Genomic DNA, 144179 nt, shown 5'->3' on the forward strand with positions numbered 1-144179 from the left:
GAGAAGTCGTTGCGATGGCTAGTGACTTGTTCTCCTCGTCTTCTGTTTGTATCAAAACTGGGTTTCTAGATATCCTATCTACTAATAAATGTTCATGTTTGATGATATACCCTGAGGTACTTACTAGAATGTCATGTTTCTAAAATTTTAACTTGAAATAGTTTATACAGATTCTGTGTAGCCTACGTCGTCTGTTCTGTAAAGTAGTATGTAATCTGTAAGCCTGTTAAATCCTGGCTTGCAGAAAATTGTAGCAGTAGTAATTACTAGGTGTGTCTCAGAATGACGAGTGCATATTAAATCCGTGCAGAGATAAGGGAGTTTTAGAGAGCGGTTAAATCTAAGCAGGGGTTAGTGTTGCTATTATTTTTATATATGTGTACAGCAAATTAAACTCACTGCACCTTATGCCTAAATAATTAAGCCGGTCTCATTGAAACTGCTGTGCCAGCATGTTTACTGTTTATGGGGTTTTGTTTCGCTCACCATCAGGCAACCTTCTTGTTCGTCTCGCCAATCAGAGATTTTTAAAGCTAAGTTAGACTACAACACCGTATACTCTGCATCCTTCTAGGCAAAAAGGTTGCGGCTGACTTTTTAGAATGCGAAGGCGTAGCCGCACAACGGGCAGAAATTCTCGATTTGCAGGGTCACTCCGAAAAGACTGTGGAGGAACCAAGAATATCCTGCGCTTCTGTTCTGAGTTAGGTGTTCTTGCTCTTTACTTAGTACGTGCGTCATGCACAATGGCCCGATCTTTTACGGTCTAAGTGCGAGTAAAGGAGTTCACAATTAAAACGATTTGGTAACAGCATATTTGTTTATGGATTTGTACCCAATATGCAGTTCATAATAAACTTCAAACTATTTATATATGAACTATGAAACTATATGTATAGGAGAAGGGATTTAATAAAAATGAGCATATAGAACACATAATCGTTTATTTACACTAAGTAATATTCACATTATTTCCCAAAGTACTCCACTGAGCTGACGTATAAAAGATTCTGAATGTAACTATATTAGGAACAAGAGTCCCCATAGTCAATATCACCATAGATTAACGCCATTATCAATTTCAAATTGTGTGTTAATACAAAAGTAATGTTTATATTTTATTCATTATAACCTGTCATATATTGCATAAAATGATTGTATTGAATTATTTATATTATATTCTCTTTATAAAATAGTAGTTGTTTGTTATTTTTTTTTTTAGTTTTTAAACAAATTATGACTTTATGAAAAGGTGATATTGACTCAGGTACAATAATAAATACTTTTTGTTAAAAAACAAGTTAAGAACTATTGATTGTAAAAATTATGTGTGCGATAACGCTGTCTTTAGGTACATGTTTCTGTTTATTTGTTGTTTAAAACATAAGTTATATTACTGTAACAGTTTTAACTACACGTAGGTAGTAAAATGTCATAGTTTTCTAATAAATTTTAATTACGAGCCAACTGATAAGGTTATGTGTATAAAATTCATTATTTCTGCAGTAATAAAAGAACTTGCATTTACACATACGGTTTCACAAATATATTCATATAATATTAGAAATGGCTTGTTTCATCCACATTCTATTGCAATGCATGGACATTCTCCACGAACTTATTTGTAATTAGTAATTATTTACTAATTAAAAATTAAGTTACGCTCTATACACTTCGAATTTCTAAACTTTGTTAAGATAAACTACCTCGCTAATGATATTTTAAGAATGTTCCTCTATTCTAACTATACATACATTTATATGTACAAAATAACTTATTTGGATAAGATGACTGGCTGTAGAAACCATAGTTGTATTGCACAAGAAAATGAAGGATCATAGATAATGATCTTATTACAGCTTTTATCGATTGTCTATGACCCAATTTTAAAGGTTAATTATATTCTTATAAATAAGCAAAGAATTAATACCTAATATAGTAACAACTTACATCAGAAGTAAATAATTATGCTTTTAAAAAGTTATTACCGTTGTCTATAGTCCAGTCATCATACCCAACCCACAATAAATAATTTAGGAATATCTCTATAAAATGTTAAGTACTTAAATAAAACCAACTATCACATTTATTTCGAACGAAGCTTCTTCATTAAAAGTTTTGTACATTAACAAACTACGCTGTCAGATCTATAGGTTTTTATTATTTACATAATACGTAATTATTCTTGAATTACTATTATTAGTGAAGAAAACATCTAAAGTCACTATTAGAAAATTTAAGTTGCACAAAAAGTTCATTTATTCGAGTCAATCGATATTTCAGTCCGTCAAATCGATACGATTCAATAATCGAGCGCGCGTCGGTCGAACGCGCCGGCCGCACGCGACATCTCGTTTCATTTCGAAGCGTTCACCACAAGGTTCGTCGCCGCCTCCTCACTCGCTCCTATGCTCATGGCTTTCTTCTTTAGGAATACCCTAAATCTGGTCACGTTTTCTAAGAAGCTCTTATGAGCCGATAGGACCTACTTTCCTCCACATCTTTCTTCAACTCCTCCATATCTCGCTTTAGTTTTGCTCGTCTGTTTTGGAACCATGTGATTACTTGAGCATTGGATAAGCCCAAAGAGCTGGCTATTTCGTCCCCTGTCCGCCGGCGACAAGTACTTCTGGTAAAGAAATCTTTCTCCAGCTCAAAGATCTGGTGGTTCGTGAAAGCCGTTCTGGATTTTCTTTCGGCTGTGGCCTCGAGTTGAAGAGGTTGAGGTGATTTGACTGACCATCTGGAACAAGCGAACGATTTACTATTAGTCACGGTCATTACGCCGTTGAGAGATTTCTGCTAAAGTGGCAAATTGGTGCGATTAAAATAAAAATGGGTTTTTGGTGAAACGATTGCGTCAAACTTGTTTATCAACTAATGGCATATACGTTTGAATTTCGAACGAAAGAAAACAAACCTATCGCGGTCACGGAGGGTCACTTTGAAGGAATTGATTTAATTTGTATAAAAAGATTAGAAGTAAATTTGGCCTTATAATGGTACTGTATAGATAAGAACGTGGCGTTTTCTACTTCTCTTTATCAGGCACTAAAACATTATTCGAGTCTATGATACTGCAATAAAGCGCCCGCAGCGCTAAAATGTAACATGTCCCTCATAAAAAGCACAATAAAAAATACACCCAGGAATCGTTACATTTTAACGAGTTAACAATCATATATGCCAGCAAAATGTATTTTTATAATGAAGAAAAACAGTGTGTACTAACATAGCGCAGAAAATTACAAGTGCTCTGTGAGCAATTACTCGCTTAACATAATTTCATTAGGTTTTTATGTAGCTTAGCGTTTATGTCCCGTCTCGATTTATTGAGTAGAAAGTAAATTGCAAGTGAATCATAAATTATGATTTGCTGGCTGAATTAATTGCTTATCTTGTTTGTGGCAGTTTTTGTTATATTCTAACCTTTAGTCGTAATCTAATGGTTCGAGATTTAAACAGTCAATATCAACGACTATACACAACTAATCTGAAGGTTAATAAAAAGTATAGTGTTTACCCCTATAATCCTAAATAAAAAACTTAATCAAATATAATCTAGTTTTTAAATCAGCTAGAAATAATTTTCCATTCGCGCGATATGAGAGCGGATATGAAGCGGCGGCAACAATGACTCTATCTACATCCGGTACGTTATCTTACAATTTTCTATGGTTCAAAATTACGTTAGTTGTAATTATTTTTTGAAATTAGCTCGTTTGTGTTTATGGTTTGTGGTTTCATAGCCGCGTTTTAGCCAAAATTGGTTGGAATGTCGAATATAATTGGCGACAAGTTTGGTTTTCAGATTAATAATTTATAATATGACTATTATATATTATATCACCTTGCAAAAGGAGCCTGGTAGAGGAGCGTAAAGATACAGAATTTGGTTTTAAAACATAATCGATCCAACATCATTTATTTATTTATACAGAAACGTTGAGCATACTTTCATGATTACTATATCAAACAATCACCGGTCGTTTCGAATTGACCAGCGCATAACAATTGCGCATCGTAAAACTTCACGTGGATTCCAGATCACACCGGCATGCGGTCTACCACAGGAATTAATAAAAATATCCCATTACGCGAAGATGTTTGTCGTTAACCCAAACTGCCTATGCATTGTCAGCTTATTGGAATGCCCAACATTGTATTAATGCACAATTACCAAGACCACACATTAATACTCCGCGGTTGGAGATGTTAAAAATGTAATGCGTTTATTTTATTGAATGATGCATTAAAAGAGTATGGAGGTGAGAATGGGTTTCGATTGATTTTCCTTCAGTTGTCGTAGAAAGATAGCTTTACGGATGATCGTTATCTGCTAAATCTTCGGAAAGATGTTATTGATTCACCATGTTAGTGGTCTTAAGTGCTTTGTACGATACACTTTTGCCTTAGTAACCTCCTTAATATTTTTATTACTAAAATATTATTAGTCCGGCGTCAACAAATTATAATTTGTAATTCTATCTTCTCTTATGTCTTTTGAGCATATTGGTATTATTTGTATCATCATCATCATCAGCCACATAAAGTCCAATGCTGAACAAATTATTATTTGCATAGAACAAAATATTTTCGATTTGAGTCATCTCAAACATATAGCTGTTATAAAAACCTGTGAAATTAATCACCTAGAAACTTCATCGTATTTATCTCGCCTCAAATTTTACCATTCGCAGTCACGACCAATTATCTAGATCGGAGTAAACGGTATAATAAAATATTTAATTACAATGCATTCCAAAACGGTGTTATTTCGCAGATATGCAGATGACCGTTTTAATTGAAAATACGTAAAATAATAACACAACATAATATGTTTTGATTGCTTTAGATTTGCAGTTTACAATCTCATTAACTTATACAATTTAATTTTTGCTTCAGATTTTATGGCGGTTATACACAACTTGATTGATGGTCAGTTTTTACGAATAGGAATTAACCAGGAAAAACACCGCCAAAACAGAACTTACGAATGTGTCCTTTTTACCGGACCGAAAAAAATCCCCAACCGGAATACAAAGTGCTTTATAATATTTTGATAAATGTGCTCGCGGAACAGAGCGGGAACAACATTTGTATTAATCACAACATAATCGCATCCTTAGCGAATCCGCACCTCAATTAGGCGCAAACAAAACATGCAAAAGTGCCAAAAAACGATCAGCTCAAAGACATCGTTAGGCGGCAAAGCAAAAAATTTCAAATCAGACACGCCAGTGCATTAGCACACCACCTGACTTTTTGGCGTTTCGCCGCATTAAACAGATTCTCGGTAAGTGGAAATAATAGGTATATGAGTACAAATTGATCTTTCGCACTTACTTTTTTGACTAGAAGCTAGAAATGCTACGATAGACGCTTGTGCGTGATAGGTTGGTAAATTTGTTTCATTGTTTCGCGATGGGATTTCTAATTTGCAGCACCTTTATTTCCCTGCGTTATGAAAGTTTTAACTATTCTACCATGCCATGGTTGAAGGTTAGCTTATTTTTCACTAAATTATTTTTAATTCAAACCGCATTAATTGCCTTCTATTTTTAAAAGTTATGTTTATCTTTTCTGTTATTCCATTTCGTAATTTTGTAAAAAATGCGACAATTTTCATTATGTTACCTATACCATTCAAACGACGTGTAAATCTACTGGTTTCCATGTAAGTAAGGTGTTAATACGAATTTAAATAAGATACTAAATTGTTGTGTCATATTTTATTCTCTGGCTTTGGCATGTCACTGACAGTTGACTCAGCCGAAAAGCATGCGAATGATCAATCACTCCAAACCTTTGATGTGTCAAGAGCCCTTTATACCCTCCAAGCGTAGATTCAAAAGACGAACAATTTCCTCACATCGTTTACCAGGTCAAACTCCTTCAAATAACGTGAAGAGAATCGAGACTTCCTTCGAGTTTTTTATGTCACGTTGTGGGTGTTTAATTAATTCCTCAATAACATCACGTAGGGCCTGTGAGAGGCAGACTGACCCTGTCTTCCACCGCGATTGAATTCAAAACGTGATGGCAATTTATGTTTGAATTCCATTGCAGTTTTTATTGTAGCGACAACATAAAGCGTTGAACAAAGTTGGTAATGGAAAGGTTGTTGAGCGAGTTAATCATTGTTTGATGTGACTAAGTGGATTGGCCTTCGGAATCAATGAAGTTACGAGTTCTTCGGATCGATACGCACGTATTCCTACATTTGTAAAGGTCCGTTTTGTCTCGCGCTGAACAGTGCATGTACTTATTATACGTTTAGTTGTATTTTAGTATTGCTAAGGTGTCATTAATAGTATTTCCATGTGCTTATCTTCATTTATTTGTGACGAACAACAGATACAAAGAAAAAAAAACTAGTATTAATTCTTTACTTTAACTATTACAATGCTATAATACTATAAAACTACAGCTAATATTGATAATCTCTCGTTAAATAGAGCAACTATGTCCGGTCTAAAGGCCTATATACACGAGGACGATAGTGAAAAAGTTTTGGGCAACCTTTTCCTATCCTTTTTCCAGGAGTAAAAGCGCTTTACCATTGTGTTTTCTTTGTTATAAAACCACGTGTCTACGGCTCTACATCTATAGGTAACTACGTGACACATAAGAGACAACCGTGCCTGGTTGATAATTCAATTGGTATCTTGTAGTACTTGATTTATTAAATTACGTATCCAGTTTACGTGACCTCGGAAGCATTTGTCTTATGGTTATTACCCATTATATTGATATTAATTGCTGCGTACTTAATTTTAAATTGGTGGTTAATCACGAAATACGACCGAATTAATATGATTAACTTAAACGACTGGATATATCAAGCCTTGGTATATGGTATTGGTAACCATAATTACAGTATTCTTGTAATATTTTGGTTAAATAGCTTAAAAAGTTGACCACACTTATACATTCACTGTCAACGCCTATGCTGGCCTTTGGGTACCAAATAAGTTATTCGATAATAGCTCAGGTGACATTTTAAAGGTTATCGTATTAATCACATTTTAATAAATAACTTCGTAATTTATAGATTTATTTACGGTTTAAGCGTCATGCGGAAATTAAGAAGAAAAAATCGCAGTCGCTTAATATATCAATGAAAATGTCTTGCAATTTATATTTTAGTACCTGTAAATATGACTTGGCTAAATGTGAATCCATTAATTGCATTGTCTAAATCTACGGAAACAGAGACGTGAAATTATTTGTAATGACGTATAAACGCTACTTAAGATCGAGCACAAGACGTTCGTATCCGAACGTTCGTCGACGAAATTGGAACGATGGAAATCTGTTTCTAACCAACGTGACGTTGGAACAATGGGCTCGGACGGCGTGTTAACTACAAATTGAATGTCCTGTCCAGTTTTTTCGCCCTGCACACCTTGTTATGCGGATAGCTGTTGAATAGAACACACCAGACGGCTCTAATGCTATTGTGCGAAAAAAGCGTGACAGAATTGAATTTCACGTGTTGACTGCTTTCATTTTTTCACGTGTTGATTGATAGCCCGAGATTGGGTTCATGGGATGGGTTGTGTGGTATGTTGGAATGATTTGAAAATAACTTTGGGTGGGTTTGGTTAATATATACGAATGTTTGGGGTATTTTTAATGTTACGATTTTTTAAGTAGATTTTTCGAAAATTCTTTTTATTATGCAGTAAACAATATAAGTCTAGAGTTTATTTAAGTCGTAAGGAAATAATTAAATACACATTGAACATTGAAGTTGTTTTTTTCTTTTGAATGAATTATCTATAAACAATTTCATTGCATCAACTACATAAAAATAACATTTTCATTCTAAAAACAATGGATATTCCAACGGAATAAAACATGGCGGTCATTTAAAAGTTCATAACCAGCACAATAAACGATTACGAAATGGATACCGGCAACAAATCCCTATAAAATAAACAAAAAAAACGTTACGTTTAAAACTATCGAAAACGGTAGACGCCATAGAGTTTTTATATACAACGAAAAAATTACATACATTATTATAACTTGATTTGTATGCATGCAATCAGCTGTAGTAATTATTGTATTATTAATTTTAGTTTTTTTGGTAGCCGACAGCAGGTCATTACGGCTAGTTCTCGTACGTGTACGTTTTGCATAATTGTGGGGAATGAGGTTACTATCAGGTAATTTGTTTTCGTGTTTACTTGATATAATATTTTCCAGTATATGCTTATTATAATGGATTTATGATAGGTAATAAGGTGGTTAATCATGGCCATTTTAGTCTCAGTCTTTGTAGTCACTAGTCAGTCAGTGACTGACTACATTGAAGCTTATGGTGAGTAAATATAGTCAAAATATAGTATAAACCAATAAAATGTGCTTGTTTCCATCGACAGGTACTAAAATTGTACTAGCTTGTTTTACTCTGAAAATAAAATAACCATGCAATTAAATTGTTAACGACGATGCCCAAATAAAATAACTGCTTGGCCAAATTGTTACAAAACAGCACAGCATGATATGCAAATAAGACACATGTTTCTCAAACAACGGTTAATATAAGTTTATTTGTCTAAAGCAAAAACTAACATCAAAAACTAGACGTTGACGTTTACAGTCATCTGTTTTGACATAACGTCATCCGCTTGACACGTGGAGACACGAATGGTTACCAACATAAAAATTAGATGAGTAGGGACACCATGCGATGTTTTTATGTTACCTGTTACATGTTTATTGTTTTTTTTTTGTTATAACTGAATGACTTTATTTTTTATAAGCTTTTATACACTTAAAAGTAAATACGAAATCTTACACATAAGTACGCATCCTGTTTTCTTATATCTAAGATTTTTTCAATAATGTATTTAAAAGGAGAAACCCAAGTTATGTTTTTATTTATTAACATGTTACTGGCTACTAGTTCCGAGTTATTATTTTAAGAATAATTCAGTAGCATGATAATTATCATTCCGGATGCAGGAGTGGTAATTATGTTTTTTATTCAACATATTTTAATGATGAATGGCAAATCTTTAATTTATCCTCCGTAATAATTTTCAATTAACTGATGTTATGTTTCGGTGGTATAATTATATGTTATTGATCTAGTTTTTAATAGTTTTTGTTTTTACTTTTTGCGTCTGCAATTATTGGTTTCGCAGAAGATTTGTTGCAACACAATTAGCAAGCATTAACTGCATTGGGATTTTATTCAAATGATCTAAAGTATTATCTATAAACACAAAAAACCTGAAGTTTTTATTTTTATTAATTTACATTTTTATCCTTCTCACTGGCTCAAATTTGAAATGACGTATTTGAAAGACATGATTATTGAAATAATTGACTAGGGTTTATTTTTTTTAATTTATCCTATCAAGACAATACACATGGGCACACCACAGCGGCATTATTAAAACACATCCACGAAGTATCGTTCTGGTTTAACGGGCGGTTTAGTGGCACGGCCGATTTGTCCCATACGAGTGTATCGACTTAGTGACGGACAGACGTACTTTGTGATGCCGCCGCATAATGGCCCGTGACACTGGCTCTGTTTTTGCTTCTTAATTAGGGATAAGTATCCGGTTAAGTGCTTTTATTTTTGCTGTGTATGTTAGATGTGAATATGTTACTATAATAATTACTAGCCATTGAAATCTATTACAGTCATGGGTTCACGGAATTGGATATAGTTTTCCTTAAATTGACGTGTAAACGTTCATCGCAATATGTACTGCATGTTGTTAAAAATTAAAGTACAAAAGTCAAAGCTACGTGAGTACTACGTATGTGCTTCGGAAGGGAAATCCAGCCCGCGACCTTCGTGCTCAGTTCGTTCCACTCCCCGTGTATCGCTGCTTGAAGATATTAAAGTTTGATATTAATTTTATCGTGCATAATTTGCGGTATAATCGACTTTGTTCTAGATGTTATAAACGGTGAATTATTAACTCATTAGTTACATGATGTATGCACATTTTAAACGCATTATTAAATCACTGCATATAGAGTGCGTACGATTTAGACAAACCCTCGTACACTCCTTTAAGAAAAGGAATATTATCGTGGATTATAAGATTGTTTGTAGGCCTACAGTGAAAAAATAACTTGATAACTGCCAATTTGACAAGCGAATGAACAGCGGTTGAATCAAATCAATGATCAAGTGATTCGGATGGCTGCGGTCGTTTCGCAGAATTAATGTCAAATATTGTTTGGAATCTTTTCTAAATTGAGTTTTTTGGTCGCCAACCCTGATTGAGTGGTCCAAGAATATTAACGTAAACGTGGTAATGCAGCTCTACACGATGCCACTAGTGGCCAAATCGAAAGAATTAGTTGAAAGGTTTTCGTGTTAATTATTATTGAGAAGTAATAACTAATAATAATATTAGCCCAGTATTATATCGACCCACTGCTGGGCACCTACCTCCTTAACTACTGAAAGAGATTAGATCTTAGACAAACACGCTTGCTTAGTGCGGTTAGCAGACTTCATGTACCCTTAAAAATTCTTATATAGAGTTTCTTATTATGCGGGTTTCCTCGTGTTTTCATCTCAAGAACTAAAAGTGTATAACGTAAATAATATTATGTAATAATAAAAATGTTAGTTTACGTATTCAGTTCTCATAAAACGTTTAAGATTCCATAATAAAATATTGGTTCGGTAGATAAACTCCTCAGGGCTGCTTTTGATACGGTAAGACCTAGTGCGGAAAAATACGTACGTACAATACATGTGTGTCGAGTGTATTTTTTCATACACTGACTTCATGCATTGAACTTTCGTACTCCGTGTGCAAAGATTTTGTTGCTCATCAACTTCATTGAAATCGCCTGGTTGATGTGATTTACGGTTTACTGTGATCGTGTGTTACGCGCAAGTGGTATTCGAAGTGGTTTCGGTGATTTACGTTTTATTGTAACTGTACGTTATCATAAACGTCCAGCGTAGTGTGAATTTCGAATCTCTAAAGCGTATTTAACTAGTTTATTCGGCAGGTAAACTCTGCCGGTATCTGGCGCGTATTCAATGCAACAGTTATTTATAAATGAAAAATTACCAACAATAAATTACATGTTTATTGAAATTATAAATCAAAAGTAATTCGTCCGTACCAAAGAGATTTTGATTGATGCTATGTGAATTTATTGGTATCGTACCTGGTTTTAGCTGAAGTAATCGATGTTCTGCTCACAATATTACGCTTACACTGAGCAGACAGAAGAAAATATTTGGCGTGTGCCTTCCGACGATCATATGTTTAATCCAAATATAAATATAGTGTTATTTCACCTAGTATTTTGACTGGGTATGAATAAATACTGCTCCACTAAACTGTTAACCTTAAAATAGCAAATAAACTTTTTTAAAATATCTGAATCATAAGCAATCATGCGCTTTTTATAGATTTCTCTTTCGATGACTGTAAAATTGTTTTTCGACTGTATTAACTGTTTTAACTAAATAGTTATTTACAGGCATTAACGAGTATTTTGGTAGTGGGACTACTACATAAAAAGTACGATTTGAATACAATTATTAGACAAGGCCTCAGTTTTCATTGTATAATTTATGTAAGTTTATAGACACACAAGCGTGCGCGCTTTTTATCTCCGAAGGGGTGAGGTGAAACTGGTGTATCCACTTTCCGCCATGTGTATTACGTCCCATGTAATAGGAAGCCAGCCTATCGCCATATCGGGCTCAAATTCCAGACTCCGAGTTGATACTGAGTAGAAAACCCAATATCACATTGCCCGACCAGGGAAACGAACCCGAGACATCAGCACTGCAGTCGTAACGTAGTACAACTACGCCACCGAGGCAGTTGGTCACCAGCACGCAGATTTATGTAAATTAATATCGCATAGTTATAGGCTATATTCTCAAAGAAGAATATCGGATGCAGATAGCATGAATATCATCCGTCACTAGAATTTTTACAATAAGTACCAGACTTGCCTTAAGGCGATACCTCAAGGTCCATTTTCATACATTTTGTTTCGCTTTTAATCTGGGTAACTAAACAAGTATTGGCAAGTAAAGAATTTAAATTCACGTCTAGTCTAAATTTAATATGACGAAATTTTAAAGGCAGAAATATCCATGATTATTAATTATTTTTACATTTTTCTTTCAACTGCGAGAACTAATCACTAACTAGACGTGAATTTAAATTCTTTACTTGCCAATACTTGTTTAGTTACCCAGATTAAAGGCGAAACAAAATGTATGAAAATGGACCTTGAGGTATCGCCTTAACTTTCGGTCTGAAATTGCCCGATGAACCATTCAATTCAGAAGTTTATTTGGTCAATAGATTACCAGTATAAAACGCTTTAACCTATCCATCACATGCTTTATTACAGCACTAGACTACGTCACAACTGCTAAATTTAGATGTTTTTGTAAATCGTTGAAAATGTACCTAGGGGCGGTATTTTCGACATAAATTAACGTTCGTAATATCCTTACGATCTGATTTAATAATTCTGTTTTAATTTTAACGATGAATTTTAATATGGTCTTATTCTAGCGGGTAGTTTCTTCATTGACTATAACAGTCAAAATTACTGTTACTTGGTTAGAAATAATGAAGTTTGTTGACAACTCGTATAGCTTATATGAAAGTTTTGCAATAATTGTTTTTGTTTGCTTTAACTTTAGTTGTTACTTTTACTTTTATGAAGAAACTTTAGGACTTTAATTTTAATTTTTGTCGACACTAGCGGCCCAGTAACCACATTCTCACGGGAGGTTCACACGCCGGCCAACATTCGGGTGCGCACGTCGCCTTACGGTTTTATGGCCCGTTGGACGCGAGGTTTATGAAAAAAATAGTATTGAAATTACCATCTCGATTTTCATTTTGTATATAGCAGCCGGCGAAACTATGGGAAATGTTTTGACCGCGGCGTCCAAAGGAGGGTAATGATTTATTGACAGTTTTTTGTCCCTACCACGAGCTATAATGTCAAGTAAATGAGAAACATGAAAAATATTTCATTTCAATACTCTTATTGATAAGATTATGTTACTTTGAGCTAAAAAATCACAGTTTCTGATGATAGGCTTTGTAATTACATTATTAAAAATTTAAAAATCACAAAGCTGAAGAAATATTTTTTTATTACACGTAAACAAAGACTAATTTTTGATAAATAGATTCGAATTAATTCGTTATAAATATTTTCGTCTGATGATAAGTTTTAGTTAATGAATCCCCAAATGAAATTAATTCAACGACTGCACATGCGTACCCCGTCAGCCTACGCCAGAAACGCTGCGTCTCATTACAAGCAATTAGTATGGCATAAATTACACGACATTGTTTGACATAAGCGCTGGTGTTGTAATTACCGTCATCAACAATACTTGCATGTTTTAATGTAATTACGGTAATGACTATAGATTAGTATGACACTTTTCGTATTTGAAATTGATTCAAAATACAAAGAAATTTGTATGCAATGTTAAACTACTATGGTAATAGAAATGTTTAAGTCATTACCATATTCTTATTTATTAAAAACTGATGCGTTTTTCTTTGCAATGATCTCAATAATACCTAGGTATGGTTTGCGTAAGTATATAATCCAAACATATATTAATTGGCAAACAAATAACGAGCCCACGTTCACCTTCTCCTAATAAAGCTGTTTGTAACATTTACTATTGTATATAATTTACATTTGACTGCCTCGGTGGCGTAGTTGTATTGCATGTCCGGTACAATAGCGCTCTGAGGTCCTGGGTTCGAATCCCGGGTCGGGCAAAGTGATATTTGGGTTTTTCTGCTCAGTATCAGCCCGGAGTCTGGAATTTGTGCCCGATATGGCGATAGGCTCGCCCCCTATCACATCATGGGACGGAACATACTTGGCGAAAAGTGGGTGCCCTAGTTGCGCCTCTGCATACCCCTTCGGGGATAAATGCGTGATGTTATGTATGTATATAATTTATTATCTCAATATATTACAGTATACCAAGTATGCATCATCATTTCATAAAATTGGTACATATTGTAACAAGTATACTCAAACAGACCGTCTCATTAAGTAATATAATTACGTTGATGTATGCTTTGTAAATGTAATATCAATAATATTTATTTAATTTCTTATGTTGAATCTCCTTAATCAGTGCAGTCATTAGCGGCAACATCAAAACTGGCGCCAAAATATTGCCCAAACAAAAATTATCCATATCCACGGGTATAAATCAAAGGCGCTTCACTAATAACTATTGAATTCCTTCAAGCTATACTAGCAAGGGCTGCCATGCATTCGGGTACACAAATTCCGGTTCATAGATATGTCCCTGTAAGTCAGCCGGTTGTTCCGGTTTAAGTAATAAACTATATGCAGAATTACTGCTGAATGGTGCTATTGTTACGTTTAATTTATTACTGAATCCATTTGTTAGTCGCTCATATACATAGAGATAAAATATAACTGATTGGAATGACTAAAAACTTTGGTATCTGATAGGACACTCCATTTTAATTTGCACGTGATTAGAAGAGTTTTGTCGATCTATCAAGAGGAGTTATGAAAGTTGTGAAATCGGAGCGGATTTGTTAGTTTTCCGAGGATACTGAAATGTAAGCGCAAGCAAAGCCGTTGTTTCACGCAGTTTTTCCGTGGAGCATTGATATCATCTTGACAGTCATCCCGATTATAGTATAAACAAATTACTACATGTGTAATGAGATTTAATATTTTCTTCAAATTCCTCTTAATCTGTATCTAACAAAATATCCCGATGTGCCTTGAAGCAGCCCTACTGGTTCTGAAAAAACGGTATGCGACAAAAAGGCGGGCGGTTAGAAAAACGTTGCACGCGTGGAGTACCACTGTTAGCTCACAGCCCGTGACAGAGTAACGACCGATGTTTATCGGAACGCATTCCGCGTAGTTACATTGAAAAAGTTTTTAACTTTAGAGGAATCTTTTGTTTCGTAGTGGCTAGATACTAAACTAGAATCAAGTAAAATTGTCCATTACTGGTGATGTTACATTTTATCACATTTAAAAGCTTAAATTAACGTTGCTGGACTACAGAATCGCTTTGACAAATGCTACCCCTACACCTGAATATTCAAATACTATAAATTATTTTACATTGTCTATTTATAAGTGACCAATGGCACTTAACCATAATTAATGTAAAATCACATAAATTGCACACACTATTCATTTCAAACAAATTATTGGCAGTAAATAACCCACGTCTTGGCTGGTAGGTATTGCCATAAAATTATTCAATATGGTAACAAGATTCTATTGAGAAGGATTAAATGTCTTGTATACAACACCTAACACAACGTATTAGGTTTATATTAATGACTTATACCCAGTGATTGTAATATTTTAACACTATATAAGTATTTAGACAGGTACAAATTAGGTGAGACCAATGATTCACTTTTTACAAAATTACATCCTTTAAACGCTATGTAAATATATTTCTAAATTTATGTCTGTTCCATCTAATTATAACCTGGACATCTTATGATTAGATGGCAGGATTTTTTTTATGTTACAAATGTGATTCTAGGACATTTTTTTAAGAACTCATGCGTGTAATGAAATTTAAATAAACTACTAATACTATTAAAATATAATAGTAGCCATCGTAATCGTTCTTAGGTTAGTAATCAAATTGCTGGCAGACTTCATTTTTCTATTACATTTTTTTATAATAATATACAATTAAGACATTCTACCATGTGGAATACTAGTTAGCAATATTATTAAATTGAAAAAAAAATTAAATTACCCTGTCTTATAGCTATACCATAGCTTGTCATATAGCTTTATATTATTAAAAGTGTGTGTTGTATGAATGATATGTTCAAGTTTCTCATTAAATGCCGCACTTGAAACGGACGTGATTCCTGTAATTTACTTACTAAATACGTCTCTGCTGCAAACAAAATATGTACATATTTATATACGTCATGATATTGTGTGTATGATACGAAGATATTAATCTTTATGCTAAAATTGTGCGTGTATTTAAGGTTGCACAATGGCTACACCGTAATTACTCAGTAAAGTCGAGGAATAAATTGAATTTTAAATTATTTCTCAGAAAACTCTGATTTAAATATTTTCTCGTGTTTCTATACTACTAAACGACCCTTTTTGTATATTTGATGTATTTGTTTCTCGAATAATACTGGCATGCAATTTTACAATAAAATAAAAAATCTTTAACTTTGCAAACTCACGGATTATGCTATGAACTTCCATTATCTATAACTATAAATAATAAATAAGGTATTAGAATTGGCTATATATAGTAAATTCATTCTTGAATATCTTGATATCCTCTTTGAATGTTTTTAATATGTGCCCTTTTTCTTTCAATATTTTGTGTCCAGTCTTGTGTCCAGTGGTCGACATACTCATGTTAAATTAATTATCGCCGACAATCGAATGTCACCTGTTTAGAGAGGACCAGGGCCCTTATTCTGTATGATAGTGTAAACGCGTAACGCGGCCGTGTCATGTTTAGGACTACAGAAATTTCTCTTACAGAATACCATTCCACGCACATTTCTCGAAGATAACATGACACGGCCGCGTTACGCGGCTACACTATCATACAGAATAAGGGCCCTGTTAGTACTCGCGGTGCTATGGTTAAAATCCTACTTAACTACTAGTAAGAGCCGCGTTTACTTTGAACTCGTAGCGACGTGATAACTTTTTTTAATACCTCTTCAGTCGCAAGTAGTCAAAACAAACCATTTGAATGCCCTTGAGCACGCCACTTGAGTTTATTGCCTCCTTTTATTTTACGATATATTTATTGCTTTTTTGTGCACATAAAATGTGTATGCGCGTATAGAACTGTGTCTATGGATGAGAGTGTTTTTTTCGCGTGCATCGTTAACGGTAATCCGATAAGGGATTTCCAGGAATATTTTAGAATAACACGTATGGTTTTCATAAAGAAAGGTATGTTTATCATACGCAAAGGTCCATACAAATGAAGCTGTGGACCAAGCACTAAGAGGAAAACAAAAATAAATCAATAAATACAAGATATAATTGTTTTTCACACGTCGCTTACTAATAAAAACCAATCACAAATATTTTGAACGTCCCCTAAAGGTGAATAACCAAATGCACCATGGCCATACAGTAACAAGTTTTTCATCTGCTTTAAAAATGTACGGATTTAATACATACTGATGATTTATTTTGCTTTTATTATATAGTACCTTGGAATGTATCTCTTGCTGTTTGCACTTCGACTTAGAGGACGTCTTATAATATGATAGACCTGTGAAGTCTATTATAATGGTTCAGAACACAAGGAATTGACTAGTCTTAGTGTCGAATACAAAAATATAAACCTCAATATGTAGTTACATTTTCTTATAAGTCATTATATGTTTGAAGTCTATAATTAAAGCCAATTCGTATTCTATCTTTCCGATTCCCGATTAAAAGGAAAATAATCAAAACAGTGTTATGTGCAATAATAAAGCCGTTATTACAAACAATCATACGAAACTACGATTAACTATAAGTTAAGAAATAAATATACCTCATAAACAAACATTAGAAATCAACCTTAAAACGTAAATTGACTACAAACAGTATTCTACGCAATTATGAGTATTTTTATAACCTCAGTTTTAACATTTAAAAGAATGATTATTATTTATGTAATACAATTATTTTCAAACCATTATTGTTTACGATACACGACACTTATTAACATAATTAGTTATTACTGTTTTTCCACGTTTTCCCCATTATAAAAAATATATTTTGTTTTGGTTCTACAATAATCAATATGAAGACCTATTATTATTACGAAATTAAATAAACGATACATGCAACTTACGGTTCCAATACGTTACGGACGGTAGATAAAATGAAATAAAGAAAATATTTAAAGTATTGGCACACTTTGAGGTGTTGTACCTACTCCAAAGTATGTGTGGGGTAGGTACCGAATATTTTGTACCCGACTGGATAAGACGTCCGTACTGATGGTTCACGCATTATATTGATTTTTTTCAGCGGGTCACGTTCCAGAGATAACCAGAGTACACTCTTTATTCATCTAGTGTTTCTCAAGATTCTATCTTATTTTGACTTCTTTGTATCAGGTCGTGTTGCCATATTGAGGTGATTATGAAAAACCTTTAATTACAAATATTAATTTAAGAAGTAGATATTAATGACCTAAAGCATAATTGTTACAAAAAAAAAAAAATTATTGGGAATAACTATATTTTTTTTATGGATAGCATAGCTGCAGCTAACTAGTTATATAGCAATACTGCGACCTACAGTACAGATATTTGACAATATATGAAAAAATTTCATCTGCACATGGGCAAACTTTTAAATGTCAAACGAAGATCAGCTGTACAACTGAGCCTGCTACAAGCACTTAAGGCACGGGGAAAATAACAGAGGACGATAAGTGGCGCCAGCTAGCCAGACACACGTCAGATATGCAGTCGTACTTCCTATCTTGGTAGTAGAGTATTGGCACATATTAAGGTTAGAAAGTTGAAATTCGAATTTCAATTTTGTGTATTCTATACTTAATGAAAATTATTTTTTGTTTTGTCTATTTGTAATAAAAAAAAGTTTGAAAATAATTTACACTCACAAAATGAAAATGTTATCAAATCAATCGTGTGCTTAATTTGGCATTTATTTCTTCGGCTATTCATGTATTTGATAGCACTGAAAATTAATTACTTCAAAAGAAGTTGCCAACTGTTTGATGTCACTTCGATTGCTACATTCATAAGTCTGATATAGTGTCGTAGAAATTTCCTTACCTTTGTTGGTTGATCAGAATACGTCGCCTTAGTTGCATTTTACTTTACATTGCTTTATAATATGACAGAAAAGTAAATACGTTGATTACTTTTCTATATTAGTCTATTTTGCAATGTCTACACATAAGTAGGGCTAGGTATATATTTATAACATTATACCTATTTACCACTTCGTGAGGTCTGTTTGAATAAACATGTTTAGGGATAACGGTCAATTTTACCGCTACTGGGAATGCGCGGCCAGAGGCTAAAGCAAACATTAGTTTCTGATTCCAGTACTTGTGGTAGTAGTCCTCTAGGGCCTGATTGGTACGTCGATAATTTCGCTCTAAATAGATGTATTGAGTTAAACCGAGTCTAATAGCGTAATCTAATGGTCGTCTTAGACATGTTACTGCATTTCCTATAGAGCGAACTAGAAATACCTCTGTATTATTTTCTTCAGTAACATAACACTTATTGTCTATATAACAAGGTTTATAATTGAGAAGGAAACAAGCTATTAGGTAGCAGAAAACATGCGTGAACCGTGTTGCACAAATAGTAGTAACTTGAAATAATTTAGTCAAGTAGATCCCGTATAGGAATCATTTCTAAAACGTGCGAAATCAAAAGTATAACGAAATCCAAGATAATAGGTATTAGGGAATATATTTGAATAATTCTGAAGTTAAAAAAACAGTTTTAATCGTCAAATTGGATCGTGTTAGACGCGCGGTAGGACATAAATCGAGTTTAAAACAAATTGGCAGAGTTAGAGTCGCGACGGGCGGGGCCGCGCGCTAAGCCATGTATCTTATAGCTGAAAATGTATTCAGACAATTTATCTCGTGAAAAACACATCGCGCGTGTGATCAATGTAGATTTATCTCGATTCAGTTTCCTATTTTCTTTAATATTTGGAGGAAAGGAACCCAGTCGTCTATCGGTTTCCAAATTGCGTAATATCTTGAAAATATTGAAGGGAAATAAGGTTATATTTATAAGATATTTGAAAAATAAAGTCACAGTGTTGTAAATAATTAATAGAATTTAACACAAGTCTCAAAAAAGTTAAACTTTTATATAATACATAATATTATAACTCCTAATAAACACCTCAATGTGTTGGACATAATATTTATTATTAAAGAAGTACCTTTTCGTAATCAATATATTCAAACGTTCAAAGACTTTAATTCGAATAATAAAAAGACTGAAATAATCGCATCGAAAAACTGGTAGCGAGTATAAATCACAGCGAGGCAATAATGTGGGCCGCTCAGCCCCGGGGGAGCGCGCGCCCTCGCCCGAGAGAAATGCGAACGACGAAAACACTTCCTTTTGTCACATAATTGTCTAAATTGTTATTAGATGGAATAAAGACATATTACTGTGGGACTAGACTCGAGGGAAGATTTGTCGACTTCGCGCCTACGGTTTATTTACTGCCTGTGAATGGGATGGATATTTATAGTGTTTGAAAGATGATCTTTTAATAGTAGTCATTTGGATCGTCGCGCGGTCGGTAATAATTTTAAACGCACTGTCACTTTTAATTGTGTCATGGGATTTGAAAAATTACGAACGCACGCGGGATTTTGATAGATGGCGCTTAGACAAATTTATTAAGAATGGATTGTCTTAATTTTATATTGCAGGAAAATGTCAAATAAAGTAGTAATAATATTCATCATGAATTGAATTAACGACGCGCGGTACCATGTCAGAATTTATGCCGTCCGATGGTAACGCGACATCTCGCATATTTACGAGTAACGTCTCCATTAAATGAATATAAAATTTGCTCCTAATAGTTTTACGAGACTTGAGCGACATAGAATCACAAACGTTTCGGCGGCCAATAACAATAATAAAAACTGCGTATTTTGTGTGCGGTCCGTACAAATCACGACCACATGTTCCACACTAAAATCTACAACAAAACACCCCACTGACAGATATATTAGCGGCATTGCATTCACACAAAAACCACGCACACTACACATTTGACACGTCTCCAACAAAAAAACATACAAATATACACCTTATTCCGTCGGAACACGGTGGGTGGCATTTTACAGCACAGCAGAACAATCGTACAAATTAATTCACCACAGAAAATCCCAAAGAAGGTAGACAGTGACACAAAATATCAACAGATGAACTGTTAAAACTCAAAAATAACTTCTTTAATAAGTGTTTTTCGACATATTTATGCCGGAGACAATATTTTTTGTTTTCAGAAATTCCCGAGATATGTTGCCCCCTTTGCTCTCTTAAAATTTTTTAAATGTTGAAAAAGGCTATGTTTACAAATTGTCGTATCACGTACTTGTGACGTCTTGGGTGGCTTCCATTTCGCAATAGCTCGCCAAGCCACATGTACCCTATTGGCGCTGTTGACTGAATTACGAGTGCAGTTCACTTGATGCACCAGCGACATTTCGCATTTCGATTCGGTGTGTGGTCTTGTCACAAACGGGACTTTTGTAATCGATAAACTGATAACAGACACTCGGAAGGGAAACGACTAATAGTTGTTATGACATTTATCCGATAAATAGCATATGCTAAATCTAAGGAATCTTTTTAAAGATGACAAATGAGCGAAAGAAATTTAATAACATTTTACGCAGGAAATAGTTCAAATTCTATCAGTTATTAGCAAATTTATTAGTCTACTAATACGATAAGCTAAAGATTTGTCTATGGTACATTTTTTGGAACATCAATTTCATTAAGTAATTTTGTCCGCCCGTCCCCCGTGTTTGCACTAGTGTGCGTCACTAATTGAGACGTATTGCAGCATTTGTACCACTGTGTGTCGCGGTACATTAACTTTTGTTTTGCCGCTAAATCGTCAACGTGATGACATCACGCTCTTAATATCTTTGGTAAAGATTATCTCGGGTTTACATATGGAAATTATTTTGGAGAAATAGAGTCAAAAATCTAATAAAAAAAAACGTAAAATACCGTTCGTTTAAAGCAAACATTTAATAATCCAAAATGAAATCCATTGCTGTTATTTTAATAATTCGCTTGGATAAACAAATGTGAAACATATCGAATTCAGGACTAAGAGTCTATTAATGACAAATAAGTTTATAAATAAACATGGAACATAAATAACTTGCGCGCAAATACGCTAAGTTGTGAACAAATAGCACCAATTCTGGTGGCCGCAAACCAATGTGTCACGTGGCACAGTGGGACACAATCGCGCGGTGTCGGACAACGATTTAAATGTCGCAGCCGATTTAGATTTATTTCCTCGGCTCGATTTATTGCGACCCTAGACCACCCCGCGCCTACCACGTGCGACATGGCGCCTAAAATATACAGTCTGTAATATGTATTTATAACATAGTTTTTGATTATTTTTCTAATTCTTTTGAGTTTTAAGTATTCTCTTATATTGTAAAAAAAATGCACTTGAAAGTATTATTAAAGATAAATTTCGTTAATAAAATTATTCGAATTAATAAGTATACTAAATATTTTCTTTTAACCACATACATTTACAGGTGCAATAGGTGAGTCCTTGTTAATAATTTGATTGCTTATAAAAATTAAGTCATTTGTATGGTATCTAAAACCCCATTTTCTATCTAGATAGGCATATCGAGTAATGGCTCTTGTTACAATCGGGTCAGAATCAATATGTCAACGTGGTTGTTGACAAATTGATAATCGATAATTCGTTGGAAACGGTTGTAATCGACTGCGCGACCCGTATATGGGGAATGATTTGTTTATGCGAGACAAGCAGAATATAGATTTTAATCTGATAAATAGCTAAGTTATTATATTTTTTTATGAATTATAATACGAATTGTAAATAATAGTGTATATTGAAACTTATCAGTATGTATAGGTACAATTTCATGAGAAAACAAGTAGGAGTTCTGACTCCTAAGTGCCATGCTTGGCCAATGTCTATAAACATAAGTAACAACATAGTAGTTTCTATATGATACTGAATTCCGTTAGTCACCGTCACACAATGGAATATTAAATTCAATAATGCTTAGCAATTTCAATGACTACAATGTCTAATAGGAATCCAACACTTTTTCAGGCCCCATAAATAATCGAAGATATTTTTGTCCTCAAAATGAACGGTAAATTTACTATACGCTAACGCTAACGCTAAGTTCATAGACATCTACAAAAAATCTTTATCGCATTGTTGTCTCGTATCTAATTACAAATAACTAAAACAAAAGTGGCGCATCTAATCACATCGATCCTTTGCCGCATTACATGAAAGTCACGTAGTGTTGTCGCAAAACAATCCGGGATCCCTTTAGCAAACAAATGGCGGTCCCGGATTAGGGTGACAATTTAAACAGATCGCCCGGGACTCGCTCGAGGGCCGCAGTCTACACTTTCAATTTGTAACAATTACTTGCCGTCTAATTTTCAAGGAAAACCAGATTTTCACTGTAGAGGAATTGAAATGGGTGAGGTTAGTGATGTAATAAATGCTTTATGACTTCAGGTGTGATCTGACCGTGATATCATAGTGTGATTGGTATTTACGATTATGTGATTTGAGCGGAAACTGCTAATCATCTCATTTAAGTGGCAAATGGTAACATAGCATTTGTAATATTTTATGTTGGATTTTGTTAACATCTTATACCTACTGGTTTGGAATTTAATAAGTATAAGATATGCAATAACCATGACTTCAGCAAGTGACAGCGAGAGAATACATAATGCCGTATTACTGCTGATCGTACTGCATTATGAGTAAAAATGTAGCTGCTAAATTATGGAAAGTTTTTAAGTTATTGCCCGCATCTGTGTTCATGGGTAAAACAAATGGTATAGCGTGTTGAACATTTAGCATATCCTTGTAAAAACCGTGACCGTGAAACACAGCCAATTTCACTTTAAACCATAACATATAGCATGTTATATCAAAATTTGCCTCATCCATATTAAATGCTAAAATTGCTTATACGCGGAATTGTTTTTCGCGTTCCATTTGTATTTGTTTAAGCATTCGTCTTACATGGAGGTTCGTGTCAATATTCATCAAGTTAATGCTACGTTTTACGCGTATTACAATAAAACATTTCGGCTTCTCTACACATTACCAGAACGAATCGCCTCACTCAATACTATTTGTTTAAGTCAATGTAATCAACAGTAAATGCTGGTGCGCCTATTTGAGCATATCAAGTGCACGGTAGATCCAGAGACAGGATTAATCGGAGAAAATTCACTGAACAAATTGAAATTTCGTTAGCGCATGTTAAGGGTAACCGAGGGAGTCAGTGGGGTACGGTTGTCACTGGAGGGGCGTTTTCCATTTCACGCTCCGTTCGCCGCTGATGACACCGCATTCCGACGACCAAATGGTTCGACAAATGAAGAGAGGGCGCAGTCGCGGACACGCCCTGCCGTGTCATAACTGTCACGCCGGTGCCACTGACTCTACCCTCTACTATTTTGTGAACGGGTAAACTGATTTGCTGCATTTACTCATGTATATCAAAATAAAATAATGAATAAAGATATATAAATTCTACCGTTGTCATATTGGTTTTTGATGAAATTTCGAGTATTCGATTCATAATCTCTGCAGATGTTAAATATTAAATTGAGCGACGGACTTTTAACCGTCAGATACTATATATATGGCATATTTATGCTTAAAAATACCAACGGTTAAACCCGTACCCTAACGTAATTTATCAATCCAGTAATTTAACCATTTGTCAAGCACAAACTTTGTTAGAAAAACATTAATGATGTATAATGATCGGGTCTGTTTGAGCCTCAATTATAGTACATTGTCTTTGTTGTAAAGAAAGTAACGTTACAATAATGTTTTAGGTTGAATACAGGTAAGCGTTTTCGCGGCGTGAAAATACAGGCTATCTAATAACCGGCAATTATGAAAAAGAAAAGAAATAATTTTTATTTACGGCCTGTATAATTGGTGGATCGAATATACCTTTTATTTTTACGTTAGGTATATTCAGCTATTTCATAGATAGCCATTAATACTGCAATGATATTGGTAAACTAAACTAAATGAATAATTTTAAAAGAAAATAATAACGAATAATACGTACAAAAACAAAGGCTAAGAATTCAAACTAAAAACGCACATTAGTGGCTGAGCATAGGTATTTGTTACCGATTGGTCCGTATCGGAAGGTGTTTTCTTGTGGCCGGTTCCACAATTGTTACGCCTCGCTCGTGACAACTGTCAGACACCTTGCGATGTGCGAACAGCGATCATAAAAAACCTTCTTATTGTCCACCTGAGTAGGCTATTAAGCTCCCTGTGCGCGTGCTTCTGTTTATAGGCGGCACTGAACCAAAGCACTGCATAATGACGTTTGATTTAGGTACATATCGGATAAATTTTCCGGTACTTATTCATAATAAAAGACTATCAATAGATCATTTTGTGCAGAATAAGAATACAAAGATGATATCAAATAGTTTCTGTGAAAGACCTTGTAAACGTGACCAAAATTGTATTAACTGGCAATATAAAATTTATCGATTATGTTTAAATAGCTTTCTCATATATTCTTTTTCTTGGTTCCGACCGCCATGCTTCTAGATGATAGAACTAGTTTTATGATCTCCCGAACCATTCACAGCTTAAGCTTTTCCACGGCGGCTGATTCAATTAAATGTGAATGCTTTGGGTTTTGATTATGTAAAAACGAATTCCACAGAGCAATAGTCCTGTATCATGTCTCGATTATGATCGGTAATGACGAGCGCAACATCGATCTGAATCCCGGCGGGGCGCTTCCCGCGACGATTCCCGTGACGGGTGCAATCCCTTGGATTCCCGAGTACAGGTGCACTGCTATGACAATTTGAAAATGGAATGACGATATTGTTATTTAGAGCGATTAGTAACGGCTGCGTTCTATTCGACTTTTTGTATGAGGTTACTGTTAAGGAATTTCAGATTGATATGGTTGAGATCTAGGTAGTATATTTTGTTTTTGCTTCAACCATTTATATAATCGAATTCTATTTAGGACCAATTCTGCAACAAATGATTTATCAAATAGTTTATTTTTGAATCTCAAAATCCAAACTAAGTATCGTAAATCATTCGACATACACTGACAAGCATTTTAAAGAGAAATATATCTAAATATAAACCGCACATTTTAAAAATGAAAACAAATCACCCACCGGTCACCACAAACGAGTAATTACATTTAGGCGTATTACCGCGGCCGGTGAAAAATGTCGACGCACGCCATCGACATATGTCACAGACGGTCCGTGAGACAGCTCGTTAAGTGTCCGGGCTCGAATTAGATTTACAAAACATCAGTATTCATTAGTCTGATTAAAGTGGCGGATATATCAAATGCGAAGACTGGGTGACTTATTTTAGGAAATGGTCGACATAAAAGTGTCATTCATTTGTCGTTTTGATGACATATTTGATTGTTCGTTTAAATGCAAAAAATAATTTGTTTTTAAATAAAAAAATTGTAATTTACACGATATGCATATTTTTAACATACTGAATATGATTAAAGGCTTTACAAATATGGTTGTCCGATGGCTTCGTGATACTTATGGTAGTAAAAATTATATTCTCACGAATATAAATGTCATTATAATACGCATTTCTTTTTGCAATTTGATTTCTTATGTCAATAATCATTAAGACACCATGAGAAAATTCAATTGAGTTACTGGTTATTTACTACTTTCCGAAGAACCAATAAAAACGATAGGAAATTAATGCATAATATAGGAATATTTTAACAAGGAAATTGTCGGGGGTAAAAATACCGAAGAAGTAGTTGGATTTTCATACATTTGTTTCGATAGTTTCGCAATGTAAAATAATTAATAATCATGGATATTTCTGCCTTTAAAATTTCGTCATATTAAATATTAAAGCCCGAAAAAGCAATTATTATTATTGATTTTAACCTTTTACTTCCACCTGCCCGAACTAATCACTAACTAGACGTGAATTTAAATTCTTTACTTGCCAATACTTGTTTAGTTACCCAGATTAAAGCCGAAACAAAATGTATGAAAATGGACCTTGAGGTATCGCCTTAAATAAATGTTATTTTTCTTTAAAAATAGAAGATTGATAATTATACTACGTAATGCCAACAATCGAATATTTTCATTGGCTTATTTGAAATATTAATAGGACATCTAGACCCAAACACGATGTCACATGATTCACTATCGTTATACCTTTTCTTTGTCTGACAAATGTCTGTTTAAAATTTAAATTAGCATGAATAAATATGTTTTTCTTCAAAGCTACTTCGAGCGCGTTAATGAGACGTATTTTCCTTAGAATAATACAATGTTTTCGTATATTATTGCAACAGTCTTTCTCGGTGGCAACGAGCATAACCTCAAAGAGAAGATAAATCAGTCTCAAAGCAAAAAGTACGAATACTAAAACACGGTACTGCAGTGAAAATGTGACGCAGAGAGAAATAGTAGGGAACTGTCCCACACTAACTACTCGTATTAATGAAGCCATGATCAAATGATGTTAATACGTTTCGAGGAATCGCAATAGTAATCACATTTTAATGACTACATCTGTTAGTTATGTAATGACTTCATATTTTCATTTAAATACGCATAGAGTTTGCGGTAAGAAAGTTTAAAATATCTGATATAGCTGAAAATGAATTTTGGTTAAACAAATATACAGGTATTTAGAAAAAGTTGTTTACGGTAAGCAGTGCCTTGGTTGCGACGGCGGCAGTAACCATCAGGTGAGCGATTTGCTCATCTGATGGTTAGTGGCCACCAGTAAGTGTGATTTTGAATGCCTTTGGTAGCAATAATTTACATATAAAAATCTTTTTTCATCTATAACGATCCGATAAAAATTATTCGATTACGTTTTTCTAAACTAGCCAAATTTTCATTAATTATTCTGACTAAATATGTTTAAGGCTCAAGACTCATCACAGTAAAAAAAAATATATTGCTAAGATCAAATAAGGATGTAATCCGTCATAAAATAGTGTGTAAAATCTTATTCCATATTTGAAATTTATATAAATAAGATGCAAAAGAGTGGAATACTAAATATTCAGATTTTCAGCTGAAAGTACCTGGTTGGTTTCTAGGCACAGTAAGATAGTAAGAACCTTACACAATAATTATTTATGATGAAGATACCGAGACATGCCGCAGTACCACTAATTAGAAGGAGCGGGCATGATGCGATTTTTATTTTAATAATTATTTATTTATGTATACTCCCCTCCTGCCAGCAAAACGCAACACACAATTAATATGAATTTATTCTCTGCACCTACTTGTATTTTGGTTCAGTGGAAATGTGCCAGAGATCCTTGCTAGTGATGCACCGTGTTAAGCGCAGTCGTTTAGATTATTTACCAGATAGAGCCGATTTAGATTTCAGATTTCAATATGCTGGTTATGCTAATGTTCATGTTTATTTGTAGCTCACCATTGATGTTTTACAGTTTTTTTTTTGGTATTTCGTTAAGTTGTTCCTTATAAAAAGTCTTTGAATAATCAACATTTCACAACTCATTGAGGTGAGTTTTTGCGTGATGTTCATACTACCGTAGCAGAAATTGCGAAAATACAGATTTATTTTTAGCGTTGGAATCAATCAATGTGAAAAAAAATAATTAATCACGAAATAAACATTGCAATGCTGGGTTTCAAATATTTTTTTTGCCTATTTTTACACACAACGTTAGTATTTTTTCTAAACAACATTTTTTTTTGTTTTTACGATGACAGCTATTATTAATAAAAGAGACATAGTTTTTTGTATGGAGTCATTTAATCTGTTGACCATAAAAAAACTGTCACAGATTAAAAACGAAGCTGAATAAAAATGTCGTCCGCAAACCGGTTCGCGGATGAAATTCACAAATTGAAAATTATTAATCAGTAACAGATTCAGTGTTTTATAGCGCGATAAATTGTCTCACAGCTATCAGGCCGAAGCCCCTCGGACATGTGGGTGTAACGAACTCAATCGTTTATGATTGACTGGGTTGCATGTGTCCGAATAAAATTGACATTATTTTTTTTTGAGCACGACAAAATGCTCTACACATGATAGGAAGTACAACACACAAGAAATTTCAATACTTATTTGCATAATAAATTTACAATAATTACTGTTATATACTATTATGTATTTGTAACTTAGTAGTTAAAGGATCTCGGACCATTATCATATTATGGTACTTTTGTAAGTTCGTAAAGTCTGTTTAGCTTTTAATTAATTATAATTAATTGAAAGGCATATAGTAGATATAAAAAAGACCTCAAGGCAAGTAAATACCAGTCAAATTATCTTTTTACTTGTGAAAGTTTCATTTAAAAATTCTGAGAACTTGTAACAAAGGGATTACGGTATCTTTTTAGCAAACAATACAGTTTTTCTCACTGTTATACCGATGACTCTACGTTTTTTTTTATTTTACTAAACTAATATTGATATTTTTACCACCAATATATTATAATGCCAATCTATTCAATTGTTTTCCTAATGCAGTATTTGGAAAATAATAAGGCTGCTATTCCAGTATATAATATTTGAAATCATTTCATTGTTATCAACTTAGGTGTACGGGAATATAAAAATTGTAAAATCACTTCTAAGTTTAGAGTGCTAATGGTTTTTAACACTTTAATGAACAAATAAATGATCTGCTATAAAACTTTAATATAAGTAGGTACCTAGTCATATTTGTCAATATTTTTGGGGTATCTCACATATCTTAATAAATTAGTAAATACTTTTATGCAATATCAGTTTTTCGTCAACATCAAAATTTAGGTAATTAATATTTACATGCAATTTTTGGAAATTAACTTATTTTAGGCTTTAGTTTTAAGCCTACTCCATTGTTAAATAAAGGATGGGTACATTATGTAAAATGTAAATGCTTATAACATATAAATTATTAAGAACTCTTAATATCTCTATATTATTTTTGAACAACATATATCGTTAAATATCAGTTCTATTTTTAGTTCAGTAAACGTTCTTATATCTTCGTAAACTATTATCAGAACGATTGAACAAATATAAAAGAAAATAGTTTAGTCTCAGTGGCGACTTACACACGCTCTTTTGTTGTGGGACATTGTTATTGTACCATTTTCCGACCCAATGGCTACATATTGTGACGTTTATTGAGTCGCGTTCCCCCGCGAAATGGGACACCCTATTGTCACAGTTAAATTTGCAGTCGATTAAAGCCGTTTTATTTGTAAAGGTTGTTTGTTTAGGAATTTGTGTGAAGTAAGTAGTTTTATTTTCTACTAAATAAATCTAGGAAATGTACGTAACTGTAACTTTATTTTTTTATCTGTTTAATTTTTTTACCAATTTGATGATGAGATGAACCTGAAGCATCAAATGTTAAGTTTTATAATGATTAGTTACTCTAGTAACTGAATTTATTTACATGTCCTCCAAATTTACACACAAAACCTTAACCAAGCCACAGATTCTTTGAGCTGATATAATACTCAGTGTTGCATGATTTACAAACGTCTTTACACGTACCTGCATATTATGTGAGTCAGGGTTATGTAAATTAAAAAAGTAGGTATATTAGTATAAAATATTTAAAACTGTGCTTTACTCGTTCCAAAACTAACATCAGTTAATCATCTTGCTATTTATGAAATAAAAACATCATTATGGCTCATGAATTAAGCATGTTTAAAATCCGTAATGTAGAGTAGTTTCTAAAGAAACGAAAGAGTATTAGATATACATTGAAACAAATATAAAGCTCACGTAATGTTTTACATCATTGCAAACTATTGCTTGAAATATTATTTAGAATTTTAAATAAGCTTTGTTATAATTTTTGATCGCCAATGCAATAGTTGTAAGATAGTATTTATTTCCAGATATTTTTGGATAGGAGTTTCGTGACGATATACAAATTCCATATGAATTTTGTTCCTGTATCGTGTTGAGAATATAAAAAAAAACTGATATTCCAAATACGTTTAATAATTATTGAGATTTATTTAGGTGTACAGAAAAGAGTATAAGATAATAATGCATTCAAATCATCATCAAATATGTGGCATTAGTTTGATATCATTGAAAGTAACTACAAGCACGGTCGGATAATCGATTTCTATGATATAATCATACATAAATCGTACATTGCGTTCAACAAGCACAGTTTACATCTCTGCTGTAGCCACTTACATACTAATATATCAATGCATTACAATAAACATTTTGATGTGCTCGAATGTGCGTATATCCTCTATTTTCACTTCGCGTCATCATCCGATTCGTATTTTACATTCTAGACTTTGATTCTTTAGTTTTCAACTAACTTGTGGAAGGTGAATGGAATGAAGTATGAGGTAATTAGGTGTATCACAAAATCAAATGGGATTTAAAACGAGTATGAAGGCCGTTGGAGGATATATTGATTTAATTTAGTCTCTTTAACCTGTTACTGACGCTAAATAAGGCCAAAATATCAAAAGGCCAAAAGCAAACTCATTTATTGTTAGTGCTTATATTGAACAAAATATGTCATTGAATATAATTAATCTTCAGCTCTTCTCAGAATCTATCCACTAATCGTGATATATCGTTGTAATCCGCAACCAGATTAACCGAATCCAACAACAAAATTACAAAACCAGTAATTGAATCTGCGTTATTACTCAATTTTAATTATTTACCAGAATTGAAAATGGTTATAACTATAAGTACAAAGAAATCATGTATACGAACAGCATATAAACGATTATGATCGTATCTGTGAAAACAGGTATGGATTCAGATATTTTCTGTAGGGAACTATTGAAAAAGTACGTAGTTTTTTATAGTATTGGCAGATTAGCAATTACTGTCTCGGCTGGAGTTAAGTGATATCTACCCTTTTTAGACACCAATAATACCAGAACAAGCATAGTTGCACTGTGAGCATTAATAAATAAGACTCAAGATTTGGGAGAATAGAGTCCGTAAATCGCATTTACTGTAGGGATCGTAACACCAAACAGTAACTTTACTAATTTTGTGTAGTACTAATGCTTTTTTGTGTAACTACACTGTGAGTATTAAAAAATAGGACTCAAGATTTGAGAGAATAGAGAGATTTTCCGAGTCCTTAAATCGCATTCACTGTACGAACCGTAACATCAAACAGTAACATTATTAATTTTGTATAGTAGTGATGATTTTCTGACCAAGTCAGTCAATTAAAAATGCAGAAAAAACGTATACGGAGCGGCTCTACTAAAATAATAATAATTATTTTAATTGTATTTGTGTGAAAATTTCAGTTAATTTATATATACGTACCTATTTATTCCTTATAAATATATATTTGTTTTGGAAAATCTATCAGACAAATTAACCTCACAAATCCCACCTTGATCCTACCCTGTATGTGTATTTCACAGCGCGGCGTGGATCGCGAGTGGGTTTTAATAACGTATATTTAGACAGATGGTATAATTGATAACTGTGTCGATTACTAACAATGTACGAGCACATGAAAGCACCGAAGTGGACATAAAATTAGTTTATTAGTGGAATTAACTAGAAAATTCTTTTGATCGCATTATCTCATAATACACGAATTCTAAGATATTAAATGGATAGTAGTATTCATAGTAGTTTGTTTCTTCGAAACAAGCCGTTTTCTTATCGTAGCTTTCTATTGAATAGCCTGACCATGAAAATAAAAAGCCGCGCCACGCCGGGGATAAAATATGGAACTAATTTCGTGAACTGACTAGCAAAACAAAATGATGCCTCCAAAGCAGGATTTTCCTAGTCAAGTCCTATTATAATTATAGGCGCAGTTATATTATATTGCCCTGACGTCTAAAAAGAGTCTAAAAATTTTATTCGTATTTTTTCCGACGTTACTACGTGCAAACCCTTTACATTGAGAGCAAGTGTTGTGTTAAATTAAATTAAACAAAATGCGCAGTCACCTCACCCGCGACGCGAATCACCCTCGCTGTTAAGCATAACCGAAGATTACAGACTGGGGTGAGAAGATCCTTGTTTTATTAACTCCTGTTTGTGAATTTAATTTACCCTTTAATGCGAAAACGAGATTTTAGTTTTAGGTTTAAAGTTGGTATGCTTTGGGGTGATATACGGGGTCATTTTGACATTGCGTTATTAAATGAAACCACATAATGATCTTCTCAAAAATAATATTTTAAAATATGTTTTTTGAACCGTATATGTAATATTAAAAAGTGTATGTTATTAACAAAATATATCAGTAAAAAATAATTTTAATTTTACGCGCCCTAATACTACTAGTAATATGCTTAGAGAACTCGCCGCAGCGGCAACATCATACTTTCATTCAGAAATACACTCATGCACACGCCATATCTACAAAATAATTAAAAAATATAAAAAGTCGTTCGTAAAATTCACAGGAGGTTGCTGGATGCGGGCCGTTTCCAATAGGTCCATCTGGAAATCTTTGCGAGAGGCCCATATTCAGCAGTGGACATCTTGCGGCTGATTATGATGATGATGAAGGAAAGAATTCTCATTGGAGTTAAAAGGACAGAAGGGGTATGTTTGGTAACATGAGCCATGTCGCCATGTCACAATACCCTATGTACTCGCTTTAGAAAAACGAGAGTGTACTATATGGATTTCTATCCACCCCTTGAAAGACAGGCGTTAATTTCTATGTGTAATTTAATTGTAAGTATAGCTGAAACAACTTTCGAAGAATTTAAACACCCAACATTATCCGTTAATAACAAACGATTGTATAAACCCAGTCGATAGCTAACACGCGTGAAATTGAACTTTGACAAACAAAAATAGTGACGTAAGTGCAAATTATTTTATTTGTCAGTGTTAATTGAATCGCACCCGTGTGTGTTTATATCAATTTTATTTTTGTAATTATCTGGGTGCTTAGCGTAGACGTGCAAAAGGTTACACGAATTATTTTTTACGTAACATTAAACACTTCTCTAACGTTTTTATTTGACCCTAGTTTGGGTAATGGGTTTGATAAGGTGACCTTTTATTAGGTGTATATTATCGAAGAACAGATGCTGTAATAGATTTAACATATTTTTTTATAATTGCTGCCAGTGGGTCATTTCGTAAGATTCTGTACTAAATTATTAACGTTCCCTATTACTTAATTAAATAAGCTGTACATTTCTAAAGAAAGCTATGTCAGAAATACTTGAATTTAATAGCGTTTCTGATTTAAGTGGTTATCTTTCAACACTCCATCCTCATTAATTGGCATAAAATTAAACATTTATATTTAATAGTAACTATTAAAAAATATGGGAGGTCTTAGCGTGCGTTCTGAAAATATCGCGACAATCTTGTGACTAAATCGCCTGGTTGCACGACAATCCGCGACAAATCATTAAAATTACCAACCGGACCTCATTAGCGGCCATATTTCAACTGAAAACAACTAAACCGAGGACAAATGACCGCGGCATGGTTAGGAATTTAGGTACCTATATCATAAACGATGTAAGCATTATTAGTAATTCGATGGAGTTAAGTGTTGTAAGTAATCGAAGGTTAATGAAACCTATGGTTCCGATGTTGGCAATTTATGACTTATGACCTTATTAGTTGGCTTTCTAGGTTCTAGCCCTACTACATATCATCTAGGCCGTTTTTGATTCGAAGTCCACTAAACTACATTTTTATTCTATTAAAGGATTTTCATGCAGAAAAACCCACGAGCAGACGCTAGGTAGGAATGTTTTCCATTTTGCAATTGAGTTTCTATTTTGAATTGGTTATTGGAATTAAGTGCCTCATCCAATTAAAACAAAAGAACCTTGTTGAATAGACAAACGATAAAAAGTTTATAGAAGCTTACTGTTTATTACATACAAACAAAGATTAATGCATAATTCATGATTTCCCATGATACTAATCACGAAGGAAAAAGCACATACAAAAATTAACAATGGCAAGGGAGCTGATTAACGCAGAATAACGGAGCATGGCGGGCAATAAACGAAACAACAACGAGCACCTCCCACCGCATACAAAACTACTTTTTCAACGTCCTACACAAATATTAGGCCGGACACACACCGCCCGACCGAAAAAACAGATAACGATGCGCTACCGGTCAAAGAGCCCGTGCCGCGATCCGCCACCGCGTCGGCCGCGTCGCCGCGCTGGGCGGGGCGCGTCACGCACTAAACAAACTGACGCGAGCGACAGAGACGCGGCGATACGACGCGCCGCGACCGGCAAGCGACAGGAGACTCCGCACTCCACACACATCTAATTTAAAAGTCCAAAATAAATTGATGAACTCAAAACAAACAGACATGGCCGACAAAAAAGGACGGCTGCATACGAAATCTTCATTAGCGAGCGGGCTAGAACAAACGCCGGCGAATGCGTGTTTAACAAAAAATATGAAAGCAATCGCAACAGTGATTCGACACTAAAGACGTTTGTATGAAAAAATCTCATTTCTGTACTCGTCCACGGTGATTATTTCTGTTAAAACGAAAACAATGCGGTATGACACGGTGAAACGTCAGCCCTAATGAATGAGAGGCGGTTTATTAGCGAATTGGGACCGTTAAAATGAAATTATCTCGCTGTGCCATCGTAGTAATAAATCTGAGGGAATGGAATGGTACTTTAAACAACATTCAATAGAAATACTCAATGAGTAAATTGGCATTTTTTCGATAGATGCGTCTGCGTAACGGTTATGAGATTAGGAATTAACGTTAACCGGGAGTAACGGTGTCCGTAACATTGGATTAAGCAAAAACAACTTTGTTACGCGCTTTAAAAAATCTTGAAGTCTGCAATTTAGCGCCATCTCGTTGCAATAAGTTGCTACTAAAATAATATCTTTACACTATTTCTGATGCTCTTACATGACACTGTACTGTATAAAATACACAGAGATATAAATACACCTTCGTCGTCGCTGTCAAGATCAAAACTCCTATATTGAGGTGAAAGAAAAGCAGGCTAAGTAGTCTAATAAAATAATGGAACAATAATTTGTCTATATACGTTTACTATGGCACTACATATAGAGTAGCTATTACGCTAACCTATTTCTGACAAAATGACGAATACGCCTCATTAAGGCAACGAAAGCCCCTCCCAAATCGCGCCAGTAACCATAACCATAATACAGTCCTGCCATACAAATCTATTTACTTCCCGAAACAAAAATAAATCTCCCCACACTACATTAGGCTTACACGTGATGCAAACTACATAATATTAACGGAGCAACCAATCCCCAAATAAAAATGGCATCAGCGCTTTCTCGATATTGATGAGATTAGTTAATAAAACTTCTGGTTCTTTACAGAATGTACTGGCTAAAGCATTTAGATATTTTACGATAAAATAATTTGCTTTTTCGTAATTAAGCGATTCGATGTGTATCCGCCAAAAACTCTTTAATTTTCCAGTATTTATTTGGAAACGTTTAAAATATTTTCTATTTTAAAATAAATTGGTTAAGCGGTGATGATACAACGGTATTTTTTGGTCATAAATCGTTAATACAGAAAAAAGTCTCAATCATTTTACCTTTTCCTCTTTCCCATTTTGATATTTCGCATTCATCAATGTCTCCATACATTTTCATACACTCAATGTGCTCTCATGCTGTCATCAAAACTTTTTAGCGAAAATAATTTATTGATCATGTTTAATCTGCTCTTAGAAAATTGCATTAAAATTAACCGGATAACAGCGCCTTCTCCTATTATAATATATTTTACATTTTTTCTTAGCAATATTGAGCTCATATATTTCGCAAGTCGATTTAGAAAAATAACAATATTTTGACAGTTTAGTGCGTAGCAGACATGAAACAGGTCCAATGTTCAATATTATGAAATATCGTTAAGTGGAAGTTTAGATAAGAGCCTTTTCTGAGAAGCACTCCTTCATTAAATATTGAACTTTACGTAATGGGAGCTTTTGATTTATGAAATACGCTGTAGATTAGCATGACTTGTGCACATGGCTATATTTAGTTTTTTTTAAATGTATATGTTATCTAAAAAGTGCACTTTATATAATGAAGTGGGAAACTAAGTGAATAAACTTCATTTCTACTGGAGGCAGCGTATGTAGTTATTTGTTACATTTTTTATTGTGATGCTTCTAAATATTGCGGCCCATATTGCGTCACATAAGTTAAATAGGTAACAAATAGAGTCTATAGTGTTGGTATATGATTGAGATGTTTTTATCGACAGCGAGTGTGAATAAAGCCTACAAAACTAACCTGAAGTAAATACTTTTGCTGTTACGTTTTATGACACTCTTAAGTCATTGCAGGAGTTCTAGCAGTTGTTATAAATTCTCGCAGTACTTTTAATAGGTAAACGGATTGTTTTTCTTCCTATTTTTATTATTAAAAAAACAAAACTTATGCAGAAACTTAATAATTCAAAAATTAATGACTTTTAAAATGAATAATTAAATAGTAAGTTATCTCACGCCTACTGCTAATGTTAGACCGGCCGATAACAAAGCCACGATACAAGCATTCTTTAAACAAAGCCTTTTAAAGCAATTACTCTCGCAACACTAATCCCTACACAAGACAAAGCGGCAAGAAGCAATAAATTTTGACCAATGACCATAAAAACCGACGGAAATCACATCATTCTTAAGTTAAATACACAATAATAGCCAAACCGAGTAATGTTTACTTTGACAAAACAAAGGAAAGGTCACAGAGACCACACAGATTGTGCAATCGTAGTTTGGACCGATGACTTTTTTTGACCTCTGACTTTTTGCCGCCAATGGGTGTTAAGTTTGGACAAAAACAATTTTTTGTTGAAACAAACAGTGGACTCAAGTGGACCCACCAAGTTAAACTGGCTCTTGAAATTCCCATGCGTATTTTTGCAATGGGCTTTGCATGCTGTGCTTGTGTTTAATTTGCGCAAATATTTTGTAGCGTTTATAACTTTTCTTTTTAATATTTTTTCGATACAATTTAGGCACGGTAAGGCTGATACTAGATTAATTCAAGCTCTATTTGTGAGTAAGCATTGACTAGTCACTAATGACATTATGAACCTGGCATAATATCGCCTAACATAGCAATAAATAAGTATGTTAATTCAAAATTCAAATCTGAACAAAGTATACAATAATATTTAAAATATCCAGTATTTATGCTACATAGTTTAAACGCATTTAAAAAGTAAAATACGTACCTACCTAGAACTTATGGTAATTAGGTTAGTCTTATAAATATGCACCTGCAACCTTAATTCATCCCAATAATATCTTACCCTGAGCTATTGTTACCGCAGCGAGCCAATCAATAGACAAATCAATCAGTATTGATTGATAATCATAATCACCTACGTCAATACAGACTGACATTAGTCATTTTGTACTAATTCCTTACAATGCAATAGAGTTGTTTTACGACTCCAAAATTCACACTTTCGCCGCATCATTGTCACAAACCTCATCAATAGACAATCAATCAGTATTGATTAACTATTTAAAGATGAGATTGACGTGCTATACAAAAGTATTGAACACGTACTCGGATCGTACAGAATATGAAAGTGACGGCATGAGTTTTTGCGTCATTTGTTAAATGAATCGAAAGGTTCGACTAATTATATGGAATATATTGATATGTAGTAATTATCGATGTTGAAGTGATAATTTTATATCATTCGGTTATTATTGAAACAGGTTGATTATAATTATTTATACCTTTTCGTTTGGACAGTCACTCGACTGTTTTTCACTCGACGAACAGTGAGAGGTGTGATATGAAACTAATAAAATTTACTCTAAATAAATTGAACTAAGAAACAAAAGCTCTCTTGCCATCTTTTCACACCATCGCCAAATTTAAAATCTATACATATAGGTATTATAAAACAAAGTCCTCTTTTCTGTCTGTCTGCATGTTAGTGGTTTTCTCAAAATCTAGTGCACGGATTTATATGAAATTTCGTATGTATATGGTTTAAGACCCTGGGAAGGTTATAGGCTACTTTCTGGCCCGGGAAAATATATAGCGGGACTTTTATCCCGGAAACCCTCTTCACGCGGACGAAGCCGCGAGTAGAAGCTATTATTTAATAAAATATGTTGATTTCAGCAACCGTCCAATAACTGTTTTAATTTTTATAACTCGTTTAAAACTTATACAATCTGACATACGATAATGCATTCAATCCTAGCAAAACAGGAGGTTAATGATCGTACATTTCGTTCCCGCAAATTGGTAATCCGAGAGCGTGTATCGCGTGCAGCGAATGTGGGGCGCACGGGGATATTACTACCAACACATTTCTGTTGTGAATAACGAACGTTCGCTATTTCTTCATTTTGCTAATTGGCAGGAGTTTAAGCCAAAGTTATGATTCAGAATAACATTATGGTCTTGCAGAAAATAATTTTTAAGTATTACCATAGTCTTTGTATGTATAATTTTTTGATTAAGTTAAGATATTAACAGATATCCTGTCTCTGTCAATTATTATAGATTTCGGGACATATTGTGATCTTAAAATACTTATCTGCTTTCAAATACCTATTCCTAAATACTGGAAAGTCTATCTCATTGATACGGATAATCGCAAAAGTGATCAATTTCACATTACTTTTTAAATCGGAATTCTAACTTCTAACCCATGAGCATTAATTAAATTCATAGAAACTATGATTTTTGTTTTCTATAGTATTCATATTTTGATCAAAGATAGTCATCATACCTACAGACAGCGTACTTAACTTCATATTTATTCGTTTTATAGCAATAGCGAAGTTCTTGATAAATATTTATTCTAAGGTGATTATATTCCCGATCAACACCAATCACAGAGTTAATGTTAATATTTCCTTCATTTCCCCGTCGATATAGTTAAGGGATTACGTGCCCCAAAGTAGATTATTACTGTTACCTCACTAAATCTGGTGATTACTTGAGTCCGCAATAAAACCGCGTAAGAAATATCTCACGCATCAATTAGTGAGTATACATGTGTAATGAAGGTTACAAACTCTGCCTGTAATGAGATATAACGTGATATCTTCGTACCAGCCCTTGTGGTTGGCTTAAAGTATGGGCGGTGGCGATATTTGTTCGATTTGAAGGGGATTGGTTAATGTAGAAATCAGTACAAAACACTTATTCGTTAAAATGGAAAGGATGATTTAAGGATACTCAAATATTTGTAAAGATATCATTTCGCAGATATTTTGTTTAAATTAATATTTTATTAGAAGGAAATACGAGCCAACACTTTTTATATTTAATTAATTGTCTTGACGAATGCATACATAACGAAGGATTTTTAGAATAAGATTACGAGTTAAACCTATATATATTTCCTTACTTTTTCTTTAAAATAATAAATTAGCACACTGCCAATATTCTTAATAAAATATGTATTACAATAATTCAGATATTAATGGTAATAGCAAATCTAATGTTACTTAGGGCATAGTGTTTTATTGAAGGATAAAATCTGAAAGGAGTTTTATAATTAACTAACATTTCTATAAGGTACTTATAGTCAATAAAATGTAGTATCATAAGCGTAAAGAGTTAGTGTCAATAAATTCAGTCTTATGTGATAACCACGTTATTATAACGTGAGCAAAATATTCAGATTTCATTGCCTCTTCATATCTTCATTATATGTAATGATGGTATTAATTTTATTATTATAAGGCATAAAATTAAGACCCTGAGAGTCCTGAAAGTACCAACAACCACTTGAGTTAGTTACGTATTTAATTAATATAACCAATTAGTTATAACTTATAAAATGTAATTATACGTAGTCAGTAAAACATCTTGTAATTTCCATTTATTAACTCGCCCCTATTAACTGTTTATATGCCTGTTAAGATGCTGGAATTTTTCTATGACGGTATCTTCGTAAAATGGCTCGGGCAAAGCTGATAAAGGCTTCTTCTAAAGGTTTTACATCGTTTAAATATAAAGCTACGATTTTATTATTTAATGGTAAAGAAAGCGACAATTTAATTTAATCGCTGTCTTCTATAAATCGCGGCGCATATGTATTCCTAATACGTAAGTTATGAGAGGAAGCAGGTAACCTTCCGAAGTAAGGGAGTCGTTAACTCATCGTTAGATATCATGTGTTTGCTAAGTTTTATTATTTTACCTTAATGATGGGAAAATTCTGTATTACGAATAATTCGTAGAAAGTTGATTTATGAGTTGTTTTCATGGGAAATTTTGTTGAAGGGAGGAATTATATTTCAATGATGTTTAAAGGATAATGAGTCTTGTTGGATACTTGTTATTCTTAGCTGCTAATATATTATCTGAATTAGATTTTTGTAACGCCTTATGTGATGATTACTTAATGCTGCTTTACGTATTTCAATTATAATTGCATATTAAAATTAAACTATGTTGCGAATTTTATCGCTGTTTTATATTATAATTCTTTTGTGGAAGAAAATATAAAAACAACGGTAAAATCCCCAAAATATTTATTTAAATGTCTGACATTCGCGTAAACATAAGAAATAATTACATAGTTGTAATTAAATCTTATTAAGACTCGTAATAACTGCATTTTAAACTTTCTCAAAAAAACTTCACTCACACTTTTTACTAATCGAATTGAACTAATTCACTAATCGAAGTCTACTTAACGTTAAATTCAAGTCCGGAACTTCCACACTCAACTCACCAAGCAACATTTCGATCCGGATCGAAGGACCACGGACACACACGACAACAAAATTACCACAATTATCCACGAACAGAACACGTAATTGGTTAAACAGTCTGTTTTTATCGATACTGGCCTGTTGAATAATCGACCAATTACGGTACGTATCGATCTTATAAAATTAAATTTTATCACATAAGAATTGCACATTAATTATTAAATGTGCAAGGTGATACTATTCGTAATTGTCTGTGGTTTAAGTATCGAAACCTTTTAAGTTTTATTTTATAATATGCCATAATGAGGTATTATATACAAAAGTTAAAAGTAAGAGTATCTATATAAATTCAACTAACTCAAAGTATTGCTAGTATAAACTACCTACCCCTCCACTACGACTAATATCTATTTACTAAGTTTTATTTACAAATAGAATTTATATTTATGCTTGTACGTGAAACTAAATGGTTTTACAACAATATTAATATACGTACCCGCATTTAGTTGTCGTGGTTGAAAAGACCCTAAATTCATTATTTAAATGAAAAGAGAGTGTAATAGGAACGTATACTTTATGGACAGTTATTAATTTAAATATACTACTGTAGGTATTGTTTTCTCACACGATTTTTCTGTGAAAGGAAATTTGCAATTGATATATCCTGTGCTATTGGTACATCTCCTTCCTTTTTAACTTCCGACGGAAAAAGAGAGGTGTTATAAGTTTTTATATTTGATTCGTTACGGGTTTAAGACAGATTAGTGTTCCCTGAGACTCGTTGAGCTGCACCATTACTGTCACAGAATGCATGCCACTGCCGATCCTGACGCACAGAAGGATCAATGGTAGGTTGGGTGACATAGTCTCTAGTAGACTACAATATTGGGTACCTACCTACTGCTTAACTAATTCCTACTTGGTGGCTACTTATTACTTTCTCGAACGATACGTTTAGTTGATTTAAATTGTGTAGACATGTATTATTTTTATAATGGATCTAGAAATCGTACATAACATCAATTACATAACCTAATTATACTTTAAAAGCGATTATGTAGAAAAACGAGGCAATCTAAATAAGATCTCCGTTTTCCCATACAAATGAGACACAATTGATCCGTTAACATTGTAAGAACACTTCAATAACCTTTCCGTGACAATTAAAGCGATATATAAATTACTAACAAAGTAACTGCGATGCAATAGCAAAATACTGCACTTTAATAATGGTACTAACCAGGCGATTATTCATATTGTAACATGGTAATTCCACGGCTCTTTGACACCAATTTTGTTGAATTGCAAGAACGCCTTGCTTGCTTATAGGTACTACAATTGAATTGTACTTGTAATTGACTGTCTTGGTGGAGTTGTTGTTGTACGATTACAGTGTTGAGTCTAGGGTTCGATCCCCGGGCAAAGTGATATTGTTTTTTTTATTTAGTATCAGCCTAGAGCCTGGAATTTATGCCCGATATGGCAATAGACTCGCCCTTATTACATCATGGGACCTAATAAAACCACGGCGGAAAATGGGAGCATCAGCTACGCCTGTGCCGACTCCTTTCCCTTCCCCTGATAACAGGCGGAAGTGTGTGTGTGAATTGTACTTGATTTATGAGGCCTTGTAGTTTGAAGCTAAAGTAATAGTTGTAGAATCCTCATAATACCCAAGGAGGCAAATATTGGATAGAAAAGAGATGGTAGCCAAACGACGCAGTCTCTACCACATTAATTATCTGTTTTCAGACTTTTTATAATATTTACTATTGCAAATTATTCCACTAACTTACTTTCTAGGAAAGCATTTACTCATCAGCAATAACATAAAATCCATGGGAACTGACAATTGTCGCTCACATTATCTCAATACTAAGAATCTAACGTTTTACTAATGATCTCAAAGACCAACATATGCCAGCCAGTAGTTAGTTCAAAACTAACTTTCTTCCGCGGAAATAAGAGCTACGTAGCATGCACGTGGTAACCGTGTTAACAGTTAAATGATCTAGTACATGAGAGATCATGATCGACTGCCTGCGGCCCAGTTCATTTAAGCGAGCTAACGACGTAATTGGCGCACTGTTGTGGACTATGTTGCAGTCGAACTTGCTAATTCGACAATCATCGACTTGTGCACCTTTTATCGCTTTTATAAGACGAACGCGAAGAAAGTACCAAAAGGTATGTGTTAAAAGATTTATGCTTGTTAAAATCCGAACAGCGATTTTCTAATACAATCGATAAATTCGAATAAGCAATAGGAAATCGTTAATTGATTGCAATGTGGAAGGTGTAGACATTAAAATGGAATGCAAAGAAATAAATGTAGATCTGCAAAGGCTCAAAGTAATTAAAACACCCATATCAAATGATTTCTTTATTTCGTTCTTAATAATAAATTAGTTCAATGACAACTATATTCTATTCTAAGAAATTTTTAACCGTCTGCACTGTAAGTAATTGGTTCAATTGCCTATACTATTTCCTAACACACGGCAGGAACAAAGCAAACGTGCCTGTGTTTACGCTAAACGGCTGGGAGGTAATGCGCCAGTTACTGTCATTGCAACAATAGTTAACTGCCGCTGCAGTGGCAAGCTGTTTGAACACTGTGAAGGCTTGGAAATTAACCCAAATAGAATTCAAAGATCGTAATTGAGTTACGCGTAGAGTATAATCTATCGCACGAATTTAGAGAACGATCGATTTCTATATATATATGAAATATGGCCAAAATAATGGAAATTAGGTGTCAAATTAATTAGAATTGTAAATAAAATTAGATGTTAACTTCTCAAAAATTACTTGCTAAATATGTGTGTTGACCGGATATTATAAGAATTATTTGATACGACAGTAAACACCGCATTGTCACGTCGTAACGCGTGCAATGTAATATTCTGCAGAGCACATCACGGTTATGACAGCATCATATAAGGCCGCTATTGTTCCAATGATAGCCAGTGTTGTTTAGCGTAAATCAATGCGCCTGCGCACGCGTTGTTACTGACTACAGTATCAAGAAATATTCATAAAAACAATGATATTCGTATTAGTTGATAAACCAGTTTTATAGAACATGCAACATTGTACATCGCAACACGCATAAAGGCGTGCCATCTACCGCCGCCATTGTTCCAGTGACAGCGACAGACGCTCAGCCGTTTAGCGTGAGTCAATGCGCCTGCGCTTGTTATTGACGTCGGCAGTAACGCCGATTGGGCAGTTTGGAATCCGTCTGCATGGAAATAGCTGGCCTCGATAAACATTTGTCTGGGATTTGTGATCGATACAAGTTCGCCTTTTCTATGACGGTACGTAGGTTACATTTATATGTAAGTTATTTATATTTGGGGTTATTAAACGAAATTAAAGATTTTTTTGGTTCCATTAATTCAGTCGAGGTTTTACTGAGTCATATGTCATGTCAAGTAACCGCGGGTTTAACTTAAATATTTTCCATTTAAGTCAATGCTTTTTTGTGTTGAATTAAATAAATGAATAAAAATGGTTCTTCGATTTGACATACTATAAGAAAATACGCTAAAATTACGTCAAGCATTAGACATTATAGTAACAACACAACGTTTAACGATCCCGCTACAATAACAATGCAATTGGCGGCCGCACTGAATCACGCTAAACGCCTATCAGCGGGCCTTGCGCCGTGCCGTGCGGATGTCGCTCGGTGCCTGCCTAATGCCAACAAGAAATATTGATTTCTAGCATTGATGTAATACCACGCGTTTAGGAAACTTTTTTACACTATCAAGACAACAGTAACTGCTTTCTTGATAGTATAAAAAAGTTAACAACCAAATACAATGTTAAAGAAATTGTTAAGATCTTTAAAGAAACCAAAGACAGCTGAGAGAACTTCACTAAGTCTACGGAAAACCAATGAAAAATTTATTTAAAATTAGTAAAATATGTGAATAGCGTGACTCTGACAAATATCAAATAGTATTTTGCTTAAAATGGTCAAACCTTTATGGGGCACATAACACAGTTTCCATTGTATAAACGACAATCTTTTTTAAAACTGCCTTTGAGAACTTAACCTGAAGTGTAAACTTTGTAATTTTCAGTCCGTAGATGCAGATGTACCATGGAAATTATATTTGAGAATTATGTATACTTTGAAGCCATTAAACTAAGTATCTAATTATTGATATGAAAGACCTCGATTACTGTATCCAGTAGCATAATAGAAAAGTGTGTTTTTCCGTAAAACAATATCATAGTAGTCATAACAAGATTAAAGACTGAAAGATATACTATGTAATTTGGTAGAAGGCTGTCAGCTTTTGTTACTGCACGTACGGGCTGGTTCGTCTGAAGCGGTAACAGTGCCTCGAAGTAAATTAACGACAACTAACAGTTAGGACCTTAGAAGGACGGAAAACAATCCAACATTTATTTTCTTTGAAGGTAGGCCACGCAATTATGATTCCTTTGGTATAGCAATTATTTATGGGCGGTAGAGATCACTTAATATAGTAACCTAATCGTATTTAGCGTCTGCTATAAAAGTAATGTGTTCATTTAATAATTATTCTAGAATTGCTATTTAAAAGACTCACGCATTCAAGGTGAATGACTAGTATTAACCTTTTGTTTCCTTGAATGTCGATAGTAAAAGAAAGTCCCTGACAAATTGCGTAATTTTCGCGAATCGTCGGTCAATCAAGCAATTATCTAAACAAGCCATCGATCACCATAATTGATATATAAAAAACCATGAGTGAAACCTGGCAGATTCACGTAACGCGGGCTCTGCTTTCTATCTGCAGACAGTAATTACAAAGTTTATTGTACATACTGACTTACAAACCAGGGTTATCAGTTCACTAGGCCGCAGTTATATAGGTCGCCAACTTAGCATCGAAGGCTTACTTGTGAAAACAGTCAGAAATAAAAATATATGGGTTAAGAATATAAATAGACTTATAACTACAATTACTAAACGTGGACCAGCATAATTTTAGTGGTTTAAAGTAACTATTAATATTCAATTTAAAACTTACAGTAATTCTGCTCTAATAAAAGGAGCGATTAAACCTTTACGTTATTCTATAAACGGCAAATTACATTAAATATTATGGCAGAAACATAACGTGACTCCACACCAACATTGTATTACAATTGTAATTTTTATTTATGCTAAATACTGGAGTATAAAACGGCTTAACTAATAGGATTTCCGTTTTAACAGTATCGTAAAAAAGCACAACGGGATTTCTGTAATTACACACCAACCATAAAAGTGTATTTTTTACTCACAAAGTACCAATAAAACATCAATCATATGATGCAACGTATCGATTAGAACAAATTATAAAAACCAATAAACGCCATACATTAAAGACTTTTAGTTTCTAATCGTTAACAATAAAGTAATTTATGAACTGCCCAACAACCCGCTAATTTAAGATGTCACTCATTGAGGCTTCAACTCGGGAGTCAAATGGCTATTAATTTTGTCGCGTTATAATTTAAGGATGTCGGAGTGAAGTTAGCGTCATGCATGTCCTGCGATGCAGGTGGCTTGTAGAAAATAAAGAATGATTTATAAGGGAAAAAATTAATTACGTGAATCGTTTGTTACTTCCCTAGCGGGTTATATAGCTGGCCATAAAATTGAAAAATTCATGGGAAATTACTAATAATTATATACTTTAGAAAATCAATCGCTTATACCTTTATAATAAGTTAAACATATTTTGATAGAAATTTTATATCATAATCTGTTATAATGTGTTAAAAGTGAATGTGAATTCACAGATCCAGAGTTAGGGAGTTTTCGACTTGCCCATGAATATATTTAGATTAGTTAACTTTGTACATCACCGATATTCATAAATGCTTTATATTTCGATCATCAAAATAAAACGTAATTACCGCGTCTCCATAGACGAGACTACTCAATACAAAATCATTGCACGACAGTTGTCATACAAATGTACATACATTTGTATGTCGCATCTATTAGATGCCTCACTCTGCATCGGTCGTAAAATGAGCAGAAATTATATCATAAATTACCGTATTAAAGTAACACTTAATGAGGTCGGGCGGCTTTGTGCCGTCCGCAACATCTAAAGTATGCTAATTTAATTAAATTAATGCCGCGTCCGATTTGTGATGCAAGATTATTGATAGGTTATTTATTGTCACATTTTGTGAATAGTTTACGATCTTCATTTATGTGACTGGTGTCGGAACTCGGAAGGTTACCCCTAATATCGCACCTGCGACTCATATACAAAATTATGAACCAGTATTTTCGTTATAGGTCTTTACAAAAGAAAACTTTTTCGTATTAAACAAATATCTGCCACGACCCATAGGGGATCCCGAGCCGCCTGTGTCCAATAATTCGACCTTAAGGTCATCTTTCCATCCATGTGGGCGGCCATCCGACACGCCATCCGACGATGCAGTCAATTTATTATTCTGTTATTCCCATTAACAATCGGATATTACTTTGAAAACCATTTTTATTATCAAATTAACAGAACTCTATACTAGAGACAACATTTAAATATAGTTTCTTATTTTCAATTACTATAATAACCCGTACATTTAAAATGAGATACAAAATTAAGGATTATTCCCGTCGCGTCATCATTAAATATCACACTCAATACACGTAGAATTTAGACAGTGGTAAAATCGAAAGTGGGAGCCGCCCGGTCTCCCCGGGCTGCGTTCTTAATCGCACTTTAATAGCCGCGGCGTTTCACAAAGAGCCGCGCGCCTTTCCACTGTCGAGTGCTGGGCGGAATGTCGGAAGTTGTGAATGGATACTGTTTGCGAGAGCCCGTTGATGGGCATGTATGATATAATGCTTTGAAATTGTTAAATTTGAGAAATAGAACACTTAAGTTATAATGTAATTGATTGAAATACAAATTTAGAATGAAAAGGAGTACTTGTATTTTGCATTATAAACTTTTAATGGAATTAGATAAAGAGTTTAATTTTATCCATTTTAATAAGTTTATTGTAAATTCAAATCTGAAGCTTTTTCATGTTGAGTAAGCATTTTCTCGTAGATATTTTTAATTACAGTTTAATTAATTCATTCATATTAGAAAGACAGGTCGGCTCCATCTATTGTATTTAGATAACTGTGTATTTCCCATCAGATTCGGTGTAGATGCTGTGCCGGATGAAAAATAATTTTAAGAAAAAATTATAATAATCAGTGTCGTATTCAGTGGAAAACATAGCGGCCCATAGACGATCCGGTCGGTGTGAATGGTCGGCTCATGTTGTGGCATCCGACAGCCGCCGGGGGACCTCACCCGCACTCCGCCCCGGAATGTCACAATGGACGTACGAATTTAATATTACTTCTCAAATTAACTTGTCAATCTTCATTGAGGAGGTGAAAAGATACATTATCACTTAGTATTCATTCCTGAACAAGTCAGATCGTAAAAAATGGAGTCGATAGACAAAAATATTATTATGGTTAAGTATATTTAATAGAATTTAATACCTAAATAATAAGTTACCGTTATTTCAATTTATCGGAAGTGGCTTCACAAGTGGTGTTGGTATTGAAAGAAAATATTTATTTTTAGTCTTTAAGCGAAATGAGCCAATTTAACAAAATATACGAGTCGAAAATTCTGTTTATCTCCTTTCTATGGAACTAAGTGCCCGGTGATCTAATGAAACAAAAACCTTATTAATATCATATGTAAGCATTATACAACGATAGTTTTACTGCCGAAATGAAGGCCGTGAGTTCAATTCTAACAACGCCAGGGCAGGCACCTATGACTTTTAAAATTCACGCGTATATTCATAACTTATATTGATAGGAATTTTGTGAATTAATAAAGGTTAGTAAAAACATGAGTGGGTTCATTTGTAAGACTTTACCAAGAGATAATAAAATTATAAATTTGATGTTATGCTCTATACATATTGACGGAAACAAACTGCATTGAAAAAGATGACATTCAATAGATTAGCGAATAAGTATCTTTTCACCTATAAATTCAAATCGCGTTACCGTTTTCAAATCGAATGCTTTTTAATTTCCTACGGCGCGAGGTAACCCGCTGATCGTCATAACCGCTACGTGACCGCGGCACTTCTTTGATACTACACCCTTTTTACTCTTACCATTTACACGTTTTTTCTTTTTTTTTTTCATTAATTCATTTTGTTATTGGTTACAATATTATCTGGCGGCTACCGGGCAAAGGATTGTTATAATTCAGTTTTATTTATGCAAAATAAAAACCGCTGTAAAGATTTATTGTGGACGGCGCGGCGCAGCGGCGGGGCGCGGTGGGCGCTCCGATTGTAATTTTAATATTGAGTAGTCATTGGGTTTTATTAGCGGTTTTGTTATGTTTTTACTATACTGGTGTTTACCAATTTAGTTTTTCGTTTACTGATTTTTACTTAATTAAGTGTTTTGATTCGTTATTTTATTTATGAGGAAAATACATTTGATTCAATTTTAACTCGTACATATAGGAAATCTGGATGACAGTGGCTCATAATTTTATACAAGCATTAAATAGCATCTTCAACCTTCAAAATCTTACAGTAAAATGGAACAATAATTCAAATATTTAATTTTATCTATTAAGCACAACTCATTTGTAAATCATGCAATAAAATTCATTTCATACCGTAAATTTTATCGGAACAGCAAATTAAACCAATTGCATTATCAGACGCTATTGTCCAATCACCGAACCTCTTATTAACCTCGAACACGCCGTAAATATTGTTAATCATCGTGAATTAATGAAAGGGCGATATTAAAAAAGATTCAAACACCGTTTTGGGATCGCACATTAGAGCCGGCGAGACTAATACACACACGTTTTTGATTCGCTGCGGTGGCGAATAAAACAAAAAGGACCAACAGCCCGATATTTGGGAAGGAAAGTCGATAATAATACCGCGTTGTTGTAGTCTGGGTGTCCCAGTTGAGTCTCATTGTGAAATACTTTGTATAACAGCAAATTGAATGTAGAGCCCTGTTTTTTGTATAAGACTATTTAGCTTGCATATCTGAAAATGTTTGAACTATCTTTCAAACTAGATAAAAATGGTACGTGATTATCAGGTGGTGATAGTAAACGTTAATTGTCCATAATATACGCTGGCACAAAGCCTCTAGTAATACATAATTGTAAGCAGTAGAGCTAAGCCGTGGCTGGTTTGACCAGTGTACTACCGTTCAGTACTACCGTCTCTAAGATGTTCAAGGAAAAGGGTTAAGGGGCCCAAAGAACCCCTGTACCGATGTACAGGGGTTCCCCTTAACATATATTAAATAGGCATCGGTCTATTACTACGGTAGTAAGCCCTATGGGTTAAAACGACAACGATAAATCTTAAAAAAATCTTGATTAGACATTGGCAACAAAGTAATATTGAGCCATTTAATATGTAGTTGTATGCCAGCAACCGTAGTTGACCTTGGTCACTACTGGAAGTCAAACGGGCGTGACAAAGCGAAATTACAGCATTGGGAAACGGACCGTGATGGCGGTTCCCCACTTTTTACTCTTCTATAACGAGAGTCTACTTTAACCCTAAGTATCTTGGCTTAATTGCAATACATTTTATTTTAGTCAGTTTATAATGTAATAAAACATGTGAGTATATTTAATAATTTGGTATTTAATTTGATAAAAATATCCCTGTATAAAATATCATATTTTATTGTTTCGGTCGCTTAGAAGTTGCGCTTATATTGGTACACTATATTATGCATCATAAAAGAAATTAAATGGTTTTTCATTATGAAAGGCTAAAAAATTAATAATATTTGAACAAATAATAAAATAAATATACAGCATTAATATATTTATTTAATCATGAACTTTCTACATCCATATCTACCATTGATAAACACTGTAAACGTTGGAAAATAGCTTTCCTTGGTATTTTTATATAACTGCACAGAATATTTACCCAAAAGATCATTCAAAGCATACCTCCTAACGCCTTAGCATTCCAGATCTTAATGAATCCATGGCACCTCGGAGGCTGCTAGGCGTGGTGTGCGAGTGAGACGCAGCGAGCGGGCGGCGGCGCGAACAAAGCGGGCGGCGGACGCCAAAGGCGGCGGCGCGACCGCTAATTGGAGAGCGCGGCACATCAAAGCGCGCCGACCGCGTACAACGTTTATATTAGGCAGGTACGATTGATTAATTTCACCGAGATCCGCGCGGAGCAATTAGTATTGCTTTTGTTTCTTATTGGAAAATGTGAAAAATTTAAAGAAAATTTGATACAAATCTTTTTGCAAGATAGTCAAAATATTTATGGATTGAAATAATTTATTTCGGTAATTAGCTCAGTGAGAAGTTAAAGACTAACTATGCAAGCAATATTATATGGTTTGTTTAAATAGCAAGATGAATGGGTATGGATTATAGACGTGTAAGCTCACGCCTTATATCAAAGGAGGTTGGCAAAGTATCACTGGTGCATGTACTTTCTGCTGAGTTTATTTCCATTATATGGTTTTATATAAATAGCGAGTCTCTCTGGTTTATATTGTTTTAATTTAGGCACCTCTTGTTATTTCAAATAAAAAACCTTACACTGCTAGTTGCCAGGAAACGAATCCAAAACCTTAGCGTTCAGAAACATGTTCGGTGCCTATATTAATGAGCCGATTTAGCCAGGTATTTATTGTAAAACGTCTACAATTTAGCTCACTCCTATGACTAACTAAGAATCTGAGTTGTTCATCTACTCTTTAAATAACCCTAAAAACAAAAAGTTTTACATTTTTTGAGCTTTGAAGAGAAATCGAAGGAAAAACATGACAAAGCAGAGCAAACTGCAGCGCTTTAAGCTCCTAGAACAGGCGTGTAACTTTGTTCTAAACAACAAAGCTTGCACCGACTTATTGTGCCACTATGTCCTCATTTAGCCGCCATCATCCGTGAAGTGTTGACACTAAGTTCGATTTCGTACCGATTCGACTCGGCCCCTGTCATCTTTACCAAACATTCTTTGCGGCTACAATGACACTTAAATTTAACTATATATAGAGTCGAAAATCCCGTGAACTGTAAGAAATATCTGACCGCCGGAATTCCCTTTCGGGTCTTTTGATAAAGGGATCGATGCACGGAGTGAGAGAATTGGATTACAACGTCAATTGTGGAGATAAATCCGACGATATCGGGCGATTTTGGTCATTTACGTGCTAATACATATAGTTAGGATAACTAAGCCCCTTGTGATGTTAACTAAAGGCTTTAAATCATTTGATGAGGTTACATTAAGTTGATTGATTGACATTTATCGATTGAAAATATGTTCAGTGTTTAGTGAAGTTTAAAAAAAATAAAAAGCGGCGATAGCTTAGTTGGTTGTGGAACGGACTGCGAGACGAATGTCCGCAGGTTCAAAACCCAAGGGCACACACCTCTGACTTTTCTAAAATTGATGTGTGTATTCTTTGTGAATTATCCCTTGCTTTAACGGTGAAGAAAAATATCGTGAGGAAACCTGCACACCTGAGAAGTTCTCTATAGGAATATCGAAGATGTGTGAAGTCTACTAATTCGCACTAGGCCAGCGTGGTGGACTAAGGCCTAATCCCTCTAAGCGGTAGAGGAGACCCTAGCCCAACAGAGGAACAGTATATAATACAGGACTGATATTATATTATTTATATATTATCAAAAAGTAAGGCACTACTGATATGGGCAGGTATTAAGAATATATTTTATAAAAATGAATACTATTAAACCAAACTTAAAATTTGTAGCAATAATGAACACCTATGGCAGAAATAAGCGACTCAATTCTAGTCAATATTTATTGATGTGGTTTTATGGCATTTGATTTAAAATTATATACTAACTATGCTTTATTAAGTACCTTTGGATATGTATTACCATGAGTATTACCAAATAATGCAACCAACTGTACTAGAACTCTGAAGCTATGCTCGCAAACAATATACTTCAACCCTCTATCTTTACTCACACATGCGAAGTATTTTTTGATATGGAATACAAATAGCCACAATTTTCCAAATTAATAAAAATAAGTATTTGGAAGATGAATCATCACAGTCTCACGACTGATTTCATAAGAAATTACATATTAAATTGAATATCGAATGTAACCCATTAAGGCGGTTGGCACACAAAAGCGCTTCTAATTCATAATGAGAGGTTGTGCGGTATCAAAATAAGAGGCAACAAGAGCAGCTTTAGATAGCATCGGACCTCGGGCGTCGATGAAATGGCTCAATCGATGGTCCGGACGAAAGGTGTGGCCATACAGACACGGCGACGCGGGATATGCGTACGTGGTTTTAAATTTATATTTTATATTTTCTGTAGGTACCAAAATATTAACAGCAATGAGAACTGGCTGTTTCTATGGCGGTTAAAAAAAATTTAAGTCCGATTTAAGTCGCTTCGAAATACACATAATTCTACCACACGTGCAATGCTTTAGTTAGTCGCCATTGTAGTTAGCAACATTACGTATTTATAGTTCACATTATGCTCGATTAAAAAAAAAACGCCAATATCGTATTAAACGAGTAGCTTATTGTTTATACTGTAAGCAAAAGGACATAATTCCAATATTTGTTACTAAATTTAAATTATGACTAAACATCTCTGACTACTTTTCCTCATATCTTTGACAAAATATTTTGTTCCTACGTCACGAAGAAATGATGGTCATAACAAAATTCGCGTACTATCCGTAAAAATCGAATCAGATCTCTTCGGACGTGGCGCGTGGCGAAATTCTTGTAATTGATTCGTTCGTTCACCCATTGAGTGGTACGATGGCCGGAAGTAAACCGTTCCTAACCGCTACTGTAAAATAGTAATCGCTCACCAGACATCTTTATTATCGATCTGATTCTATAATTGAAATATTTTTATACTATAAGCGTAAAGTCGGCGCGGGTGGTCCGGTTTGTGGCGTGTCTTTACTTGTTAGTTATAGTTACTTACAAGTTGCTATTACGAGTGTTTCCAGGATAAATTACTATCCGTCTATAATAAGGCTGTTAGTCGTAAGTTTAGTAACACTCCTTAAAGCTGAAATTGGCTCCCGTTGAGTCAGAGCTCGAATCATGGAAATCGTTACGGAAATTATGATCTTACGCATTATGATTTCTTATGCTTACGCGAATGTTAGACAATGAAATAAAAATATTTTGCGGATTTTATCGCGGTTTTCATATTTGAATTTTCTCCGGACGTTTCGAAGACTTTGCAGACTTCATGGTCATAGGGCGGACTCATCTTACCCATTTTTATTTTCCTGAACATTTTTATATATACTTAAGACGAACTTTATTCAATAGATATTCGCCGTAAATATAAATAAATGGAACACTTAAGTAAATCAAGACGGAATAATTACAACTCATTTTCTCTACCATAAATTTACAAAAACAAATACCCAATTGGAATTGCAAGTACTTAAGTTTTATTCCAATCCCCAAGAACTATTAATGATCCCATAAAAGTGAGCTAAACTCTACAAAACCCACGACGAACGGCATCAACTCGTGTTTAATTAAAGCACGGCCTAATATCACGTGCACTGATTGGCCGTAAAGGTAAAGATTGGTGCTCAGTGGGGGATGGTTTATTACGAAAGTCTATGACCGATTGATTGCAAATATATCTTTATATATGAAAATGAGTCTCTATTTCCCTTGGTTAACGCATCACGCGTGAACGGGTGGATCAATTTCGCTAATTCTTTTTTTTTGTATTAATTATTGTCCGGAGAAGGTTTTTATGAAAGAAAAAATTAACGAAGTTGAGTGGAACACTAGAAAATTTAAGAAAACTTTACGAAAATATTAATTTTATATAACTGTCAATTGTTTCAAATAACTATCAGCGATTGACAGAATGTGCGCTGCAAATTCATAGTTAAGACGGGACAACGTTTGTCGGGTCAACTAGTTATATATATATATATATATATATATATATATATATATATATATATATATATATATATATATATATATATATATATATATATATTTAAAGTGGTTCGGCAAAGTGGCTTCACTGTACCTGATGTTAAGGAAAGGGAAGCCCATAGAAGGTACCGAACGGCCAAAGATACAAGCATCCCCAATACATTTTAAATTGTTAACTAGTTTTGAATTCTGGAGTATTTTAATATAAGTCCTTAAGGCAGGTATGAGGATCTCGGAGGAGGTTAGTAGGAAACTGTCATGAAGTGACATATTGTTGTTTTTAGTACCGCGTTTGAGTTTTCCAGAATGTCTTTAACCGTATTTATGTTTTGTATTTTGTCACCGATGGTGTTTATGTGTAGCCGATATCACTTAACATTAAGTGACCTAATAATAATAATAATAAAGTAATAAGTTTCATATTATCGAATACGTTCGATTCACTGTATTTTTAAAAAAATGTAAAGCTCCACACAAGGACTAGTTTCGAAGTTGGAATTCTGTATGCCATTAAAGTTATAATACTTGAATAATTATCTTTTATATAGACCTTCGTATCGAGTTATCTTAATCGAATTCTCAATATTTCACACTAAATAAGTACTGACATTTACACGTAGACCTAATAAATAGGAATTAAAATGACTCACCTTATCTTGCACACCCAGCTTAATGTTATAAGAGCAACAAGAGTCGATTAGTCAACCCAAGATTAGAACAACAATGGTCTATTTATAGTGCGTGGCATGTTCCCTGCATTGGCGTGTTGTGCCGAGCAAATCGACTATTTATTGTGATTTGTGCCACTGGATTGCCATACATTCCTTGTAAAATGGGCTAATTAGACCGTAACTGAAAAAGTACTTTGTAGAGCCAAGTTAAAGTATAAATTGCAGTGGCTAGCTGGCTGATCGTTAAGTGCGTATATACCCACATAAATTCTGTAAAGTAGGTACCTATGTAGATTTGAGTTTTATGTGGTATTTCGAAAACCAGTTATTTACGGGCTTTTAATATTTTGTGGGCATTTAAATATCTTTTTGCGTAATTTGCTCTACCACATTGCAGCGGTAATACGAAATTATATATTTGCAGCAAAAAAAACATTGCAAATTGCTAATTTGTGTACATGATCATTTTAATCAACCAACGAAACATTGAAATAGCGTTGAGCAACTAGTCCACTAATTCGCAGACTAATAGCCTGTCAAATATTTAAATTGCCCTGCACGCTTCCTAGTCTCAAATTGAATGCGGTTGCGATTATGAAAGGCGATGCAATAGCCCTGCGCGTGCGGTTTTCCAACTGCCACCCCCGGGCGACACTGTGTCGGTTTAATATTTTCCAACGATATTTCCTCACAAACCATGCCACAGGTTTGTGTATCTGATGAAATAGCTGTCAGTAAAGAAAGTTCTAGTCTGTTTTTATTATTTTTACTTAGTAATTGTGAATGAATTAATTTTTTTACATATAAAAGTGATATTTGTTCCTCGTAGTAACTTACTCCAAAAATATTTAATATTTATTCTAAATTTTACACAATTAAGTTACAAATAGTTATAAACGATTGTAAAATATCGTTATAAATAAATACATACTTGACTAACCCCGATAAACTAAATATGACATTTCCAACTATAGCGCAAAAACAATACACGTATTCATGTTTACATTAGCCACGCGGTAATCGTTTATATGTGACATGTCCGCCATTGTTCTAAATACGAACCGACCAATCAGGGGCGGGCTGTCACCCCGCGCGTAGCCACTACGACACGGGCGTACCTCCAGTGTTGACGTATGTAAACATAATTCAATTAACTGGTCCCGCACCATTGTTTTATAAAATCCTTATCGTGCCCTATCGTGTGTGAAAAATTACTCCTAATAGATTACCTTATCAGTTTGAAATGTGTTGAAAAAACTGTAAATGCGTACGTACATTGTGTATTTAATTTATCACCGTAGTAAATGGATGTAAAAAAGTTAATTACAGTCGGTAATAGAATTGTTATCGATAGCTTTTATGTACAACATAATTCACGATATCAGTGACTCAGTTATATATTTTTTTTATTCTATAAATTCATAGTCAATACCTAGATAATGTAATATTTTTGGAGATCTTCGAAGGATATTCCAGTGTGACTACGTTGATTTTTTTGTTTTGGTTACTAAGCTACACTTGTTTTCAACTTTAAATTGAGGAAAACAATACTCGTACTGTTATTGAATCACTATAATTACTGACGTGTTTTCAAACTGAATTAATTTATTCAACAAAAGATTTATACAGCATAAGGTAAGTAATTCGAACAACTGTCGAAATCTTAAAGAAATACCTAAATTATCCAGCGTGTAATTATTAATCTTTATATTTGCAATGTACAGAACAGCCTGAGAGTGGAATAATTAAAAATTCGTGACTGATATTAAATTTCATTAATAATGAAAACGTTTCGTATACAATCGAAACGAAATCGATAATTTTGCTTCAATTCATATAGATATTAGCGCAACCGTCGATCCTTTTGTCGGATGAAATGCATTTATCGACATTTCACACGAATCTTTAACAATTCGTGCGCATATTACATTTTTCATACACTTGTAAATGTGGTTTTGGTCACATTATAAAGGCCAAATCGTGAGTGAGAAATAATATGCCTTTTGGAAAGTGAAGATCCTTTATCGGCCTCAGAAGTAAAAGTATCGTTTAAAGAAATATACAAATTTGTAATTTTGGTTACTTCAAAACCATGGCGTTGTATGTAATTTTTTGTAATTCCATTTTTTGATGATAAGTAAATGTATTTTCGCAGTCATGTGATAATTAAAAGTTGGCGTCTTATTGTGAAAACAAAAGCTATTGAACTATTGGCCTTGTAACGCAAATACAAAGTGTAACAAAAAAATATTTTTATGTAACTGAAAATATACTGGAAAATTAAAGTCATTACATGAAGGTAGGTATTGTGATACTCTTTTAGACCTAACACGCGCAATTTACCTTTAGGTTATATTCACGTTGCTATTTGTGTTACTATCAGCCATGTTTAATCTTGATTCTAATGTTATAATATGCATTCACCGGCGCAGAACGGAAGCGGCGGTTATAAATCATTATGTATCACAAAACAACACTTACAGAAGGTTTAACAATGGCCAAGTTTCAGTAACCAAGTAAACAATAAATGAAAAAAAATATATTTTATTTGCTAGTAACAGAATCGAAGTCTTTCGACGATTAGTTGTAATCTTTTTTTTTGTTAATAAGGTTATTTTAACGGAAAATTGTATTATTATTTTTATTTTTCTAATATATTCCCTTACTTTTGTGCCATAAAATAATATAAAATGACCAAATTATTTTAACAAATACTAAGCTTTTTCAGGCAGCTTCGGCCGCGTGAAAAAGTTTTCTGGTATAAGAGTCCCGCTATATATTTTCACGAGATAGCAAGTAGCCTGTGTCTTCCCTGAATCTCAAACTATCCGTTGGCTACATTTTTTGTTTATCGCGAACAGACAAATTGATGCGGCGGGGATCTTAGTTTTAAAATACAATATTTTTAGATCTTCTTAGGGGGTCAATTCTATCATAGATGATTGTTGCGTTACCTTTACCGTTTACATACGTACCGCAGGCAACGAAAGCTTTCAAAAGAAATAAATTTTCCCCTTTGTTGCAACATTTGTCATTTCTGTTCTGCCCCTATTGGTCATGATATAATGTTATATAGCCTATAGCTTTTCTCGATAAATGGACTATCTAACATTAAAACAATTTTTAAAATCGAACCAGTCGTTCCTGACATTAGCGCCTTCATACATCTAAGCTCCTCAACTTTATATAATAGTATAGATTTTATGGAAATTAATACATTTCCAAGAAATATGTATAAAATATTGTTAATAGATTTTTTTATAATCTAAATTTGTAACTGTCTATAGTTTCAAAATATTAGTATCGGCTAGTTATAATACTTCACTTTATTATAGTAACTCAAACGCTAATACGTTAAAACGGAGCGAGCGTTCTGTTCGCCAATAACCTTGTGGTGCTGTAGCTTTCATATAATATTTATGCGTATTAATAATTATGAGCTTCATACATAAGAAAATTACAAGTATAACGAGAGAGTAGTTAAACCTTGTTTAGGTAAAATTATGTCCGACGGTGCTTGCCTTTTTGAATTATTTATACATGAATGTTAAGTAAAATTATGAATTTTAAGTTGGATGATGATAAATTACTTTTAGATTTAAGTGTTTTTGATATACTCAGGTGTACTGTGGTATGAAAAGCCGACGAAGTTTAAAGCCGTCGGTGTCAGAGCAGTATAGGGCTAAAAGTCAAACGTGGGTTTAATCATGTAATAAGCGATGAGAGTCGTATACCGGCAAGTTTCTGTACTTATTTAAAAATAAATTTTGAAATACTTAAAATCTTATTTTGAGTGTGTTCAGCTAGTTCTTACGTTTAACAATTTCAAAATGGGCCGGTGTAAATCAATTATCGCGTCGCATTGTTTAAATTTTTATAGTCTATATAGTATATGCAAAGATTTAATACAACAATTATTAGTAACAATCGTAATAGAGAATCCTAACGCGGAAACAGGAGCTTATTTCTAATAATTCTACTTCCATTTATTGATAGCCCCCTTATCTTAGGTTTTGTAACTTTAGAGCCCATAATTTAGAGTTTTTGTGAGCGCAATAGATACCGCAGGTATTGTTTATATTCTTTAATAAATATAATAAGTTAAAATCAATTGGTACGCATAATTGATGGAGTACGTAAAGATCCTCTTTCGGGAAAGGACATTAACGCTCTTGAAGCCGCGGGAAAAGGCTAGTAATCAATACATTTTATCGGCTTATCAATGCAGTATTATACCCGATTATGTATTATTATATGGCGGCATTCGAAATAACAGACCCCACCCATAATCAATACACAAATAAAATACAATGAAAAAACGACGCACCTTTTATTTCAACACCAAGACAAAAGGTTGCACACACCTGACACTCACATTTACATATTATATGTATGGGGGGGGTTTAATGAAAAAACTTTAAATTTTAGCTGGAGTTTTAGCAATATTCTTCTTATCCTGCAGTTCATTCGGCTAACAGTAAGTAAATGGTTTCATTCCTGCGCATTCAGAGATAAAGGCATAAGCTTATATGCACGTTTAAATTAAAAACGTTCACAATTGAGATCAGCAAAATTTTGGAAACATGCAACCCCACATCTGGCGCCTATAATCGTGGTAAATACACATTATTATAAAATAATTTCTACCATCAGACAAAATTCCGTGATGGCTTCATACGAGGCGGCTCCGGGATATCTTGTTGCAATCACTCCCACTGGCACAAACTAGTACGCTATTTAGTAAATTAAGAAGTTATTACCCGGATGAGTATTTGATTTTGTTGGCAGAAGTAACGTATAAACAATTTTCCAGTAATTTATCCGCGCGTCTAATTTGTGAAATGTCTGCGCGTAAAAAACGAGCCTGTCGGCACAACATTTATTTTAACTTTGATTAAAATGCAGACAGAGTTTAAATTGCGAAATTGAAACATTCAAGTTCGAGAATGACTTCATTTATGTTTTTGGATCGAGTTATAGTCTTTTTAAATGCAATGACGAAAATAATTTTGCCAAATTAAGAGCCTTTGTTTTTACGTCAGTTATAAAGTGAATTACTTATAACTCTAGCAGACGATTATATGAAAATATTCCTATAAAATTCCAGATTTTAGAAATTTAAAATTGTACTGACCAATAAAATTTTAACACCAAGTAAGTACCTAACTAATATTAGGAAATAGTTACTTTCATTTAAATATTGCCCCGTTGGGAATAAGCTTACCCAGCTAATAAATAAAATTTGGCCTCTCATTCCTTAACCTGGCTGAAACTTCCTCCAAGCGTTCGTTTCTCTTACGGAAAAGAGAGCAATAGAAAACCTGCATTGCCTCTCGATGCTTTTCTACGCCCTTAAAACGAATTTGACTATCTATTATTATAATATATTACCCTACACAGCCTTAGAATTAGCCTGAAGGGTTCGAATCAGCTCGCCAATATCAAAATTGAAATAACAGTTCTCGACAAAGGGCCAGCGGTTTATTTACAAAAAGCACTCTGTAATCCCGCTTTGAGGGTGTCCGCCAAATGTGGGGTTATTAAATAATGACCCGCTGCCGACCGTTTCTAATGTGTGCTCGATTAACTATGGTGCAGGCTTTTGATGTGGGATAACTGATACGGATGTTTTATTAGGCTCAGGAATTAACTCGAGAGATTCAATGGAAATAGGTGTATATAGTAATATACAATCAATGTAATGCTATTTGGATTGATTTTATTAATCTAGAAAATATTTTGGTAATTAGAAACATTTACACCTATTCTAGTAAGGATATATTATTAATATTTTTAAGAGGTGTTTTGTTGCATGTAATTAATTCCGTTAATCAAAAGGAATTCTTATAGATTCACTTTGTTGTCCGTATGTCTGCCCTTATGTTTGTACGTCTGTCTGTATGTCTAGACCCTTTTTCTCAGAAACGCGTAGAAGTATTAAGTTAAAACTCATAACATATACACTGGGTCTACGGGCTACTTCAGCTGTGAAGAAATCAAACTTGTAACTCAATGATATCAAAAGATATGATAGTTTATGTCGCATATTTGCAATTTAACAAGGAAATCAAAACCTATGATATATACGAAGCAGTGTCTTAAAATGTAAATATTATGTTCTTCAATAACAAAATAAAAGCTTTGCTATTACAAATATATTATTTGCGGTTGGTGCAATAACCGTGGCTAGGGATCGAACGGTAAAGTTAAGTTTGGTAAGTTTAAACTTATATACCTTACCTACAAGTTTTTACAGAATCCTCGGTGCACAAATCTAACCCGCACTTGTCCAGTTTTTTTACATTAAGTAAGTCATACAATTATTGTTAAATCTATTATATTATATTTTTGATGATAATGTACTTTATACTATTGATTCTTCGCCCTATTATTCGACAAAATGGTTGCACACTTCTTCGTCGAACGTCTAACCCAACCTTTCATCCTTTATCAGATGGACAGGAGATAACTGTCTCACAGTGCCCAGATGACGTAATTAAATTATTCCAAACCGTACCATCCCTCCCTTTCTAACGTAAGGCGAAAGAAAAGAACAAACCACACCTTGCAACATGAGTCGGTGTTTTGTAAAATTAGTAATAACTACCTGACATCCTTTTTTGTTGTTTAGTCATAATTTTCTAATAAAGCTATGTAATTTCATTTTTGATAGTAATGTTAGATATTAGTTTAATAGCCAGAGATCGCGAGGAAATTACATTTAAATGATGCCGGTTGTAAAACCTTGATCGAATTCGTAATGAAATTCAGACATTTGCTGTTTTAATGGTAAATATTAAAAGCAATGGTACTTTAGACACTTTCCTGTATGATTATAAGATTTTTAATTCCAACAAACACCTCTATCTTACGAACATAATCGGCAATGTTTATATATAAAATCTAGTATTAAAATCAAGTATTTCTATAAGATATTTTGAATGATCATATTTTATGATTTTATAAAATTACAAGAAAGCATGTACATTTTAAAAATTGTTTAAATAGTATTTTAAATACTAGTCAGAATAAAATCTTTAAATAGGACCATAGAAAAGTGAATAAACGCTAACTCAGTACTGTTTCATATCTCCCAATGAGTCTTGGGGACTAGCACAACACATGCCATCAATGATTTTCCCAAACATTATCTCACTAATACATTGCTAATACACTCCTTAATTTTACACCGCCAATTAATTTTATGGATGGAATTAAATTAATAGCAAACCCATCGATATTAGAAATCAATAAAGCCGCCCATTCACAATCAATTAGTCAGCGATTTCGTTCCAAAACTCGCATTATTCGTGTAAAAGCTGTGTGCGCCCTTAATATAGCGGGTGCGCCTTTTTGCCTTCCAGTTTTTTTTATTACTTTTTTTCATAATAGGGGCAATATAAACGTGTCGGGTCTGACACCTTTGCGGACCCCACAGGAGGCTATAGGAGCGCAATAATTTGTGGGATAATAAAATATAATTTGTAAAGGCTCGCCCGCGAGTGTCGACAGCGGAATGATTTTTGAAAGCTTTATATCTTTGTATGAATTTGTTTTGTAATGGACTATGAAGTATTTTGGTCGCAATTGCGCAGGCTTGACTGCAAAACAACAAATTAAATGATAATTGTATGCATATTTTCATAAAATATTATAATATATATAAAATATTTCCAAAAAATTGTCATTACTTTTTTATCAGTATGAATTACTTCAATATGGCACAAGTAGTTAATAAGTACACGTACAAACATTACTTGATTATCGTCTCATGTAATTTCCTCACAACGTTTGTGTTTTATTTTCCCTTTACTTTTTATCCTCAATGAATACTAATGATATTACTGGATTGAGACGGGATATAAATCTCCTAATAAAAACTTAATTCCAATACTCATTCAAACGGCTACTTGCACCCATATAATTACATATTCATTTATCCCACGAATGCTTAATGACATAGATATTCTTATATTAAAGGGGATGTTAAAAATATTATTTCCGTTCAGAAATACTAGAAACGACTTCCTCAATCAACTTACTATGCCAGAGACAAATGACTACAAAGCGGCCATGGATTAATCTCATAACATATGGAGCATAGACAATCGAGTTCTATTTGGCATTTATTCGAATATGATGTCTTCTTTTGTACCGGCAACAATAGAGTTTTTGCAATGCCCGTGTAAATTACGCTAGTTTTTTTGTCTAAGGGTCCGTTGAATGGCTCCCGTGCCTTTTGAGAGCTCATTGACTCGTTCTGTTACTGTATTAAGTGGTTAATTTTATAAATGTGTTTCGTTGTGAGTAAATGGGCGTTAATTTGAAATGCATTTAAAGGGAATTATGTGGGGTGGTTGAGTTTCATACTGCAATGCACCTTTCGGGTTCTGAGTTTTACAAATTATTTTTTTCATTTTCATGCTACATTATAAGATGACATTCACAAGTTTATGTAACTTTGTATTGATATTTAATTTTGGTTATAAAATTCATCCGTATTTCAATAAAAATAAGAATTTGTTATACCTAATCAATGAATTATTTTATTGAGATAGCCGCTTTTGAAAAGTATAATATAAAAATTTTTGAGGTTTTCCTCTGCTCGAGCTAAGCTCGGAATACTGAACGCCCGCCCTGAGACCCTCAGGGAAAGGGTGGCCCAGTTTCCCTTTAAGTGAAAACGGAATCCCCTAGAACTTTACTTATTATTTTTGTTGTGTGGATGGATGCCTGTTTCTGGATGATGTGTATGTTTATTCCTGAGTCCAATTTATTGCAGTATTTGTGTAGGGATTTCTGCAATTACCCCTGTGGCTCCTACAACTATGGGAATGATTTCTGTTGATGTGTTCCATAAACTGGCTATTTCGCGTTTCAGTGGATGGTATTTACTTAATTTTTCAATTTCTTTTGCTCCTATGTTATAATCTGATGGAACTGTGATATCTATAAGGTATGTTTTATTCTCTGTTTTGTTAATGTATATTATATCCGGCCTATTGTGTACTATGGTATTATCTGTTTGGACTGGTATCTCCCACATTAGTTTGGCGCTATCATTTTCTTTTAACTTGTGGTTGCATCAAGTGTTCTTGCCACCACAGGTTTGACACTGGAAATTTATGTTTCTTAGCTAGGGTCCAGTAAATATATTGTACTATATTGTTGTGTCGTTTAGTGTAGTAAGTGCCCGCTAGTTTTTCACACCCGGAAACTATATGTTGTGTGGTCTCGTCTTTTACCGAACAAAGCCGGCATTTACCGTCGACTGCTCTTTTTAATATGTCCCGCTCGTGTTGTTTAGTCATAACTGCTTGATCCTGAATTGCGAATATGGCTGACTCTAATGTTGGAGATACGGGTTGTTTTTTAAGCCACCGGAAGGATTGTGCCCTATCTATATTTTCCTTTTCCAAAACGGATTTATAAAACTGTCCATGCAAAGATTTTAACTTTATTTTTGTACTCTTATTTTAACTATTGCGTGTTTGATTTCTTTATCTGTATATTGTTGATTTTGTCTTAAACCTAACTCCTCTAGATAAATTTGATTTTCCTTTGTTATAGAATATTTGTCTTTATTTTTATCGTGTTCCAATATTGCTCTTAGTATATAATCCTTTTGGTATCTAAATATGTATTGTATTTAATTATTTGTGTATGGTGTAATGTTTCTAAACTGGTTAAGCCCCTTCCTCCTTCATCTATTGGCAAGTACAATCTTTCTACGTCTGCTTTTTGTTGGTGTGCTTTATTCATTGCTAATAATTTCCTAGTTTTACGTCTATTTTCTTAAGATCTATTGTTTTATAGTTAATAATTCCAAAGTATACAATAAAACCGGTACCGCGTAGATGTTAATCGCTCTTAAAAGATTTCGCGCATTGAGATATGAAGCTGTTAGATGTTTTACTCTACGGAAATATTCTTTTGTATCTTTTGCCTGATTTCTCCATGATCTATTTTACCTGCCTCGTTAATCCCTAAATATTTATATTTTTCATTTATTTGTAAATGTCTAAATTCTTCTCCATTTAACAGAATATGTCCTTCCCCATGATGCTCATTTCTCCTTCCTGCTACCAAATGTAGTACATTGCATTTATTGAGTCCGAACTCCATCCCTATGTCTCTAGTAAATATTTCTGTGGTGTCTATCAGAACTTTTAGATTAGTTTTACTATTTGCATAAATCTTTACGTCGTCCATGTATAGTAGATGATTTATTGTGGTATTATCTTTGAGTCGGTATCCTTTAAATTCATATTTGCTTAGAATTTGAGATAGAGGGTTAATGCCTAAACAGAATAAAAGGGGATAAAGAGTCGCCTTGGAATATTCCTCGACGAATGTATATGGGGTCGGTGGTTACACACGCGTTACCTCCGCGAGCTGTCATGATCACGTTCCACGTGGGCATGACCATCTCTAGAAAACTTCGGATAATAGGTGGGCATTTGTAGAGATCTAGTATCCTGAGTAGCCAGTCGTGCGACATGCTATCAAAAGCTTTCCGATAGTCAATCCACGCCATGCTAAGATTTTTTGGCATTTATGTGCGTCTTCAAGTATGGCCTTGTTGATCATGAGATGATCTTTGCAGCCCCGTACTCGTCGCCTGCAGCCTCTTTGTTCTGGTGCTAGAATGTCATTTTTGTCACAATGTACATAGAGTTCGTTAGCCATAATAGATGTTAGTAATTTATACATAGATGGCAAACATGCTATGGGACGCCAGTTCTTTGGGTCCTGAGTGTCATCGCATTTGGGTATTAATATAACGTGACCTGTCGTAAACCAACTGTCAATGGGTTCTAATCCTTTAACCATCCTGTTAAATAGCTGGGCAATGTGTTTATGGGCGCTCGTGAAATATTTAAGGTAGTAGTTTTGGATTTTGTCTATACCGGGTGTCTTCCAATTTTGCGTTTTCCTAACTGCGTCTCTTACTTTCCCTACATCTATATCTTCAAACTGGTGTCTTTCAATATTTACAGCAGATCTTTCTATTTCGGTTATCCATGTCGCCTCTGTATTGTATGCTATAGGATTTGTTAGTATGTTTGTCCAAAAGTTTTGTATGGCTTCTTTGGTTGGGATTTGAGTGGGGTTATGTTGTGTATTATTGAGTGCCCTATAAAATTTGTGTTGATTTTGTGCGAATAGTTTGTTTTGTGTTTTCCTCTCATTAATCTCTTCATACCTACGTAGCCTACCTGCTAAAGCTTTTACTTTTTGTTTTAGTATTTCAATAGTGTTATTTAATTCTACCTCATTAGTGATTTTGTATTTTTTGTATAATGTGCGTTTAACATTTATCATTCTTCTGCTATTGGCTCCTCCTTTAATCTCTACTAATCTTCCTAATTCTTTCCTAAAATCTTCTATTTTTCGTTTAATTCTTTTTTTCCACGGTGGGTCTTGTTTTGGTTTTGGTACCATCGGTGGTGTGTATGGGGATTGTTGGTTTGTGATAATTAATGTTTTGCAGCTGCATAAATAACATCGCTAATTTCGCGCAATGATGTATGTGTTGCTAAAAGGTTTGGTAAGTATGCATTTATTGTGTTTAAGTTAGATATGAATTGTTTACTAAAACATGGTTTAGGTAAAAACTTTCTGTGCTCTATGGGTGTTTCTCTGACTTCTGATAGTACTTGCAACAGTTCCATAATGATTACGTCTTGATCCTCATTGGCTAAAACTCCCCGTATCTCAGATTCACAAGTAAGAGTAGTGTTTGGGTCTTGTGTATTTAATTGGGATTGTTCAAAAGTGAGTGTGTGCGGTATATTATTAGGTGTGAGATCAGCGTGTTGCGGTGTGGGTTGATCTCGGGAGATGTTAGTAGCTTGTGTTATTGTTGCTGTAAGTATGTCGTGGTTAGCTGTAAATTGAGTGTTTGTTGTTTCGGTAGTTATTCGGGGTACATCGCGAGATTGTGTGTTCGGTGATGGGTGTACCTGCTCGGCTTTTCTCTTAATATGTTCCAATAGCTCTGTTGAGATACACCTTCGTGATAATACACTGCGCACTTGATTGGATAACTTATTGCCTGTAAATTGCCTACATTTTGGGTTATTTGGGTTTCTTTGTTTTGAATATGGCTTCTAGTCTCTTTATGTAGCCAGGTCCTCCAGCCTTGGCTTTGTAGTAACAGAACATGAGTTCTTCTAATTCGCTGTTTGACCACTTTTGTCTAGCATCTTTTGTTGTTACTGTGGTCGATGTGGATGTACCGGCAGAGCTTGCGGGAGACGCCTCCCTAGTCCGCAAAGTATCACCCGTTGAGTCTTCGGCTGTAACATCTATCATCATCGGACCTACCCCGAACCCCCCTGTCCCCGACTCCCGACCAGCCGGTGCGTCGAGAGTCGCTGGCTAGCATTCTGCCACGTCCGACACCAGCCACGGACGTGCTCCGGCGATCGCCCCCGGACAGCGGCCCTATACGTTTACTATTTGAATCAATCTCCATATTTAATGGGTCACCTTAACCTTGTTAGCCGTGTCAGTTTTACTTATACACGTTGCCCGCCCCCCACGAGGTCTGATGGTCGACTCGGGCGTAAGGTAGGACTTTGCTGATAAGTTAGTATATAATGCATCTATAGTTATGGGTTTTATTATATTCATAACACAATATTGTTATAATGGTAAGCTTATCATTCTACTGCGAAAGTATTGTCTACTTTTGAAAAGTTTACTTCCGAATAAATATTATTTACAGTAATATTGTTTTATTGCGAAGTACACATAATCACTGGTGTATATTATATTCTACTATTATTATTAAAACTACGTTACAAATAAGTTTTACCGTAAAAGAAAAAAAAGAATAATGCAAAAACACATTTCTGGTCTTATACAAAAATTCCTTTTCTTATCTCGTATTTCATCAATACGAATGACATTTAAAAAAGCATTGGACACACAAAGATAATAGCGGTGGATGCGCCCGCGCACGCATCACCCGCACCGTTCAATTACATCGACCGCTCTGTAATCATAACACAATAATCTATTTCGGAATTACATACACCCCGTATTCAAACTGTTAGCCGTGTCTGATAATCGATACGTCGTCGATGACAATTTGGTAATCGATGTTTGAAGGTTATACAATCGATTTTTGTTGTTGTATTTGATTGTTTATAATTACGTAAATTTACCTGTATTACTGTGTAGTTAATGTGGAGGTAATTGTTGGTAATTATTTTAAACATCTTACTTTATATTTATGTAAGTGCCAAGTAAAAAAAAATATGTTAGTGAAGGTTCAATGGTGCCCAAAATATTATTTGTTTGATTATAAAAGGAATTATTTACCATAAAACGCAGAATGTTATTGCACTTAAAACGATGATATTTAAGGCATAATGGATTCAATAAAGGTTTTATTTAAAGAAAACTAAACTTTAAAATGCTTATTTCTTTTAACACATGAAATACATTGTGAGGAAAATCATTATAATTTGTTTTTTACTTTATTATGGACGACATTTAATAATTTAAATAGGCACTGAATTTATCTATTAAAATTTTAAAATAAAATGTATAAATTAGTATAGAGATTTTTTTGAGTTATAATAATTTGAAATGAAAACTCAAATGATTTTGTGTTTTTATTTTATTCCGTTGATTTATTATAATTTATTCAAATTTTAACGACATGACGTCGCTTGGTAGCACCTCGCACCAGCACAAAAAGTGTTGCTATTGGACATAGCGCGAAACGGCACGGTTTCTATCCTTGACACCTTCATCCCTTACTTTTTAACAGACAGTAGCTTTAGATGACTTCATGGCGCCACACCGGATTTGTTATGCAAGTGATGAAATAGTTTTGGCTAGTAATTATATTAGAAGTAAAAATACTAATATTATTGTTAGCCCAATATTCCTTCAATATTTTTCTAGGTTTTCTTTTTACCTTAAATTATGCTAAAAATAATTATATATCAAACGTTGGTAACAAAACAGACAAGATATGTTAGAAAATCATTTGTGTTATTGTGTTTAAAATTGATTTTAAATTAATTTTAATTTTATTTCATACATTATTACTCCTGCTAATCGATTTTTAAAATGCCACCCAGATTTATAATAATTTAATTAATAATTAATTTAAATTTTAATAAATAGGATAAACAGAACTAAATTGGAACTCCTGCGCTAAGTTATAATCAAGATAATATAATTTTAAGATAATTTCGCGCATAAATCGATGGATGTCCCGCGATGCGACGTAATTTACGTTGCCGAATATTCGTCGCGTAGGTACATGTAGTAGTAATTATATTATGTTAAACAGACATATTATATTCTTAATACGTTCAGTTATATTTTGCAGCTGGGTTGAAACCATACACAAATTATTTTAATATTAGATCAGGCATCGACTGTCTCTATTTTCTTAATTTAATTTATCTCATAGAGTAAAAAATGGTATTTTTGTACACATTGGGCATATTTTAAATGCATGTATTACCGCCAGCAGCGTTGAAATGCGTTTAGTCATTTTAAATATAATTCTGATAATTTTAATCTGACTACTTTCTACTATATTTTCTTTTTATCTAATTCATACACATTTTTGATGTGACAGTTTTTACCAAATATAAAATTATAAAGTAAGACAATTTTAAAAGAGTAAAAATATAATTATTGTTTTCTTTACCCATCATAACGAAAATGCCGTTTCTATTATATAAAATTAAAGCTATCTTTTTTTCATATCGATATTTTTTACTTTTATACACATTTTTTTAGAAGCCTAAAATATTCTTATTGGCAAGTGTAAATACTCGCTGCCTCCATTGTTTTTTGTATATTGTAAAATTTGTAGAAACCGAGTTATCCAGTTACTATAGTCTCTAAGTATATTTCCCATATACCATGGTGTACATTACATACAGTCATCAAATACGTATTACTGTCTACTTTTACCTAATGGCATATCAATCAAATACGAATAAATATAGCATTATGTGATATCATTTTAAGTATCCGGTCACTATAGTATCTTCTATGGCGAATTTGAGTGACCATAACTACCTCTTTAGATTTGAATCTCGCTTGTGGAAAGGTTCAAAATATTAATATTGTGTGCCAATAGACAGGAACTATCGTCGTAGAGAAGTTTTAGGAAGCTACGGTCCACTCTGTCGGAGTATAGTGACCATAACTACCTCTTTAAATTTGAATTTCGCTTATGGAAAGGTTTAAGATATTAATATTGTGTTCCAAGAGACTATCGTCGTACAGAAGTTTGCAAAAGCTACGGCCCACTCTGTCGGAGTATATCCAATTATACTCCCTGACAGAATTCTGGCGACCGACGGTAGTAGTATATGACTATACGTTGCCGTACTAGGATAAGAAAGATAGTTTCAGCAAGCATGTTTTTTTTACGTTATGTAAGCGTGAAACTGATATGACGATAGGTTCATTTTATACATCAGTGGATGGAAATTATGAATTTTGCAAAGGATTAATTACACCCCGGCATCTAGTTATGTCTTAATCTCGTAATATATTTCTTACGCTATTTTAAAAAATCATAAGATAACAATAAAAAGAAACGAAACTCTATTTAAAAATATCTATTCAGAGTAAAAAATACCTGAGTGAATGGGACATTTGGAGCTATAAAATTAAGAAGCGGGCCGGAGATTGGACTCAATTGCTCTCGGGAACGCTCGTCATATCAGTGGACTTTTATGACCCGCTGACGAATATAAAACAACACCTAGAGACGTTGTCTGTCACCAACTATAACAAAAGTTATTCTTAACTGCCTTTCGAATATATCTTTACAACTTCACACGGTAGTTGTAGAGACCATCCCGACGCAGTTTTATAATATGCAAGTTATTATTATATAAGTTAATATTATATGACCGTATGTTCGACGTTCGCGCTCAATTTAACTTCAATAGCTTCTAATTAATGCAATTAATAAGCGAATAAACAATGCGCCTGCGCACTAAACTATTTGTGTTCGCCATTTTTATTCCTGTTCGTGTTTTCTTTTATTATATAATTGAGGGTAAGGAGATATCATTTATGGACAAATGCATTTCACATGCGTTATAGCTTATATTTACCATTTTATTTAATTAAATAACATTTATGTTATGACCTGTTTGAATTTCAATAATACCTGTATGTGGATTCCTTTATCAATCCTGTCATGAATTTATTTGATGTTCTAATTTGAACTTTATTTTTCGGTGCACTAGAAGCTTTATTTTTTACAGCATACGTCGTTTTTTCTACCAAAGAAATTATATTTTAGTTTTACATAATTTAAATATCGAACACACAAAGAATATCTTCGGCTTAATTGCTTTACTGCGTGCGCAATAAATTATAAGCGAACATTTGGCGCTCGGCCAACGTTTCATGTTGCGATACTGCGCTGTTGTGACAACTGTCACTGCACAAAGCACATGTTTGCTTACTTTTAACCTGTCATCGGATTTGATTCCAGTCATTTTATAAAACAGTATTTCTTTTAAATCACGTTTATTGCAATATTGTGTTGATGTACATATAGCTATTGTCAAATTATCGCTTTTAACATTTAATAGTCTGTGAAGTCTCTAAGTTATAATCAAGTAAATATAATTACATAATCGCATCGTAAAACAATAAAAATACTCACATGGCGAGCTTTTATTATATATTGAATCAAAGTTATAATCTGTGTGAAATTTTACGCCGGAGTGATATCCACTATGCCTGAACGGTTGTACGCTGTTGGCAAATAATAAATATTTAAATAGAAATAAGACTTTTAAATCTTTCATGTAGTGATGACTAATTAAAAAAGTATTGTCTGTGCATTATATCATCAATATAATAATATAATTTATACATTTCAACACAAAATGAAAAAGGTGTTCTTTAAAATTGTATTTTTTTCATTTGTTACGTTATTCGTTAAAATTGTTAGTGTTCATTTTTAGCAATGTCATAAATATACATATCATTAAAGAGAAATTGTGAAATTATAAATCATTGTAAAATTGCTTACAAAAATATAAGATAACATGTTCTCTGCTTACCACGCGGCATATTGACATTTTGTTATTTTTATTTTTAAAATGAAATACGTATATATTATGTAACATTTATGTCGCCGGTTTGGTTTAATAGTACGCTTTGGCTTTTGGGTTAGGACAAAATCGGGCAATCGGGACAATATCACTATAAGTTTATCTCACACCATCCGCGCTGCTTTTGCGTTCAAAGGTCATTGAAGTCCGGCCCGTGTTAAAATTATGCCAAGAATGAATATATTAAAGCATGTTATATTAAACGCACAATTAAACTGGATTAAGATAATGGAATATTGATGAGATATACATTTTATTGACACTGTGCTAGCGCAGTGATTGTAAAAAATCGTAAAACTGCTCACAATAATCTAAGAAACACATTGTTCTCTGCCTACCACACAGCATATTGTATTGTTATATAATTGTATTTAAAACCTATATATTTTAAACTTTAAATAAAATTTAGTACAGATAATGAAATCAAATTCTTTATTTATAATTAAGTCTATTCTAATAGTATATCGGATATTTAGCGACGGAAAAGGTAAATTCCGGTTTTCATGACTTCTTCAGTAAATCAGTTGTTAAGAAGTAGATAAGTACTACAAATATAAACTGCAGTGTAATTAAATCAAGCTTCCGTTAAATATAGAACTTGGTATTTTAAAAATAGAATCTTAATACTGTTACAAAATGAAACGGGAATGCATTGATTTTAAACTCGCGGTTTATATTGAGTTTGAAAGTTTATTAGAATGCTTCTTTTCGATTATTGTATAGTGTACTTTATGTTTAGTCATGTTAAGTGCAATTTGCATTGTTAACATGGTTATTTTAAATCAAAAGATATATATAAAATATGGAATAAAATTAATCGCTCCTTTGGATGAATTACATAAAAAGTTATTTTCTATTAAACTATAACACATTGTTTGCAATTTTGTAAAGACCTTTTAAATATCACCAATTACATTTTATATGTATGAGTAAAATAATCACAGAAACCCATTCTATGAAATGACATTGCAACTTAGCATTGAAATAACATTGTAACAATGTATGGAAGAAATTAAAACTAAAGTGAAACCGTTTATATTTTAAAGTTGCTATAATTAACATGTCAAAATAAAAATACATGTTAAAAATGCCATCTAAACCAGTGACACATTGTAGGGGGCCGTAATTGGACACGTAGTATTTGAATCTGTCAATTTGTACTAGGCCTAATTAACGTTATGCACAAAAACATCAACTCGAACGCTATGCTTCAAAATGATTTAAATTTATCTCTCACAACACAATACTAGTGTTTCTAAAATCGCTTTTTCATAACATAAAACCTTTTTTTATTTCTTTTTAAGAGAAAGAACAAATTAACGTGGTAAAAGCATGAATAGCAGGCGAAGTAAAACTATGAATTATAGTCAATTAGAATGGTATAATAGCTCATTGTGAATTTTAATATCACAACTTCTTTCCTTTGGAATCGAGCGTTGTGTGTGATTGTCTGATTTTTTGTCACAATTATTTTTTACCTTTTGCTTGTGAGTGGTACATATTTGCATTCAACTTTAACAGTAACAAAATTCTATTTAGACATATATCAAAATGTTTGTATCTTGTTATGTATCTATTTGCTATGACTCGTGGTGTACAGTAACTTACCTCCGTTGTCAGCATTGTTGGCTTCGAATGTTTTGCTCGTCATATGGAAGAGAGCATCCAGGGGCGTGTGAGGAGCGGTGGAGCTCTGCTGCGGCGCCCTCCGCGGCTCCGAACAGCAGTCTGACGCAGACGAGGACCTCTCGGAGGCGGAATCGCAGCACTCCGCCGGCGCCATGTCCCGCGGCCTCAGCAGACCCAGCGCCGCTAGCCGCCATCGCTCGCCATCCAGCAGCGCCGCGCCCGCCAACCGCTGCAGCCTCTGCAGTCTTTCGAACCCTGACGCGTCCCACGGGCGGACTATGCGCGGTGGTGTACGCGGACTGTGAGACAGAATGTCCAGTATGGAGAAACTCTTGACGCCTTCACCGCGCCGTTCTTCCACCGGCTCCGAGGCCATCTTCAGCCGCTTCAATGGTCTGAAGTAATCGTGCGGTGACGGCGAGCGCGACGGCGCCGGCGACGGCCGACCCACACTGATATCGTCCTCCGAACAGCTGTGTCCAGACATCGACTCCTCCTCCATGTCCGTTCACAGATCCATCACACAAAAGTCACAACAATAAATCGAATCGTTCCGTTAGCTCTCACAAAGCGGCGAGGTAGCGCGGGATACGGCTGACGGGTCGACGCGCCTCGGTCAACTGACGTGGCGTGTGACAGCCCTGGTGCGGGCGTCGGGACCGGGCGTGGCGAAGCGACGGCCCGCCAATGGGAGCGGCGAGCCATCATACTGCCACCTCGCCATTGGCGCGCGCCCACCGACTAGGCGCGTCGGACTGTCACACTCGGCTCTCCAATAAAACTTTTTAATCCGGCCCTGGATTGGGGGGCGAGATTCTTGGTGTGATTAATTTAGGCGGGCGAGGGGCTCGGGCGCGGGGGGCGCGGGGGCGGCGGGGTGCACCGGGGTTGGCACGGGGTGGCGGTTAATTGCCGGGATGAAGACGCGCTCTAACTACTCGCTCCATTATTTAGCATCGATAAGGTGGACGTTTGTCAGCGTAGAAATTGCCACTTTCCTTCATTTACAATTTATAAGATAATTGTAGAAATTAATAGGTTTTACTTCTGTAAACCAAAGTAGTTAATAACTAAAATAATCAAATGTTACTTAGTAAATATTTATCTTTCAAAACACCACTTAAGACTGTCAATATTAACTTGTAGGTAATTCGTTTTGAACTAAGATTAATAATTGTAAAATTTTTAAACTTATATGAAATGGGTTTAAAAAATCATCGTTATTGTGTTCTTTCTACTGCTATTTTTTAGGTAACAAAACAATAGATCTAAGTTGCAGGTCTTTGACTACCTCAGTGCATGCATTCTATATCATAATATTATCTTTTTTTTTTTAAATATTTTTAAGCTGGGTTCTTATACCAAACAGTTTGATTTGTATAGCCCGTTTTATGTAAGTCATGCCTCAAAAATATTTTTAAAACAGTATAAAAATATTTTCTAATTTCGATTAAATATTTGTTGCCCAATAGCATTGCTAATTAAATCCAAAACATTATTTATAACATTTACAACATAGAGGTAAAAAAATAAGCATTTTAGGCACGTATAATAAGCATATGATAAAGTTTATGAATCGATCATCGAACTGATTTGAATCAGACAAGGAAAACGCGAAGGAAAAATACTAACGTATTTTTGTGAGACATAATATGAATTCTTAATTGAATTTAGAATTTGTATTTTGCCATCAGTTCAATCTTGACAACTATATTGTCGCAAAAGCTTTTTTTCTTATATATCCAAGCGCATGCTAAATCCATAATTGTGGGAAAAAAATATCAGATATAAAATACCTTTTTAACAATCCGCATCATATATACCATGTGATGATTACTAATTTCACCGTCAATGATTATTGATTGTTTTACTTTAAACTTATGATTGTTTATTTATTGATTGTTTATTTCTTCTTTAATATTTATATCGAGTATTGTTGTTTGCACAAATATTTAAGCAAGCAAGAATAAGCAGAATAAGCAAGAATAATAAACAAAAGAAAAAAAGAAAAAAATATAATGCGGTTCTAGCTTCAATATGATCATACTTATTGAAAGTGGATAACAATAAGTACATGATGAAGCTTCAATAACGACTATTTTTCATGAAACTTCTCTTATATGATCAGACCAACACCTATAATATGTATATTATAAGATCTTATACCACAGTAATACCATAAATTATACCTAGACCAATGGTATAAGTGCAACGGTGTGCAGTGTTTTGTAATTCAAAATTTTGGATACTACATATTTTTGTTTTTAATAAAACATTAGTTTGCTTATATTCTACTAAAATACACTATTTCCAAAAATTACAATACTAGAGTAATCGTCGATGCGTTATCCGCATGAAAAAATAGGCTCTACTTTAGGTTCCGGAACGGTAACCATCTAGGAATATCTACCGCAGGCCAAATAGAGTTTTCAAAAAGATGAAAAGTGTCAATAATTTTGCGGTAAAACAGTCAGTTTCAATCTCAATCATTTTTATTCAAACTTAATTCTGCAAATAAAGAGTGATAATGTAGATTCATTGCAGAGATTTTTTTTCTACGCCAAATATTTTGTTTTTTTTTTATTTTATTCTTATACATAAAAAAATATTTATTTAATACCAATGAATGACAAAACGAGTACACTACATAATAATAAGCGTCAAAACGGCATTTAAACAAAAAACATTATTAAAAAAATACCAAAATTTTGATTTACAAATCCCTACATCAAAGTACACTGCGTCAATCTGCATCCATTGGTATTTAATCTAATAATTACCAACAATTGTTGCACACAATGTTTATTTACGCTTAGCGGCATAAATAGACGGTAGAGACTCACATTCCGAAGTAAAGAACAAACTGCGCCAAACTTATAAAAAATCAATAATATAATTTTTGAATGAGAAATACAGAAACAACCTACCAAATCACACAAGCTAGTATAGTAAACTCATTAAAGTCGGCCATTTTGTAATGTTTACATTGGGCCAAACTTCACGCCATGTGGTTTTCGGGCCGACTGATGTGGAAAATGCAATCTAATTCCACATTAAGTTTTTTTTACGAGGGCATTATATTTAGGGTGCAACGGGTCTCTGTGCGGTTCTTTTTAATTTAATTACATGCTATTATGCTCTTGAATGTAACTGAATGTTGATTTTGTGAAGTAAGTATATGTTTTTTATGTCCACAGCTATAAATCAAACTGACATTTTATGTATATTACTTGTAATAATGCTAGCATAGCGTGTCACTAATACTTAAATAAATAAAATATTTAGTACTTAAATTTGAAGATGGAATCAAATAGACTGGTATATATTACACCGCAGAAATATATTTTACTAGTGTTTGATAATCAAAATAAATATATTACCAACAATATTATTATGATGACCTATAAGCAATCAAAATAATCTTAGCAATAACGGGATAACAGACAAAAAACAAAATTCAAATAAACGTCAAAAAGTAATAACAATTACAAAATGAATCAATATAAACAAACAGACAAAATCAATTGACACAGACGTTTAACGATTGAGTCCGTGTTATTAGTTACCGATGTTGTTTCCCATAAACGTTACGAGCGGAACCGACGCCATATTGCTCGCTTTCCCGCGCCGCGATTGGACAATTCGATTTCCGGTCTGACTCGTCTATATTGTCAATAATTTGTGATAATTATTTTTCGTTTTCCAATTTATTTTATGATATTAGGTAATTATTTTTTGATCATTTTTATGACGAGTACGTTATAATTTCTATGTAAAAGTCGTGTTGATATGTGTCTGAACAGGATGCATTTAATAGACAAAATTGATTCATTAATTGAATTTCGTAATCTTCATATCGTAGACACTATAAGGAAAGGCAATTAATATTGAAATGTAGAGTAGAGTCTACCACGACGATACAAAATTTTAACCATATCTAGACGCTGTTAGTATAAATTTAAAATGTAATTATACCTCGATTTGTTATTACATCGACAAAAATAACATGTTTGCAAACTTATAAACTAAGTAGGTGTTGCTCGCGGCTTTGCTCGTGTGAAAAGCCTTGTAGCGATTTAAAGCGCCTTGTATACGGCGCCAGCGCAATTAAATATTCCATTATAAAAGTAGCCTATATGCTAGTTCAGGTCACGGCCCATCGGTGTGCCAAATATGTTCAGTTGTTTCCGCGTTTACTTCTAACATCCAAATGTCCAAACATGTTCACAAACCTTAGCATTAATACCGCTAGTAAATTAAGATAAGAAAAAAGGAAGATACACAAGTTACAATCCTCCATTCAGTTATGAATTTATGACAAAAACAATTATAAAAACAATATTTTTTTGTCCAGAACGAAAACTTTAATTATATTTTTTCTATTGTAGATTTCGCGCATACAGCACGAACGATATTTTAAGTGAAATTTCGTTCAAGAAACGTTTACCTACTTAATGCTACCCTTTGACGTTGTATTTATTTTATTGAGTTTTCTAATGCTACATTAACATTAATAATAAAATAATAATAATAATTTGTAAACGCTGTCTTTAGCTATATTACATCCATAAGTACAGACAGAGAAAGTACTTGCAAGGTGTATAAACACCAACTAGAGTAATGTATCTTAAAGGGGCCTCTACAAGTTGGATCCATGTCCCCACGCAAGCCTTCCAAAAAGGCCCGCTTTTATGCTATGATTTCCCGCAGGAAAGATACAACATAACTAAATAATAATACCAGTCCTGTAATACATACTGCCTACTGCTGAGCATAGGCTTCCTCTATTACTGAGTCGTTTTAGGCCTTAGTCCACCACGCTGGTCTAGTGCGGGTTGGTAGACTTCACAACCTTCGGACTTCTAATTTAGAATTCTTAGGTATGTAGGTTCCCTCACGATGTTTTCCTTCACCGTTAAAGCAAACGATAATTTATAAGGAATACTCACACAACTTCAAAAAGTCAAGTGATGTGTGCCTTAGGTTTTGAACTTGCAGTCCTTCGTCACGACAGTCCGCTCTATTGCCAACTAAGCTATGGTGTACTGTAGTCTAATATTAATTATATTTTATTAGCTAACTATTTCCTATATTCTGACTGTTTGCCTGCAAGTTAAATACAAGTGTTCTGCCATAGTTTATCTGTAATAAGGAGTCTTCAGATTCTACATTTCTAACACCAACATTTCAGACTCTAACAGCCTAAAACATACACATTATATACTTAGCCACTACTCAGATTTAATCTTGAGAACACTCTTAACCTAAATACGAAACTTAAGTAAACATAAAATTAAATAAGTATTTAAACTAATTATTACGTTTCCCATACGTTTGTTCAACGGTAATACACCAGTAAAGGAAAACTAATTTACAAACAGTAAGTAATTTCCTTCAGTACGTAATGATATTGATTTTGTGAGACTAAATTGTCGCCGTTCTTTCTACGCTAATGTCTTCGGCTTCCGATTGTATATTCTAAACTGCTTAGTTAAAAGAAAACTATGCTATAGTTAAACGAAATACGGCCTTTTGTATATTGAGATAAGGGGTTTGTGTATACCGTAGGCCTTATATGAATAGAGTGCGGGAAATGAGACCCTTTGTGTAATGTAAAGGAAGTGTTAAGGTAATTTCTTGGTTTCCGATATGTATATGGTACATATTGTTTAAAGTCACGTAAAATAAGGAATGTTGGCAATTAAAATAGATAGTTTAAGGAATTCCTTCCTATAGGTTTCATTGGTTAAAGGAAGTAAGTTTTTAGTACTTGACATTTATATATGTAGGCTGATTGAAGCTGCAATGGTTACTCTTGGGATAGCTTCACCTAAATTATAAGTACTGATAACTTGCACTACATCTGACTCTCGTTCTATCATAATGTTCACTTAATACAATACCAAAATGCGGTATGACGGCATGTCAGCATTCCGTATTGGAGCTATTTCTAAAAAATATCATCTATTAAGCCGTGCTTTGTCTATCAGTCTGTTATCCTACCAACAGTATTTGCAATGCTACGTGCTGGCAGTAATAACCAATGCGATGCAATGGCGCCTATACAGACAGTGACTTACATAGGAAACCTTTTTCTATTTAACACTTTAACGACGTACCATCTCAATGTATATTGAACTTAGTATTTATAAAATATGTATCAGTTACAGTGGCGTAGGGTCTATACAACCTGATTCTTGCCGGCTTTCTTTTGTTATTTATGTTAAATTTAATTATCATTAGAACAATTTGCTAACCACAGTTATAAGTATTATTAGTAACTTTAAGTTGTATCGGGTAACCTTTTGAAAAATTTCATCCTTCGCCACTGATTAGTTTACTATTTATTTGCAACGTAAAAAAGTTTGAAATAATACAAGCTGGCTATTCCATAGCAGAGGTACTCAGTTTGATGGATAATGGCATCTAAAAAGATTATTGGGAACATTAAAAAAACAGTCATAACTTAGAATCCGTTCCTTTCTTTCAATAAAAGAAGTAACTAGAGTCCATAAATACACCAAAATAACTATTGCATTGACATTTCCATCATCATTTCTTCATTTTCACATTTATTGAATTAATGGGGACGGAAAAGTTTTTCCACGAGAGATTTTTAAGACAATGTATGAACTGGCCCATAGTATCCATGGCCGATGTCTGTATATAAAAAATATTAAAAAAACGAATATGGAGAGCCTTTATTAATTAATTTATCACACACTATATTTACAAAAAGTCTAGAAAGTATTTATAAGAAAAACTAAGTCTAAGTACAGGATTAATATAAAGTAATACAGAACAAAATTTTATTAGAACGGAAGCCAAATAACAGGTTTTTTAATTTTGCTCTGTTTGTCTGTATGTTTGTACACGCATCACTCAAAAACTGGAGGGAATTTAATGCAGTTTCACCGATATATTACTGAAGGTTTAACGTAAAATATAGGCTCCATTTATCCTAAGAAAATATAAGGCGGGACTTTTATCACGGAAAAACTTTTAAACGCGGGCGGAGCCACAGTAAAAAACCAGCCATAGATAAAAGTGATAGTAGCACGGTTCTATAAGATAAAAGTACATTCTAAAAATAAAAAGAAATCATTATCAAAATATTCATTAATTCAAATAACACTCGAAAACAGAAACCGATTGTATTAAGGCCACATTACACAGTATTTTTTTGCAAATAACCGCCAAAAAACAATATTAGTTCCGCAAAAAACATGTGGCCACGTAAATAGACACTTTTTTTAAACCACCCAAATATTCCAATTTTTAATAAACATCTCCATCCCCGTATGATTACGGTCACCCTATATTTAAAGGTGGCGAGCAGTTCTTTAGCGGAAGTGGATTACTACCGCATTATAGCACGGGGCTGTGCTTGCTGTCATTAGGGGTCTGTGGGACCCGCGGGCGTGGCGGGACTCTTGCTAATGGTATTGCATTGGATCCTATTAGTTTAAGGCCGTGAGTAGCGTATAGAAACTCAGCCATAGTTCTGAGTGATTAAATAGTTGAGATTTAGTGAACTTGTAAATGAAATATTATATAAACATGTGAAACATTTCATAGTATTACGGAGTTACAATGGAATCATTCAATATTAAGTCTACACTACATCTAATATTTTCCGTTATGAGTAATAAATTGTAAAAATACATCTGCTTCGGTTTTAATTGTTAATATTACAAATCTATAACGCAACACAAATAAAAGTCAAATACCTATACAAAATTTACTAAAACAAGAATATCACCCCGCCATTGTATCTAATCTCGCGTCGTTAACGGGAGTATTCGACTCCTAGTAATTTTGGAAGCGGTCATTATAACACATCTCAATTTGGCTTCAATACATAAATCGTAATAAGTAGCGGCTAGGCTCAGCATGCGGGTGGCCGGTGGATTACCGACTTACCATTTACCATAAATCATAGTGGGTTTTTGTCTCTGGTCGTTACTAGAGTAACTGCTTTATACTAGTCTTGGTATGAGTGTGAAAGAAAATCTAAAGGAGGAAAATGTTTTATATTTTTGAGACATAATTGTTTGATCTTTAATGCCATTCGTTCGTAGACCTAGTATCAAGAAATATTTTATTGTTTGTATCTCCGACTCTCAAAATTATTTACTCATACTGAGTACCCATTGCTTAATAAAGGTGTAACAGCCCGTATGGGTGATTACTACCATTTTGTCTACCTTTAGCACCAAACAATAATGCAAAGAGACTACTGTGTTTAGTTATAATAGACATAGTAATCAGTTTAATTAATAGTTTTTTTAGAAGGGGTCCGTACAGTCATCTCCGTAGGGAAACTGCGAAAGATACACCGGCATTGCGATGCAGAGACCCAGTGGAAACTGAGGTAGAAAATGGGGGATGGATGGCAACTTCTTAGGCTAAACGGAGGGGATAAGGAGAAGAAATGTTCACGGGCGCTTTTAGACCTGAGTGTGATTTAACAACCAAGAGGAATACACACTGAACTGTATATCTCGGGCCACAGCAAATGTCGCCCTGTATACGGGCATGCCTTCGTTGAAAACCGACTGGAATTAATAGGCCTAACATCTAAAGTGAGAATGATAAAAGCACCATGCAGTGTATACCCGGCAAACAACTTGAGCACACTACAATGGGGGAGTGTAGCTACACTAACGCATCTATAGTTCTGGATAATGCGGCTACTGTTTATAAACAGACTTGCCATAAGACAAGCAATCTTGTCATCTTGTCCGTTAATGGTATAAAACTACTGTCAATTTAATCGTAATAGATTTCCCACCGCACGTGAGACGAGTGTCAAATGCGTATCATGGAGTCAACCCATAATTACTAGTTTAGATTTCCGGATGTCGGAAATGGATATAATGTTATGTAATCATATTCTTTACTTTTGAACCCATTGTAGTTTTTGCACTAGCTTAGTGAGTGTAGAATAGACTGGCGAGATAAAAGTATCGAGTCAATTTTTAATGTCCACTGTCCTGCTTTTTAACCGACTTCAAAAAAAGGAGAAGGTTATCAATTCGACGTGAATGTTATTTTTTTTTTGTATGTTTGTTACCTCAGAAATCGCTCATTTATGAACCGATTTGGAAAATTCTTTTTGAAGAAAATATATTTGTTATTAATTAAAAATTATCTAATCAAGAATAGTCAGTTGCTGATTTTATCCTTTATAAACAGACCTTTTTGTAACATCAGTGATGACTGCAGTTTTTATTGTGGCGTGTCAATGTTCACTGCACCTGATGTGAATTAACCTCCAAGGAAAATGTCAAATGTCGTCTAATGAAGGACATTGCATCAGACAGAACTAACAGATTTTCGGACATTCGTATTCAAAATTATCAAAAAACATACTATAATACAAACATAGAGCATAGATAATCGCGTACACGTGTGGCCGTTACAAAATCCATTGACATTACGAATGCTTGCGAATTACGTACAATTGCATTCAATTTGCCAACTATTGCGGCTCACATTGGCGTATCGGAAACGTTGTAAACTCTCATTGCTTAAGTCTTTCCATTGCAATATAATTTGCCTATATCGATGTTTATCACTACATAGTATAAAACAAAGTCGCTTTCTCTGTTCCTATGTCCCTTTGTATGCTTAAATCTTTAAAACTACGCAACGGATTTTGATGCGGTTTTTTTTAAATAGATAAAGTGATTCAAGAGGAAGGTTTATATGTATAATAACATCTATTAAATAGTGGAGAAATACTGTTATTTTGTTATGTTATACCCGTGCCAAGCCAGAGCGTGTCGCTAGTTTGAAATAAATACCTAAAAACTAGAAGAAAGCTTGCTTTTGATTTGTACTTACTTTTAGCCAGACTGTTATGTTTCTTATATGCTATTGTTCTACTGAGAAAATACCATCGCAATAATAGTGTATTCCTGCTTTCAAGATGTTACTTGTTTATACAATATTTAGTAATTATCTTGAGACTTAAAATATGTCCAATAGCTATAACGACATTAAAGATGTTAATCCGCATCGTCCACGTCAGTTCAATTCGGCATCAGTTTGTTTTTACTATAATGAAGCAAACTACTTTCCCTCACTAACTAATTAATAATCTGCACATTGAGAAATGGCTACAATTATCCTATGTAGAGTTATTGACCCCTCTACTACATGATTCTTTCTTTATTTTCGAAATAAATTTTGTTCTATGTACTTAAGTTGGGATAGGTCTCAGTCATAAGATTAAGCAATTATTAGATTTTTCTTGAGCACATCTGCGCGGAAGCTCTTTCCCAAGATAATCGCCCCATTGTGTATTTTACCTGGATAAAAAGGTACGTTCATGCTGATCCTAGACTAGATAGATATGTGTTACAAATTGCATACAGATGCCTTCAGCGGTGTTTATTTTTTTCTTCCAACAAACATAAATACGAAATATAAATCATAACCAATCACCAACGTCGGTTTACTTAAGATTTCATTCCAAAACTTCATACAAAAATCACTCATGTCACTACCATTCGTCAACTAAATGTCATCATGAACATCATTAACAAATTGACCGTCAATTGTCAGTGAGTGAAACGCTGTCAGTGCGACATGAGGCGGCGACACGCGGGCGACCGGCGACAATGTCGATAGAGTCGTTCAACGCGGCTAATCACTAGTATTGTTGCATGCAGATGTGTGGATGTAGGGTGACGCACTGATTGTTGTATTAGAGACTTGTTTATCGTGCTGAGTTACACTGAATTTTTTATATCCGTAGGGTCTACAGTCATCCAGAGCTTACTAGACTTTAGTGGCGAAGGGTTCACATAAACCGCTTCCTGCCATCTTCCCTTTCGTAATTTATGTAAAATCTAATTATCATTAGAACGATTTGCAGACCACATGTATGCATATTATTAGCAACTATATGTTGTGTCGGGTTTCCTTTCGGAAAATCTCACACTTCGCCACTGCTACGCTAGTTAGTTTGCACGCTAGTTACTAGTTCGCTATTCAGCAATTTCTTGACTGGAAATGACACATAAAAGTGTATTTTTTTTAGATATAGTAGTATGTTATTTTGAAAGAGCAGTTCATTTCTGTTTTAGGTAAAACCGTTGAGAAGCAGCGCTCTTAGTAAAAAAAATGTTTTTATATGTATTAGTTATTTCTTGGCATGCTCGACGTCACCAGACAACTAACTTATCACTGAGTTAATAAAACCGTATCCCGCTTTCTGCCGCAAAACCATAGCGACAAGAGCCGAGCGGTATGGATCCCTTTAATTATGCGTGACCGATATACTTGTTATTTAGTGTCATTCATGCCCTCGCTAGATGGATGGACTCGGATCCGCTCTCAATATTTAATAGTCTCTCGTGATGTATGAACTGACTTTCTGTTGCGAATATCGTTTCAATGGGTCTTTAATTTTTTTCATTGAATTGTGATGGAGATTAAATATCGATAGATTTTTATTATTTTGCGTTTGCATGACAGTTTGCGGATATAATGTGCTTTTAATTTTCTATAGTATATTCATGTTCACGCCTTTATCTTCAAAGAGGTATCTCGAGATGCAACAAGTCAACCGCAGATTCGCGATACTAATTCCTCTTATTTCAATAACAATAGCTTTAGACAATAAAAATATTAACCTAGCATAATGAAACGTACCCTAGCTATTCACAAGGTTCCCGAATAATTTTAAGCACGGTCGACTCAAATCAATACGTAAAAACCTCTAATATATATGCAAAACATATTCAAAAGTAAATACCTACAAGGCGGAACATTATTTGTTTTGTTGTTACGTTGTAAAAATATTAACCGAAACGCTAACCATGAGTTTTGGGGAACCTTAGGTTGCTAATTTTCACATCGTAGCATGTAAATAAAAAAACCCTGCAAACGTCTTTATGCGTAAGTCAACAGAATGCTTGCATACAAAATAAATATATTAATCGGGACCACCTTTTAGCGCCTCTGTATTTAGAAATCTTTTTGAACCCTTTTTGTGTCACACACCAAACTATTGTTACTGTTTTGTAAATTGAAAATGATTGTTATATCTATGTTTTAAAGGTTAAATTCGTTTGGGAAGGTAATAGCTTGGCGGTATATAAAATGTTATGCTATGGTCATCTGTCATCAACGGATGTCACATTATGACTCTTTTGGGCTCACAAAAGAATTGAGCACCTTTCTAATCAGGAGCTATGCTTTGTGTCTATCACAAAAAATATGTCGTTATGATAGCAATAGTATACATTACTGTTTTTCTGATAAATTTTCTTTTTAAGGTGTAAATAAAAGACGTAATGAAAACAAAAATTGGAACATAACGGTTACGCAAATCAATGACTATAAAAATTTTGTGAGGTGTAAATTGATTAAAAATGTAAGTTTGATCGATCATCTTCGATGCAATTTTTAACATAATCATTATGTAAATTTTATGTCGTACTCATGTTACATATTATAAAGTTTTCCGGCATTCGTTTTACAGAGGATTGCACGATTATTACATAAAAAAAATATTTTCACAATTATAAAAAAATCTTGCTTAGTTCCTAAATATTAGTTACTATATCTACCTTTAACAAAACTATGTTGTATAAAAATTTCTAAATTAAAATATTTTTAAGTCACCCTAGGAAAAAATTATTTCACATACAAGTAATCTTCAATATTCACACTTAATGTTATAAATTATAATGTTTAATTTTGTTAGCCAGGTCTTCCTAGTTCATAGCCTTAAATCTATCTTAAAATTTTACGTTACCAACCAGCCAGTCTTTAATCCCTCAAATTAAAAAAAAAACAGCAATCGACACTGTTAAGTTAGTTCCCATCATGTCATCATGTCATTCCTAATACGAGTATAAGTATTAGAAGGCTCATGATGTATCGTTTCCAGGTATGCACCAAATCATTACAACTATGAATGAGCTTGAGTAATTCTAGTCATTTTAGGAATAATCTTCAAGAAGCGCTAAAATGTTCTATGTTCCTAAAACCTGTACTGCTCAGGGAACGCAAGAACTCAATTTCAATGGTCAATGTTCAAGGTTATTGAGAAGAGTTTTTAATTATTGTCAGGGTAGTAGTAATTTTTCAACTAAACTAAAAATAAAAAATTGAAATGGAAAACAATTTGTCTTACAAATTCAACAGGTATTTTAATTTGTTAATGTTTGATTTTATAAGATGAACAACTTATTTCACGATCGCAAAATTAGTCCTTCGTAAAAAAACATTTAACTTATTTTACAATAATTGTCAATCATGACGTATGATTGCTTATTTTCGCTAAACTTAAGCAACTAATAATTAATGGTCAGAATCAAAGCAATTCGTGATCGTAATTCATATTGACCATGGGTTGAAGCTTTGAACTCGTGCATTTAAATAAAATTATATCACTTAAAATAACCTTAAATTGAAAACAATAACTATATCAGTAAGAAAACTAGAAATAAAATCCATAGATATAAATAATTAACCACTATAAGAAAATCAATCAACTCTCAATAAGTCCATCTAACAATATAGGTAGGTGGCCACACAAAACTCATTGAAAAGTGAGCTCTTAGCCGCGCAGGCATTGCGGCCGATTAGTGGTGACTCTGTCGCTCCTCTCATTACAGTGGGGCCCTAATTGCGCCGCAATGTGCCTCTCAAAAGCGCCGCCGGCTTTCATCTCGCCGCCTGTTGGTGCGCGCGCTGTGGACAAGCGAGCGGGTACCGTGTAGCCTCGAGATGGAAAATTATTACACTTATTCATATTGGAATAAGGTTGACATCTTGATATGCATAATAGTAGAAAAAAACACAGAACTCATATTATGATAATTATTTTTGTCAAAACATAAAGTGCACTTTATTTTATGCCATCAATATAATACTTACTAACACCACACAAATCTTATTCGATTCTATTACGTATTAGAAGATTCAATGAAGTCCAATTTGAATATAATATTTTTGTTTAGAATAACGCAAGTACTTTGTGAAATTTGAATTGTCTTATGTAAGCTAATCTGCGTCTTAGCGATTACCGTGATACTTATGTTTCGCGTTCCATACATACTTATAAAACTAGTTTGATGATAATAATTGGAAACAATATTGTACTACTTCACAAAAAATATACAAAACATACAATCAATATAAATTTTATAAAACATAAAATTAACAAATCGATATGCAATTAAATCTATTTCTAGCTAATCGAATAAAAAATCCATCGATTTAATCAATCGTTTTTTGTTTGATTTTGGCTAATTGATTTCCATGCCAATTGCTAAACCGTAACAGCTTAAATTAAAAACCAATCTTCACTTCACACAAATGATTGGATATCGATGTAATATTTCTATCGAGTATTATAATAGAAATCATATCAATTGAGCGATTCGCTCCCGCTCAATGATAACGCTATACTCTCCACTGCGTGTCCGCTACCCAACGTTAATAATGCGCCTGATTAAAAAATTCAAATGCAGTCTGCATACAAATATAAACTTTATAATAAAAGAACTAAGACTTATCTTCATTTAGTGTGCTTGAATTTTGACTGCACTAATAAGTTAGTGGTGCAGTAATTGTTTTTATTCATTTATTACTCCACACATATACAGAAAGGTGGTCTTTATAGCTTGTCTATTAGCATCCGAAGAATGATCTTCAAGTTAATAGTGGATTTGTACTAATTTTATTACGTTAAGTCGGTTTTTAACTTTATTGGAATGATCGACAGTATTTTAGGGCAAAACGGATGCGCGGGAACGTATATTAATTAAGTTTAAAAGATTTTATTGATCGCGTGAATATTAAGTAGGCTGTAAAACACGGGGAATTAACATCGTTAATGATAAAAAATGGCGAATAGTTTGATTGGATCGCTGACCGTAGATTAAAATAAAAGGCCATAAAATCAAATTTAGCAAAATAAACATCGACTTGGGATTTTTTTATGTTTTTATTTAACTTAATTATGGTTCGCCTTTGTTGTTTGAAGGTAAAATATTATTTGATTTTGAGGATAAACACACCGTAACGAATGCATCTGTTTAGTACATTACCTATTATAATCTATTTGACTCAATTTGGCATTTAATTTGTGAAAGCATCAACCATAGTCAATTATTTTATTATGTGGCATAGACTTGTCTACTGAAATTACTTACTTCCAAAAATAAAGGGAAATTAATTATTTGTATGTACCTCTTTGTAATTAATTGAAAAAGATAATAAACAGTAGGTAGGTAGGTATATTTCTCGAATGTTTTGTTCTACACTGACCGCCATGGCCGCCATGATTCGAAGTTCAAATCATAATATCGTTCTTACATTAAGCGAAATGGTTACATGGTCTGTGCACTCATTGCCCATCCACATAATGTTCCGGGGCGTCTGTCCGATGCGATAGAACTAAAGGCCGATACACTAATTCATTAGGTTGGTGTAGAATAGCATTCCACTAAGGTAGACAGGAAATATGTAGAGTTGATGTTGCTGTTTGTACGTTTGCTTTATTTTGATGTAAGTAAAATAAATTCTTGCAGTATTTTTCATTCTTTTATTGAATTTGAATTTCTTAGAGAGTGATTTTCGAATAATGTATGAAGCTAGGTGCCTTTATGCAAGGTATGGACGTCTCTTGTTAACTGCTTACGCTTCGACAGTTTTCCATTGCTTACTAGTAATCACTTGCGATATAAAATTTCATCGGCGTAGTATCATCCCCTACAAAATAATTTGTGTTGTACAGCGTAAATTTGAGGAAAAGCTACCATAGAGCTCTGTCTTGTCAAATCACTATACAATTATAAGGCCAACATAATCATGGTTTCCGTCGAATAAAACACCGATTTAGTGAATATGTGGACTACCAGTACTCAACCAATTCAACGTCTCTCTCATGTTAAGAATACAATAGCCTTCACTAAAACATTGCCTGAACCTGCCTAGAGATGAAACTCCGTGATACGTTGGTGTAATGAGCGGAGCCGGAGAGCTGTTCTCACCCTCCCACGCCTGCACTAATTGTGCTGCGGTCGCGGCCACACACAAACCATTGACATTCGTGATAGATGCTTTATTAACGCCGAGCTTGGCCATAAGCGCACTTCCTTTGTGCCCGCTCTCTAGCACCGCCTACATGTTACCAAAAAATGGTAATTATGATATTTTTAGCGCTAAATGTAATTTAATGATGATGTAGTTGTAAAGTGGGTGGTTGGAGAGACTAATAAATTGGGTGACGCGGTTTGCTTCCCGCAATGATATTAAAAGATATTTCTGTCAGGGGGCCTTATTCCGCCTACGGGGGCATATACGTCTTTTTGCAATTACGGGCATTTTAATTGAAGGACAGCTTTGATGCTCATATAGTTATACGGTTATTAAAAGATTTCCTTCCATAAGAACGGGCGTAATTAGAAAACGTCGGATATACCCCCCTAGACGGAATTAGGTCCCTGACTATATCTGAAAGAAAATATTAGAGTACCTAAATAAATAATTGTAAATTTAAATATTTTTTGAGTTACTATAGTATGACCTACCATATTCCTATCATACCCGCCACAGCATCTGGAAGCCAAAATCGACAGTGCTGGCACCTATTTAGATATCTCCACTCGGATAGTTTCATAAAGTATAATTAATTTCGACTTTCTTATGGAAATTTTCAATAGATCTTAATCAGCGTAAACGCATGAATATTTCACCATGAACTTTCATTGATGGTAAAAATATTTATATCAGTGTGTTTTAATTCTATTACGTACACCACTTAAAATACGGGTACTAAAAACAAATATAATTCAGCCGTATGGGTAATCTATCAATATAATAAGCGTCAAAATAATATGATACTGTATTATGTTTGTGGGCAGACCAAACCAATTTCTGTATACAATATTCAGTACAAACATTACTTGATACAGTAGATACTGGTATAATGGACTAACGAATGAATGTATTATTACAGATATCATACCAAATTGTGGATAATATCATTGCGGTAATAGGTTGCATTAATGGGGGCGATTGCCAACCAAGTGCCAACATTATATGACCTCCCCTACCCTTCCAATAGGCTTTTACCAAGTTACATTTTACATATACTCCAACACAAATCCTAAACGAAATGTTACAAAGTGGTGGTTCGACAGCTGTGTTGTTAACTTTGTAATAGATGTCGGAAGGGGACAGTGGTGCAACATCGAGGGTCACGAATAATTGGTGTTGTACTATATTAAGTTATTTAGCTATACGCAAGTAATTTCGCTATTAAGTATTGGATGATTTTGTAATATCATTTCGTGTTCTGATTTCGTGTTACGGTAGGCTGGCGGTATTTGTTTCTGTTTATGTAGATATTAAAAATGGTTACAGATTGTTTGATTTGCTATTTGTAAATTATGTTTTGAGTATACCGAATAAAATTACAAATAATAACTTTAGAGAATGATTTATAATATTTTATGATTATTAGACACAACCACACAAGGATTCTTTGTCAGTATTTCAAACTAATTTTATTATATCTTTGGCAACCGAATTAATTATCTAATGTAAGAGAAAAAAAACAGTGATTAATTAATAACATAGGTTATACTTTTTTTCGATAATATTACGTATATTTATGCATGTATTGTGTACTGCCGTGTGTACTTACTACCTACTACGATGTGGTCCAGAGACAATGACCAAATGAAGTTATTTTTATTCTCACATTCTATTCGTCCTATTGAAAAGCCTTATACTTACGTACGTGATCCTGAACATGTCCGAACAGTAATATCTTCCCCGCAGTCATTAGACGGCACGCAGCGACGGCGCTCGGGAGCCGGCGGACAAGAGACGGGAGCTGAGGGTTAATTAACGCGTTCACTATTAGCACTAAGTGGAACCGATGGAGATAACGATGAAGCATTGCTCTTGCTCCTGTGCCAAATGTACCGTGAGCATAGTATAAGGGCTTAAGAAGTCAAGTCGAATCGGCGTTTGAACTTATACTCAAACGTTGACTGTAAACGACGTTGAAAACGCAGCCTTAGCATGAGTCTTCTAGTATTTTCAACACTCCCGTGTGATTATGCGGCTTCAATAAGTTCGGCTTACTTATAAAGTCGGCCCGGAATGTTTCGGGATTGTATTGAACGCGTATAAAACTTTGGCACACTCAAAAACACAAGAACAGCTCATACCTTTAATTATTATGGTCATTGAGTACCATCGCTTGAACTACTTGCTTAATAGGTCGATTGCTTGGGGAAAATGCTCTTTAAGAAGATTTGGCATATAACATCAACTCGTTGTACGCACCGCCGCGCCGCGCCGTAGTATCGATGCCACTTTAGGGCCAAGAGATTTTGAATTTATTACCTAATGCCACGAAAAAATCAAGCCAAGGCGTTTAACCTAATAGATATAACCACAGATAGATATTCATAATTCATTTAATCCTCTAAACAATCTATTTTTCTTCAAAAGAAAACTTCAAAAGTGAATCATTTTCCAAATTATTAAAATAACATAAAGTACTTACTTACGTCCCATCCCAATCCTCAAAACTAATCGAACAAAAGTATTCATTACCTAAAAGATAATACGTGTCACAACTGGCTCCCGTTGGTATCAACTCACGTAGCGAGATATGAAATTCTGGGTTATTTGTGGTGGGACATTGCGGTTAACCTACAGGTAGGTGACAGTTATTCATACATTATTATGATACTTTTTTTTCATACAACCATGTAGCTTTGATTATAGATACGTATGATGATTGTTTCTTTAGAAAACAATCTTAAATTTGAGCACATAAAAAATGTTCAAGATTGATATCTGATTATATTCTTATTACAGAAATCGAAAAACTACATTTGTACCAACGGTGTACAGTTTAGATTCTATATTGTGAAGTAATTCTAATTACAGTTAAAACATTATTATTCTTAGTAAAACGACCCAACTAAGACATTCTTTTCGTTTATGGCTACCTAAATTATGCAACCAACAGAACTAATATTATGATATTATGTCAGCCATTTTCCTCATGGAGGTTTGCGAACATTACATCTGATGTCTAGTGTTGTTTACAAGTGTTGCAGACCGTACCACAGTCCGTTCGCGAGATCCATCAGCGGCGTGCGCGCATGCGCAGCACTTTGATTTATGCCAAAACGACCACCGCTTGTTCGATGCAAGATAACTCGCTGTTTACCTACCCTGCTGTACCAAATGTATTATTTATTTTTAATCTTTGATAGATCGATGTAAATTGTATGATTTTTATATGATAGATCGTTGTAGATTATGGTTTACTTTGATAGAGAGAAAATATAAACGATGATAGAGTGCTAAGCATCGCAAATGTTTTAAAAATTGTATTATGAATAGATAAGTTTCTACTTACGGCTCTATTCACATGAAAATTCGTTCGATGCAGAAAAAGTAGCCTATAGACCACGGGTATTATACAGTACTTAGTAGTTTCATAAGTATTAGTAAACGAGTTTTTAGAATCTGAACAGTAGTAGTAGAGTTGACACGTTCAAATAACCAAAAACTTCAATTCGTATTGAACTATTGATCTAATGACAAGTTCTAGTCGCACTTATTAAAATTTTCGAAAGCTTCAAAAATGTTGGATATGTAAATGAAAAATAATTAATAACAGGTGGTTGAAATAATAATTTGAAGGGAGCTGAGTATTGATGGAAGGTGAAACTTCGCCTGCTCCCCAACATCACCTCAACCGAATATATAAACTTAAATACATAACAAAATATACGAAAAAGCAAGCAATTTCACATCAATACAATTCACGTTACACATATTAATTTTGATACTCTTGCATTTTTATCCATGTATTTGAATCCGCCGCCGCGCCGTCTTTAGCTCTAGTTTCAAACCAAATAATTATCTATGTTTGTAACTAGAATTATGTACAGTTTTGTTATGAACCAAAAGATTACAAGAATGTTGTCCAATTATCCTCAATCACACATAATTATAAGCTTTCATCACGTTGACAATGATTCGAGATTGCAGCCATTGTTTCGCAGATAAACAGAACAAAACGGGTGCAACATTGTTTGTAATTATCGCCTGTGTTTTTTTAATGATGTTGATCTTGACAAACTATATAATTGTCGGTTCAGGTGGCATTAGACACGTGTTGTACATCGCGTGACACGGTACTCGCAGCGGTAACATTGTTGACTGATCGGTTAAAGTTTAATTATTTAAAATTCGCAATCGACGTTTCGATAGAAATTTCATATTTGAACAAAGTAAGTGCTGACGACGAAAAATGATGTCATCTAAGGCAAGCGGAAATAAATTTAGCGACTACATTCACCACACTACAAAACGCAATGCGTCGGAACGAGGTTTTATTGTTTTTTTTTTCCTATATGTGGGTACATAATGTTCGCCGATCGCTAAAAAGAGTGAATTTCCTCACTTTAGCTTAAGCCGCTTGGTTGTGCCTCTGGCATTGCTGCTTTTCAAGGATAATATTAACCGCTCACCATTCGTCTGTATACTTAAACAGTCACAAAAAAAGTATATTAACATAAATAGCAAAATTTTTATTATATTATTTCCCTATGATTTGATCTGTAGGTAGGCACTTTATCTTGCCTGAAATTAGTAAGAAACAAATATAATATGATTAAAATCGCGGATCAGTCTATTTACAGTCTCTACATTTAATTGAATAATATTATATAATACAATATTTCAAAGTGGTTTGGTTGAAATTAACAGCCGTATGGCAAGCAAAACTGATAACTAAATAGAGACATTCGCCCATATTCAGGACAACAAACACAAATTCTAGTCAGTTAAACACAGGTATGACCAAATTATACAAATTATTAGTGACACTATAACTGGTTATTAAGTTGCGAATTAGATAGATGCAATACATTTATCAGAATTAATTATTTTGTAAATCTATATCATTTGCAAGGATTTGATATAGTGGCACAATGCTTAAATACACAAAGCCCAGGCTTTCGATCGGTTGCTTAATTCATGTTTATAGGCTTTAAGCTAAAGAAGCCTTGCCTAGGTAATGGGCGACTCTACTACTTCAGGAGTTAGAGATTGGTCGATTTCTCTGTCCTTTAGCATCTGGCATCCGGTTAATGAGTTAGGTTCTTGAAGATGGTGCGCTAAACAATATAAAAAAAGATGGGTAAAATAAGGTAAGGTTAATTTAAGGTAGATTCTGTGTTCTGGTACGAACGACATTAAAGCTAGAGAAATTGTAGTAAAAATAATGAAATACTATACGTGAAATGAAAAATACGGATAAATACAGAGAATGTTTTTTATCATTAAGCACTTGTTTTACATGACTTGACATAAGATATTTATGTTTTTAATTTTTAAATCATATTAGAACAAGAGGTTCTACAACATATCCTCCCTTAATAAATTAAAAACATAAAACAACAACATAGTAAAATACAGTTTCTTATAAAACTAATGTATAACTATAAATAAACTCATACCCATGCCTTTCATGCATTTTATATGCTTTATTGGACCCAATGGCTTTGTCAACAAATCTGCAGGTAGCTCATCTGTAGGCTTATACATTAATTCTACAACCTTATCATTAACTTTTCCCCTAACAAAATGAAATTTTACATTAATGTGCTTAGTCCTATTGTGATGGACTGGATTCAATGCAAGTTTTTGAGCACTTTGACTATCAGAGAAAATAACAACATTTGGTGATTAACCAGTTACTTCAGTGACGAAACGTTTTATAAAACAAGCTATTTTAGTGGCTGAAGTTAAAGCCATGTATTCTGCTTCTGCCGAAGATAAAGCAATCGTAGGCTGCTTCCGTGATTCTCAAGATATTGGACCACATGCGAACTCGAAATAAAATCCAGCGTATGAACGTCGATCAACTGGACAATTTGCCCAATCTGCATCTGCATAAGCTTGTAGTTTAAAATCTTCCACTTTCCTATAAGGTATACCAACATCTTTAGTGGCACTCAAATAGCGAAGACACCACTTAGCAGCACGCCAGTGACTCTGATCGTTGTTTGTATTAAATTGGCTAAAATAGCTTACTGTATAAGCTATATCTGGTCTCGTGTTAACAGCCAAAAACATGAGAGATCCAATCAATTTGTTAACATAGTAATTCCATTCAATATTCCTACAGGTCCTGCCATTATCTTCTTCAAAATGAAAGTGAAATGAAAAATACGGATAAATTCAGAAAATGTTTTTTATCATTGAGCACTTGTTTTACATGACTTGACATAAGACATTTATGTTTTTAATTTTTTAATTATATTAGAACAAGAGGTTCTTCAATAGAAATATATGACCATTCGGAGACTTATCTCTCAGTGACGAACATACGAAGCATTTACTGTGTTATTTAATTCTTAATCGTATTGCTGTTATTTATGGGCACTGGGCAGGCGTAGCGCTTTCTAATTACAGACGAGCGACAAACTCGTCTCGCCATTCATTTGTATAAAAAAATATGCTAACGAATAATTCCTCAATATAATCAGGTAACACTTTTATATCTCGTTGCAATAACTTAAAATGTCGGCAATCAATCACGGGTTGTATAAAATCAAGATCGTCGCGAGATGTGAATAATTTTATCGACCGGCGACCGCACCAGAGACACGCTAATTACGAACGCTCGTTTGTTGCTTTAATTTAAACGCGAATGATCAAAAACATGTGTTAATGTTGTTCTTAAATGAGCCGAATAGCGCCTTAAGCAACATTTGATGGGATCTGAAACAGAAATAAGTTTGAGTTTGTGTGGTTTTCCCAAGAACTGTCCTTTAACTTTGAGAATTAGTTTATTTACTTAAGTGTTACTGTATCATAATGAACATTTTGAAGTCCACTATAGAACATAGACCTCACCTAAAAGGTTAGTGTAACATAAATATTTTTATTGCATTAGTCGACATGGAGTTAGTGGGTATTTTTTGGATCATGTAATGTTAAGTGATCAATGACCAACATCTGCATCACCTTGGTTGGTACCAGACGAATCCTAGATGCACTGATGACTGATTGAATTTTGTTATAAGTACCTATACGTAGGTAGTTTTCTAGATAATATTCTTAGTACCTAATGTGATGAATTAATTTGACTACTTATAGCTTGTAGAATATTTTTAATTCTGTCAATGGTCGTGCGGTTGTGACGGTGGCAAGCCGCCAAACGTCAATTAATACAACTGCCTACCACTTCATTATCTACATGATGCGAGTCTAACGACGCGTGTGCACTCTAAACGACTGACATACATGATTTGGAACAGTTAATTTTAATTAGATATTAATTAGTGACGCATTTGAACACATAAATTTAGTGCCGCAATAAAATATACATGTGTTATTTTATTATGTCGTCGAATTACATGTATCGAATTATTTTTATGTAAAAGAAATACTTTGTACATTTCATACAATGATTACATTAGTGGAATAAAATTGTATAAATCTTGAGCGCTTTTAAGTAACGCCATCTGTATTTCATACTCAAATATTGTTATAGACATCTATCGTCGAATAGCAAAACTACGACAAATCTTAGTAAGCTAATGAACTAATTCTAGCGAGACTTACGAATTTGTAGATATTATACTATAAAATTGTATTGTCCACTATCTAGTGAACTAGGTTAGCTAAGTGTAACTTCTGCCATCGCATTTGTACTGACAACAATGATGACAGCTAATAGTTGTACATACTTTGAAATATGTCGGTTAATCATAAATTCTATTGACGTTTTGACGTCAAATTTTAGCCGCAAAGTGGTAGCGGGAATGTAGAAAGAATCTCGTTTGTTGATTCCAAGTGATTGTACCTGAGCGATACGACCTTATAAATACATTTCACCAAACAGAATGCCGCCAAGTAGCTTACGAGTGGTGTACGCGTTCGCCAGAGAAATGCATCCGAAAACAAGCGACGTTTTTATAGAATACGGCACCGCCGGATTTCGCACAAAGTAAGTTATTTTTTTCTTATATTGATACTAAATAACATTATCCTAATAAGGCCATATTTAAAAGCTAAATATAGCGTATTTGTGACAAAGTTCTTTCATGCGTAACAGTTGTCACGTAAGCAAAATTTCGAGGGGTTCCTTATTGCTACATGCCGTATGCAGTAACTATTGTGAATCATCTATCAGATTGTTTTATTATATATTCATAACGGGAAGTTGCCGGCTCCATATCAATTTATGGTCAATGACTTGAAGTGTTTTGAGCAGTGAAACAATGAGACATACGGGCCCAATCATCTGTAACACCCATATATCATGGAATCAGTTAATGTAGAAAAACATGTCTGGGACCTTGTATTAATTAGTAAGGACAATGTCAATGCATAGTAATTAGGTTACTCATGACACTTGTGAACAACTCACATTTAACATCGTTTTTCTTTGCAGGGGGTATTCAATAAGCACACTTCTTAATTGTAATTCATAATTCGTATTGTATGACCTAGTCTAGAGCCCATGGGGGTTGCTTAAACCATTTCAATTTATGTGTAACATTTAATTCCATCACTTTAATATGAATTACTACTTGATATTTTTATTAGTAGGTATGGAATGTAATGAAAATTTTATAGTGCCTTTACTAATTTAATTCTGTTATATGTTTTTTGAAAATGTTCTTATTTATTCTCGGAGAGTAGTGCAACTTCCATAAAAACATACTCAAGTTTATCATATTTTTTTCCTCTAAATTCTATTTAAAGATAGTTGAAGTTACCTTATTAACTTTTTACCTTATTAAGTTACATTCTTATTTATAATACAGTATCTATTATATGAACACCAATTAACTGAATGACATGTTTCAAGCTATATATTATATTTCATTCTCTACTGAACACTCTGATTATCGAAATTCTTATTAAATATGTATTCTAGATTTGCATATTGATACAAACATAAGTATATAGTTAGATTACCCAAATAAACCAGTTCTATGAATACCATGAACCCCATCAATTTTGGATAATTAACGCGCTAATGTAGTTGGATGTAACTGTGAGTTATATAAAATTATTTGTGGTTAACCATTAATCTTTAATTAGAAACATAATGCAACTACTGATTAATGTTAATATTTATTAATTCATTAGTAATTTTATTATATTTTACATTATACAGTCGAATCCGTTTATAATGACATCGAAAGGAATTGACAAACACGTTATAATAAGCGGACGTCATACAAAGCGTTTTGAGAAAAAAAAAATATGTAAATAGTATGCATGTATTTAAGTACTTTAATAGAGAAACATAGTAACTTATAAAATAAAAATTGCACGTAATAAGTACATACCTATGTATGTATGTATGTAGTACATAAAAGTAGTATTTTTTAATGTAAGTAATCTGTAATTTTTGTCTGCTTTTGTTTTTTTATTGTAAAACAGTCTCTAATACTATTGTGTATAGAAGACATCGCTATGTCAATTACTCCCTGAGATTAAAAACAAAAACGAGGCACGTGCCGAACGTCGTCGGGAATCAACGAACATTACCGAAGGCGTAAAGAATCATGTCGGTCATTATAACCGGACATAATTTATTAAAAAGGGGTCACAATAAGCGACATGTCACTGTAAGGGAAGTCATTATATTCGACTTTTTTATAAAGAATCTTATATGAAAACCAAACTTAGTAATGTAATTACGTCATAATAAGAGGTTGGTCAATATAGGCAGAGTCATAATAAACGGATTATACTGTAGGTATATGGTATGAATTTAATGAAGACTAGACTTGACTTTTATATTCTAAAAAATGTTGAATTCTATAATAATTATAATAGTTGAAAAATGAACATAATATTTTTTTGTGTGTTTGAAATAAGTTAGTAATGTAAGAATGTTCTGTGTTTTTACCTTGAAGAACATTTATTGCCATTTGTAACATTTAATTACAAATGTGAAACGGTTTATTTATTTTAATATTTTATTTAAATGTAAGCATATATTTCCCATGGTAGTTTATTAAGGTCCATTCTATCCAAAAATATGGACAAAAATATTGTCTTTGATTACCATTTTATGAGAAATCCAATTTATTCTCTTATAAACTGTACTATAATTCTATAATTTATTGTTACCCAAACAATTGATCTGTGATTAAATTTATTACAATAATATTATGTAAATCATAATTTGTTTAACATCACTATAACATTAATTATTTACAAATGAAAACAACCAATATAGTAAACATAATAAGGATAATGCATAAGAATTATAATAAAATTATTGACCATCATATTATCATTATATATTATTATGTTTTAGGAAATTAACTACACAATTTTAGGGTCAAATTATGTGTACAGCAAAAATGGTCTGTTTCAATAGAGGTAGACCTTACACAAATAACAGTGAAGTGACAGCTTTAACTGTTACAATGACAAATATATTTTCCTGGACCCTCGTCCAAAATGGAACCTGCAAATCTTGTTTCATGGATTAGCCTCTAATCGTCACAAATACATATTATATTAAAATGGCATAGCATTGGCTTTTTTCTTTTTAGGTATTCTTTTATTACACCTATATTTCGTCAGAAATATTAGGTCCCATGTAATAAATGGCAAGCCCATCATCATAAACACATTACAAAATATATTTTTTATAATCCATAATAATTCGCAACTAACGTTTTCCAATTATTATAATATTAAACCTCATTAGCACCTGGATATCATTAAAACGAGTTTATCGATAAATGCATTATATCGATTAACAAAACAGGTTACGATAACACGAACAGTTTGCAATAAAAATATTCTTTCATCGTGGAGTGCATCGGGATGATTTATTTGGCGCGAAGCCAAGCTGCGAGATCCCTTTGGTGTTTATCAAAACACTTCCATTTTATTGGGATTCTCAATTGATATGCACCTTCATATCTGTTTGCTATTGTTATATCTTTGTTTGTATTTTGATAATTAAACACTGCTATTGTGCGTGTATGTGAAGTTATAGTGATTAGCTGCAGATAGTTCACTGTGCTCTTGGTCTTTATTGTTCTTATAAGAAGAGTAAAAACTTATTGCAACATCTCAAGATTCGAGAGTTCGGATTTTGTCCATAATCAATTATTGATGTCCAGATGGGTTCTTAGTCCGCTCATGTTAGGAGCCTATTGTTTATCACACTCATATAAGTAACATAACTCTAGGTCCGGTAGATGTTAATATGTCAACCGAAATTAAATTAACTGCATTAACTAGGGCCGATTTCATCACTGCACTAGATCTCGATATTTATTGGCGATCTTGGATTTACTTTATGTGTCGTTCAGCACTGCCCATCGACCTTGCGCACGTTTACTGTCTCATAATACTATCAACAGTTTCAATTAATTAGAGGAGATATTACGAAAAGACATGTTCATAGAATTTATTCTGTTCACCAAACCGCGTAAAATGTTAGCATCAGACTAAGACAAGAAATGTAAATAATTATCTATCCCTTTTCAAATATCATTTGAGGATTTCATTTCTGAGGAGTATATAACATAGAGGTCAGCATCATAGTGCTATACATTTTTGTCAATTATCTAGTCTCATCGAGTTACTCTGATCTCGTCCCTAATGTTTCCGTCGGTCTAAATTTACCCTTTCTTTAGTCGTCTTTTTCTAGCAATGAACTGATTAAGAACTAAATTAGCATTCGCTAAGACATATATAAAAAAAAATCTTGTACTATACAAATAATGAACTAGTTGGCCGTTGGGTGTTAACACACCTCAAGACAAAATGTAGATATTCGTCCAACAAGAATGTGGATTCGTTCCCATGCAAAGCTGTCACAAGGACACGGTTCAGTGATTTGCGTTGCAAGATTCGCCAGTGCATATCGATTATCCATTTACTTTGTAAGTATAGGTACAGTCAATAACCTTATACACTTCAAATAAAAAAAGTGTTTTATTAAACTTAACGTGTATAGTCAATATTAAGTTCTAAACTTATTCAGCTACTTATATAACTATACATACTACGTATAATAGTAATTGTATATGCGCATTACGATTTAATCAATTTTTAATATAAATTGTTATTATTTATTTTATTTCATATTATCTGACCACTGTTATGTACAATGTTATTAACTAACTGCCTGTGTTTCAGCAAATCCATAAAACAATCTCTTTAACAATCCATTAGAATAACACGAGCTCGTGACTATAATGTCCCCAAAGGATTACGTAGAAGCGCATCAGTGCTCATTGTTCACTGAGTTTATTTCCGCCTCAAGATGCAATAGGGACGTGCCTATGACCAAATCCGGCACCAATTACAACTCAACATAATTTATTTACCACCTCTCTTGTTCATACAATACTCTTGCATATTTATTGTTTTTTCCTGGATATTTAAAAACACTAATATCCAAGCTGTAGTACCTAACACTAGGCTAATGAAGCGATAAAATTACCGCCGTAATCCATGGATTATATTATTGAACAGTAATATAATGTATTGCTTGCCACACCTAACGCGTTCCGCTTACCTAGAGTCTTATCTCCCTGCTCTGCTGATCCCTTGAGTATTGTTTGTAGTTAAATTGGTTCGCAGACGTGCACCACGAATACTAGTTTATGCGTGGGAACTGACATAAATCCCTTATTTCCTGTAGATCGTGGCTACTGACCTGTTTTGTTTGAGAATTTTCCCGCAGTAGATTATAAAATGGAATGTTACTATTTATATGGTGAAGGAAAACGTGCGAAAACCAGTGTGCTAAGCGATTGTCATAAGAATTTTAATGCTTTATGAAATGCCATTTTCAACAAACGATCCCAATCCCTATTTTCGATCTGTTTCAAAAATGGATCAACCAGAACAAAATTTTACATGCTTAAGAATGATTTAATTTGATTGGTTCATTCTCAGAATCCGATTGAAGATTGAGGGATAGGAATCGCTTATTTAAAACGGCTAGGCTTTAAGTCAAGTTACTCACCTGTCGTTGACAAACATTTCGTCTTCTGTAAACCGTAGAGGTGTATCGTGTGTAGTTTTTGAAGCAATTAATACAGGGACGCCTATTTATAAAGTAATGTGTTTATTGAAAAACAGGGGTACGTACCGAATGGAAAATAATGGTACAACATACAAGCTGCTAGTAAACGTTTATTAAAAAAAAAACATGTATTATCAGTCTACAAAAAAATCTAAAAATAGAAGTCAACTAATTAGCGCACGGCTTAGTTAAAAGGCATGGCTAGATAGCAGTTATAACGAAGTACTTGTTCACACGCATGAGCATATACATATTTATAAGACTAGCGGCTCCGCCCACGTGAAAAAGTTTTTCCGGGATAAAGTGTTCTGGGATAAAAGTCCTGCTATATATTTTACCGGGATAGAAAGTAGTTATGTCCTTCCCAGGGTCTTAAACTATCTCTATACCAAATTACATTGAAATCCGTTGGGGCTCTTTAGAGTTTATTACGTTCAGACAGTCAGACAGATGCGGCGGGGGAAGTTTTATAATATATTTTTAGAACTTTTAAAGGAGAACAAATCCGTCATACATATTTGTTGCGTTACTTTAACCGTTTACGCAGCGCACGCTAAAGAAATTCACAAAAGGAATAAATTTTCCCCGTTATCGATTTTGTTTTTATTAGTGCTCCGCTCTTATTGGGCAAAGCGTGATGTTTGTATAGCCTATAGTATTTCTCGATAAATGGGCTATCCAACACTGAAAGAATTTTTCAATTCGACGCAGTAGTTCCGGAGATGAGCCCGTTCAAACAAACTCTTCAACTTTATAAATAGTATACCTAATTTTGACGAATGCTCACCAAGCAATTACAAATGATATGATATTTAATTTTTAATGGTACCCCAAGGTACAGGCACGGCCTAGTTTGGGTACCCCTGGTAAATACATTATTTTTGTTGTTGGGAATTTGTTTTGTTATACCACTGTTTTTTTTAAATTGTAAAACACATTATGTACTTTTTCAATAAAAAAAACTTATTATTATTATTATTACTAGATAGATTGCAAAGTTTATATTAAATTCGGCCAAATATCATTGTTCCTTGGTCATGATTTAGTACTAAGTGAGATATAAATTAAGCTCGTTTACGACTGCTAAAGTAAATAAACTATAGGAAGATAAATAGTTCTGTGAACGCAACCGGAATTCGTAGCCCGTACTCCGTAAATATGAATTTCGGATGTCGACGAAAGGAAATATTATATTTCGGTATCATTAATTCTCAGATTGTAGTTAAATTATTGTTTATTATTAGATATACGCCTTTACTTTTTTACTTTTTAAATGCGCTGACGTATGAATAAAAAGAACAAAGTTTGTTTAGGTTCTCCTCCGCATTACTTGAGTACAGAGAACAATGAATAAACTACATAATGAAAAAAAACGCAATAATTTGTCCTTGCTTTCAATGGCCGTATAATAACCTTTCTCTCAATTGGAACTGTACAATTCATTAAAAAAATAAACGCGTCCATAAAAACGTTTTTGGCGCCACATTTCTTTATTCATGACATGCATCATAACAGTATACCGAACGAAAGCAATTTCTTTAGCGCCATATATTATTCATAACATCGGATATAATAGTCGAATGTATCACGTCCTGGTTTCCGTGATCACCCAGCGCCCACTTTGCACAACCGGACGGCTCAATCCCTATTAATGGCCACGCATCCTCGACGACAGAATAAGGACAGTATTGTCTAGTGTCTACTAGCTATTGTGTAGTTTTCACACGTTACATTATAGAATCTCCTCGGTACGATGTTTGGACATAATGAACATTGTGTATAAATAAATTTCGTAATGCAGTGGAGTTTAAATAAACATTTTAGTAAATGTTTCGCCGCGAGCCCAGATAAACAAATTACTTAATATTTGACCCTGAGCTCTCGTATGGCATAAACAATGATTTTAAGCGATGAGGGCTTTACCATTTTTCCTTAATTGAACATTTTGTTGAAATTTACTAGAAAACGAGGAAAGGAATGTAATGCAGAATAGTCTGCATATTCTTTCGGACACTATGTGTTATTGTGTGAACGATGGTGTAACCTTTCAAATAAAATAAAATGAAAATAAAGAGCGAATAGCAATAGATGTATATAATTTTTTTTCCAAAGCTTTACGACATTGGAGGGATTGGAGAAATACTTATGATCTTTGTCAGCGTATAAGTAGATCTCGTTGATGTACTTGAATCCAGTTCTTGGCGTCCCTGACCCTGTACCACCAATGTAGTCGTGTAGTCGTAACAGTCTGTAATGTCTAGAGAAATGTGGTTCAGCCGTAACCGTCGGTAATGTTTACAGAATTATTGATTTCGTCTGCCAGGTATTTTAACTACAAGAAAATGCGTGGCTCCTCAAGTTCTTTCATAATAGAATTCTATAGTAAATTTACTATAATATAAGAGATTACTGAATTCCTGTTTCCCAGACGGCTAAAGGAATTGTTTACATTTCGCTTGTCATTACAAAAACGGGATCGAATCGATGGATATTTATGACCACATTTTCTAGAACTCGTGTAGTTTCAATAAAAACTTAAATTCTAAAACTAGATTCGTTACAGTTCAAACTACGCACGCGGTTTAAGAGTATACATTTTTATTTTTATATCATGTTGAAATATATTTGAAGCTTTGATAAAAGTTATATTGTAACATCCGACATGGTCTGTTTTCTTAATTCTTTTTATATCCGAGTCACTGGGTCGCAGTCGCCATATGGCGATATTACGCACTCCTACCGTATTAAGTAATAACCGACAGAGCGAAGTTATGAGCTATTACGGAGCTAATAATGCATTATAGGCGTAATTAAAATGCCCTAAGCGTTAAATTCCTTTGTGTTGTATTCTTTATTAATTTGGCGATACACTTATTATAGTTACTTTAATTTTTATACTTCTCATATTTCTTTGAAGGTCAAAAAATTCACGAATACTGACAAAATGTTAATCAGGAAGACATTAGATTATGCCCGTAATAATTAATATCAGACTGCAACCCCGTGCAAATTATGTTTCAATAGTCTTTTGTAAGTATTACTTGATACAGAAGTTGAACCATATACCTACTTCGCAGTTCATGGTATACTAGAACCTAGATACCAGACCTATGACGCAAAGGAAACTATAAAACAGCCAAAACGCACTCATAGATTCGTTTGTTCGATATACAATACAATCAAATTGTGTTATCTGCTTGATTAGCTGATATCCCAAATGTTTCTATAACAATTGACGTATTCATGTCACAAGCTGTTGCTTTGTTCTATTCACGGAGGCCTCGACATTGAATGAGCTACCTTGGTTTTAAGTCGATATGGTACTTATCATATTATGTGCACCATACATTTCGGTAAATAATTTCAGTGCTAATATCTATCATAGTTGTTATAATTAAAACCATAAATAAATTCATATTAATAATAGAACTGAGGCTGTGGTAAAAGCCGGTTTTAAAAAAAAATGTTCTAGCCAATGTAACTTATTATCATAATAATACATTTTTACTAGTCGCAGATGCGGCTTCTGTAAGGTGATAGAGTAACACATATATACTTCGTTGATTATTGCATTTGCATAATGGTATAATTGCCTTTGCATCACGTAGCGATCATCAGTAATTAAGAGAACATGACTCACATACCTATAGTATGTATATTGAATAATATGTATGTCTTCAACGAATGTCAACGACAATCTAAAACCTGTTTATACAATTAATTCAAATGAATTGAGTTTGTACAACACGTTTAACTTATAAATGCTATTCATTCAAATCAAACGGCCAATTAAATTTGCCAAACAGAAATTCAATCAATAAATGGAACGTCATATCTTACGATAATGCACGTTATATGTAAACCGCCTCTCTGTTTAATAAATTTCTTTAACGTATTTCCAGAGCCAATTTGCTGGAACATGTGGTGTATCGCATGGGTCTACTGGCTGTCATACGCTCCCGCGTCAAGAACGGTGAGTACGTTAAATATCAACTAAAAATAAATATCACTCGAAATAGCATGCACGGCCAGCGTAACATGCACCGTGGAATTCAGAAATGTACGCTGCCCATTCCAAGCTGTTGTGTATGACAAATAAATGAGTACGATTGAATTTATTTCACACAGAGAATGGACACACGGTGCGGCACGCGCCATACAAGATTATGCTTTTGGAAGAACAAATACTTTGTAGAAAAAGAAAACGTGATTTTGTGGCGTATACCTGTCTCTTTTCTGTACTTCTGTAGTGTAGACTTTGTGGGCCGCACGATCGCTTTATCTCTTTCGCGCGTTTTGTTCATCTACAGTTCGTATTCACTCGGCACCTTCGTAAAACATTTCCTATATTATACGAGTATGTCAATGATTCACCACATGCAAATTGCAATATTGCCCTTCATCTACCTAATAAGGCATTAATTCCTTCGTGTGCGAGACCGCTTTGTTTATTTCTGCCGCTTAGGAAGTTGTGCATTGCTGTTTTTCGGTTTGAAAGATATTTAATCTTAAAACACTCTGTGCCGTTACCAGCCATTTATACTCCTGTTGCGAGCCTCTATAACTGGGCATACATGCATTCTATGCATGACCTGAAACTTGGTTCTATGTCTGGTTTTTCCTCACCCTACCATAATCAACGCCTTGTGCCTGGACACCGCTGGCAACTAAAGTTCTGTATATTGTAACACAATGAACCAACGGAATATTCAATTATTTGACACGAATATGCCTCCATTAGGTGAATTATCGCTTGCTTTAACGGTGAAGGAAAACATCGTGAGGAAACCTGCATACCTGAGAAATTTTCTATTGGAATTTTCGAGGGTGTGTGAAGTCCACCAATCCGCACTAGGCCAGCGTGGTGGACTAAGGCCTAATCCCTCTTCGTAGTAGAGGAGGCCCGTGCCCGACAGTGGGACAGTATATAATACAGGGCTGATATTATTATTATATGTCTATCTCATGGATGTACTTTTGTAGGTCGTACGATCGGTATGATGATCACAGCATCTCACAACTTGGAGCCAGACAACGGGGTTAAGCTGGTCGACCCTGACGGAGAGATGCTCGAGCAGAGCTGGGAGGAGATAGCCACTAGGCTGGCCAATGTCAGGTACCGAATGTGGAGGATTCATTTAAGTTACGTGATACCGTTTTAAATTGGGAATTTAAAAAATCTGTATTGCTTTTTATAAAAATAGTACTTTATTTAGTAATCAAACCCGCAGACGAGTTAATTCCATTGCCTAAGTATGCTTGCAATAAATTTAAGAAATACCAGCATAATCGACCTATGTTAACTAGGTTATCGATATAAGAAATACTTACAAATCGTAACATTTCCTTAATATTTTGTAATAAATATTATTTTGTTACTTATCATGATTTTTGTACGTTCCAGTGACAATGACTTAGAATCAACAACTGCGGAGATCATAAAGCAGGTGAACGCGGACATGTCACTCAAGGCGAGCGTATTCATCGGAATGGACACCAGGTAAATGTCAATTCACTAGTCACGAATCTTGTATGCATGCTATAATTGTTAAAGTTTGTCATTTCAGCTACAAAGCATTTCAGCTACTTCATTCTTTCTCTAACATGCTTGAAAAGTGTGTTCCACCAATCTCATTGCATCATATTGTAGTGGATTAAGGCCAGGTGAACTCTTATGGCGGTTCTTAATAAGTTTCACAATCATTATCTCGGACAGTGAGAAGACTATGGCATGTTTACAGATAACTTATTTTGATTGGTTTATTCTTTGGATCGATCCGAAGATAGGATTACGGATAGTATATTGACATCAAGATATTTGAAAATAGAACTAATGAATGAATAATTTTATTTGTGCAGATACACAAGCCCCCGTCTCGCCGCAGCGGCCGCGAACGGTGTGATCGCATTGAAAGGCACGCCGAAGGAGTTCGGCATCGTCACCACACCCATGCTGCACTACTGCGTCAAGTGCCGCAACGACAACACGTACGGGACACCCACAGAGGAAGGTGCGTGTCCAAATATATATTCAAAATTACCAATAATAGCCCTTGTTCTAAAGGCATTGGTAGAGATATGAAACACGCTTTGCTGTGTTTATATCTTTACAATTTTTTTCCCCTCTTTTTCTTGCTATTATTGCGTACAGAGAGGCCAAAACAAGAATTTTATATTTTCTATGTATAAAAATAAAGCTGTAATAATTGGCTGTATTTATTGATCCACAGGTAATCTCAATGAGCATACTGAATAGAACACTAGCTCTGTACATATTCTTATATATTTTCCATCTCAGCATAGTCAATCCATTCATGCTAAAAACAAAATCTATATAAAAAGTATGTATAAAATATATAAATATTCCTCAGGATACTACGAGAAAATAGTGGGCGCATTCAAGAACATACGTCAAAAGCTCTCCGTGTGGGGAGACTACGACACCACTTTGTACGTAGATGGCGCTAACGGCGTCGGCGGCAAGAAGCTTAACATCATCAAAAAGAGTCTAGGCGGAGAGCTCGATTTGAAGCTTTACAACTTGGGAGGGAACGGCGGCAAACTGAATTTGAATGTGAGTTGAAATATGTATTTTTGTTGGACTGAAATATGTAGAAGTATCAATAAAAGTACACTGGTACAGTCGCATACAATCACTGCTACCATTTACACACTGGTACAGTCGCATACAATCACTACTACCATTTACATACTGGTACAGTCGCACTACAATCACTACTACCATTTACATACTGGTACAATCGCATACAATCACTACTACCATTTACACACTGGTACAGTCGCATACAATCACTACTACCATTTATACACTGGTACAGTCGCATACAATCACTACTACCATTTACACACTGGTACAATCGCATACAATCACTACTACCATTTACACACTGGTACAATCGCATACAATCACTACTACCATTTACACACTGGTACAGTCGCATACAATCAATACTACCACTTACCATCATGGTCCGCTTATTTGTGTATTTTGCCCAGTGTGGTGCGGACTTCGTGAAGGTGTCGCAGAAGGCGCCGGTGGGCGTCGAGCACGCGCCCTTCCAGCGCGTCGCCTCGCTCGACGGTGACGGCGACCGCCTCGTCTACTACTACCTGGATGACACGTTAGTACTGCTACTACACTATGTATGTATGTAGTGAAGAAAATAATAACACACAGACACGCGCCTTTTGTCTCCAAAGGGGTAGGCAGAGACGCAACTCGTGCACCCACTTTCCGCCATGCTTATTTCGTCCCATTACGTGATAGGGGGTGGGCATGTCAGGTCCAAAGTCAGATTCCGGTGCTGATACTAAATACAAAAACCCAGTATCTCTGTCCCACTCAGGGATCGAACTTCAGACCTCAGCACTACTGTCGAAAATATTAAATGTAAACAAATAGCACATTCGTTTAAAATAATGCTGTTTGTGGACTTGGCCATTAAATTTGAAATATGGGCAGACAATACTTTTTTCTTTAACATTCTAAATTGAAAGATCCAAATCGAAAATTAATTGATTATTTTTTTTTCATTGGCTCATAATTTTAACTTTATAAGCAAGGAAATACATTTTAGAAATAATGAATCTCTAAAATAAAACTACTGTAGTTAAAACAATGTTGCGTACCAAAAACACTTTGGTATAAATTTATTTGTTGAGAGATACCATAATAAACTTATCATCCATTTTGTTTCAGAGACAAGATGAACCTGCTAGACGGGGACCGCATCGCGACATTGCTGGCCAGCTACATCACGGAGCTGGTGACCGCGAGCGAGGCGCAGGACATACGGCTCGGGCTCGTGCAGACCGCGTACGCTAATGGCGCCTCCACTGCGTACATCACCAAGCATTTGGTATAATATAGCTCTAGATTTATTTCTATCTTAAACTCATAACGCCCGTATTCTTAAACGTTATTTATCTAAGGATGGAGCATAGCTGTGATAATAAGTCTGTTTCTCAGTGTTGACGGTATGGCAGCCTTCGCAGTGCTTAGACATAGGGCCGTTGTGATTGGCTTATATTGAAATACAACTTTAATCTAGTTGGCTGTCAGATAAACAAAGCCGAACAAACAGCAAGCTGTCAGATAAACAAAGCTGAAAACAGACTTATTTAATCACAGCTTTGCTCCGTCCTTAGATAGGTAATGTTTATGAATACGGGCGTAAGATAGGGACTCACCACAATTTCTTCACAGACAAGACTCAGTCGTTTTCAATAAATGCAAAACGTAAATATCTGATTTTGAGAATAAACTAATCATCATAAATGTAAGTACTTCAAAAAATCTTGGTTCTAATTGGTCCAGTCCGCTGGAATGAAAAAGAGATTGGCATCGTTAAATTTAATTTAAAACGACGGTTAGTTTTTAACTGTTTGTTTAACTCGATATTATTATTTGTTACAATATGTTGCGAACTTTAGTACTTAATTTTTAAAAAAATAAAAAAGGCAATTAATCCTTATATAACACAATTTCAGAAAGTGCCAGTAACATGTGTGAAGACCGGCGTGAAACATTTGCATCACGCGGCGCTGTCGTACGACATCGGAGTGTACTTCGAGGCTAACGGACACGGCACCGTCATATACAGTGACAAAGCTAAGAAAATCATCCGCAAGATCGCTCAAGAAGGGTTAGTTTTAATATCTATTCATTTAGGCTAGGAAACCATGGATGAAGTTCAGCTTTGTTCATATAGTATTTTATTAAGAATTTTGGTACCGTGATATATATTATTTACATTTTGTTAGGTGTTTTAGATCAAAATATCTCAAATATTAAAAACAATTCTACCTGGACAGGTTTTGTTAGAACTAATAGCAAAATTAACTCATAACCTTTCTACAGCGAGCCGGAGCAGCGTAAAGCGGCGCAACTGCTGTTAGACTTCGTAGATATAACGAACGAGACGGTGGGCGATGCTATCTCGGACCTGTTCCTCGTGGAGACCGTGCTGTGTGCCCGCGGGCTGAGTGCCGCGCGCTGGCTAAAGGCGTACGACGACCTGCCCTGCAGACAACTCAAAGTTACCGTCAAGGTATGGTGTTTTTAATTAAATGGGGTGAACGGGAGTAAAAGCGGTGAACAAGAATAGGTGGGACATTAAATTTATTACGATTAATTTTCAGTGCCACAATCGTGATAGCCATAATATTTAATAATTTCGAAATACCTTCAGCATAAACAATATCAAATTGTTGAAAAAATAGTCGATTTACTATAAAGTTCAATCATTAATCAAGAATAAAACCATTAATTCAACACAGCGAACTTCTTTGTTGGATATTGATTTAAACATCGATTTTCTTTATGTCACAAATCATGTCTTTCTAGGACCGCAACGCCATCTCGACGACGGACGCCGAGAGGCAATGCACGGCGCCCGAGGGACTGCAGACGCGCATCAACGAGTTAGTCGCGCCGTACAAACATGGCCGCTCGTTCGTGCGTCCGTCCGGCACGGAGGACGTGGTCAGGGTGTACGCGGAGGCGGATACACAGGAGGTGGGTTAAGTTATATTGTGGGGGAATATATGGGATATGTTAATCTTCTATTGATTAACAACACTAAATCCAAAAATTAACATAGAGATTAAGTCAGTGGATTTTTAAATTATTTCCCTGATGGGATTAAATAAAAAGAGAATGAAAGTTTTAAGGATGATATGTGATTGGGAAATGAATTCTCTCTGGCACATGACTAGATATGCAATATTTCAATTCTAAAAAAATATAGTCTACGGTTTTCTATTATTACTATATTATTTACTCTATAGTTGCGAATAATATAGCTATTAATATAGAATAAATCTTTTCTAAATCGGACTATGAAGTTTAATCTGTCTTTACTGTTGCAGTCGGCGGACAAATTGGCCGCAGAGGTCGCACAAGCCGTATTCGACCAAGCCGGTGGAGTCGGCGACCGTCCCACACTGCCAGTGTAAACCCCCAGTACTGATGTTCAGGCGTTACTGATGTCTGCACTACGTTTAGAGCATGTTTAAACGTTTTATTGATAAAATTGGTTGAAAGTGAAAAAAATATATATTATTAGGGTTTAGAGCATAGTAATAATAAACCTTAATACTTCGTGACCAATTATTAGTTTCTGCTCGCTGAGATTACCTCAATGCTATAATAAAAAACTGAACGTGCTCTAAATGCAGTTATCTAACAGTACAACGCACTACTAGTCTAATCGGTTGATATCTTTAGGTGCGTAATTTTTATATTCAATTTCGGACCAATATTATTTCGCCTTTATTATGCAGCTCTCTTGCTCATGTTTGTAAACGCTAATTCTATGACGGTGCACGATATCGTATTTTATAGGGTATTTTTAGTATTTAAAGCTACATTCAAAGTATATTATGTGTTTCTAAGAAACAGTAGAATATTATAAACCATGTTGAAAATATACTTTATGCTTTATAATAAAAGTGTAGATTGTAGATTGACCCATTGTGTAACATAAATATAGTAGAAAATACAACTTAGAAGAAAAAACAATTGGTATCTGAATTCTGATAAATTTTGTATGTAGTAATTTGCTATTGCTTAGCCAAGAGAATAGCTTCATAGCGTTAATTCTTGTAACAATATAAGTGCACCGTCATAGAATTCCATCTAAAGTGATGGTACTAATAAAAAAATCTCAATAAATAAAACAGTAACCTGCTCACAAAGTAGAAATATTAGCAGCTAGAATATGTATCTCTGCTCATAATAGATACTAAAATATAAGTATATTACAAGTAAATCACAAATAAATGTTACGTTATTTACTCATACGAATTATTTAAAGGAAAAACACACTGCCTGTTAGCGATATAATGGTTTATATTTCATTTCTGTAGAATATGTCTGAATGTAATCAATTAATATTTCCCAGCAGGTTATATATCACACCAAAACCAGCTTTAATGTACTTATATTTAGATTCCTTTTACTATATTTTTTTTTATCTTAAAAGTTTGGAGTAATCTAGTAAATCGTGAAAATAATTTCAGTTTGTTGATATTTTGGACAAATTCTATCTAAATGAAGTTTAGTGATATTTTCAGAATATATTTTAAAACTTAACAGCACAGTTCTGTAAACAAATAATTGTAATCACAAGATGTTATTTTTCTGACAATATTTTATAGCCACCATGCACAATGTCCAAGAACAATATTATGCTATTTTATATTGGAGATTCGTTCATTTTATTAAATTTAATTATCAATTATAAATTAATATTTTACTGTATTTTAATAATTGATCTTAATAAATATTGTAAAGATGTGTACACAGTACAATTAAATTCAGTAGTGAAAAGATTGTTGTATTTTATTAAAAGTAAATTCTTTTTAAAATGTTGAAGTGCCATGGGCAGAGATTAAATTAAGGTAAGATCGGTTAGAATAGATCGAAAATGTCTAGACATAAAACGAGAACAAATTGTATAAGGATTGAAAATTTAATTGTTAGTGAAATTGTCAACTGTCAAACTTTCCCAAATCGATATCTGCGCGTTTTGATTCCATTTTAAATCGATATATAAATGCTATTAAAAAATAATGTCAAACAATATGCTATATTAATAAAAGATCCCAATCTCAATTGATCACAAGTATGTGTGAGCATGTCAAACTTTATTTGGTGATTGATTCATTCTCACTTGTAGAGACTGTTCATATGAAACAAGCCGATAATGTTATACGCCCTATTATTGCACACTATAAAATATATACTTGTTATGATACACCTACCATGTCAATAAATTTAATCACTTTGGGAAAGGTTGACATTTTCAGCCTTATTGAGTTGTGTGAGAATGGGTGGTACAATTGGCCATACATTTGTAAAGGCAATTCCATTGTTAAATCTAAAAAATGTTCTCTTGTGGGTTACGAAGTGTGCAAGCATGGAAAATGAAGGTTTACATATTATCCGTTATCAATATAATACATTTTTCTCATTCGTCCTAAATGACAATATAATATTGTTACATGAAAGATAAGCTTAAAATTGCAACCTGGTATAAACATAAAAGTTTAATTAAAAAAAAATAATGAATAACTACTGCCTGCCTCTTTTGAGAATATTTGTACCATTATTGAGGAAAGAAAAAAAATTAAATTACTAAGTAATCTATTTTATAACTTTCGCAAGTTTACTTTAGTTGGTTAGTATAGCCGACAGTTTATAAAAATATATTTATTAACGACGTATTACGTTTTTTCCTTCTCTAAATATGCTGTACTGTTCATTATGGTACGCTACTTTTATTAATTTACGTGCGGAAATGTCTTTTTAAGGACAGTATCCGAACATGTTACCAACAGTCCAAATAACCTCCGAGCGAAAGGGAGAATCAAGCTCAAAATTCTTTAAAACCATGTGGTCTTTGATAATGTGATAAATGGTACTTGTAGATGTTTTGCGGCACTGGACGATTATCTTATCTCACGTCTCGCAGTGTCACGATACCAATGTTTCAAATCGCCTGATGCGCGAATAACTGATAACTATGAAACACTGACACACCCAGCTATTGGATTACAATTTGATCACTAACATCTCTGACAAATAAAACATTGAAACTGTAGCCGCAAATTGTCATGTTACTGATTACCTAAATCAATATTCATATGATTTACCATTAAAAATGATTTCATTAAGAAAAAACATAATCGTTAATTATGGTCAATAAAAGTACAAAAATATATATTATCATATTGAATCTATAAGTTTGTTGTAAATTTACTTAATCTGGGTATGAATATGTGTGTAAACCCGGTGCTGTCTAGGCCTTATTGATAATATACACGGCTATTTACGTATTTTCTCTTCATGTTGCGGTTTTGTTTAAAAATATTTCCTCGTGTGCAATTGTTGTGTGGTTGTATTCAGTTTATGCTATTATATTTAATTAAATAATTATTTACTAATAGAATATTTTATTTCGTCATTAAGTACCCATTTTATGTTATGGACAATATATTCCGTTCCATTTTGTTTAGATGTAATAAACATCAATGTTTTCAATAAATGATCCCAAACGCTTTTTTCGATCTATCCCAAAATTGACCTATCAAAACATGTTTTTTTTATATGCTTACACGTGAGTTATTTTGATTGGTTAATTTACGGAGTCGGATTGAGAATGGGATCGTTTTTTGAAAACGGCTGTTAGTAATTTACTTCCCTGATTAATTAATAAAAGATATTTATTATTAATAAGGGACTGTAACCTAAGATGTTTTTATTACATAGATACGTTGTCCGAGCTCAATACTGCCAAGACGAAAGCAAGGTAATTGCCCGACATTCACTTAGTCAACCTCCGACCTCTGTCGCGGCTAGTCGGCTTACTAACTTTTTGTATTATTATAAATGAAATGCCTTCCTGTGTTTTTAGACGATGTACAGATTATACTCCAACTATGAATGAAAAAAATATTTCATTTCATACGTTAGTAATGAATACTCATTACTAACGTATGAAATGAAACATTTTTTAGTGTATACACACTATTTAATTTATTTTTATCTAATAAATACATTTTATTAGACTGTTATGGCGACGAGGCGGTCGACGCTCGGGCCCATTCGGGCACACTCGGGGCCCATTCGGGCCGTATCAATGCGAGCCGCTAGGGCTGTGGCTACAGTAAATACGGCGCTGTTGTGCAATTTTATTAGTGTATGACGCGTCTATTTGTAAAACGTCATTGCCTGTAACTAAAAACTTCAAGCATGTATTAATTTACACCTGTCAACGTATTCGAAAGCTATCATGATGATCATAATTTATGTTGATATTATAACAAAATTATCTTTGTGTATGCATTCATTACATTACATTACTCGGTGGCGTAGTTGTAAGTGTACACGGTACAAGTACGGCTGCTGCGCTGAGGTCCTGGGTTCGAATCCCGGGTCGGGCCAAAAATAATTGTGACTGGGTTTTTCCATCTTAAAAATTACTCAATCGCAGCTCGGAGTCAGGAAGTTGGCGGTGTGATACCCCCGTGCCTCGGAAAGCACGTAAAGCCGTTGGTCCTGCGCCTGATCTCTCTCCGGTCATGTCGGATTGCCGTCTTACCGAACTTTGAGAGTGAAGGAACAGAGTGCACCTGTGTATTGCGCATACACTGGTGCACTATAATATCTCCTGCGTACCTGGCTGATCTCTGTTGAGATTGGCCGCCGTGGCCGAAATTCGGCTAGGAGGGATTCAATTTACCTTATACACAATTAATTGTAAAATGAAAACAAAAAAATAACAAATAAAATATTTATTAACAAATAAAACATCAATACTATTTCCAGACGGAAATTAATTCTAATCAATGGCCGACACACATCGAAGCGCCGCCACGTCGCAATACAAAATTACGCTGGTATGTTTGACGATGACTTGCGTTCTTCTAATTTTTACGCTTTGATGTGTCTTTGCCGTAATAGGTTCCTTAATAATTATAGTAATCATGTGTAAATAGTCGTGGTGTTTGTATTGCCATTATTAAGCCAAGAATTTTTAATACATTTCAAATAAACTAAGGAAATATTTAGACCCTCATATTAAGTAGGTGTATTCTTTATATAGTGTTAAAACAATCACTGTTATGGATATTTGATGTGTGTGTGAATTAAATTTTTAACCCTCCTATTAGTTCAATGTCCGGGTATAGTAATAGAAAAGAGTAACAAGAGTACTTTAACTCATAGAAGACAAGTTTTATTAATAAAAAATTGGCAATTCAGTTTTCAGAAAATTAACGAAATACGGAATATATGAAGGGCTCATGACCAGTACTTTAAAAAAACTTGCTGAATTATTAGTGATTGTGTTTTTAAAACTTACATTAATATTTAAAAATCAAAGATTTTTAAACAATAAACAACATTTTGGAGATCAAAATTAACAATTTCGTTACATTTTATTCACTAAAACTTCTTATTAGATAATGACTAATCATTGTGATAGTGTGCAAATGCATTTAAAATTTTGGAATGTTTACCTGATTCTATAGACTCCAATAGATATGACATTTTACCAAATTTTAAGTTATTAAAATCTTAATACGCTAATAGTTGAAATAGAGTGTTCATTAAATACTTAACTTTTATTTTAAAACCTGTTTTAGAAAAAAAATTACCAATATTGACATTTAACAATTTCAAACGTTGCACGTTTTTTGATTGGCTTATGTACATAATTCAATTAAAAATACGCGTGCGCAAAGTAAGCTATAACCAAAATGATTTAGCTGCATTCATATACATAAGTGTGGATTTACGTAACTAGAGATTTATAAAACATTCCTGATTAATATGACCCACTTCATCTTTTTTACAATGCTTTTTCCTTAAAAGAAGTAATGAACTAGGTTGCAGACTAAAGTTAACAACTGAATAGATTTTCTCATACTTGCCTTGTGTAAAATAGTTTAGACATATTTGTAAAAGCAATCAGTGTTATGAAAACAAGCTATAGCATTATTCAAACTAAGTGAATAAGAGAGAAATAGTTTCAACAAACTCGTCATATAACTATTCATGTGCTACAGGCTACTATTGCAATGCATTTGAAATATGACCTGTGGGCTGCTCATAATTATTACTGAATTTAAAGCTGAATAATGAAAAGAAATAATATGCTTATTATTTGCTATTACAGATCATGTTTTAATTATATAATTAGTGATGTTTATCAACAATTAAGTATAAAATAAATAAATATTACATTAAATATGTAATTCATTCATTTATTTGCAAAAATGAGAATGCTTTATACTCAATTAACTAATAAACAACCTCAACTTCAAAATCAACCGTCCATCAGATTCCTTGATCTGTTCTCACAAAAAAATATATAATTATGTATTGTTTATTTATAAATAATATTAAAAGGTTTAGATACATGTAATACATTGAAAACCTATTAATATTGAGCAGGCATTTATTGGTGTATAAACAGAATAAAAATAGTGTTAACACATACTTTTACCATCCGAGTGCAATTCCATATACAAAATGTACTTATTTAATTTTATAAATTGTGATGTTTATACATTTTGGTTAAGATTATATTTCTCAATAAGAAATAAAAGCATTTGTGTATTAAGGGTTATTTAATTGACTAAGAAATGCAATCTACACTTAATTAAAACATTGGCATTCGATAAGATGGACAATCTTTACTATGTCATTAGTAAAACTTATGTTTTGCATGTAACAAGTATGTATTCTATTGATTATTCAATATGCAATACAAGGTTCATTGCAAATAGAACAACATAACAATTATTGCCTATATACAAATGCAAGCAACCACTATTATTAATTATTCTATAATATTTAAAACATGATCTTCACAACATCTATATAATTGGTAACTTATTATATTGTGTTATATCTATAATACAGGTTGTGGTTGGTGTTTCGTTACATCATAATGTAAGGTACAAGTTAATTATTTGTTATCTTTAAATACAATAGATGTGAAGGCACAAAATTGTTTGCACTTTAAATTTAACAATTTTACACATATTCAGTATGTGCATGTGAAATTGTTTAATAACATTGTGAATTGTAATATAAATGAAGCAGTCTGGGTGGGTAACTTTAATTAAGTGAATTCTTAATTTACATAGTATAATCATTGATGGTATATATTAGTTAATTACCTACATATTTACCTCTGTGTCTTATATCTCTCAGTAAATTCCTCTAGTACTTATGATTCAAAGTTACACAAGCTGACTGCAATAAATTCAATTCATTTGCAATTTAAAAATAGCTACCTACAAACTATTGGAATTTGTACCTAAGCTAATATTGGCCCTAAATATGGTGCTTGATCACAATAGAAACATTTTGGCACTTCTATTTCTTCTAATTCAACTAAATTAGTGCTTATTACATTAGCAACATGGTAGTAACGACATCTTCTCGGACCTATACCTTCAATAAATGTATCATAAGGTGGTGAGAGTATGTCGAAGAATGCTGCTGGCATCTCCAAAGCTTCGATTTCATGGTAGTTGGAGATGCTTGGTGTGAGCATGCAAGTCTCGGCGTTACTCCTACAGACTCTGTCAGTGGTAACTTCGGCGAATAATCTTCTCCTTTGTGAAGACCACGGGCAAGCCTCGCCGCCTCGAACCTGGCGCGTACTGTAAAGTCTAACGAACTTACCGCTTCTGTGACTGGGTACTCAGAGAAAGTCCTGATGTTCACGGCGCCTGCTATCACTTTTAACAATCCATGCATGTGTGGATGGTCGTGTAGTGGCATCTTAAAACCAGGTCTTAACACAAAAATACTCATGTTTATACGACTATTTTGAAACACTTCGATGTATGTACAAGGCGCTTTGTTAGGTTTGTTCCAAGTCTCAGGGTTACTCAGGGTATCGTCGAAGCCCAGGTCTTCGGCCTTTAGCGCGTCCGTCATACTTTTTAACTTAGACAAGTTGGTTGAGAATTCTGATTTCAACTTGTCATCAAAGGTGCGCAGAGCCTGCCGGAACGTCGATATAATTGGTGGGATGTTAACGATCTCCATAGCTGACTTCGCTTCATCTCTTATATCCATATGAAGGCTGCAAACACTGATACTAATTTTTTCTATAAAAAGGTCGAAAATAATCTACACGATAACAAAGCGCAACTGTCACCAAACGTCATTTTTCAGGTTTACTTTTATAGTGCTTCATGACACGCTATATTTGTTCACGAACAAATTAGTTTAACATTGTTTTTTTATTATAGAATCATTTACAAATAATATTTATTTTATTCACATAACCATTTACATTATGTACATACACATAAATTTTAATGTTTTCGTTTTATGACTGAAAGATTATTCTTCTTTACTGCCATCTATGAGAGAGTAGATGTAATAAAATGTTATCCAGGGTGAAAACTGTTACTATAAGAGAATAATAATTATTTACAATAAAAAAATTGTACAGGTTAAATATATTATTGTAATATTTATGTTACTATGAACAGAATTAATTGAAATCATCCCTAAAAGATACTGACCGACTATAGTGCCATCTATTATCATTAGATGTAATAAAAAAAATACTGAAGCATACTTATAGATGGCTCTTAAGGTTACAACTCGTAATTGTAAGTAAACGACTAAATAAAATTATAAATTCACTTATAAGTCGAATAGTATCTAATACTTATGATGGAACGATAGTATGAAACGTAGTAGTGAAAATTAATCAAAATACACACATTTATATACAAGGAGTCATTTTCATTTATTGCGAACACGCACTGCCCACAAACTCATTTGTCTCTAAACCAATTTTATTACCTCGAAACAATTAAATGAAAATAAATATGGGTACTTACCACTCAATAAATACCAATAGTGGAGGTCAAATTTTATGTGTGGTCTCTGGCAGCGGTTACCCGCGGGTGGCAAGTTAGTTTACCACTTAAATAAATACAACGCTCATTTTAACAGTTGTATACGGTTTTATTGAGTTCCAGCATAGTCTGTGTTTTATCGAGTGAACTATTAAACAATCGATTAAGCCGAAACTATAAACATAGATAAATTCATCAATACAAATAGATTGTTCGAGTTTTGTGTTAGAAAAATATCGTTTTATGTCGCGTCGGGCTGTCGGACGCGAGACAGAATGGACGTTTTTATTAGCGAAACTGTGTCGGCGGCTTATACGTACGTTTTACACGTGTGTACGCGTAAAACAATTGAGAAATGCTTTAAAGTTTTCACTGTCGGGAATCTTTTAGTCTAAGTACTGACAGATATTTTTGGGAAGCTGTTTGAGCCTATGTACATACGTATGAATGAATGCTACAATGCATACATGGCTGAAGGGTTGCAGGTCTTAAGGGATCTTTAAATATTAAAAAAAATGCAAGATATTGTGTAATTAAGACATTTTGATATTTTAATATCTTAGAATTAGATATTGCAAAAGTTGCAAAATGATAGCCGGTACAAATTATTATTCGGGTCGCAAACTTTTACAGATATTTGTAAGAATTGAATTGTTATTAGCGACATTATTGAATGGTGTTATTAATACAGTATATTTTTTTGTCAATATCAACAACTTCAAGATCTAGCAAGAATCATTGATTTAAAAAAAACTGCATGATTGGATTTTACACTAAGTGAGCAATGAATAACCGAACTCTATAAAAATGTAGTCTTTCTTTTCTCTGAAAAAATCTTTCGAATGTTTATAGTTGATTATTTTTAGAATTCTTTCAAATCCAATTACCTGGTACTTGATAAGTGGAAACACTGTAAGAACTACGCTACCGTGCTCTGCGATTCGTCTGTTTGTTTGTCAGGTGCGTGGCTAGCTGGGTGGGCTTCCGCGAACCCTGCCCGCCGTACAAATTGATAACGTTTTCTCCTAATAAGTGAGTTTTATATTTATGTATAGCAGGAACTGTGGAAATGGTTCTTACTTTAGACGCGATGAGTCGGTACCTCAGTGCCTATGATGCGTTAACATTACAATTAAATATAGGTGTAATATAGTTACTTATAGAACTAAATCTGATACGATATACTTAGTTACTTAAAAATAAAAAAAGCGATGGAAAATTTGCAACATTTTTTTATGATATTGATCATTGTTAAGGGTTAAAGCTGGGTTGACGCTTCGTTTCGTAGACAAACTGCAGTCACGGATCTGGGGGGAGGGCGGGGGTTCAAGCCGGAGCTCATTCCAGAGTTTGCCCCGCCTTGAAAAAGATTATGATCCGGGACTGACAAACTGTGATAGATTACCAATGTTACGAATGCTGCCAAACTAATTCGGAGACGCATAGTTAGAATTAAGACCGCATCTTATCTTTTTGAGTGCCAATAAAATGTTATGATAGTAATATTATGTGATGTGACTTTTTCATTTCTGGGCCTCACAAGTTACCGGGTTGGAATCCGTGTCCTTCGATAAAGAAAGATGGAATTGTGGCCAGTCGACTATTTACGCAGTAGAAGAGTGTGTAACTGTTAAATATATTTATTGGAGCTGCAAGTCATTTTCAGAATATATTTTTTTTTTTTTTTTTTTTATTTATTTTGGATTACCAACAATTGTTACATTAAAACATTTACAAAAGGATTATACAAATGTAAATCAAGCTAAATGCACAACCACACTAAGGTAATCACAGCATGCAATAAGGTGTGTCAATTTAGTATTAATTACCTTTTACAATCTATAATTCAGTGAGAACTTATATTAAGACAAAACGGATCTTACTTAATTATAATTATTCGCATCCTTCGACATAATTATAATACATCTACCGCATCTAAGCACTTGTAAACAGTTGAATAAGGAACGAGTGGCCATTGAACCGGAAGTGACCGACGCGATGGCACGAATGTTTAAGTCTCGTAAAACTTGATGTTCATTAAATTTTCAGAACGAGGTTAGAGATCGCGTAAAAATAGTTAATGGTAGGTAATACATAGGTATGACGCGACCAACGTGACCACGGACTTGGGACATTAATTTATGGTATTTGAAAACGTTCAAATGTAATCCAGTTGAATGACGATCCGTGATACGTTTAATGAATTATATCTGTGATAAATATATGCGGATAATAATATCAGCCCTGTATTATATACTTGCCCACTGCTAAGCACGGGCCTCCTCTACTACAGAGAGGGATTAAGGTCTTAGTCCACCACGCTGGCCTAGTGCGGATTTGTAGACTTCACACACCGAAATTCCTATAGAGAAGTTTTCAGATGTACAGGTTTCCTCACGATGTTTTCCTTCACCGTTAAAAGCGAACGATAAATTCACAAAGAATACACACATGATTTTTAGAAAACTCAGAGGTGTGTGCCCTTGGGATTTGAACCTACGAACATTCATCTCGGCAGTCCGTTCCATACCCAACTAGGCTATCGCCGCTCATCGCTCGCACAAATTATGCGCATTATCACATAAAATAATTAAATTAAAAAGCTAGGTACTTATAAGGAATTAATAGATCTATTTATATTCTATTAGTTATATCCATATATCACTGGATTTGTGTTTGACTGTATTACTGATTGTGACTGGGTTTTTCCATCTTAAAACATTACTCAGTCACAGCTCGGAGTCGAGAAGTTGACGGTGTAATACCCTCGTGCCTCGGAAAGCACGTAAAGCCGTTGGTGGTGTGCCTGATCCCTCTCCGGTTATGTCGGATTGCTGTCTCATCGAACTATCAGAATGAAGGAACAAAGAGTGCATCTGTGTATTGCGCACATACTTGTGCACTATAATATCTCCTGCGTACCTGGATGATCTCTGTTGAGATTGGCCGCCGTGGGTGAAAATTCGGCTAGGAGGATTCATCTTTAATTATAGTTACACAAGGCTGATTTTTGGTCAGCAGATTGTATAATGGAATGCAAATAAAGTGGCTCGTAAATTTTGAAAATGCTAGAGCCATTCTACAAGTAATTATGTTTGCAACATGAAAGCACTGGTAGCAAGTACCAGTAAATTTTTATTAATAAATTATTTCCCGTTTCCGAATTCAAACACCTCCCATTACAACAAAATTTTCACTATTGCTCTGACTTTATAAATGTTCATGGGAGATAGTGAAATTTACCTATGAGGTGAAATACCTATCTACTTTGGCACTTGCCTAATTTATACAATAAAGAGATACACGACAACTCTACAACTAAGAATTTGGCAAAGTTCCGAGTGTGAGTATTCATTTCCACGATGACGTCACGCGTGGGTACTGCACATTAGCAGTAAAAGCTATCATTGCGCCATTTCCACTATTATTTATTTTAAAATAAATCATTTCAGTTTTGACATAAACATCTGCAATTAGATATATTGGGGTTCGGGTTACTGATGACTCGCGGACGCGAACGCCGGCGGCTCACAAAAAATACTTTTCTAGCGCGCGTCGAAAAAAAATTACTACTAATATATTGCTGTTAACCTCATAAATATTTTATAATTACTATAGCATTTTCATGTAAAATGTAAAAAAAAAATGAGTCATATCTCTAATGGCATTGTTTAATTTGTGGGAAATGTAGGGCTTACTGTTATTGTTCTACCTTGTAATTTAGATGATGTGTACATTATATAGGATACCTTTACATTCTAAAATAAACAAATTATAGACTCAAAAGCAACGTTTATGACCGCGGAAATCAACCTAACCAGACTATCTAGTCTGCAAGTCGTTTGCTGCACAAGACAATAAGACGGGAATAATGACTCGTCACTACAAAGACTCGTAAGACGAGACTTGAAAGTGCGAACATGTAATCTCGCGCTTGATGGTGCTTCCTTTCGAAATTCTCGGAAACTTTTGTGCTGCCTCAATCTTTACAATTGAATTTTTGAATTTGGAACATTATGTTTCTAACTTTTTTTTTGCCATTACCATAGATAATACAGATTTTACATGTTAGATATTATCTAAAAATAGTAATGTAAATAGGTTTTATAATTTTTGTTTTTAATGTTTGTCACTAATAACTGCATATAATTTACGAAGTTTATTCAGCCAGAGAAATATTTACATCTTGCCTTAATAAAACATAATATTTATTTTGCGTATTTTGTTTACAATAAAATGGTTTGAAGCTGTATCAGTTACTTTCGAGAATAAGTATTTATCAAACTCTTGATGTATTTTATTTTAATTAAAGTTCATTACTTTACAATATCAACGTCATTGCATCTGTTACCAATGATGGACATTATTATGAAGGTGTAAACAGTAGTTTCTGTTGTTCTTACAGTTGTGTTAGTGGGTACAATTGATCAAAAGATAGATTTAGTTGTCTCTGACTGCTGCTGGAATCACGCCAGAGCTTTGATTCTTTTTCGGCGTAGATTAATGTCTGATGCAGAGACTATAGCTATATATATTTTTTGATTAAATTTATATTATTGAAATTAAAAAATAGAAGGTATTGTATAATTACTAATTATGTCCAATATAGAGTAGTAAGCCTTAAGAGTTAAACTTTGCTAAAAAGCTTAGTCTAAATACATTTTAATATTTTATATCTGATTATAATAAATCGGCCTTGCAATTTACATACCTCGTCTGCTTATGAGAGGGTTAAGCGTCGTAATATAACTAATAAACTGTAAGCGCATCGATCTCTGTCCAAAACTGCTCTGTAATCACAAAAGCGTAATTTAGTGTTCTTAGTATTAAGCGCGGGCTTGCGTTTGGTGAACTGGCAACCGTGCGGTGGCGGAAATGAGACGATTCCTTTGTACGTCTCCTCGTATGTCTGTCACGCCGGCCTTTAGCATTCGCAAGCTAAATCTTTGTGGCACTGTATCAGTTTTCGATAATGATTATGAATCTTATAGCTTTTTTTTTATTTCATTCAATTACTGGGTATAGAGAAACTCTATGTATGTTTTTGTTACTGAAAAATATTGTAAAAGTGCGTGATGTTAATTATAGTGGTCTATGGTCATTTCAAAATAGGTTTATGTTTATATTATCAAACCTTACTATAATTATACATACTCACAACATATCTCTTCTTATTAAGGTTCAGAGCATTTTTGTGCTCATGATTCGATGATGGATTACCACATATCCAGAATAATTCAATTCTAAAAAATATACTATCCGACTCGCATATTAAACTCAGGAACATTAACACCAACACCCAAGTATTTTCGCCAGTCACATGATAACAGCTTTCAATAGAAAACCACAGGAAAATAAGAGCAAATATACTTTCATGATATAAGTAGGTAAATAGGTAGAACCGAGGATTAAGAAGATTTAGCTTGTTAAATATTCTTTAACTACACGTTTTAAACCCTCAGATAATCATCAACTAACTAGTCCTAAAGCTGCAGGTTACTGTAACTAGTTTATTAAAATAGGTAGATAGGCTGATACGAGTATGTTTCAAAGCTTCCACGGCAACACTTTACAGCTCCAAGAAACATTGCCACTCCGGTATTTAGTAAAAACACCTCGGCCTTATATTTTATTAGTTTACAACATTAACGAGGTTCCTAGAACGTACACATGTGACGTTTTCTTATTAATTTTACTTTTTAAACGATGTTTTTTGTAGGGCTAAGGCGGTGTTTACGTTATGCCTTGCCGAGAGGGGTCGAGTTAATTTAATAGGTGTTTAGTATTTTTTTTCTATTGGTCTGTACAAATTGTTGGTCCACGTGTTTGGTTAGGAATGAGGTGGAGCGAAAAAGGGTTTTTAAAGTTGTGTAAACTATTCTTTTATGCATGTGTTCGGGGAATAAGTATTTGAATATCACATTATAGTAATTAATATCTATATTTTGATACCGCATTATGTAGCGTCGACGATATACTTACAATTTTTTAACAAGTTTTGAAGACATAATTGTAGTTGTAACTTGTCAGTTTACATATATGTATCTATGCGTTAATAGCATTGTGGTTGAATAACGTCACGATAGTGATTTAGTATTCTATTAACAGCATCCATTTTAAACAGATTCAATAAAATGTCTGCTGGATTCAGATTAGGCTTGTAAATCTGTATATTAAAAAAAAATAACTACGACGCGATAGTCCATCAGTGTGTGTTTATTCGTCGGTACATTCGTTTGTAAGTCACATTTACATTTCAGTAGCGTTCACTTTTGATATGTTTCCCCTACCTGTATACCGCGGTCGGAAGTACTCGTGGCTCGTTCGCATTAGGTAGGACGGGCAAGTGGAATTGCGCACTAATCAGGCTAGTAGGAGAGTGTACCAATGAGTTGGTTATCCACCAGACTTTAGTCACCTCAGGTTATTACTATATGCTGGATTTTGAATGGTTTGATTAGTATTCGCCTATGCTAAGGCTTAGTAGAAATGGCTCAATTAATGTTGAAAAGACAAAAGCTAAAGTGCTAAAGATAATATTTTTCTATTGCAATTACTATAATGAAGGTTTTGATAGTTTACATTCTATATATTTTAATCCGGCAACTAAAGATATTTTTATTGAAACCAGATCAGTAGCAAGTCAACTAGCTAGTCTTACTAAACCAAAGTAAACAAACCACGAAGATCTTTCAAACAGAGCGAGTTGTCTATGGGCCGTTTTATTTTTAATAGCTCGGCACACGTGCGCAGTCCAATTGTTTTGGAGATGAGGCTAATTCCGTGCGCGAACGCTTTGTGGTCTCCATGCTAATTGATTTTTAAACGGTATAAGTATTGTATAGCTGTGTTTCTAACTCGATTGAGCCATTTCCGCTTGTTGTCTATGCTTTGGTATTTTCGTCTGTTCTTGTTCTAATTACTAGTTGATGTTAGACGTAGGATTTCCGATTCATTAGATTTTTGCAATGATTGTATTCTAAGGCTGGTAACGTAAACCACGATGACCCGTTGAATGAAGTTTATCGACGGTTTTCTTCAAGCGCGGTTATATGAAGGCAGTAACATTAATTTGTGGTAAAGTAAATATTCACTTACGTCATTTAGAAAACAGCTAATTTGGAATTGTTGTCTTTAGTGTCTAAAAAGGCATAGGAAGTCGTCTTATCCGACCAATTAGCAATTTATTCACATTATACATACATACATAACATCACGCATTTCTGCCCGAAGGAGTATGCAGAGGCGCAACTAGGGCACCCACTTTTCGCCAAGTATGTTCCGTCCCATGATGTGATAAGGGGCGTGTGATAGAATTTATTTTTCCATAGAATTATGCAGGCAAACCAACACATAGTCATCTGATGGTATGTGGCCATCGTCGCCAATAACCACTGCCTTATTCGTGCGTGCGTTGATAAGAAATTAAGATTGGAAAGGAGATTATTGGGGCCTTGGCAATCCATTGAGTTTCACACCAGTTTTCTGTACAACCCTAGCCTAGTTAACCCATGATATCAAGATATTTAAGAATATATCTTCTACATACATAAATGTAATATAGAATTTATATTCATTACTACGTCAAAATAGCAGTGTAAATACGCACGTCAGGTGTGCTTCATAAAATTTATAAAATTAAAATTAGACCTATCAAAAATTATGATGATTCGAGGATCGCATATCACGTACACAAAAATCTTGGCTTCGTATAATGAGCGCATAAATAATTAATGTTTCCTCTAGATTACGGTGATTACGTGATAAAATAACTGTTAAAAATAGTTTTTATGTGTGTAATTTTTATAATAAAGCATCGTACGCTTTCCGAGTTGTTTAGTATGTTAAATTTCCCGAACCGCCACTTTTTAACGTTCCAATATATTCTGTGGTTGCGTCATACAAAATATTACATGGTTTTTGCTGTTTTCGATTATCTTTTTAGGGTAGCTACATTGCCTGCATTGTGTTTGTTAATTCTTATATAAAGCATTCTTTGTGTTATTGTATAATTGTTTATCATAATTTATCAAAAAATGCATTCTTGTTCGACGTTGTAAATTTGTGATTACATGCTACATACAAGTTAGAGACTTTCCCGCCCTCACACCCACCACTACAACTCCTGTAAGCCAGGATCAGCAGTGGCACGCATTTTATGACACCGAGCAGTGAAGCTCGGCGAGTCTCAGGGAAAACTATTATGTCATTATCCCGCAAGGAAATTAATCAAATAGAAAGATAGGGAGGAGTTGGAAATATTAATTGTCCACTTCCCTCCAGAGCAATGCGGGTGACAAAATCATGATGTAAGGAGGCGATTTAACCTCAAGGATAGGGACGTTTACAACTAGATAAGCTAGTTATAAAGCACCACGGATAAAATTAAATAAAAGGGTCCTATCACATGAGCTGTTAGATTTGATTACAATAGGCATGGCAAAAACGCCGGAAAGCACGGAAATTCCGTCTAGTCTCAACAAGGTCCATGTAGTATACAACCCCAGATGTTATTTGCATACTGTTAAACATGATGTTGCGCTCTTCATGCCAGAGACCACACTCCCAAAGTACGTGATGAGCAGATTGTTCAACCTCGTAACCAGGTGTAGAGCATGGGCACGCAGGAGAATCAACCAGCCTGAATGAGAACAGTTTACTCTTAAAATTACCATGGCCGGTAAGAAATTGCGATACACAGTAATCTACTTCTAGCCAAGTTTTAATTAGGCGATCGCGAACGTACGGAAAGTATTTATATAAATGACGCCCTTTCGAAGACGAGTCCCACCTACATTGCCATTCATTTAACAACTCGTTGTGTACATCAGTGTGCGGTTTAAATAGTCTACATACAAGTTAGGGAAATTTCCACCTCAAAGCTATTGGTGCTCTAAAAATATAGGATTCTTATTTATACATTCCGATTTTCGAATAACACTAGTTTCCAAAAGTCGATGGTTTGACACCTTTAAGTATAGTAGACAAATCTCTATATCGTCAGCTATTTGAGGTAAATCTCACAATCCGGAACAAAAAGACAAAGCCGAAACAAATATGAACACATCAAAACAATTGAATACAACCTGCGTTGTTTTACGACGTAAAAACAAATCTGTTATTCCCACATGTGTATGTTTATTTGTAAAACAAGTGTGTGTGTCGCGTAAACGAGTTTTTATTGTTTCAAACGTCTACAATAAACGCGTTTTCAGTTTATTTAATCGCTTGTGGCCGTACATAATTGCGTTGTAATTAAAAATGTTAATAACGCCGTGTGTTTGGTTTAATATTTAATTTTGGTTGCTATTTGTTATGACACATAATTCGGGAACGCTCCATGTGGATGACCAGTAATTTGATGATAGTTTTTATTTTCGTGCGTGGAAATGTTTCGGGTTTGTGTACGTTGGGATTATTTTTAATGTGACTGTAATTGCGTAGAGTTCGGAGTTACTGGTAGTTGCAACAGTAAGGCTGGCTTAACTTGCGCTTCTTATAGCAATCTTTTTCTTTATAACTTTCCTTTTAGCTCTAATAATTTAATCATTGATGTATTTCTGATATGTATTTTTCTATGCCGTTAGGAAGGACATGGAATGATTTGCTTTAAAAGATTATACATTTAATCACTCTTATTCTTCTCACTATTAGGTACCAATCAATAAACATTCAACGTAGACCAAATAATAAAATATTATCTCCGTAACACAGAAGAAACAATACCACGACCGGCACAAAGTAAAATTTTGCAATTGCGTATTACCACAACCGACAAAGTTTCCCGAACTATCAAAGTTACACAATAGATTGTACAAACAATACCAAAATAACGATCATGCTACAAACTGATTGTTACTAACAACCACAACCCACAAATCAGTTTCAAACATTCATCCGAGTGCAATATTTACATTAGCAATGATTTATAAAATGATATATAAGTTTATTCTTTTATCTAATACTGCTGCGTGCTCTACGGCAATTAAAAATCATTCTCTCTGACAATTTATAAACTTTCCGACATTGATGTTGGAGCTTGAAGCAAAGAAACCGAATTTACATAATTTAAAATGAACTTCAACTGGCATTAAAATGTAGAGCCTTGTGGGTCTAGTTAAATTGGTTGTGATATATTTATTGTTTTAAAACCGATGTGATCCAAGACAAAAAACGGATGAAAGAATTCCTTACTGAAAGTTGTGGAAATTCTTAACTAGTTTATGTTCGCGTTTGCGTTTCGTATGACGTGCTTTGTTCTATGTGCACGGTTTTATGTCAGTTTTTGAATGAACGCTAGCTGTCTTTAGTTGGGAGATGCAATGACGTAAATGATGTCTTGGGGCTTGCTTACTCTGTAATCGTAATCAATCTTTATAGTCTGTACGTAAGGATGTCAACCTTGGCAGAGCAGGCGTCTGACTATTTTAATAAATACTAAGTTAAGTTTGAAAGTTTAATTTGGTTATAGATCATCTAGATCTATAATATTTTAATAATTTCGCATAAGATAATAACAACACTGATGCATGGGATTCGGGATTAAACAGAGTTGTTTATTTTTTAATTACTGTCTTAAGTATAGCGATGAATTAAGCCACGGTGTTTTTATGAAAACAGAACTAAGATTAATTTGAAAGCTGTAAAAAAATTTCACTTAAGGTTATAGCTTAAGGTCCATTTTCATACATTTTGTTTCGTCATATTAAATTTTAAAGGCCGAAATATCCATGCATATTAATTATTTTTACGTTTTTCTTTCAACTGCGAGAACTAATCACTAACTAGACGTGAATTTAAATTCTTTACTTGTCAATACTTGTTTAGTTACCCAGATTAAAGGTGAAACAAAATGTATGAAAATGGACCTTAAGCTATAACCTTAAAGTGAGGTAATACGGAATAGTTTTATAAGATGGTATTGCTAATTAATGCAAGTTTCGAATGGGACCATCTTTTTTAATAAACTATTCTTTTTTTGACTAAAAACCGAACAATTGCGAGTTGCACTCGCGCACCAAGGGATCTCTGTACTAACTTGTAGGTAAGGTATCTAAGTATATAAATTTAAACTTGACAAACATAACTTTGTCGTTCGATCCCTAAACACGTTTATTTCACCAACCATAAATAATAAGTTTGTAATAATAAATAACCTTTTGTTTGATTTTTTCACAGCTCAAAGAGACCGTAAACCTGAGTATTTGATATAAACTTCAACTTGATATTTCCACGCGTTTCTAATAAAAATGGTCTTGATATACAAATAGACGGATAACAAGGTGATCCTATAACAGTTTCTTTTGAGGTACGAACTCTGAACCCTAACAATAACTTAATTTAACAACAGCTGAATAATGCTTAAAACCTAAGCGCTTTTAAAAGATCTTTCTCTGAATACATCTAAACGAAACCATATCCGACCACCTGTATTCAAACGACAATCAATTCCTAATGCATTTCTAAATAAAAATAAGTTACCTCACCATCTAAGTTTACACCAAAGTCAGCTCACGTCAAAATACCCATGGTTACGCGCACTCCGTCATAATATTTGACTATTATCACATGAAGGGATCATTTAGTTTAGTGCATTAGCCCATTTGGTATGTTTTGATATGCGATTGATTGATTGATGGATTGATTATTTCTTTAATGTTTACAAAGTATGGGAGGTCGTGTTAATAGAAATTTCCTAGTGCTGGTCAAAGAAATATGGAATTCGTGATAGCGACTGTTAACATAAATTGTTGTTTCGATTAATCTTTATTATTGTTCGTACGAAAACGTTATTTATATTGGTCTGTATATAATAAATAATTTATCAATGGTTTGTTCACAGTTTGACGTAAAATCGAAACCTGTAAGTTCGTTACATTGAACCTGAAGGACCTGTAATGGAAAATGCAAATAAAAAGTAACTTTTCATTACAATTACGGCATCCGTCGTGCAGCGTTTTCTAAGTTTATTTTAATGTCCTTCAAAGGTAATCATTGCATGTATCCAATTTTTACTTGTATGCTCCTAATATAGAATAGAGGATAGCGACGCTGGAGGTGGCTGGTAAGTTTCTTACAGTAGTGCAGTCACGTAGGCCGAGTGCTCGCCGACGGAGCACCGACAAATAAAAAGCTGAGCTGTGTCCACCAATGGCGTTTCAGCACTCAAGTATACTGCATAGGGTGTTCTCTATTAATATTATTTAAAATATATTATTTAGATTGTTAATCCGCTACTAGAGTGGTCAGAGTGATTACTAAATCATAAGTTAAAACTTTTCGTAAAATCGTAAGAGAGTAATTCAAATTCAGTCCAGTGATTGATCTACCTCGAAGAAATTCACAATACAATACAAATACAAATACTCTTTATTGTAACCAATGTTAAATAGAGAGATACAAACAAGATTAATACATTTTCAGTTGTGTTGTACAAGTAATATTAAATTAATTCCCTTAATATAAAGATAATAATTATACTACATGTCATATTATAGGCTGAATAATTACTGAAATCATAATTAACAGTTATACTAAATACTATTAGCTATCATAACAACTAACTTACAATACTTCATGAACTAAAGTCCATACTCAAAACTGCAAACCATCCTGTATAAAACTAAGCTCCCGATAGCCAATAATCGGTCGGGTCAGGTGTGACCCGTCCGGGGGCGAGGGTGCCCGGGGGTCGTGCCCACTGACGACAATCGCCCGTAATGAGTCAAGCTCTAATAATAATTATCCATCTATACTTTTTGTTCGACGACTTCGCCACTGTTCTTCGTGTAGGGTTGTCGAGTTAGGGAGTTTATTTTAAGTTCTTTTATTGCGACATATAACATATAAATTTACTTTTAATTTTGTTTATTGTATTTATTTTTATTTTATTAATTTTATTAAGACTCATTTGAAAATATACATTATCAGAATATTGTTGATTCTTGGTAATAATTTATTTTGTGGTTTAGATTGCTATGCATAAATGGGAAAATAAAAATTACTCCCATGTTTCAGTATAATTTTAAACACAATTTAATATAGCATTACCTACATACCATAACTTTGCAAGCAATTATGGTCAAGAGTCAGTGTAAACATTATTAATACTATACGCTCAATCCTAAATACCAATTTGTATCCATAGACAGATTCATTGCGTACTTACAATATAATTTAGTCTAAATATTTAGTTTTATTACATTCATGACTATATAAATGGCTACACGCCAACCCTGCAACGCAATAATAGGAAATTTGTTTTCCGGTTCGGTAGCGCGCTCCAATTACGGGATTAACGAATTATTTCCACTTTTTTCCCGCTCGAACCCTCCCACAGCGCCCCCCGCACCGCGCCGCCCCGCCCGCTACCTCCTACGTAATTCCTCGAGGCGGTTTCCGCCTATTGAATCTCTTTTGATTAACCTTCTTTCCCGTTTGAGGGTAAATTGACTTCGCTCCGTCACGTTCCGAGGGCAATCTTCGACGTATTGAGCGATTTTTGTACTTTTAAAGAGTGTCGTCGCCTTTCCGTTGGCAGAATTGATAAATTTATGGGGAAAACGGTTGTTATTAGAGCGTATTTTGGTAATTTACGGCTCGTTAGTACGATATTATAATAAACTATTGGCAAAGTTGGATTAACTAAAGCTAAATCCCTTTGCCCTGTAATAGAGCTCTAAATGAAAAGTAAATAACATCGTTATATCATAGCTGTCTAGGAAATCAGATAATTCATTTCTTACCGAGCTTTTATTTGCCGATTTTCAAAAAAATATAAACAGATTAATGCAATTATTATTTTGGCAATGTTGGCAGCAATGATTTTTTCCAATGCGTTTGTTATGGAAACACAATATGTTTGATACGTGTGTTTTGCCATTAACCCGAATGTACGAGTGTGGTCTAAATGTGGCTCTAATAGACCACTTGAGTTTCGCTTGCCCAATTCAACGCCACTTCTTTATTGTACTGTCGCGGACGAAAGTTTGTTCGTTCAATTGAATTTTTAACACGGAATTACTTATAAATGGTGTTATATTCATGTTAAGGCATTTTAAGTATTGTTAGGAAAGTATATAAATTGTTTTATGCAGCCATATTCAAAACGAATCTCTCTTCTCTTCTTAATCGTTCCTCCATTACTGAGGATCGTGACTCTTTCTGCGCATCGAAAACTGTTTCCAGTTGATACGATCCGTCGCGTCGCCTGATGAAGGGCGAAAATTCAAAATGAGTAATCCATATAATAATTCTGACTTATTACTATATAATAATTATAATCATACCAATAGTGTATCATACACTTACCCATTGCTGCAAACTCACTCTACTCTTTTCTCATGGTTTAATAAGATAGGTTTAATAAGAATAATAAAATTACACAGTAAGCTAGCTGGTTCTAAAATTGCCACGTAAACGAAAAGAAGATTTTATAACATATTCTGAGACACAAACGATTATTATTGTATTGACAAGCCAAAACAGTTTTAAAAATATTACAATCTTTAATAGGGGACTGGCCTATGCTTGATTTTGTCCATTATTCTATATGTAATGGTTAATAATACGAAAAAGAAGCACTGCTGCGAAAACTGCATTAAAATTGGTTTAAAAATGAGCGAGTAATTCATATTTAAAATATTGTAATGTGCAGAAGTGGGCGCGATGTGGGGATATCGCTTCATCTTTTTCTTTCGCTCGCGTCGTAATTCCCGATGACGTCACATGTGGATATTTCGTCTCTTTTCTGCTTCTTGTTAATTACCCCTTCCACCGAAATTCAAAGACTTAAGTATAACTTGTTGATTTTTTACCGGATTTTAAAAATTCCTTCTGTGTTATAATTTATATTATGTAAATATTTGATAAAAGTAAAGAACAAAAATGAGTCCGGTATCCTATTAAACAACAAAAGTAAATCATTAATTCTGATCACACAACGCAATTTAATAATGTTTTATACGTAACACTTTCCCCCCTGACTGTACGTTGCTGATTCTTTTGGCAACTGGAGTGGTCGGATCTCGTACTTATGAGTTTTTCGGACGCACTTACAATGTCGTTATCGTAAATCATTTCTCGTCGGTATAAATCCGGCCATCATTGATTCCCGCCGGTCCATTTAGCCCTCTTGTTACGAATCTGGTTTGAGGGTTAACTTAATCGGTATTACGTCATCATCAAGGATATTGGTAAGGCCATAAGGTCGCTTCTAACAGGTTGATCGGGAAATCGTTTCTTACGCCTTTGTTCAGCAGTGGGCTTTCAAAGGCTGAAGAAGAATATTGGTGATAATGATGATTGTGTTACTTATTAATTGATCAATGGTTAATTTTCGAATCATTAAATAAATCATTACATAGCATCAATTATAGTCTGATAATATATTTTATAAACATGGTATAACTTTGTTCATACTACCAGCAATTAATTTTGTATACGTTGCATTTTATAAGTACTGCGCATAACTCACATAAATGATGATCTAAAATCAGTCGTAAGCTGATATTTATTGGGTTTTAAGTTGAAGTTTATGTAGATGACCTATAATGACAATGTTTTTGCACAATGAAAATTTTTTGGGGGTATTTGAGTTCTATGTTTAATAAGGAATGTCATAAATATTGTGTATTTTTTAAGTTTTATCAATAAATTTATGTTCGCTAATTTACAAATGAGTATTTTGACTTTTATTATTATAGTATTTTTTTTTCGTGCGACAAAAACACTAATACCTATTAATTGTGTTATTATAAATAAACCACTTAATATATTTTATTCAAGTAAAACATAATTTCAATTTTTAAAAATATATTTTACAAATGAACGTCACATCAGTTTCATCAGTCAGAGAAACAAAAGGGGCATAAAGATCGGACTAGAGAATAGTGATGTACGCTGCCCTGAGTTTTCTGGGGCATGGAGTATGGGGCACTGTCATTTGCGATTCATCATCATCATTTCAACCGGGAATCGTCCATTGCTAAACGTAGGCCTCCCCCATTGAGCGTCATAAGGACCGGTTCTGGTCCTCATTTGCGATTACTTCAACAAATTGTCAAATGTGTAAATGTTAATATTGCATCCTTAATTTTATTTACTACATAATGAGTTTCATAACTTGTATCTATTCGACTTGTTAATACAAAATATATTCTATCAACTATGGTATTAGGCATAACAAAACCCTCCACTCCAGTTCAAATTATATGACGTAAAGAAGCAGTAGTAAGATTTATTGAATTCCAGGCGCCATGACAGCAATTATACATATTCAAGTGACGTGACACGACAAAAAAACTCATAAGTGTTTTTTATCGATGATCTCTGTACTGGAGTATCTATTTCGCCACCAGCCCTCCTGTGCAATGTCACGGAGATAAGGAACCACAAATATCAGGTGAAGTGCTCAAGACACTGAAGTACTTGTAATCCTTTTGACAAATGAACAGGGTTGTATCGAGTTCGATGTTTTTGTAGATAGATTTTTTATACGTACAAACGTATATTCCTAGGAAGTCACTATTCATCAACATATAATTTAGAACCTTATTAAAGTAATCTTCATCATTTCAACAAGAAAGCACAGTGTTGAAACATCAGTCTTTTGCTTTATTCAGGGCGATAGGGATGTAATTTACAATTTTTAATATAAATGTTTTTTGATGGGGTTTCTAGAACAAAAGTACAATTTTCAGTATTTTTTTTTGTAACCTAATAATAATTTTTAATTCATTATAGCGACTATTAACACGGCATCTAATGTCTCAAGATGATTAGTACAGTACTTACTTTGTAATTTAATGTTCAAAACTGTGCTGTTACATGTTTTAAAAATTACTATGCCTATAATTTAATAAAAAGCATTCATTCTGTTTATATATTAATCGATATCGATTGTAAGTCCATCTCTAATAAGCATCCCCACGCAAGTGGTGTACGTAACCCATTGGTGGTTATCTTCTGCTACTTGTTCGACTGTCTGTTTACATCTTAAGTGTATGGATTAGGTAGCGAGGCTACTTCAATTTTTTATACATACAAGTAAAATGAACAAGTTTCTTTTTTTAATATTTAAGAAAAGGCATAATACAGAACACAATCATTATTAACAATACTTAAGCACTAAGTTACATTAAGACTAGATTGTCTTCCTTAAACTATAATTATATAATTATTAAAATATATTATTCAAGTTGTAAAATATGAATAATGCAAAAAACTTTTTATGTTTTGTATTATCTATTTTCTCAAGTTTTGAAGTAGTCAAAATCCTTTTAGTTTGTAGATAATACTTCCAAAAAAAAATCAAAAAGATACTCTCTATCAAGACCTAAGACAAAGCCTAAGTTCAACAGAGTATTTAGAGCGCGCATATTGATCGAATACTCGTGCAAATTCCAGCACTTTCCAACGCAAATTGGAACACTAGACCTACATCGTAGTCTAGACGTATAGATCAAGTACTCAGGCCGGGATCTATACAATATTGGCTTCACTTACGTAACACAAATAGGCAATAGAGAAACAGCACTTCAAATCAATTGCAACGAATCAGCTAAAACACGTGTTGTATTAAAACATTCATTTTATGTTTATTTTGTATGGCTCGAAGTAACAATGTGCTTGTTTTTCTGAGCAAAGACGGTAAAGGAATATTGTTTGGTTGTCAATCATTTTATTTATTTATATAAGACCCAAAAAAGGTTATAAATAGCATTATTACAATTAAATAAATTTTTACCCTACAGCCAGATTATAAAGTAGTTTCCATCAGAGAACAATGAGAAATTATAGTGTTACTCTATTTTTGTTAAAGTTTATAAAAGAGTATTATAATAAAAAAAAAAAATTTAATTAGACTCGATTTATTTGAAACGATTCTTAATTTAAATAAACGAATATAATAATAATACCAGACCTGTATTTATGTCTTGAAATTCGCTATCAGAGGGTGATTATTTTTTTATATTTTTATATGCTGCCCCACTGCTGGGCGCGGACCTCCTCTACTACTGAGAGAGATTAGGCCTTACCTTAGTCCACCACGCTGGCCTAAAGGGTTTGCGCACTTCGCACACCCTCAAATTCTTATAGAGATCTTCTCAGGTATGTATGTTTCCTCACGATGTTTTCCTTCACCGTTACTTAGAAATATGATTAATGAAAATGCTCTTCAGATCGCGTAACCTTTACTGGGTAATCCCGAAATATCTATGTCGGTTTATTTTGCAATTAAGATACGATAATATCAAGACCGCAATAATATTGCCATCCCATTTATAAAGCTGAGTATTGGAATTCCAGATTAACCTTTTAGCAAACGCTTGGGTTTTGTGTGCACGAACGTAGTTCTAGGGCTACTATCTATCTATGGAATGAACTCCCAGCATCGGTGTTCCCCGAGTACTATTACTTGTCCTTCTCTAAACGAGGCTTTAAAGACTTCTCACATCCAGGTAGGCAACGGCTTACTGTGCCTCTGACATTGTAAAGTCCATGGAAGGCGGATGCTGCTTTCCATCAGGTGGCGCGCTTGCTCGTTTGCCTATTAAAGCAATAAAAAAAATGCCAAGAGTTAGGTTCATCTATGGTTTTTCTTCAAATTTCCGGCGTTTTCGGAGTTTATTTCTGCGTTAGTAATTTAGGTTATGGTAGATGCTAGGGCATTAGATCGTGGCAAAGCATAGCCTCTGAATTTTAAATCCCGTACTTAATAATGTATGAAAAAAGGTAAAATTAAATTTTGTTGAAGATTTTTGTTATCTTTAAGTACTAAAAAACCTATTTACATTCATCTCAAACCCATTTACATTTAGCTACAATTTGTAATTACGATATCGCCGAAGATTGACATTTCGAGTGGCAGTAGTCGTAATGACCTGAAAATACAACACTTGTCCACTTGCATACTGAAACATCTTTCACTTTATGACTCAAGCCTTTGTTATTATAATTTGGACAAAGAAATATCAACGTTATATTAATAAGCATAAAGTTCAAATGATATGAAGTAACAGTAGCAGTACTTAAGAAGTAAGACACACAAGACCATATTGAGATGGTCAGGCTCCCACGACGATGTTGACATTGTGTTGATACAGTTGGTGGTAGAAATGGCCTTTAAATTACTAAGAAAGAAATAGTTTATTTAAAGGAATATATATTACTTTACAAATTGTCATGACATGGATGGATCTTAAGGATAGAAGTGACTATCATTACTAGATATTGTTTCATGTTATGTAAAAATATTACCCACCTTACTATCCTACTTACCTATCAAACTTGAAACAAAAGTACTTATTTACTATTCGAAATTTAAAAACCAATAAGTAATAAGTCAGTGATGTGACGGTAATATTTAACAACAATATTTATGTATTATCTGATTTTGTCCTCTCTAGACATTTGAAGCTCTACAAATTGATGCGAGAGCAGTTAATGTGTCTTAAGGACGTGTATGATGACCTCTACTGGGCCTTATCGTGTAATTACAGATCATCTTTAGACCTAATTATGTACACAGAAGCTGACTTGTATACACAAGTGTATTTAAGTTGGATTTATATATTTTATGTTACTCAATTTAATCATAGTTTTTCTTGTAAATATTACTCGAAATTGGCAGGAAGATGTGCTCGACTTGAATTTGATGTGTACAATTTTTTTTTGCTGATATTATTTAACTAAATCTCTACTAGATAAAACCTTAGAATTGCCTCTCCAAATCAATCGGAAAACTTATTTGTGCCATATTTTCTATCTGTGTATAAACTTATACCTTAACTACGCTTCAAATACGACAAACATAAGTTGTCAACGGACTATGTTGAATGTTTACAAATGAATGGTAATCAAAAATGAAACTGTCCAACACATTAAACGGTGGAATACACTTACTTAAACATCATAAAACAGATCCTAACCGCACATACAACAGTAATCCGCCATTTATCAACAAACAACAATAAGCGAACCCGATACTATGAAATTTGACGGCTCATATACCGCGGCCCCTCTTAAAAGCTAAAATGGAGTCAAGTGATTGTTTGTCTGTAGCGCACGCAAATCTGTGTGCTGTGTAATCCATCACCCATCACGATAGTCTAGGAGACAAGGTTTAGGTTACATTGTTTTTATATTATTTTAACTAGGCAGTCAGTAAGCAGTCAGCAGTAAAAGAATAAAAGAACAATGTGATCTAAACCAGGCGGTTTAGGTCACATTGTTCTTTTATTCTTTTGACTGCCTCTTTTAGATCACACTGTTCTTTTATTGTTTTGGCGGTGTAGTTGTTATACATACACAGTACGAATACGACTACCGCGCTGAAGTTCTGGTATCGAATCCCGGGTTGGGACAGAAAATTATGGCTCGGATTTTCCATTTAAAAAATTTGTCAGTCGCAGCTCGGAGTGAGTTAGTTAGCGGTGTGATACCCCCGTGCTTCTGAAAACACGTTAAGCCGTTGTTACTGTACCTGATTTCTCTTCGATCATGTCGGATTGCCATCTCACTGGGCTGTAAGAGTAAAGGAACAGAAAGTGCACCTGTCTCCATTGAGATTGGACGTAATTCAGCTAAGAGGGATTCATTCTTATAGAAGGCTGAACAATCGAACTAGCTCAAGACGAAACAACCAGATTAGTAAAAATCGATTATGGAGAATTTCATCGCAATTATTTCAAAGCCATCTAAAATTTTAAACAGTTATCATTTTCAGGTTAATTCCCTTGCCAATTTGTTTTTCCATCAGTATTCATTTATTCGTTTCCTGAAATGTGTAAGTTCTTATTAATATCGGAGAAACATGTGACGACATAAGTATAAAAAATATTTTTTCTTGACCTTTTTTGTTAATTTTGTAATAAATATTCATATCGTATAAGTCCCGAATACAGTACAGTGTCTATCTCCTGGCCTACGTTAATCCCCCGCCTCTCAATATTGCAATACAACACTTTAATGTGCTATTGTTTGTTTGCATTATTTTTCTACGTACTTCAAATAGATTTTACCAACTTTTTTATCATCGAAATAATTTAATCATCGTTTAATTCTCCTAATATTACTACCGAAATAACAAAAACGGAAAAGTATTATGTAATACTTAGCAACGTGAGCCATTATGAATAAAAAAAACTATTTTAAATAACCTTATTTATTTTGTAAGACTAAAAGGTACTCGTGTTTCATAAATCTTACTCCATTACGATTTTGTTTGATTCTAAACAGTTTATTTTATGCATATCATATTATAAACCCTTTCGGCGTTCGCAGTCCGCTTCGTTTTATGTGTGTTTAAACTCAATTTTAATATCGCATTACATAGCTTTTAGAAAAAATCCGCGCGCTCTCACCGACGTGGGACAGCGGCTTTTAAACTTAGTCTATGATAAATAAATAGTAAGTAAAAAGACTATACTTAAAGTATTTGATGCTGTAATAAAAAAAAGGTTAAATGAAGTCTACAATCAGTTTTTGTTGATAGCAGAAAGTGAACTCATGACTTTTTTAAATATTTCTATTCTAGTATCTTACCTGCGGTTTAATCGATCTTTAAAAGTATTTTCATTCAAAAATAAGACATTGTTAGCATTGAACATGATTGAATTAAATAATTAATGGAATATACCCTATTGTAGCTCATTTTCTAGGAATAAAAGAAATATGTAAATTACGATGCAGATTAATCAAGGAATACGCGATATTTAGGAACCAGTGTCGGACGCTTGCGC

General features: G+C 34.0%; 3 protein-coding genes across 3 annotated transcripts; 1 reads left to right on the forward strand and 2 right to left on the reverse strand.

The window, feature by feature from the left end:
- Positions 1-2107: 2107 nt before the first annotated feature.
- On the reverse strand, positions 2108-75524 carry LOC115442852 (homeobox protein BarH-like 1b). The gene is given in 6 exon segments (XM_030168044.2): positions 2108-2487; positions 2490-2604; positions 2606-2646; positions 2649-2696; positions 2699-2743; positions 74898-75524. Coding segments are annotated over 6 exon segments (903 nt in total). The 5' UTR covers positions 75421-75524; the 3' UTR covers positions 2108-2356.
- Positions 75525-98710: 23186 nt separating this feature from the next.
- LOC115442821 (phosphoacetylglucosamine mutase) lies at positions 98711-116985 on the forward strand. Its single transcript, XM_030167991.2, has 12 exons — positions 98711-98943; positions 107919-107989; positions 109000-109132; positions 109421-109516; positions 109876-110027; positions 110388-110590; positions 111034-111158; positions 111737-111896; positions 112528-112682; positions 112898-113087; positions 113384-113554; positions 113908-116985. The coding sequence occupies exons 1-12, from the start codon at positions 98840-98842 to the stop codon at positions 113992-113994; spliced, it is 1647 nt and encodes a 548-aa protein (XP_030023851.2). The 5' UTR covers positions 98711-98839; the 3' UTR covers positions 113995-116985.
- A 1335-nt stretch (positions 116986-118320) lies between these two features.
- LOC115442833 (2-aminoethanethiol dioxygenase) lies at positions 118321-121750 on the reverse strand. The gene is given in 2 exon segments (XM_030168007.2): positions 118321-121174; positions 121177-121750. Coding segments are annotated over 2 exon segments (768 nt in total). The 5' UTR covers positions 121640-121750; the 3' UTR covers positions 118321-120869.
- Between the last annotated feature and the right edge of the window lie 22429 nt (positions 121751-144179).

Source organism: Manduca sexta, chromosome 18 (assembly GCF_014839805.1).
Source record: "Manduca sexta isolate Smith_Timp_Sample1 chromosome 18, JHU_Msex_v1.0, whole genome shotgun sequence".
NCBI classification, from domain to species: domain Eukaryota; kingdom Metazoa; phylum Arthropoda; class Insecta; order Lepidoptera; family Sphingidae; genus Manduca; species Manduca sexta.

Excerpts from the sequence above, each read along its gene's own strand:
- LOC115442821 (XM_030167991.2), top strand. The coding sequence starts at position 98,840 with ATGCCGCCAAGTAGCTTACGAGTGGTGTACGCGTTCGCCAGAGAAATG. Across the intron at positions 113,088-113,383 it reads AACTCAAAGTTACCGTCAAG|GACCGCAACGCCATCTCGAC; the intron begins GTATGGTGTTTT and ends ATGTCTTTCTAG. Across the intron at positions 113,555-113,907 it reads CGGAGGCGGATACACAGGAG|TCGGCGGACAAATTGGCCGC; the intron begins GTGGGTTAAGTT and ends TTACTGTTGCAG.